The following is a 144179-nucleotide window of genomic DNA, read 5'->3' as shown; positions in this document are numbered from 1 at the left end:
GACTTCAATCAATAGATAACAGCCTAAGCCCAGCAACGACATTTGGTTAGGATACCGCAAATGCAGTAGCTCACCGGTTTACACAGATGTTGATACACTTACCAGCAGAAAAACAGCAAACGTTATGTGACAATATGTAGGACTAAGTAGCAATCCCACAATCTACTTGACTGATGTTGTTGTTCGCAGAGGCAAGCACTAAGGAACATTTATATTTCAATTTAACAAAGGGTGAGAAACTCATTAAATAAGGGGAGAAAACAGAACATCTAATTCAACACTTCCATCTTCCATCTTTATGTAACAGCATTCAATATGAAACATGCCATCTCTCCTTCCTCCCTGGAGAATGCAGCTTTAGTGTTCATGGTTATATTTAAAGATAGACAGACCACTGACAGGGTTGCAGAGCAGCACTTAGTAAACCCAAGTCATCCTGTTTAATAATGCAGGAACACACATGCAACAGGCACATGGCCATGCATATTAAAGCACCAGTGCAGCCCTGCAAGAAAGAACATCAGAGAGGATGGGAGAGGGTGGTCTGGGCTATGAGACATGTCTCCCTGTGAACATTTCTTTACGTCATGTCTCAAATGTAGTCTTCTCCTGAGGCTTCCATCTGCATGCTAGACAGTAGACTGCAAGTTCTGCAGACAGTGCACTCTTTCGCTCTGGCTTTGAGACTGGCCTCAGTGAAGAAGACATCAACCTTGCATGTTATAGCGAATGAAGTCCCAGATCAAGTTGCCTAAAAAGGTGATAGGATACATTTTTTTGTACACTTTTACATGGCTATAGTAGATGTTGTTGTAACAACAAGTATCACGTTGTTCAAGATCAAGTTGTATACTACTCTGCCCTACCAAGCAAAAAGGCAATAACTGCTCATTTGGTCAAAAATGAGTTAATGTCATTTTTGCTACATTAAATATATGCTTAAACATGTGGACAAGTATCCTGCCTCTATTGTACTGTGTTTTGGAGAAAATGGGGGTCATGTTAGCAGTAACTGCTTAAAGTTACTGTGAAACCAAGGCAAATAAAAGCCATTTTTCTCAGTTCCACGCTATGAGCAGTTATTGCCTTTTTGCATGGTAGGGCAGTACTGTCATCACTTTGAGCGTCATCATCACAGCGGGTGCATGAAGTGAGACCCAACATTTTACTATCCCTTACACCAACCAGTGCGTTCTAAATTCATTCTCAGTGTAATGTTGCCACCTTTTGTTCTAAAAGTGTAATGCACCGGAAGTATTGATCTTCTTTCTGCCATACGTCATCACACTTCCTGCGCACGTGCGGTCCACATTAACTTGCGTTGTGTTCCTAGGTAGCTTTGACTTTGAAAAGCGTATTGTTATTTACTTATTAATGTATTGATTTGCGTATTGGAACGTCGACGCGAGGCTGCACGGTAAGTTGAGATCAACAACTTTGACGTAAATGTAAGAGACGCTTGTGCAAAGCGTTATTAACCCACATGATAGCCACTTAGCTAGCTAACGTTACCCAGTGTCAGCGTGTAGTGCCTATCATACGACTAACTAGCCTCTTATGTTGGGATCACCAAGCGTCAGGCTAACGGCTAGCTAGCTGCTATGTTTGTTTTTTTGTTACAAACTCTGCAAAAGGACCACGTGATAATACAATTGTCCTGAATCCATTTGTCAACATAAATCTAGGCCATCTGATCTGTCTGGACACGTGAGATGGAGAGGATGAACATCGAGGAGAATAAAGTGAATGAGGATATGACCGATGATGATGAAGAATCTGGAGAAATGCCCAAGATTGAAGCAGATGAGGATGACGACAACACAGAGAATGACGATGAAGAACTACATGATGAGGAACTTAAAGAACAGGCTGAAGGTGATCCCAAAGAGAAAAAGGTGTCAGTAGGCAAGACGTGTCTGCCTGGAATAGTGTATTTAGGTCATATACCACCAAGACTGAGACCCAAGAATATGCGCAACATGCTGAGTCTGTATGGGGAGATTGGAAGGATATTCCTACAGCCTGAAGGTAAGACTGCACTCACTCTGCATGTTAAAATCAACCCTGACACTGTCTGACAGGATTTCCGTGTTTTGTCTCAATCATTACAATGATACCTGTTGTCCTCAGACCGGTCTGTGAAGAGGAAGAAAAAGAAAGCTGGCACCAAGGCGTGCAGTTTCACTGAGGGCTGGGTGGAGTTCAGGGACAAGAGAGTGGCCAAGAGAGTGGCAGCTAGCCTCCACAACACACCGATGGGCGCCCGGAAAAGGAGCCGCTTTGTCAGTGACCTCTGGAACATCAAGGTGTCTCAATTTTCTCTTCAATGATCTTTGTGTGGACATTTTAGTGTGACTACATTTAACTTTGGAAGTGTAAAGCACTGTCATAACCCACATGCCCCAGATCCCTTATTAATAGAAACCTTAATACCAACATTTGATTTTGTTGAAATTTTACTGTCTAAATAACTATTCTGACTCTTAATTGTCAAGGTTATTGTTCAGTACCTCCACAGGTTCCAGTGGTGTCACCTGAGTGAGCGACTGGCCTATGAGATGACTGTGCTCCAGCAGCGCCTCAGAACTGAGATCTCTCAGGCCAAACGAGAGACCAACTTCTACCTGGCCAATGTGGAGAAGAGCCAGAACATGGACAAAATGAGGAAGAAGAGGGAGAGGAAGGGCGAGAAGATAGAGGAGAAGACTTGGAACTTCACCCAGCGACATACAGAGGATGAGATCCAGATGAGTCGCCTGCGTAAACAGACCATGTCCAAGAAGAACCTGCTGAAGGCCCAGGACAAGGCTAGGGACATACAACAGAAGTCCCAGTCCAACGTCTCTCTGCTGGCCAAGATCTTCAACAGCAGCAAAGCCAGGGACTGAACCTAGCCCGGCTGTTCTGGTCAAACACAGTATCCCAGGACTGGTCTCTTTCAGTATCACAATTAGAGCAACCTTTTGCCCCTGACACTTGCTGGTGTTGTGAGCGACACTGAGAGGATGGGCTCTGTCCAGACACACACAGACTCGAGGGGAAAATACGGTGTTCTCCATCAGTATAATTTGATTATAAATGTAGGAGAGACTTGGACAGATCCTCTTTTTGGTTTAATGTGTTGTAAACTATAAGCTATGATGCAGTAACAATATGTTCAGCACCATGGATTATGCTATTTGGAAACATTAAACGGAAATACCTCTTATTTTATTTCATTATTGTAAAGATAAGCACAAACCATACATTGATGATATATGCTGAACAAAAATATAAACGCAACATGTAAAGTGTTTCCATATGCACAAAAAGTGTTTCTCTCAAATTTTGTGCACAAATTTGTTTATATCCCTGTCAGTGAGCATTTCTCCTTTGCCAAGATAATCCATCCATCTGGCAGGTGTGACAGCATGATCATTACACTGGTGCACCTTGTGCTGGGGACAATGAAAGGCCACTTTAAAATATGCCATTTTGTAAAAACACAATGCTAACAGATGTCTCAAGTTTTGAGGGAGCATGCAATTGGCATGCTGACTGCAGGAATGTCCACCACAGATGTTGCCAGAAAATTGATTGTTCATTTCTCTACCATAAGCTAACTCCAATGTTGTTTGGCTGGGCCTGGCTCCCCAGCACCATGGAAAACACCTGCTCATACTGTATGTGCTATTTGGAAAAATTAAATTATCTTTTCTTGTTAATATTACCAGGAGTCTGAAAGTATTGAAATACATATTGTATACTGAACAAAACCATAAAATGCAACAATTCCAAAGATTTTACTGAGTTACAGTTCATATAAGGAAATAAGTTATTGAAATGAAATTCATAGATTGGGGCCTAACTTATTTCCTTATGAACTGTAACTCAGTAAAATCTTTGGAATTGTTGCATTTTATGGTTTTGTTCAGTATACAATATGTATTTCAATACTTTCAGACTCCTGGTAATATTAACAAGAACAGATCATTTGGTTAATGACAAAAATAAGACCAAGTCAGGATCAAAATCACTCATTACTGATTTGTTTCAACTACAGTCGTGGCCAAAAGTTTAGAGAATGACAAATTAATTTTCACAAAGTCTGCTGCCTCAGTGTCTTTAGATATTTTTGTCAGATGTTACCATGGAATACTGAAGTATAATTACAAGCATTTCATAAGTGTCAAAGGCTTTTATTGACAATTACATGAAGTTGATGCAAAGAGTCAATATTTTCAGTGTTGACCCTTCTTTTTCAAGACCTCTGCAATCCGCCCTGGCATGCTGTCAATTAACTTCTGGGCCACATCCAGACTGATGGCAGCCCATTCTTGCATAATCAATCCTTGGAGTTTGTCAGAATTTGTGGGTTTTTGTTTGTCCACCTGCATCTTGAGGATTGACCACAAGTTCTCAATGGGATTAGGGTCTGGGGAGTTTCCTGGCCATGGACCCAAAATATTGATGTTTAGTTCCCCGAGCCACTTAGTTTTCACTTTTGCCTTATGGCAAGGTGCTCCATCGTGCTAGAAAAGGCATTGTTCATCACCAAACTGTTCCTGGATGGTTGGGAGAAGTTGCTCTCGGAGGATGTGTTGGTACCATTCTTTATTCATGGCTGTGTTCTTAGGCAAAATTGTGAGTGAGCCCACTCCCTGGGCTGAGAAGCAACCCCACACATGAATGGTCTCAGGATGCTTTACTGTTGGCATGACACAGGACTGATGGTAGCGCTCACCATGTCTTCTCCGAACAAGCTTTTTTTCCAGATGCTCCAAACAATCGGAAAGGGGATTCATCAGAGAAAATGACTTTACCCCAGTCCTCAGCAGTCCAATCCCTGTACCTTTTGCAGAATATCAGTCTGTCCCTGATGTTTTTCCTGGAGAGAAGTGGCTTCTTTGCTGCCCTTCTTGACACCAGGCCATCCTCCAAAAGTCTTTGCCTCACTGTGCGTGTAGATGCACTCACACCTGCCTGCTGCCATTCCTGAGCAGGCTCTGTACTGGTGGTGCCCTAATCCCGCAGCTGAATCAACTTTAGGAGACGGTCCTGGCGCTTGCTGGACTTTCTTGGGCGCCCTGAAGCCTTCTTCACAACAATTGATCCGCTCTCCTTGCAGTTCTTGATGATCCGATAAATGATTGATTTAGGTGCAATCTTATTTTTTATTTATTTTTTATTTAAATTTTATCCCATTTTCTCCCCCCTTTTTGTGGTATCCAATCGCTAGTAATTACTATCTTGTCTCATCGCTACAACTCCCGTACGGGCTCGGGAGAGACGAAGGTCGAAAGCCATGCGTCCTCCGAAGCACAACCCAACCAAGCCGCACTGCTTCTTAACACAGCGCGCCTCCAACCCAGAAGACAGCCGCACCAATGTGTCGGAGGAAACACCGTGTACCTGGCCCCCTTGGTTAGCGCGCACTGCGCCCGGCCCGCCACAGGAGTCGCTGGAGCGCGATGAGACAAGGATATCCCTACCGGCCAAACCCTCCCTAACCCGGACGACGCTAGCCCAATTGTGCGTCGCCCCACGGACCTCCCGGTCGCGGCCGGCTGCGACAGAGCCTGGGCGCGAACCCAGAGACTCTGGTGGCGCAGTTAGCACTGCGATGCAGTGCCCTAGACCACTGCGCCACCCGGGAGGCCTTTAGGTGCAATCTTACTGGCAGCAATATCCTTGCCTGTGAAGCCCTTTTTGTGCAAAGTAATGATGACGGCACGTATTTCCTTGCAGGTAACCATGGATGACAGAGGAAGAACAATGATTCCAAGCACCACCCTCCTTATGAAGCTTCCAGTCTGTTATTCGAACTCAATCAGTATGACAGAGTGATTTCCAGCCTTGTCCTCGTCAACACTCACACCTGTGTTAACGAGAGAATCACTGACATGACGTCAGCTGGTCCTTTTGTGGCAGGGCTGAAATGCAGTGGAAATGTTTTTTGGTGATTCAGTTCATTTGCATGGCAAAGAGGGACTTTGCAATTAATTGCAATTCATCTGATCACTCTTCATAACATTCTGGAGTATATGCAAATTGCCATCATACAAACTGAGGCAGCAGACTTTGTGAAAATGTATATTTGTGTCATTCTCAAAACTTTTGGCCATGACTATACTGAACAAAAATATCAACGCAACATGCAACAATTTCAACGATTTTACTGAGTTACAGTTCATATAAGGAAATCAATCCATTTAAATGAATTCATTATAAACATTTTTGGGATCTTTTATTTCAGCTCATGAAACCAAAACTTTACATGTTGCGTTTATATATTTTTGTTCAGTATATACAGTTGAAGTCAGAAGTTTACATACACCTTAGCCAAATACATTTAAACTCAGTTTTTCACCATTCCTCATATTTAATCCTAGTAAAAATTCCCTGTCAGTTAGGATCACCACTAAATTTTAAGAATGTTAAATGTCAGAATAATAGTAGAGAGAATGATTTATTCCAGCTTTTGTTTCTTTCATCACATTCCCAGTGGGTCAGAAGTTTACATACACTCAATTAGTATTTGGTAGCATTGCCTTTAAATTGTTTAACTTGGGTCAAACGTGTCAGGTAGCCTTCCACAAGGTTCCCACAATACGTTGGGTGAATTTTTTCTATAGGATTGAGGTCAGGGCTTTGTGATGGCCACTCCAATACCTTGACTTTGTTGTCCTTAAGACATTTTGCCACAACTTTGCTTGGGGTCATTGTCCATTTAGAAGACCCAATTGCGACCAAGCTTTAACTTCCTGACTGATGTCTTGAGATGTTGCTTCAATATACCCACATCATTTTTCTACCTCATGATGCCATCTATTTTGTGAAGTGCACCAGTCCCTCCTGCAGCAAAGCACCCCCACAACATGATGCTGCCACCCCCATGCTTCACGGTTGGGATGGTGTTCTTCGGATTGCAAGCATCCCCCTTTTTCCTCCAAACATAATGATGGTCATTATGGCCAAACAGTTCTTAAAAAAAAAAAATTAGACCAGAGGACATTTCTCCAAAAAGTATGATCTTTGTCCCCATGTGCAGTTGCAAACCGTAGTCTGTCTTTTTTTTAAATGGCGGTTTTGGAACAGTGGCTTCTTCCTTGCTGAGCGGCCTTTCAGGTTATGTCGATATAGGACTCGTTTTACTGTGGATATAGATAGTTTTTTACCTGTTGCCTCCAGCATCTTCACAAGGTCCTTTGCTGTTGTTCTGGAATTGATTTGCATTTTTCGCACCAAAGTACGTTCATCTCTAGAAGACAGGACACATCTCCTTCCTGAGCGGTATGACGGCTGCGTGGTCCCATGGTGTTTATACTTGCGTACTATTGTTTGTACAGATGAACGTGGCACCTTCAGGCATTTGGAAATTGCTCCCAAGGATGAACCAGACTTGTGGAGGTCTACAATTCTTTTCCTGAGGTCTTGGCTGATTTCTCTTGATTTTCCCATGATGTCAAGCAAAGAGGCAGTGAGTTTGAAGGTAGGCCTTGAAATACATCCACAGGTACACTTCCAATTGACTCAAATTATGTCAATTAGCCTATCAGAAGCTTCTAAAGCCATGAAATAATTTTCTAAGCTGTTTAAAGGCACAGTCAACTTAGTGTATGTAAACTTCTGACCCACTGGAATTGTGATACAGTGAATTATAAGTGAAATAATCTGTAAACAATTGCTGGAAAAATTACTTGTGTCATGCACAAAGTAGATGTCCTAACCAACATGCCAAAACTATAGTTTGTTAACAAGAAATTTGTGGAGTGTTTGAAAAACAAGTTTTAATGACTCCAACCTAAGGGTATGTAAACTTCCGACATCAACTGTATGTGTCTCTGTTAACGTTGAAAAACATGCTTCTCCCTCTAATAGAGGGACTGGTTGCATCACTGCCTGGTACGGCAATTGCTCGGCCTCTGACCGCAAGGCACTACAGAGGGTAGTGCGTACGGCCCAGTACATCACTGGGGCTAAGCGGCCTGCCATCCATGAACTCTACACCAGGCGGTGTCAGAGGAAGGCCCTAAAAATTGTCAAAGACCCCAGCCACCCCAGTCATAGACTATTCTCTCTACTACCGCATGGCAAGCGGTACCGGAGTGCCAAGTCTAGGACAAAAAGGCTTCTCAACAGTTTTTACCGCCAAGCCATAAGACTCCTGAACAGGTAATCAAATGGCTACCCGGACTATTTGCATTGTGTGCCCCCCCCCCCAACCCCTCTTTTTACGCTGCTGCTACTCTCTGTTTATCATATATGCATAGTCACTTTAACTATACATTCATGTACATACTACCTCAATTGGGCCGACCAACCAGTGCTCCCGCACATTAGCTAACCGGGCTATCTGCATTGTGTCCCACCCACCATCCGCCAACCTCTCTTTTATGCTACTGCTACTCTCTGTTCATTATATATGCATAGTCACTTTAACCATATCTACATGTACATACTTCCTCAATCAGCCTGACTAACCGGTGTCTGTATGTAGCCTCGCTACTTTTATAGCCTCGCCACTGTATATAGCCTGTCTTTTTACTGTTGTTTTACTTCTTTACCTACCTATTGTTCACCTAATACCTTTTTTGCACTATTGGTTAGAGCCTGTAAGTAAGCATTTCACCTGTAGACCTGTAGACAACTTGTATTCGGCGCACGTGAAAAATAAACTTTGATTTGATTTTAATATTTTCTTGGACACGTCACATAGTGTTATGTTCATTGCGTGTTTGTTAGGTAACTTTTCTCAGAAAGGTATTTGTATTTATTAAGGATCACCATTAGTTCCTGCCAAGACAGCAGCTATTCTTCCTGGGATTTATTATGGATCCCCATTAGTTCCTGCCAAGGCAGCAGCTACTCTTCCTGGGGTCCAGCAAAATGTAAGCAGTTATATACAATTTAAAAAACACTGCAATACATTTCATAACAGATTTCACAACACATTACGTGTGTGCCCTCAGGCCACTACTCTACTACCACTTATCTAGAACACAAAATCCATGTGTACCTGTGTGTATAGTGCTATGTTGTCATGTGTCTGTGCCTGTGTGTGTCTTTTCACAGTCTGCCCTGTTCCATAAAGTGTATTTTTTTATCTTTTAATTAAAAAAAAAATCTGATGTTACTGCTTGCATGAGTTACTTGATGTGGAATAGAGTTCCATGTAGTCATGGCTCTATCTAGTACTGTGTGCCACACATAGTCTGTTCTGGACTTGGGGACTGTGAAGAGACCACTGGTGGTCTTGTGGGGTATGCATGGGTGTCTGAGCTGTGTGCTAGTAGTTTAAACAGATGCATTCAACATTTCAATACTTCTCACAAAACAAGGGTTGATGAAGTCAATCTCTCCTCTACTAATGTTAGTGCTCCATGTACATTTAAGGGCCAGCCGTGCTGCCCTGTTCTGGGCCAATTGTCATTTTCTAAAGTCCCTCTTTGTGACACCTGACCACACGACTGGACAGTAGTCCAGCCTGTAGGACCTGCCTTGTTGATAAAATTGTTAAGATGGCAGAGCAGTGCTTTATTATGGACAGACCTCTCCCCATCTTAGCTACTGTTGCATCAATATGTTTTGAGCATGACAGTTTACAATCCAGGGTTACTCCAAGCAGTTTCGTTTCCTCAACTTGGTCAATTTCCACATTATTCGTTACAGGATTTAGATGAGGTTTAGTGAATGGTTTGTCCCAAATACAATGCTTTTAGTTTTAGAAACATTTAGGACTATGTTATTTCTTACCACCCATTCTAAAACTGATTGCAGCTCTTTGTTAAGTGCTGCAGTGATTTCACTTGCTGTGGTAGCTGATGTGTATAATGTTGAGTCATCAGCATCCAGGCTGTATCACAATCGGCTGTGATTGGGAGTCCCATAGGGCGGCGCACAATTGGCCCAGCGTCGCCCGGGTTTGGCCGGTGTAGGCCATCATTGTAAATAAGAATTTGTTCTTAACTGACTTGCCTAGTTAAATAAAGGTTAAATAAACAATATTTTAAAAAGCATACATAGACACACAGGCTTTACTCAGAGCCAGTGGCAGGTCATTAGTAAAGATTGAAATAAGGTGCATAGACAGCTGGCCTGGGGAATGCCTGACTCTAACTGGTTTATGTTGGAGAGGCTTCCATTAAAGAACACCCTCTGTGTTCTGTTAGACCAGTAACTCTCAATCCACAATATAGCAGGGGGTGTAAAGCCATAACACACAATTTTCCAGCAGCAGATTATGATCGATAATGTCAAAAGTTGCACTGAAGTCTAACAAAACAGCTCCCACAACTGTTTTATCAATTTCTCTCAGCCAATCATCAGTCATTTGTGTAAGTGCCGAACATGATGAATGCCCTTCCCTATAAGCGTGCTGAAACTTTTCCCAGATATGGCTGCTATATTATGATCACTACATCCGATGGGTGTGGATACTGCTTTAAAGCAGATTTCTGCAACATTAGTAGAGATGTGATCAATACATGTGAATGATTTCATTCCTGTGCTGTTTGTAAATACCCTGGCAGGTTGACTAATAACCTGAAACAGGTTGCAGGCACTGGTTACAGTTTGAAGCTTTTTCTTGAGTGGGCAGCTTAATGAAAGCCAGTCTATTTAGGTCACTGAGAAAATATACCTCTCTGTTGATATCACATACATTATCAAGCATTTCACACATATTATCTAGTTACTAACTGTTAGGTGGTCTATATAAGCTTCCCACAAGAATAGGCTTTAGGTGAGGCAGCTGAACCTGTAGCCATATGACTTAAACAGCATTTGATATGATATCCTTTCCAATCCCTACAGGAATATGATTCTGAACATACACAGGAACACCTCCACCATCGGCATCTGAAGATGTTGAAACCGTGTATTGGTACCACTCTATTATCTACGTGAGTTCAAAGATAGTCAGTATATGAATGTTTTCTGTTACTAGCAAGTTATCAATTTCATGAACCTTGTTTCTTAGGCTACATACAGTACGTTAACGTGAGCTATTTTACTGAACCTTTATTTAACTAGGCAAGTCAGTTAAGAAAAATATCTTATTTTCAATGACGGCCTAGGAACAGTGGGCTAACTGCCTTGTTCAGGAGCAGAACGACAGATTTTTACCTTGTCAGCTCGGGGATTCAATCTTGCAACCTTTCGGTTACTAGTCCAAGACTCTAACCACTAGGCTACCTGCCACCCTTTGTATGGCTATGGGCCTCTTGGTGCTACTCATGGAACACAATACCAATAAATATAATAAATACATTACCTTCAAGCTATGGTGACCAAAGTGAATATGTACAATGCCTTCAGAAAGTATTCACAACCCCTGACTTGTTCCACATTTTGTTGTGTTACATCCTTAATTTAAAATCGATTAAATGTTGTTTTTTTGTCACTGGACTATGCACAATACCCCATAATGTCAAAGTGGAATTATGATTTTAGAAGTTTTTACAAATGTATTAAAAATGAAAAGCTGAAATGTCTTGCGTCAATAAGTATTCAACCCCTTTGTTATGGTAAGCCTAAATAAGTTCATGAGTACAAATTTGCTTAACAAGTCAGGTTTCATGGACTCACTTTGTGTGCAATAATAGTGTTTACCATGATTTCTGAAGGACTACCTCATCTCTGTACCCCACACATACAATTATCTGTAAGGTCCCTCAGTCGAGCAGTGAATTTAAAACACAGATTCAACCACAAAGACCAGGGAGGTTTTCCAATGCCTCGCAAAGGGCACCTATTGGTAAATGGGTAAAATGGGTATCAATTGCCGGAGAGGAATGAAACCGCTCAGGGATTTCACCATGAGTCCAATGGTGACTTTAAAACAGTTACAGAGTTTAATGGCTGTGATTGGAGAAAACTGAGGATGGATCAACAACATTGTAGAAAAGAAGGAAGCCAGTACAGAATAAAAGAGACAAGGCAGTAAGTCTTTAATTTGGGGAAAATACAACACATTACTGAGTATCACTCTACATATGCTCAACATAGTGGTGGCTGCATCATGTTATGGGTATGCTTGTAATCATTAAGGACCGGTGAGTTTTTCAGGATAAAAAATAAATGGAATGGAGCTAAGCACAGGCAAAATCCTAGATGTGGTCTAAATGCCCCTACCCTGACTGACAGTCTCCTCACCCTATCACCAACCACCATCCCCTGTCCAATCCCCCTCCAGCAGAGGCGGGACTCCAGCTCCTTCACAACCTTTAAATACCCACACCTGTCACTAATCAGTGTGGCAGATCTTACCATTTCGGTTTGAAAGTGGTTTGCTACAAGACACCTTTTCTCTTGTAACCCTTTCCTTTGTGTATTTGGATGTTTATGACCAAGTATCCATCCCATCCTTACATCCTCAACCATTTTATCATCTGTCATCATTATCTTCAACAATTTAACTGAAATAATAAACCACAATCTCTAATGGGAACTGCACCACACCCTAACTCAAACCAACAGTTACAGCAAGATACAGTCCTTTTACCACCACAACTCAGATCATTTTTTACACTAGAGAAAAACCTGGTTCAGTCTGCTTTCCAGCAGATACTGGGAGATGAATTCACCTTCCAGCAGGACAATAACCTGAAACACAAAACCAGATCTACACTGGGGTTGATTACCAAGAAGACAGTGAATGTTCCTGAATGGCCGAGTTACAGTTTTGACTTAAATCTACTTGAAAATCTCTGGCAAGACATGAAAATAGTTGTCTAGCAATGATTAACGACCAATTTGACAGCGCTTGAAGAATTCTGAAAAGAATACTAGGAAAATGTCCAGATGTGGAACACTCTTAGAGACCCAGAAATACTCACAGCTGTAATCGCTGCCAAAGGTGCTTCTACAAAGTATTGACTCAGGGGTGTGAATACTTATATAAATTAGATATTTCTGTATTTCATTTTCAATACATTTGCAATCATTTCTAAAAACATATTTTCACTTTGTTATTATGGAGTTTTGTGTGTATATGGGTGAGAAAAACAATCAATTTTATTGATTTTGAATTCAGGCTGTAACACAACAACATGTAGAATAAGTCAAGCGGTATGAATACTTTTTGAAGGCATTGTAACTGACCCGATGTTTCTGTAATGATGAATTCTGTAATGATCCTAGGATGTACATGTTGTTTAAGTTAGAGAGATGTAAAATGTAGGTTTGGCAAGGTATTCGTCTGAGCACGACCCATCCTTTGCGATGTTAATAAAGACATTAATTGTATTTAAGCATTTGTCCTTTGTTCTCAATATCTTCATTACCATCACAACTCCAAACCCTTCATTACAAAGATGGGTTCAAAATAATCTGAGTAAAATCCATCATTAAAAATATGAATGTTCAGCAAATCTTGCAAGTATTAAACAATTGATGCCTGACAAGCAAGGTTTACAATTGATAAATTCAATTATAGGGCAGCAGGTAGTCTAGCGGTTAAGAGCGTTGGGCCAGTAACCAAACGGTTGCTGGTTTGAATCCCCGAACCAACTTGGTGAAAAATCGACCGATGTGCCCTTGAGCAAGGCACTTAACCCTAATTGCTCCTGTAAGTTGCTCTGTATAAGTGTCTGCTAAATGACTAACATGTAATATACAACAATTTTACAAAATGTGAAGCATAAAGAATATAATGTAAAGCACTGCATTTTACTGTCATCACATCAGAAATATGGTAATAAGATGACTTCCTGATTTTGTTCATCTTGGTTTGACTCCTATTACACAACACTAAGTAGTTTTAAATCGTCAAATAAAGGCTTTGTGAATAGGGACAATACACCCGCCCTTCCTTTTGTGCTCCACTCTGGCAGACGGAAGGATACAGAGAGCTCCATTCAATTAAACCCACATTGCAGTATTTACGCAGTAGTGTCAAAATGGTGCTGGGTCCTCTAAAAGTAGCAGGTAGGCCTTCCTTACAGATAGGTCAGTGCTATCCGGAATCCTTGGGATGTCCCTACCATAAAATGTAACTCTAACATTAACATTAACATTAACCATAACCCTTACCCAACCTTAACACTTACCTTAACCATAACCATTTTAAATGTCAACTTCAATGGAGCAGGGACTTCCCAAGGATCCTAATTGCACAGACCCTTTCAGATAGATGTTTTGTTTTCACAGTGCCACTCCTTAGTGTGTACATGGACAGTAGGTAAGTAAATAAAGATACTGGATAAACATAGGTGCGGTAGGTGTTATTGAATGTGAACCAAGGCCTGTCACGTCTTTATCCCAAGAACACAGATTTCTCCAGGCCATCCTCCACTTTAGTGTACTCCAGGTGGGATTTGAAATATTTGCTCTCGTACCGAGGGCTTTTTCTGACATACTCCAAGTAGTCAGGGGTTCCAGGACAGATCACATTGTCTGCTAGCAGTATGGATCCTTTCCTCAGCAGCTGACACTCCTGACGAAAGACGCAAAGGAACAAGGGAAGAATTGGCTGCTGTTCATTTTCATGCAAAGTAATACAGTACATGTACAGGGTAATTGCAGACATATACAGCTGTTTTTACCTCTAGAAGTTTGATATCAGGCAGGTAGCGGTCTTTCCAGTGGTCCAAGAAGACAAAATCAAACGTTTTAATCCCAAATAGCTCCTGCATCTTGGGGATTAGATCTCCTGAGGCTCCTTCCACCAGACAAATCTGCCAAAACATCATGGGAGTTTTAATAAAATAAATATGATTGACTCTGTCTACTGTATACCTGTTTGGAATTCAGTCAACACACCAGAGCAATGTTTAAGCATACATAAAGACCACAATGTGTGTTCTATTCAATTCAGCCCATCTGTCCATAGCACCCTCACCTTGTCCTGGAGCCCAGAATACTCAATGATCTGACGAGCCACAGCGGCATAGTCTGGGTTGAACTCCAGGGTAATGAGCTTGGTGCCAGGGGGCAGCAGGCGGGCAATACGAACAGTGGAATAACCACAGTACGTACCCAGCTCCAGGGCAGTGGATGGACTAACCTCGCACACCACAGAGTCCAAGATGGTCCCTAAATACACAGACAGGACAATAATGTGACTAATATAACTACACAGTTCTTTATGTAGTTTCCTAGATAACATACAGAATATTACCACATACCAGTATATATTCAAAAGTAACCTGTTATTTGACTGACTGTGCTTGTGGCATGTGCTTCTGGCACGTGTGTGTGTGTGTCAAGTACCCATCTATGCATGTGCAGTCATGCAGATGTCTTATTGACCCAGAGAAACTGTACATTCATGACTGAGCTGGGATAAGTCTTAAGGCTATTCTCTCACGAAACAAGATAGACTTGTAGAGAGGGAGGGAAGAATCCACAGGTCAACATTCAAGAGAGTGTGTAAGAACACACTGAGAGAGGAGGCAACCAGGAAATGCATGTGAAAGCAGAACACAAGGTGTACAATACCTTTCTCATCTCCCACATTCATGGCCCATTCAGAATGCCTGCAGAAGTAATCGATAGTAGAGATGACACTCTGAGGGTCTCCTTTGATTGCCTTCTTCTGAACTGCTCTCAGAAGACGCTGGGCATCAGAGGGAGAACGAGGGTTTTAGTGAGAAGAAACAAAGAACCAGACCAGAAGAAACTTCTGATATTAATACAGGGGAACTTTTCTTTTCTGCATTAAAAAACGAGTGAATGTAACTCAGTAAACATGAGTTCCAAAGGGTGAAAGGTCTGAGAGGTCACCTGGGGTCGGGTGGATCGGGTGAGGATATTGAGTGCCCTCTCTACAATGGTGTCGTGCCAGAGCAGGGCCCACCATGCATTGTACTGCACAGCTGCAGGGATCAGCCAGGAGTACAGGACATACAGAACAGCTGCTCCGCCACAGCACGAAGCCAGGAAAGACAGCAACATGCTGGGGAGGAAAAGACCAGACACACTGTTATAAGAGAGCACACTAGGGTACTGTTTCCCTATGTTTGTCCTCAGCAGGCCTCTGTAGCGACAACACTATAATAATATGTTGATTCAACCTACATTTGTAAGGCAACTAGCTGCAATAGGATTGTGAGTTTGCTCAACATTTGAGAATATAGCAGAACCAACATACAGCATACAGTGTGTGCAAACCTGTCATCAAGGCAAAGGGTGGCTATTTGAAGAATCTCAAATATAAAATATATTTTGATTTGTTTAACACTTTTTTGGTTACTTCATGATTCCATGTGTTATTTCAGATTTTGATGTCTTCACTATTATTCTACAACATAGAAAATAGTCAAAATAAAGAAAAACCCTTGTATGAGTAGGTGTTCTAAAACTTTTGACCAGTAGTGTATATCATAAGGCCTTTCTTTGAAGGTCTAGTTACACCCTAACGCAGTGGTCTGAAACTCCTGGTTTACAGGCCACCAAGCCTGCAAGTCACATTATGCTGGCTTGCAAAGTGATGTGTAACTCCTATTGGAATCCAACCAGAGTGAAGATATACAACAATTGAACATTTTAAATCACCCGCAACCCGCATTGAGAATGACTGCCAGGGTAGGGATGATTGATTATGATTATTGAGACTACCTAAATCATATAAACTGGAACAGCCATCTCAGTAACACATGGAAAAAGTCAAACTACTAATAGATTGGATTATTTTAGAAAAATGTATGTTATTTATGTTCCATAAGATTAATCAACCAATGCAAAAACACAGGTATTGAAACAAACAATTATAAAAATCAACCTGCAATAGAGCATGCTCTGGGAAATATGATAATGTTGGGCGTTGTTTTGAGCAAACATACATTTGCAATTTTACTCAACAAGCAGAGTTTGTTGATTTAACGTACAATTGTAAGGCAACCAGCTTCAATAGGATTGTGAGTTTGCTCAGCATTTGGCCATGTAGCTGAACCACATACAGTGTTGCCTAACCTTCCAAAGGCAAACATGAATTTGTCATTTTACGCAACAAGCTTTTTCAAATTCAGCTCACTTCGAGCAGAGTTTGTTGAGTAAACAACACATTAGTTCAAATTCTTGTCCATTTGAAGTAAACTCAACTCCCAGAATAGCGCTGATTAAGCAATTGGTTAAGTTGGCCTTTTTTTTTTTTCTACAGATACAACCTCAAAATGGGTGGAAGACAAACAAAAAAAGGGTAAAGTCATGACTTTTTGAAAAGGGCACTGGCCTTTGTAGCAGAGTGAATCCAACTTCATGGTGGTGCAACATGTATAGTCAAGATGAACAACATGCTAGTAAAGATTACTACAGTACTGTGCATGAAGATAATAGACAGTCTTATGAAGATAGACAGCCTCATGAATTATGCATATCATAAATAAAACCCTATTGGCATTGAATAGTGCTTCACTGGTGTTTGGTTAATATTTTGCATCTCCTCCTATTAATCCCGACAGTACACGACCCATATCAAATCATAAATAATTTCTAATAACCCTCTGTAGACCCAATTAAATTGGGGCGGCAGGTAGCCTAGTGGTTAGAGTGTTGGGCCAGTAACCGAAAGGTTGCTAGATCGAATCGTCGAGCTCACGTTGTTGTTCTGTTGTTCTGCCCCTGGACAAGGCAGTTAACCCACTGTTCCTAGGCTGTCATTGTAAATAAGAATTTGTTCTTAAGTGATTTGCCTAGTTAAATAAAGGTTAAATATGAAATAGAACTAAAATATCAATTTCAAATGAAACTGCTGCTGGAAAGTTAGAAAAATGTGTAAGCTCTTTCCTTGCATGTGAAGGAAATGGTGCAACTGTTTTGCTTGGGACTAGATGTGCTGTTTCTGCACGTATTGTGTGAAAACTGGCTTAAAGCCCAGGGTTAAGAACTGTGTCACAGTAAAGTCACAATAGGGTCATTCTTGAATTGCGGTGGTAAATGCTGTCCCTTGACTTTGACACCATGTAAAAACACTTTAAAATGACAAAAACATTTCAAATAATACATTCTCTGTTTTATTTAACTGTTATTTAAAACATATGTAAGTCCTTTTTACTGCAACACATCTATTTGTATGCATTGTAAAAAACTACTGGGGGCTAGCAGGTTGGTTTGTCCCACTGGTGATGTGAAGAGGTGTGATGACATATTTTGGGGATATATATATATATATATATATACTATTTTGAAGGCTAGACAGTGAGGAAACCTATTTAATATATTGTATATATATCAATAAAAACAAAGGCTATTAAAATACTGTTTTACTAGTATGATGTGTCCCTCGGTTTTATGTCATTAGTGTTACAACCTTAAAAATCACTGAATACAAAGATATGTAAGGACCTTGACCATTCTCTCCGGTGGCAAACTGTTATCTGAGGAGGGGTCTACAAAGAAAATGATTAGCTAATCACACCCTTTTAGTATGTCATAAATGTGAGGGTTCCATTGATAAGTGGTGAGTCTAGTGTCTCTTTGTGTTAGTCAATTTAAATGAAGGGAAATAACATTGTGACCAAAATTATTAATCATATCACTTTAGTAAATTATTTTGAAAGGCTTGATGACCTTAAATTTGAGCATTTGTTGCATCCGTTTCAGAAAAATCTAATTTTCCTAAAATGTGTTAAAGGTATTGCAATCATTTGTGTTATTACTTCAAAATTGAACAGATGTAAATCGAACTAGTAAGGAAATCAAATTGTGCTCCTATTGCAATATCAGGGTTTGGCCAATATAGAACAACAACGCAACATGTTGACAAATTAGTCCCACTACAACCCTCCCTAATTAGTAGGCAGCAATACACTTTGGACCGGAGTTTCCTTTCAGTTGTTGTTGAGGACTTAAGAGCCCACGACTTCAAAAGAACAATAGAGGTGCCTGAGAAATGTTCACACGGTGAATTAAAGACGCTATCACCCACTGGGCAAAAAAACATGTTGAATCAATGTTGTTTTCATGTAATTTCAACAACAAAGAAATCTATCAACATAAGGACATTTCGTATTTTTTCACCCAACTTTTAACCTAAATCCAATGACATGGGGACATTTGTTGTTGATTTCACAACTCAAACAAATATTAATTGAAAATAGACATTGAACTGAGCAGGTAGATGAGATAGCAACAATAGCATAAGCAGTAGCAGACAGACGGCTAGGAATCTGTCAGCTGAGACAATATTAGTTTACACACGGATAATAAAGCATGTGATGATTTTATCCTAATCTCTTTGGCGGAGGTTGAAGTCATGTTCAAGCTTCATTACATGGCCAAGTAAAAATATTTAGCTCTGCAAATTACCAAGAAAAAATATATATTTCATGCAATATCAAATATATCTATATTTATTATATACATATGAATTTAAGTAATTCTACACTAACATATTATACATGTTCTCAGATGTCAGTAAGCCCTCTTATTTCAGGTCATGGCAAAGCACCACAAACAATACTGTTATTGTGGTGGGGGGGGAGTTTCAAGTTAACATTTTTCACATTTTCTAAACAGCAACACACAAACAGAAAGCAATCTCACCATGGCTTTTCATGGAATTTAACACAACAAAGAAAGGACAGACAAACTGTTGAACATAATTCTGAAACATAATTTCCAATAGAGCCATATCTTACGTCCTGCTGATGTCTCCACGCTCAGAGCTGCTTCTCCACAACCTCTTATCCTTTGTTGCCTATTTCCCCTTTAAGTCCCTCACCACACTACGGGGCACGCTCCTCTCTCACCCTCTCTCTTCCTCTCGCTCTGTACTCTCTCGCTATTACTCTCCCAGGCAGCTTTGACGTGAGCTGAAAGGAATGTGCAGCTTTAGGTCAAACTGCAGAGCTTGGCTCAGTTGCACACACACAGTGACATAGCATAAGCCCCAAAACACACCCACACAAAGAGAGAAAGGCTAATCAACAGCCAACTGGGCAGAGTTTTAAATCCCTCTTTAGCCAATCATGCAATAATTCTATCTCTCTCTTTCTTCCTCTTGCCATGCTCCTCTCTCTCTCTGTTATCCTATCCTATCTTTCTCTTTCTTCCTCTTGCCATGCTCCTCTCTTTCTCATCCCATCTCTCTTTTTCTTCCTCTTGCCAAGCTCCTGTCTCTCTCTTCCTATCCTATCTCTGGCTTTCTGCCCCTCCCCCTCTCCACCCTCCCCTTACTACAGTAATTCACACATTCTGTAAAATAGATCAAGAGAGAGCAGCAGGAGAACTACACCCTGCATGGACGGCATTTTGTCACACTCAGGATATGCCTGAATGGAAAGAGCTTGAATAACACTTCATTATTACAACAAAATGAGAAGAAAATAAAAACAGTCTCGAAACATAAAATATGAAAACATGGTTAAAATAGAATCAATAATGGCAGTTGGGCAGTGGGAATGGCAGTTACATGTAAGTGTCCCTGGATGCTGTTTTGCAGACCACCATACCCTGCCTGACCTTATGGGCCTCTACCAGGAGGGCCAGAGGGTGGAGAGGCACGGCCTCATTTTCTCTCTGTACCTGCCATCCGCAATCTCCATCACACTTGAACACAGATGCTCCCTCCCAGCTAGCGCATCCCCACACACTGGAAAAACACACTCTGTTATGTGAGATTTCCTCTAAAACATGATAGCACAACACATCCTACACTTTTGATAATAATCTCTATTTAACTAATATGCTGCATTGTAGTGCATTTCCACCTGTAATAAATAATAATACTGTACTGTCATTATCTGCAGCATAGAGAGATAAATCCAGGTTTTTCCAGTGTGTATTTCATAAAGCTGCCGCATTACACATATCGGTAGGAAGAGAGGTAGCCTTATTGCTTGTGTGATATTGACACACACACACACACACACACACACACACACACACACACACACACACACACACACACACACACACACACACACACACACACACACACACACACACACACACACACACACACACACACACACACACACACACACGGCTATTGATATTTTATTCGGAGCCTAGTCCAGACTAAACAGTGACCTCTTGTGGCCAGTGGATGTATTATCCTATGATACAGCACTCCAGGTTGACATTTGCATGTTTACTTAGCTACTCGGTGCCAGTGTTTTTCATTATTCCATTATTCCGATTAATAAACCATCTATAGCACTGTATTTTGCTGTTGTTCAGTCCATTGAATATGTCAGTTGGAATGAGTTCTCAGCAACAACAAAAAATAAACATAAACCATAAAGCTATGTGCTCTATATAACTACAGCCCATTGCAGAGTACAGAACTTGCCAGTATTATAAGTAATACTGGGCTGCTGAGCTCAACAGTCATGGTTGGTATGTTAGCCCTAGTCTTCCAGGGTCAAGGGGTTTCCACGTTTACGGTTTTCTGTCAAGTCTCTGTGGCATGTTTAGAGAGAAGTGTTGCAGGGATGTCTCTGCCTGGACAAGAACACAGGAGTGACTGACTGAACATCACCATGGTTATTGAGCTAACTTTTAGGTCTGTTTTCAAATCATAGGTTATTTCAGATTGAATGAGTACAGTCAGGAGTTTATTTTCTGTACTAACTTGTTTGAAACTGTCCCAGAGAATTTTTGGTCTGTGCTATCCGGGATCCTTGGGACATACCTACCCCATTGAAGTTGAAATTATAAGGCCATATGCAAACAAGAAAATGCTAATCTAGTGACCGGGGACTTAAATGCAAAAAAACTGAAATCCGTTTTACCTAATTTCTATATGTCACATGTGCAACTGGAGGGGAAAAGCTGTAGATCACCTTTACTCCACACACAGAGACATGTACAAACCTCTCCCTCGCCCTCCAATTGGAAATTCTGAGTATAACTCTATCCTTCAAATTCCTGTTTACAAGCAAAAACTAAAGCAGGAATTACCAGTGACACGCTCAATACGGAAGTGGTCCAATGAAGCAGATGCTAAGCTACAGGAATGTTTCGCTAGCACAGACTGAAATATGGTCCGGGATTCATCTGACAGCATTGAGAAATATACCACATCAATCACCGGCTTCATTAATAAGTGTATCGATGACTTCGTCCCCACAGTGATCGTACGTACATATTCCAACCAGAAGCCATGGATTACAGGCAACATCCGCACTGAGCTAAAGGTTAGAGCTGCCGCTATCAGGGAGTGGGATACTAATCCGGATGCTTATAAAAAATCCTGCTACGCCCTCCGATGAACCATCAAACAGGCAAAGTGTCAATACAGGACTAAGATCGAATCCTACTACACCGGCTCTGACGATCGTCGGATGTGGCAGGGCTTGCAAACTATAACGGATTACAAAGGCAAAGCCAGCCATGAGCTGCCCAGTGACGCGAGCCTACCAGACCAGCTAAATGCTTTCTATGCTTGCTTCGAGGCAAGCAACACTGAACCATGCATATGTGCACCAGCTGTTCCGGACAACTGTGTGATCACGCCATCCATAGCCAATGCGAGTAAGACCTTTAAACAGGTTAACATTCACAAGGCTGCAGGGCCAGACGGATTACCAGGATGCATACTCGGCGCATGAACTGACCAGCTGGTAAGTTTCTTCACTGACATTTTCAACGTCTCCCTGACCCAGTTTGTAATACCTACATGTTTAAAGCAGACCAACATAGTCTGTGTGCCCAAGAACGCCAAGGGAACCTGTCGCCCTGTAACTATCACCCTGTAGCACTCACATCTGTAGCCATGAAAGGCTTTGAAAGGCTGTTCATGGCTCACATCAACACCCTCATCCCAGACAACATGGACCCACTCCAATTCGCATACCGCACCAACAGATCCACAGATGAAGCAATCTCTATTGCCCTTCACACTGCAATTTCCCACCTGGACAAAAGGAACACCTACGTGAGAATGCTTGACTACAGCTCAGCGTTCAACACACCAGTGCCCTCCAAGCTTATCACTAAGCTAAGGACCCTGGGACTGAACACCTCCCTCTGCAACTGGATCCTGGACTTCCTGATGGGCCGCCCCAGGTGCTGAGGGTAGGCAACAACACATCTGCCACACAAGACTCCAACCCCATCATTAAGTTTGCCAATGATGCAACGATTGTAGGCCTGATCACCGAGGTCAGAGACCTGGCAGTGTGGTGCCAGGACAACCTCTCCCTCAACGTGAGCAAGACCAAGGAGCTAATCATGGACTTCAGGAAACGGAGGGCCGAGCACACCCCTATTCAGATCGACAGGGCTGTAGTGGAGCGGGTCGAGAACTTCCAAGTTCCTTGGTGTCCACATCACTAAGAACCTATCATGGTCCAAACACACCAATACAGTTGTGAAGAGCCTCCCCCTCTGGAGGCTGAAAATATTTAGCAATGGACCTCAGATCCTCAAAAAGTTCTAAACCTGCACCATCGAGAGCATCCTAACTAGTTGCATCACCGCTTGGTATGGCAACTGCTCGGCATCCAACCGCAAGGCGCTATAGAGGGTAGACCTCTATACCAGGCGGTGTTAGAGGAAGGCCCTAAAAATTGTCAAAGACTCCAGCCACCGAAGTCATAGGCTCCTTAACAGCTTCTACTCCCAATCCATAAGACTACTGAACAGTTAATCAAATGGCTACCCGGACTATTTGCATTGAACCCTTATTTTATTAGAATACTTTTTTGCACTGACTCTCTTGCACAGGCTCAATGTATACTCACTGGACTCTAACCACACACATACCACACTGACACTCCAACACACACACCCTGCTGCTAATCTCTGTTTATTATCTATGCCAAGTCACTTTACCCATACCGACATGCACATATTACCTCAATTACCTTGTAGTCCTGCACATTGACTCTGGAACCAGTACCCCTTGTAGACAGCCTCCTTATTGTTTTTACATTTAAAAAAAAATAATTAAACAGGCAAGTCAGTTAAGAACAAATTCTTATTTAAAATGACAACCTATACCGGCCAAACACGGACGATGCTGGGCCAATTGTGTGCCGTCCTATTGGACTCCCAATCACAGCCGGATATAATACAGCCTGGATTCGAACCAGGGGCTGTAGTGATGCACTGAGATGTAGTGCCTTAGATCGCTGCACCACTCATTGTGTTACTGTTTTTCCTTTAGTTTATTTAGCAAATGTTTCTTAATAACTTTTTAAAAACTCTGCATTGTTAGTTAGTAAGCATTTCATGGTATTCAGCTCATGTGACAAATACAATTGAATTTGACATTTAAAATAGTTACGTTAAGGTTAGGTAAGGGTAATGGTTAGGGTAGGGGTTAAGGTTTGTGTTTAGGGCAGGCATGCCAAGGATCCCGGATAGCACTGACCGGGAATTTTTGCAATCAATCACCCAAGTTCTTCCATATTGAGATCATTATAATGAATTGATCAGTTATCTCCAGTGTTTGTTTATTTACAACATTGAAATTGTGCATGCTACAATCCAATGCAGTTGTATCTGCTATATATACCTATACCTACCATGTAAAAGGTCTTCAGAGGTTTAACGCTCATTTGAAACCCTATTTCCTGCGTCTTTTAGCGTTTTTACAGGTCAACACATAGAAGTTCAGCAGATGTAAACATTTACGTCAATCCCCTATTCACAAAGGACAGTTTTTGCTCGTTCTTACCGGGGCCACATTCAGTTGCCAAACGTTGTCGAACGTTGCAGACAGAAATTAAATTAATAGAGCCGACATGAGTCCTTGTTTACCAAGCCAGAGAAGCACGTTTCTTCTATATATCACATGTCTACCTGAATGTTCCAAAACGCTGTGTCCCGATGAACGCGCCCCTGCACTCAATATCTCCTGAGTGGGCCAAGGCAATGGTACAGTCCACAGTCTTAGCTTGTTGAATGGAATTTGGGTCATTCCACTGTAAGCTTTTCCTATTCGGGTAATATGAGGAATTTCTATACATTTTGAATAGCTTCCATTGATAGACTTAGTTAAAAATACCCAGACAAAACGGAAAGAATAAAAAACACTGTGGAATGTCACACGACCTGACTTGTGGCTGGTAAGCGAATGCGTAATTAACGGATCTCCACCTCTCCAATCAGCCGGAGTGAGTGACTCCAGAATCTATTCGCAGCTGCTCTACTACCCTCCGCATTTGGAACTGAACAGCTGCTAAAACGTTTGAACAATTTTTCAGAATGCGAACAGGGCATGCTGTCAGACAGGGGCGAACCGGTGCTGTATCTCAACCAGCAGAATAATGGCTGAGGACTATTGGGAGAGCACACTGGCTTTGGGATATTTTTGCTAAGATTACAAGGGCATACGGGATCTCGCGTCCTCGGGTAAGCGACAAAGCAGTCTGTCCTTGTTGCGCAAAACGGTATTTACACCGGGTTGGTTAGCTAGAATACGATTTAAAAAATGTTTTTGTCAATAGCTACGTTCCGCCGAAAATACTTGGTAGCTTGTTGCAGCAACCACTGTTGATGTCAAAAGATCGGTTTACTGTACCTCCCACTTTTAAAGCTCTTCAATCATACGTATTACAATAATTCAACATTGTCTTTGTTGAAGAATAAAACATGTCCAATGGCATGTCCGTGATCACCGCATTCTAATCATTCATAGACTTTGAATCGCTTTCATTCCAATGCATAATCATGCGTAAATGAAACATGTTGCAAGCTAGCTGTAGTTTAGCTAGGAAGGGCCGAGCTGTGCGCAGCCACTGAAGCTAGCTTGATAGCTATAGCTAACTAACTAGATCATTATTAACTTGTTAACGGCTTTTACTTTTCTGTCGTGTACCATTGGTTTCTATTGCACACATTAGCTGAATGATTCTTGCATTATAGCTACGAAACCTCATAAAGCTAAACAGCTTAACCAGATAAACCTAGGTCACAAATCCTTATTTAGGATATCCCTTCAAAATGAATCGTGCGTACATAATGTGATGGACGTAACGCTACCGGGTATTTTCCTATCCTGGTCAGCTAGCTACAGTCAGTTTGTTTAGTTTTTGTCAGATGGGAACCCAGCAAACTTAAGGGTCTTTTGGGATGTCATTGGGGAGACCCTCTACACTGTGTGAATAGCTAATTTGCCTACTTGCGTGCAATTTCTAGTTTCTTGCTTGTTTTTGTCATGATTACCCCGGTTACATATGAGCTAAGGATGCACGACTAGCTGCTATGTTGTTGATTAACTGCAGTCACAAACCTCCAGGGTGCTAGTCACCTGCTGTTGACAACCTGGGCATTGCCTTCAAAACGTCATCTTGATGTTGAGCTGTCCCATCAGTACCAGGCGGGCAGGCAGCACTGTCTGATTCTCATGGTCACACTGCTCCATGTCAACAAGGTTCATGATGCACCAGTTTTAAAAGGATGTGAACACAGACACATAGGGACAACTAGACCTATCTAAGAGGATGCCAGGTCACCCGGCCACTTTCTGTGCTCCTGCAGTGTTTTTGTATTTTTGTTTTATTTCTACAATTGTAAAGCGACTTTGGGTCCTTGAAAAGCGCTAGATCCCATGTATTATTATCATTATTATTAAGGCCAGGCCTGCCTAAAAATTATTTCTAAGAATTATTCAGGCAGGCACTTTGTTTTATTTTACATTTAGCCTAACTGCACAGGTCAAGTTAAGTTTAATGTTTCAAACACAAAGTAAATATCCTCTTAAAATCAAATACCTCTTTGGAGTGTCTTCATCTAAGATTTCACTTCTAGATTTCCCTGCAATGGATGCCAGAGGAGAAGAAAACCTTAATCCACTCTCACCATCCAAAGTATTCCAACTATTTCAAACGTTTTCTCTGAGAATCCTTTGTGAAAAATATGATTTAGGTTAGCTAATGGTCAGTCAGTGACATACCCAATAGCCTTTCCAACAACAGTAGAACCACTTTAGATTGTTGAGATAATGATGACATTCCAAAAGAGAGGACATTCTCAACATACCTCAGGGTCTTAGTATAAACAAAGAAATTCTTACACCAGGGCTACGTAAGCCCCATAAGATGACCCTGTCCGCCCTCCTGCTCACCCCATGCCTCCAAAGTCTTCAGCACTAACACAACTGTCACCAGATAGCCTAGAAGTGCCCATTTTCTTTGGATGGTCAGCGTTCAGAGTGCATACAGAAGAAGTCCCTTTTTAGGCCAATATGCAATTTTATGGGTCACCAAGCGTCTAGCCTTCAAAAGAGCAGCTTTGGAGCTGAAACTGTTGGGCATCGTCGTGCCAAATTGAGTCGTTAGTCACAAGGCAAAAACATGGGCTTCTGGAGGTTTGGCACTACTTTAGTAGTCGGCCCAGTCCTGAATATCTCACAGATGCTCAAGAGACTAACTGCTATTTTTTTCCCACTGGTATTTAGTATTTGCTTTTTCAGTACTATTTGAAAGATAAGTTGAGATGTAGTTTTCAAGGTCATTGAACATGTCTGTTTTCTAGTGGTTTGCTTTATATTGCAATGCAGAGTGAAATCAATACACATGCTGTGATGCCAGGGGAGAACGACTGCCCCTTCTTATTGAAGCCACGGAAGTCCGACCACGGTTCTGCAGGCATTGTTAGCAGAAAACAAGATTCTCCATTATAGTGAATGAAAAAATGCCAGTCTTTGGTCAGTCTTTGTTTAAATATACAGTACCATTCAAAAGTTTGGACACACCTTCTCATTCAAGGGTTTTTCTTTATTTTTACTATTTTCTACATTGTAGTATAATAGTGGACACATCACAACTATGAAAGAACACATATGGAATCATGTAGTAACCAAATAAGTGTTAAACAAATCAACATTTATTTTATATTTGAGATTTTTCAAAGTAGCCACCCTTTGCCTTGCTGACTGCTTTGCACACTCTTGGCATTCTCTCAACCAGCTTCATGAGGTAGTCACCTGGAATGCATTTCAATGAACAGGTGTGCCTTGTTAAATGTTAATTTGTGGAATTTCTTTCTTAATGCATTTGAGCCAATCAGTTGTGTTGACAAGGTAGAGGTGGTATACAGAAGACAGCCCTATCTGGTTAAAGACCAAGTCCATATTATGGCAAGAACAGCTCAAATAAGCAAAGAGAAACAACCGTCCATCAGAACTTTGAAAGTTTCTTAAAGTGCTGTTGCAAAAACCATCAAGCGCTATGATGAAACTGGCTCTCATGAGGACCGCCACAGGAAAGGAAGACCCAGAATTATCTGCTGAAGAGGATAAGTTAGAGTTAACTGCACCTCAGATTGCAGTCCAAATAAATGCTAACAGACACACCTCAATATCAACTGTTCATTGAGACTGTGTGAATCAGGTCTTCCTTTCCTGTGACGGTCGAATTGCTGCAAAGAAACCACTACTAAAGGACACCAATAAGAAAAGACTTGCTTGGACCAAGAAAGACAATTAATGGACATTAGACCTGTGGAAATCTGTCCTTTCGTCTGATGATTCCAAATTTTAGATTTTTGGTTCCAACCGCCGTGTCTTTGTGAGGCGCAGAGTAGGTTAACGGATGATCTCCGCATACGTGGTTCCCACCGTGAAGCATGAAGGAGAAGGTGTGGGGGTGCTTGCTGGTGATACTGTCTGTGATTTATTTACAATTCAAGGCACACTTAACCAGCATGGCTACCACAGCATTCTGCAGTGATACCATCCCTTCTGGTTTGCACTTAGTGGGACTATCATTTGCTTTTCAACAGGACAATGACCCAACACACCTCCAGGCTGTGTAAGGGCTATTTGACCAAGAAGAAGAGTGATGTTGTGCTGCGTCAGAGATCTGGCCTCCACAATCACCCAACCTCAACCCAATTGAGATGGTTTGGGATGAGTGGGATCGCAGAGTAAAGGAAAAGCTGCAAACAAGTGCTCAGCATATGTGGGAAATCCTTCAAGGCTGTTGGAAAAGCATTCCAGGTGAAGCTGGTTGAGAGAATGCCAAGAGTGTGCATCAAGGCAAAGGGTGGCTACTTTGAAGATTTTCAAATGCAAAATATTTTTGGGGTTAAACACTTTTTTTTGGTTAAGACATGATTCCATGTGTTATTTCATAGTTTGGATGTTTCCACTATTTCCAATGTAAAAATTAAGAAAAACCCTTGAATGAGTAGGTGTGTCCAAACTTTTGACTGGTACTGTATATATATTTTTAAGACAATCATGGTACCAGTAATTGCTTCTGAAACACCAGATGTGTGTCCTCCTTCTGTCACACACAGAAGAAGTTATAAGGATAATTTAGTTGCTAATGGAAGCCTGCAGTACCCTGGTCAGCCTTCAACTTGAGTTACTCAATGAGAGGGGTCAGCATTGAGCTAACCTCAACGTCATTTCCAGGAGTAGCTCAAACTGCGCATGTTATGTCTCAATGAAACGTTATCTTAACCGATTTCATTTGGCTTCAATGCGCTATTGAATCTTCACATAGGAAAGAATGGTGTCACGTGATCAATGGCTTTGTCCATTCATATATACAGTCTTTGTGTGACGCCCAGTATAGGCAAAGTCTGAATGATGAGAGCTCCCTTAATAGCAAAAGACTATCATTAGTGTCAAATCCAACCACTGAGTTCTCTCATCAGTTTGTAATCCAAATGAAGCAGCTTCTCTTCTCATCTCGAGGCCTAATCATTTCTCTTAATTGACTACTGAGGAGTGAGTGACCTGTCATCCTTTGACTGTTGTAGAGGATAATGATTATGATGTGTCAATCTTTGTTAGTAGTTCCCCCTACAGGACAGGTTAACAACTGTTTAACAATGTGTTTGTTTGTGTCTGTCTGTGCCCTCAGAGAGCTTGAATTGTGGCTACCCCTCCGCCCTCTGCGTCTCGGCCCCCGCCCTCCGCGTCTCGCCCCCCACCCTCCGCATCTCGCCCCCCGCTGCCCCCTCTGATGGACCGCATGAGGAAGATCAAGCGGCAGCTGTCCCTCACCCTGAGGGGGGGCAACAGTGGGGATAAGACCAGCGAGACCATCAGCCCTCAGGACACAGCGCACAGTCACAGTGACTCCGGTACAGTGGCTGATACAAACCAACACACACAATGACTCTGGTACAGACTGACCCATACCAAGTTACCTATACAACACAATGACTCCAGTACAGGCTGACCCATACCAAGTTACCTATACAATGACTCCAGTACAGGCTGACCCATACCAAGTTACCTATACAATGACTCCAGTATAGGCTGACCCATACCAAGTTACCTATACAATGACTCCAGTACAGGCTGACCCATACCAAGTTACCTATACAATGACTCCAGTACAGGCTGACCCATACCAAGTTACCTATACAATACAATGACTCCAGTATAGGCTGACCCATACCAAGTTACCTATACAATGACTCCAGTACAGGCTGACCCATACCAAGTTACCTATACAATACAATGACTCCAGTACAGGTTGACCCATACTAAGTTACCTATACAATACAATGACTCCAGTATAGGCTGACCCATACCAAGTTACCTATACAATACAATGACTCCAGTACAGGCTGACCCATACCAAGTTACCTATACAATGACTCCAGTACAGGCTGACCCATACCAAGTTACCTATACAATGACTCCAGTACAGGCTGACCCATACCAAGTTACCTATACAATGACTCCAGTATAGGCTGACCCATACCAAGTTACCTATACAATACAATGACTCCAGTATAGGCTGACCCATACCAAGTTACCTATACAATGACTCCAGTATAGGCTGACCCATACCAAGTTACCTATACAATGACTCCAGTACAGGCTGACCCATACCAAGTTACCTATACAATGACTCCAGTACAGGCTGACCCATACCAAGTTACCTATACAATGACTCCAGTATAGGCTGACCCATACCAAGTTACCTATACAACACAATGACTCCAGTATAGGCTGACCCATACCAAGTTACCTATACAATGACTCCAGTACAGGCTGACCCATACCAAGTTACCTATACAATACAATGACTCCAGTATAGGCTGACCCATACCAAGTTACCTATACAATGACTCCAGTACAGGCTGACCCATACCAAGTTACCTATACAATACAATGACTCCAGTACAGGCTGACCCATACCAAGTTACCTATACAATACAACTGTAGGATACTTCATCCCTTACACTGCAACAACCAATATGGCGGTATCTTTGACCAATTAGGCCTAATTGGTCAAAGAAGTAATAACTAGTGAAACTGCAGACAGCTTTGTAGTTGAATGTGCAGAATATTTAGATTAGTTTGGACCATCTTTATGCTGAAGGCGGGAGTTATTTTATCCTTCTTTTCATACTGGTGATATGAAAAACAAAATGGTGTGATGAAAAGCTCTCAAATTTAGTGATTCAACTGTTTTCTTACCAGAGACATAATGTGTCATCTCCAAATGTTTACAACTGTACTCATAAATATTTCAAATAGGTCTGCTGTAAAAGGTTACATTTCTTTCTTCTTATACAAGCATGCCACACATGACTGGGTGACCTGAAACCAATGATGACTCAGTATCATTTGTGGGAGTACTGTACATGCCACAGAGTAGTGTCACTCTTGTGCAAAGCTCTGCAGTGCAAACATTACACCCTTTTATGGCTTCTCTGCTACAGGGGATACATGGTTTAGGGTAGTGGTAGGGGTACGTCTTACCTTACCATCACTCAACAGTGTGTGTTCCTAAATTCAATCTGGAGTGCTTAGAGTGCGCTCGTAAATTCATCCGTTATTCTGCGCTCTGGCACACTCAGGCGAGAGTGCTCTGAAATTGGAGTAGATAGCCAGAGTGAATTTACGAACGCACCCACAGATTCACACACAAAATAGGCCTAGCTACACTTTTCCAAATCCTATATGGCTCCACCCTGAAGGATCTGGTGATGATGGGATGGGTGTTTGTGTAATAACGGTGCTTCTGGTTCCTGCTTGCTATTCTTAATTTAATCCGATGCATGTCTCTTCCAGCATGGCTTTCTGTGCTCTAATACTGTCTGTATTGATGCTGTCTCAGGAGGTTTCAATGAAACAACCTCAGTCTACTCAACTTGACTACCTGGTGGAAAAAAACAAAGAATTTGTGCAATAAAACCAATCAACATTTGATTTTTAAAAAACATTGAAAAACTGTTTAGAATGAAAATTAATTTGGCTTTGTGAAGTAATGAATAAAGTGCTGTTGCGTAATATAATTTACCATCAACTGTGTCCATAAGAGATTATTCGAGGCAGTAAGCATGGGCCACATCTGGCCTGTACAATGCAATGAAACCAGTTCATGCAGCTCAGAAACTTCTCAGTAACCCTGTTACTAATACTGAAGGTTTTCCTTGTCAATTGACCCCATATTTTTTGTCTTCCAGTGTGTATTAACCTCTTTTGGAAAGTGAATCGCATGCTCTGAAAGATGGACATTTGTACGTGTTTCCCCTGTTCGTTTGGTTGATCCTTTAATTTCAAGTTACCGGCTCTTTTCTTTTCTTTCCTTTCCTTCCCTGTTTCTTCTCATCTTAACCACCATTACTCTGTTCCTCTCTACCAAATGTTACTGCCTACTTCTGTAACATTTTTTCTTACTTTCTGTAAAAAAAAATCTTACTTTCTGTAACATTTTTTCTTACTTTCTGTAACATTTTTTCTTACTTTCTGTAACATTTTTCTTACTTTCTGTAACATTTCCACTTTTTTCCCCAATACTACATCTTCATCCATGACTTTAATTTGTTTTTCTGTTTTATTTTTCTCTTCTTTCTTTCTACACCCCTTCCCCCTTTTTGTTGTCCTGTCTTCATCCCAATCATGATCTGTTTCCTCTTTCATTTGCTTTGTACCCCTGTCACCGATCATACCATGCCCTGCCGTGCCCTGTGTTCCCCGTCCACCTCACAACCACCTCCACCTGCATTGTCCTTCGTGACTCCCACCCATACCCCATTCCTCCCTCCTGTGTGTGTCTCCCCTGTGTCTCTGCCTCCCCACCCTTCTCTCTCCCAGAGACCATGTCAGTGCGGGGCAGTGGCACTGGCAGTTTGCGGGGTTCAGTGCGAGGCAGTGGTGGTGGAGGCTCGTTCAGCATGCACTCCCTGCTCCAGTCGTACGGCTCCGCCCTGCGCCGACCACGCAGCCTGGGCCGCAGCCTCAGCTCCTATCTCAACCACACCACACGCCTGGGTACAAAACACTTGGCCAACACAGGGAAGGGGAATGTGTGTGTGTCTGCTCTGGGAGTGTGTATGTGACCTCTGGCCACAAGTGTGTGAGTGTGTATGTTAAGGGTGTGTCATGTTATGACTGGTCATGTTATAGACTTACAGTGCCTTCAGAAAGTATTCACACCCCTTTGACTTATTCCACATTTTCTTGTTTCAGCCTGATTTCAAAATTGACAAAAAAACAAAACAAATCTCTCACCCATCTACACACAATACCCCATAATGATATAGTGAAAACATGTTTTCAGAATTCTGTTCAAATGTGTTGAAAAGGAAATACTGAAATATCACATTAACATAAGTATTCACACCCGTGTCAATACTTTATTGAATCACCTTTGGCGTCGATTACAGCTTTCAGTCGTCTTCGGTATGTCTGTATCAGCTTTGCACATCTGGATTCTGGGATTTTCTCCCATTCTTCTTTGCAGATTTTCTCAAGTTCTGTTAAGTTAGGTGGGGAGCGGCAGTGAACAGCAATCTTCAAGTCTTTCTCCAGATTTTCAATGGTATTCAAGTCTGGGCCACTCAAGGACTTTCACATTCTTGTTTTGAAGCCATTCCAGCGTTGCTGTGGCTGTATGCTTGAGGTCATTGTTCTGTTGGAACGTAAAATCTTCACCCCCAGTCTAAGGTCGTTTATACTCGGAAGCAGGTTCTCATCAAGGATTTGGCTGTATTTGGCTTCTTCTATCCTTACCAGTCTCCTAGTCCCTGCCGCTGAAAAGCATCCCCATAGCATGATGCTGCCACCACCATGCTTCACGGTAGGGATGGTGTTAGATGGGTGATGAGCTGTGCCTGGTTTTCTCCAGACATAGCACTTTGCATTCAGGCCAGAGTTACATTTTTTGTCTCAGCAGACCACAGCATCTTTTGCCGTATGATCTGTCTTTCACGGGCCTTTTTGCAAACTCCAGGCGTGCTGTCATGTGCCTTTTTCTCAGGAGTGGCTGCCGTCTGGTCACTCTCCCATAAAGCCCAGATTGCTAAAGTGCTGTAGAGACTTGTCCTTCTGGCAGGTTCTCCCGTCTCAGCCAAGTAACTCTGTAGTTCTGTCCGAGTGGTCATTGGATTCTTGGTCATCTCCCTGACCAAGGCCCTTCTTGCCCGATGTCTCAGTTTGGTCAGACAGCCAACTCTAGGCAGTCTGGGTAGTTACATCTTTTCCCAATGATGGAGACCATTGTGCTCTTGGAAACTTTCAACACTCTAGAAATTGTTTTCTACCCTTCCCCAGATATATGCCTCATCACAATACTATCTTGGAGATCTATGGACCATTCCTTGGACTTCATGGTATAGTTTCTGCTTTGACATGCACTGTCAACTGTGGGACCTTATATAGACAGGTGCGTTCCTTTCCAAATCATGTCCAATCAATTGAATTTACCACAGGTGGACTCCAATCAAGTTGTAGAAACATCTCAAGGATGATCAATAGAAACAGGATGCACCTGAGCTCGATTTGAATTGTCATAGCAAAGGGGTGTGACTACTTACAGTATGTAAATTAAATATTTCTGTATTTCATTTTTCAATATATTTGCAAACATTTCACTTTGTCATTATGGGGTATTGTGTGTAGATGGGTAAAACATTTTATATTTAATCCATGTTGAATTCAGGCTGTAACTCAGCAAAATGTGCAATAAGTCAAGGGGTATGACTACTTTCTGAAGACACTATATATGCCTGTTTTCTTTGTTTTGTCCTTGTATGGGATTAAGTTAATTACATAATTGAATACTGTTTGGAGAGTAGGTTTAAAAGCTGATAAGCACATCACACCAGTGCTGTATAACAAGTTAACAACAGTGAGCGAAAACCTCTAATAGTTGTAGTGGGAGACAACAGTGAGGAAACAAAATAAGACATCAGCGAAGAATTGCTTTACCTCTCAAATCTTACTGTGATGGTACCGCATGCTCCCCTCCAGGTGCCTTTGAACCAAAACGTTTCCCAGAAAGCAAACGTATAATGAAAGTTAACAGACACAGGGCGAGTAAAACATTATTGTCAATAGTAGTAAGATTATGATCGTTAGATTGCGATAGGACATTGAGAGCTGGGAACCCTAGAACTCTTCCATGTGGACCAGGAGTTGAGAGTGTTGCTGTGTGTTTGTACAGAGATAGTCCATGAAGATGTGAAGATCGGCTCTGATGGGGAGAGTGACCAGGTCTCGGCCACCTCTTCTGATGAAGTACACAGTCCTGTCAGGGTCCGCCTCAGGAACAACTCTGTACGCAAGATATCCACCGAGGTACACACACTCTCACGCACGCACACACACGCACTCACACTCTCTCATAAACACTAGTAACACATGAGGTGTTTTATCCTAACTTCTAACCTTTAACCTCTAATCTTCAACCTCTAACCTTGTATCTTTTCTGTTAGGATATAAACAAGCGGTTGTCCTTGCCTGCGGACATCCGTCTCCCAGATGGCTACCTAGAGAAGTTCTGTCTGAACAGTCCTCTTTTTGACAAGCCTCTGAGCCGGAGGCTAAGGAGAGTCTCCCTGGTAGGTTACTGCCCCCTCCCTCTCTGTCCTCCTCTATGTCTCCCTGGTAGGTTACTGCCCCCTCCCTCTCTGTCCTCCTCTATGTCTCCCTGGTAGGTTACTGCCCCCTCCCTCTCTGTCCTCCTCTATGTCTCCCTGGTAGGTTACTGCCCCCTCCCTCTCTGTCCTCCTCTATGTCTCCCTGGTAGGTTACTGCCCCCTCCCTCTCTGTCCTCCTCGTCCTCCTCTATATCCTCATGCTCACTCTGTCTGGCCCATGCTTTTTTCATGAGCTGTCTCGTTCCTGTGTGTGTTGAGCTCTTAAGACTCTTGCATTTTAGTTCTTGTATTTTCATGTGCACTACAATTTTGTTCTCCCTTGCGGTTATGCCTTGCTATACTGTTCCTCCACCATTTTCTTTCATTGATATTTATTCAAGGTCAGGGCTTATACATTCACTGCCAGACATCTCAACAGAAGTGGTTGCACGTGTCCTGATGAGATTGACCTTCTTTGTATCATCTTCCTGGCCAAGTCAGTCAAAGCCAGTCTCGTAGGTCATCTTCCTGGATAAAGCCAGTCTCGTAGTTAGTTCATCTTCCTGGATAAAGCCAGTCTCGTAGGTCATCTTCCTGGATAAAGCCAGTCTCGTAGTTAGTTCATCTTCCTGGATAAAGCCAGTCTCGTAGTTAGTTCATCTTCCTGGATAAAGCCAGTCTCGTAGTTAGTTCATCTTCCTGGATAAAGCCAGTCTCGTAGTTAGTTCATCTTCCTGGATAAAGCCAGTCTCGTAGTTAGTTCATCTTCCTGGATAAAGCCAGTCTCGTAGTTAGTTCATCTTCCTGGATAAAGCCAGTCTCGTAGTTAGTTCATCTTCCTGGATAAAGCCAGTCTCGTAGTTAGTTCATCTTCCTGGATAAAGCCAGTCTCGTAGTTAGTTCATCTTCCTGGATAAAGCCAGTCTCGTAGTTAGTTCATCTTCCTGGATAAAGCCAGTCTCGTAGTTAGTTCATCTTCCTGGATAAAGCCAGTCTCGTAGTTAGTTCATCTTCCTGGATAAAGCCAGTCTCGTAGTTAGTTCATCTTCCTGGATAAAGCCAGTCTCGTAGTTAGTTCATCTTCCTGGATAAAGCCAGTCTCGTAGTTAGTTCATCTTCCTGGATAAAGCCAGTCTCGTAGTTAGTTCATCTTCCTGGATAAAGCCAGTCTCGTAGTTAGTTCATCTTCCTGGATAAAGCCAGTCTCGTAGTTAGTTCATCTTCCTGGATAAAGCCAGTCTCGTAGTTAGTTCATCTTCCTGGATAAAGCCAGTCTCGTAGTTAGTTCATCTTCCTGGATAAAGCCAGTCTCGTAGTTAGTTCATCTTCCTGGATAAAGCCAGTCTCGTAGTTAGTTCATCTTCCTGGATAAAGCCAGTCTCGTAGTTAGTTCATCTTCCTGGATAAAGCCAGTCTCGTAGTTAGTTCATCTTCCTGGATAAAGCCAGTCTCGTAGTTAGTTCATCTTCCTGGATAAAGCCAGTCTCGTAGTTAGTTCATCTTCCTGGATAAAGCCAGTCTCGTAGTTAGTTCATCTTTCCGGATAAAGCCAGTCTCGTAGTTAGTTCATCTTTCCGGATAAAGCCAGTCTCGTAGGTCATCTTCCCGGATAAAGCCAGTCTCGTAGTTTGTAACAATGTTCTGGAGTCTGTCTGTCATATTTGTGAATAAACAAGCATGTTCTCATTCTGTGATTTTACATGTGGTAAGACTTCTAGAATCATCTAAAGATACAATGTGTTTTTTCTCTCAGTCAGAGATTGGCTTTGGGAAGCTGGAGACCTATGTGAAGCTGGATAAGCTAGGAGAGGTATGCTGTTACAAACATATACATTGACATTACCCTACCCCATAGTCATTGTTTATTTGCTCTTAACCTCTGCTACCAAACATTTGTCCTGGCAGTGTTGAGGTTTGCTTCTGCTACTGTTCACATGTAGTGTATGTACTGCTTATATGATGTTCTCCTACTGTAGTCTGTATGTAAGTATTGTCTCTCTCCCAGGGAACCTATGCCACGGTATACAAAGGGCGCAGCAAGCTGACTGACAACCTGGTGGCTCTGAAAGAGATCCGATTGGAGCATGAGGAGGGGGCTCCCTGCACTGCCATCAGAGAGGGTGAGACACCACGCCACCACAGGGTGGGCACTGGGCATAGTGCCCTAACACCTTTGTGTCGGGTGGGCCTGAGCCTGGGCCGCCAGCTAAAAATAAAACCCAACAGGTTGGAAAGTGGAAACCAGAGCAAGCCAAGGGAGCACTGGCTATTTACAGGATTGACCTCAGTCAACCACAGTTGCTGCTGCTGCTGCTGCAGCTGACCTCTGATATGGAAAGAGTTGAGGCATGCTGTATAAGTATTTTTTTTAAAATCATGCGTTGGTTATCTCTCTCCCCCAGTGTCTCTGCTGAAGGATCTGAAACACGCCAACATAGTGACCCTCCACGACATCATCCACACGCAGAAGTCTCTCACGCTGGTCTTTGAGTACCTGGTGAGTCATCGTCCACACAGAAAGGAGGAGAAGCCTAAGAGCATCTGACAGCGCGTCACACACGCTGTTCATCTGTCAACTCCTTACATTTTGAATGAAAACAAATCTAAATGTATTTGTTTGTGCCAGTGTCAAAGTTGTGTAAATGATTTGTGTTTTGTCACGCAGGATAAAGACCTTAAGCAGTATCTGGAGGATTGTGGCAACTCTATCCACATGCACAATGTGAAGGTGTGGCACTCATCAGCCTACAATACCTTGATACATGATTTACATTACATTCTTTAGCATGTATCATAAAACGGAATTCTATCATTCCAGTCCGATGTATACATTTCCTTAACAATAGATGAAATGGCACGGTGCCAATAGTTTTTAAATGTGTAGTTAGTGATTAGTAGGGTCTTTATTGGTGTCTTTTGTCTATGCACATTGTCTCCCTATGCACATTGTCTCCCTCACCTACAGTATACCTCTCATGTCTCAGTGTGTCCCTGTGTCTCCGGGTGGTCTGTGGTATTGTCATATCTTTGCAGACTTCTTATCTTATGTCTGTTACTGTGTCTCTGGGTGGTCTGTGGTATTGTCATGTCTTTGCAGACTTCTTATCTCATGTTTGTTACTGTGCCTCTCCTCCTCAGCTCTTCCTGTTCCAGCTGCTGCGTGGCCTCAACTACTGCCACCGCCGCAAAGTCCTCCACAGAGACCTCAAACCCCAGAACCTGCTCATCAACGACCGCGGAGAGCTCAAACTGGCTGACTTTGGTCAGTACCTCTAACTGTACAGACAGTCTTATCACCACACCCCAGAAGTCTCTGTAGAACCAGAGTGTTATCTGTAGTGCCTCAGTTTAACGTTCTCAACAATCTGTTGAGAGTAACGACAAAACAATGTGTTCAGAAAAAAGGACATCCATTTTTTTGTTGGTAGCACGACATACGCAAAAAGAGTTTTGCCGGTGTAATAAGCCAATATGCCCCAAGAGCCTCTCCCACAAACTGTCCTGTTAAAATGTTAAGCTTCTTTCAAACGTTTTGTTGAATAGTGAATCATGCTTTTGTCTCAGGCCTGGCCCGGGCTAAGTCCATTCCCACCAAGACCTACTCCAACGAGGTGGTGACGCTATGGTACCGTCCCCCAGACATCCTCCTAGGAAGCACTGACTACTCAACGCAGATAGATATGTGGTAAGAATAAACTATTGGTCATAGCCAATCGGGTTGATATTGAAGTTTCGTTATAACATTCTATTCTAAAATGTCAGTAAAGTTGTTATAGTAACGTTATATTTTGACTCTGTAGGGGAGTGGGTTGTATCTTCTATGAGATGTCTACAGGCCGCCCTCTGTTTCCTGGCTCCACAGTGGAGGAGGAGCTGCACTTCATCTTTAAACTGCTAGGTGAGACTGTACCCCCGTCACTGCCCAACTTGGTCCATGGTGTGGCCCTGCCCTTTGAAGGAAGTGAGACGGGGAGAAATGCCATTTGGCACCATTGAGGACATAAACGGACATAACATCCCTTCCTTTTCAATGTCTTGAGAGTTGAAGCACTTGTGTTTGTGTCTGCTCCAGGTACACCCAATGAGACATCCTGGCCTGGAATCACCTCCAATGAGGAATTCATCTCGTACAACTACCCCCGGTACAGAGCCGACTCTCTACGGAATCACACACCAAGGTGATGCAGTGCTCGGCACTGACTGTTTATGACACGTTAGACCTGCTTGTTCATTGAGTGTTACTTTAATTTGTTGTGTATTTGTTGTTTATTCCTAGACTGGACAATGAAGGAGTGGAACTGCTGTCCAAACTGCTGCAGGTGAGACCACCCCTGTGGCAACATTGTCGTCATTGACAAACTCCCATCTCACCTTTTTAGATAATCTTTATGATCGTCCTGGAGTTGTTCGTTGCCATTAGCAACAGTAGAGTGAAGCTGTGTGTCCGTCTGTGTTTCAGTTTGAGGGAAAGAAGCGCATCTCAGCAGAGGAGGCCATGAGGCATCCATACTTCCACAGTCTGGGAGACCGAGTGATCACACTGCCTGACAGTGAGTCGGCCTTCACTCCTCCACACATGACTCACACACATTATTAACAGCAGTGTAGTCTCATGTCATTGGTAAATAATTGTATAATATGAACGTATCCTCTCCTAGCTACATCAATATTTTCACTTCAAGACATTCAGCTGGAGAAGGAGGCCGGAGGTAGAAGCAGCTCCTTGTCTGATTCAGGTAAGTTCCTCTCTTTACAGTTGTATTTCATCCCATAAACTAAATGTCTTATTTTAATGTCCCAACTTCCTTGTACAAAATGTAAACTTAATGGCTACATCACTGTGTTCCAGAGCTCGTACAGGGATGCCTAAGGTTCCGGCACACCTTAGGTATATTCAGTTCACTTCCTTCTCTCATGAGGAGGCCGCGAACCATCCCCTCCTTTCCCTTCTGATGCACTTCAATGTGTCAGTCTATCATCCCATGGCTTTTAACAATGAATATGTAACCATTCTCAAAACACCTCCTTAGATTTTGAGGCTAGAAGAATATTGTATGTCAAGAGTACTTTACATTATATTGAGAACTTTACATTATGTCAAGACTACTTTACATTATGTCAAGACTACTTTACATTATGTCAAGACTACTTTACATTATGTCAAGACTACTTTACACGATACTTGACATTTATTTACATGTGTACATCCATACAGAGCACATTAGGTGGTCTTCACTTTCAATGGAAATTCCTACTGTTCATCGTAATACACACTCATACACAATCATTTAAAGAAAGGAGTAGCAAGAGCAGTGCACTCAGATATTTAAGTATGCTGGGCTAGCTTTTTTTATGCAAATTTTTTTTGGCTCATGAACATAGCCTCAGACGTTTGTTAGAAATGAACACAAACAGCATGCATCACTGAACAGCACCTTGAATACAAGACTATCCTCGAACAAACACCAAGTCACATCACATCAACAGGGCTAGTGCACAGTACTACACCTCTGAATGGTTATAGGTTTTATTTGCTAAAATAGCTGTTTCTGGTTGGTCCCCTGTTCTTCCTGGTTGTGTTTGATTTGTTGAAAACATGCCTGACCTCAGCTCTGACTCAGGAGCATTCAGTCCCCTGGTCATTATGCGTTGTAGTCGGCCCACCTCAGACCTGGTCATTATGCGTTGTAGTTAGCCCACCTCAGACCTGGTCATTATGCGTTGTAGTCGGCCCACCTCAGACCTGGTCATTATGCGTTGTAGTCAGCCCACCTCAGACCTGGTCATTATGCGTTGTAGTCAGCCCACCTCAGACCTGGTCATTATGCGTTGTAGTCAGCCCACCTCAGACCTGGTCATTATGCGTTGTAGTCAGCCCACCTCAGACCTGGTCATTATGCGTTGTAGTCGGCCCACCTCAGACCTGGTCATTATGCGTTGTAGTCAGCCCACCTCAGACCTGGTCATTATGCGTTGTAGTTAGCCCACCTCAGACCTGGTCAGTAGTGATGGAGAATGAGCTTCTGCTTCCCTTAACCTCCCGCCTGAGGAGCTCTCACTGGACCCAGCCAATCAGATAATTATTATTTGTGTTCTCTTGGCTGCATTGTTTTCTGGACTTTTACCACTTTTTCTCCCCTATTTCATGATATCTAATTGGTAGTTAGTCTTCTCCCATCGCTGCAACTCCCCTATGGACTCGGGAGAGACGAAGGTCGAGAGCCGTGCGTCCTCCGAAACACGACCCTGCCAAGCCGCACTGCTTCTTGACACACTGCTCTCTTAATCTGGAAGCCAGCCTCACCAATGTGTCGGAGGAAACACCGTCCAGCTGGCGACCGAAATCAGCTTGCAGGCACCTGGCTCGCCACAAGGGGTCGCTAGAGCGCGATGGGACAAAGAAATCCTGGCCAGCAAAACCCTCCCCTAACCCGGACGACGCTGGGCCAATTGTGCGCCGGCTGTGACACAGCCTGGGATTGAACCCGGGTCTGTAGTGACGCCTCAAGCACTGCGATGCAGTGCCTTAGACCGCTGAGCCACTCGGGAGGCCATGCTGTCTTTTACTGGGGAAGACAATTCCTTTTTACCAAATGTAATAAAACACAGACTACTAAACCCCTGCTCAACAATGAAAATCAATAACCAAATTATGCCCAACACACACATGCAGTAAAAAATGTGAAGAGAAATCAATTGGCCTGTTGCTTACATAATCCAAATATCAGCTATGGATAAAATGTGTGTTGTTTTGTAACACGGCTATAATGAGAAATTCATGATTACATAATTTCCTGCATTAATTATTCATACGTCTTTCTGAGGGGTGTTCTGCTCTCTCACCCTAAACTCGTTCCTGTTATATCACAGAGGAAGGGTTAACCGGCCTGTAGTCTAACTCCTGATTTAGCCTGAGGAGTCAGGAGTGGGGTGATAATGAGAGGGTGGATCTCTGACTCATTCTCATTTACAACGCTGCTGCTATTCTATCTACTTGAAGCTTATCAACAATGCGGAAGGGAAAAGTACAGTTTACTTCAACTATGTTTGACGTTAATACTGTGCAATACTCTGTATATTTTTATAGTTTTTTTACATGCAAAACATTTACCCCTTTTGGCCTCCCAGGACTTGGTGTATTTGAGATGAGTTCAGAGTAATTTACATTTTTCCCCTTCCTGACACACCAAAGGGGAATGCTGATGTGACATATTGCCTGTAGGGACCTTACCCACTGAGTTGTCCTGTATGAAAACCCTATGTTTGTTCCTGCTCCTCTCTCTCTCTCTTTGGGCCAACTCCCTGATAGATCATTCAGCATGGTTACCAAACACATTCATCTGTTTCAACACTGAATTTGTATTGTGGGCCCTGTTTTGACAATGCAAAGTGAAAATACGGCACTAGTGTCAAATAATACCGTAATGCTCCCAATATCTGTACTTGAATTTATTTCAAATATTTCTGTGACGTCCATGGAGGGCAGCGGTAATTAATGATGGTTTGGAATGTAATGATGCGGATACAAAACACACATTTGTGTTGAATTTTGACACAAGTGCTACTTATTTCCGTTGTCAACGTATCACTGTGTGTGCTGTATGTCTTCATACGGTATCTCCTTTGTCAGCAGCTCTCTTACCCTGATGGAACCTTCTCCCTCTGGTCTCTGTTCAAGTACCTGTGATGATGTTGAGTGTTCCTCCTGGGATCTGTCTGTCACTCCTCTCACTGTCTCTCTCTTCTCACAGTGAACAGCATATCTCGACGACAGAGCCTGCTTTTCTGAGTGGAGTGAGAGAAAGACGGACGAACGAGAGGACGGGAAGCTGAGACATTTCCGTGTGCGATGAAGGGATACATATTCATCTTTATACCTTTTGAATTGTCATTGTTGGTCCATTTAGTGTTGAGAGGTTCACTAGCTGTTTACATGTAAGACGAGGCTGAGGAGGATACCTGTTTTTCTTCTTTGTTTGCTCTCAATATGCACTCTCTCCTCTATATAGAAACGTTTACTGTCAGACACACTTTTACCATCACGTATACTGTAAATGCTGACGGGCAAAGAAAGCCTTACCATTTTTCCTTGTATAGCTAACTACTGTGATCTTTAGTTTACAGGCTGACATAATTGCAGTCCTGTATAATTAAATTTAGACATGTCAGGACATTCTTTGAATGCAATAATCATCACCCGTACATTTTAATGGATTTGGACCAAAGTTTTCGACTCACTTAAATTATGCACAATGCTATTGTAATACCCCTAGCTAGAACCTTTCAAATTTGTATTGTATAATACCACAATGAAGGAATAATTTGAAAAATGACAAGGCTTGAATAAGTGTTGATTAGAGTTGTCTTTTAACTGAGGGAGGAATAATACGGTGAGGCTGTAGTGTCTCACCTTGGTCTTCCACACTCCCATTTCCACCACAGCAAGGTATTACAGTCTATCCCTCCCATTTCCACCACAGCAAGGTATTACAGTCTATCCCTCCCATTTCCACCACAGCAAGGTATTACAGTCTATCCCTCCCATTTCCACCACAGCAAGGTATTACAGTCTATCCCTCCCATTTCCACCACAGCAAGGTATTACAGTCTGTCCCTCCCATTTCCACCACAGCAAGGTATTACAGTCTATCCCTCCCATTTCCACCACAGCAAGGTATTACAGTCTATCCCTCCCATTTCCACCACAGCAAGGTATTACAGTCTGTCTCTCCCATTTCCACCACAGCAAGGTATTAGTCTGTCCCTCCCATTTCCACCACAGCAAGGTATTAGTCTGTCCCTCCCATTTCCACCACAGCAAGGTATTAGTCTGTCCCTCCCATTTCCACCACAGCAAGGTATTAGTCTGTCCCTCCCATTTCCACCACAGCAAGGTATTACAGTCTATCCCTCCCATTTCCACCACAGCAAGGTATTACAGTCTATCCCTCCCATTTCCACCACAGCAAGGTATTACAGTCTATCCCTCCCATTTCCACCACAGCAAGGTATTACAGTCTATCCCTCCCATTTCCACCACAGCAAGGTATTACAGTCTGTCCCTCCCATTTCCACCACAGCAAGGTATTACAGTCTATCCCTCCCATTTCCACCACAGCAAGGTATTACAGTCTATCCCTCCCATTTCCACCACAGCAAGGTATTACAGTCTGTCCCTCCCATTTCCACCACAGCAAGGTATTACAGTCTGTCCCTCCCATTTCCACCACAGCAAGGTATTACAGTCTGTCCCTCCCATTTCCACCACAGCAAGGTATTACAGTCTATCCCTCCCATTTCCACCACAGCAAGGTATTACAGTCTATCCCTCCCATTTCCACCACAGCAAGGTATTACAGTCTGTCCCTCCCATTTCCACCACAGCAAGGTATTAGTCTATCCCTCCCAGCTCCGTAATCATTGAAGGGGGATATTAGTTTAGTACCAGGTAGATTAATCCCAACAGTGTCATGGTGGCATTTGGGGGAAATCGTCATGTTGTATTTATTTATTTATTTTCATACTGCTGTGCTTGGCTGATACGGTACAATGGTTTGAAAGAAAAATGCGGCACTTCTGTTATATTTTCACACCACGTTTTGCAGTTCTCTGAGGAATCCATAGCACTTACAGGAATTCTCCTCATTCTTGCAGGAATTCTGGAATTTGGGGAACCGTTGTACCAAAAACCTGGAGATGGACTTATCTTTATTGATTATATAGACATGCATCCAATACAAATTGAGCTTCCACAGTGAAACATCACAACCCTGATAGGTTTAATGACTCTTTAGGGCACAGGGTACAGTATTGTTGGGTGTAATGTAATTGTGTTTACACATCTACCTGTTTGGAGTGAAAGAGACAGTCTGAAAATTGCCCCACTGTGTACAGAGTGATGTGTGGTCTTCATTCTGAGGAGAGTGAGAGAGTGCACCAGACACAGTGGCACTACTTTTACATCGCCTGTAGTTAGCCCACCTATTAACCATGGCTGTTGTTCTAAAGCAGTGGTTCCCAACCTTTTATCGTTTACCTTACCACCAACTGACATTTTTCTCTGCCGAAGTACCCCGTGTACATTTTACCAGTAGGCCTATGGTCTCATGAGTCTTCTCAAGTACCCCCTGTGGATAGGCCAAGTTCCCCTGGTTGGGAACCACTGTTCTAAAGCACTTCAGTATGTGGAATCTGTGAAAACCAAAGTGAACATGCATAAAACTGTCATCTGAAATTTCTGGCTCGTCATTTTGAATGGGGATAGATGATGTGTTTCAAACCTCAAATAACCAAAGTATACATTTTTGGATTGAGGCGGTAACTTGGAGAGAAATGCAGTTGGTTATGAATTCTCACCATCTCAACCATTGGGTTAGTTTGGTGGGTTGGGGTGTGATCCTAGCAGCGAGATGTTGTGAACTTAGTAAGTGTGAATGAGTGAGCGTGTGCTGTCTGGGTGCGTGTGTGTGTATGAGAGAGCCAGAGTGAGAGAGTCAGACGGTCAGAGCAGAGGATATGTGTCGTGAAGCACGGCAATGTTATATTGTGGAAAAAGAATATGGTATGTTGTAAATAACCTTAGATTATTTTACGGAAATGAGCATAGGACTGTGCAATGAGATGAGGATACTCTTCTCATTGTCATTTTGAAGATAAGAATATAGTTTTCTTACGATGATCATTGATTATATTGTTATTGTGTTCTTATTCTTTTAATGAGAAAAGGTTTATTTGTTCATAGAATACATAATCAGTGTAGATAGTTTTCTCTGATGGTGAAAGGGGCTCTTCCATATACATTGTCATAAGAAGCATGGATATGTTGCCATGGAAGGGCTAATAGGTTGTGGTCCTGAAGTCGCCTCTTGTCCCATTTTATATTTCGCAATAACTGTTGTACTCCGCAATAACAAGTTGTACAGTACGTGATCCCTGTCCAAATTTACCAGTGGATTGAATACTTTATATCTAACAAAAACAATGAAGTCACAACTTTAAGTAGAACAAAAAAATACTGGAGACTGTTTTATTGCCCATTGTCACTTTTACATTTGGATTCAAATAGTGAGATTTTGATATCACTGTTGACAAAGCGCTTCGTTTTTTTTATTGAGCCAAGAAACAAGAAACTTCTTGTAGTTTTCAGTATTGATAAAACTGTTTGACATTTCTTTATAAAGCAAAACAAGTTCAATTCTAAGGTGTAGTGTATGTGCCGAGGTTAAGACGGTGTTCTTCAGTTGTCAAGGAGAGTTGGATTACAGATTGGACAATGCAATGAGACTTGGTTTTGAAGCAACTTTACCATACAGCCCAGCATATCTAATGGGCATGTGATGTGTTGATGAGGTTGAAAAGGTATGAACATGTACTGTAAACTGGTGTGTGTGTATACGTATGTAGGTACTGTACTGTAAAACATACAATTTGAAAAGGAATTTAAACAAACACAAGCAATACATTTGGCAAATGTCTGATGCAGAAGCCTGCCAAACAAGTTGGTGCTCTGATAGCATTTAGGAATGGCATGTTATGGGGAGGCTACAGCATTGTGATAGGATGTTCTTCCTTTAGTTGGTTGAGAAAACTGGGCCATATTCAGTAGGTATAACACTACAGGAAGTTGCAGAGATAAATAGAATGTAGCCTATGGAGCAACCAACACATTAGACTGACATTTTTCTCTGACACGTTCTTCATGGCTGCACCTCTGAATATGTTTTAGATCTGTGTGTATATTGTATGAATATGTAAATGCTCAAGATGTTTTGTGAAGAGAATGTTTTGGTTGATAGGCTCCGTCCACTGTGTGTCAAAACTGGATTTGAATATTCAAAAGCTCTTTGGATTGCGGCAATAGTTATTATTTTTCCCATCTGAGCAGCGGTTTGGAAAGGACTACAGTGTAAATTGTCAAGTGAAATACCACACCATTATGAACCTGTGGTTATTATATCGGTGACACACTGAAATACCACACCATCATGAACCTGTGGTTATTATATCGGTGACACACTGAAATACCACACCATCATGAACCTGTGGTTATTATATCGGTGACACACTGAAATACCACACCATCATGAACCTGTGGTTATTATATCGGTGACACACTGAAATACCACACCATCATGAACCTGTGGTTATTATATCGGTGACGCACTGAAATACCACACCATCATGAACCTGTGGTTATTATATCGGTGACACACTGAAATACCACACCATCATGAACCTGTGGTTATTATATCGGTGACACACTGAAATACCACACCATCATGAACCTGTGGTTATTATATCGGTGACACACTGAAATACCACACCATCATGAACCTGTGGTTATTATATCGGTGACGCACTGAAATACCACACCATCATGAACCTGTGGTTATTATATCGGTGACGCACTGAAATACCACACCATCATGAACCTGTGGTTATTATATCGGTGACACACTGAAATACCACACCATCATGAACCTGTGGTTATTATATCGGTGACACACTGAAATACCACACCATCATGAACCTGTGGTTATTATATCGGTGACACACTGAAATACCACACCATCATGAACCTGTGGTTATTATATCGGTGACACACTGAAATACCACACCATCATGAACCTGTGGTTATTATATCGGTGACACACTGAAATACCACACCATCATGAACCTGTGGTTATTATATCGGTGACACACTGAAATACTACACCATCATGAACCTGTGGTTATTATATCGGTGACGCACTGAAATACCACACCATCATGAACCTGTGGTTATTATATCGGTGACGCACTGAAATACCACACCATCATGAACCTGTGGTTATTATATCGGTGACACTGAAATACCACACCATCATGAACCTGTGGTTATTATATCGGTGACACTGAAATACCACACCATCATGAACCTGTGGTTATTATATCGGTGACACACTGAAATACCACACCATCATGAACCTGTGGTTATTATATCGGTGACACACTGAAATACCACACCATCATGAACCTGTGGTTATTATATCGGTGACACTGAAATACCACACCGTCATGAACCTGTGGTTATTATATCGGTGACACACTGAAATACCACACCATCATGAACCTGTGGTTATTATATCGGTGACACTGAAATACCACACCATCATGAACCTGTGGTTATTATATCGGTGACACACTGAAATACCACACCGTCATGAACCTGTGGTTATTATATCGGTGACACACTGAAATACCACAGATATATGGCTGACTGTTGAGAGCACCCTTCTGGGTAGCGATACACAATCTTCCAGGACTTGTCAGATGGACTAGATACAGCGAAAAACAGAGCTTGGCACATTTGCTTTATGGACGCAAAATAATTCACGCAAATGCTTTATTTCTTCACAACTACATACATTTAGTCAGACAATATAAGAAAATATTTAGTCACTGGCCAATGTAATGTTTGCTCCTGTTTATCCACTCTTTTGAGTGTCTGAATCTTTTAATGTAACTGTACTACAAACACTTATCCACAAATAATGCCATTCGGAATAGTATTTTATGAATGTAATTGTCCTCCTGAGGTTTGATTTAGCCAAAGTTTCACTTCAATTAAATGGGCGTGTATTAATGTTCTTCAGCACATCACGATTCTAGCTCACCCCAGTGAATTGGGAGGATTAATTATACTATAGACAGATTATTTTGATTCATTTAACACAACCTGAGGAACTTGGTTATATGAGCTGTTAGTATATTCCCCATTAAAACAAAACATTTACAAACCACAATTTTGAACAGATGATTACAGCATTGGTTGTGTAATTCTCCTTTTATAAAAAAATATTTTGGTGATATAACGCTATGCTATATTGTCCGCATCTGTACATTTCTAATTTTATTACCTTTTGACTGGATTTATTAAGATATTTCATAGTCTTTACCGGTTGATATACTGTTAATCAACAAAAAATGTGTACCACACAGCTATAAATGCACGCCTCAATGTGTATTGTAAAAGAGCTTTGCTTTTGGCTGCCATCAGCTTTTGCCTCAGTCCAATACCAAAGTTATCTGCAATATTGCATGATATGATTCTTCCGAACTTTGCTCAGAAGCTGTCAAATTGCTCTGTGTGTCTTTAAGTCAGCCATTTCCTTCCAAGTAACTGCAAACTATAAATTGCTTTATTGAGTCCACATACAGTGCTGTGAAAGTCTTTGCCCCTTTCTGATTTTCTCTATTTTTGACATTGAATGTTACCGGATCTTTTATCTGGTAACATTCACATTTTATGTTGCTGAGTTAAAGCAGTTCTGCATGGAAGAGTGGGCCAAAATTCCTCCACAGCGATGTGAGAGACTGATCAACAACTGCATGAAGCGTTTTGTTGCAATCATTGCAGCTTAAGGTGGCACAACCAGTTGTTGACTGTAAGGTGGCAATTACTTTTTTACACAGAGGCATTGAGTGTTTCATAACTTTATTAAATAAGTATAAAATTGTTATTTGTGTACACAGGTTTTGGTTGAAGATCTGATAACATTCAATATCAAAAATATGCAAAAATGTAAAGAAATCAGAAAAGGGGCAAATACTTTTTCACTGCACTGTACTTGTTACAATTTAAGTATGGAAAAGTATCTTGAATATATAAATGTTGTAAGATGTTAATTCTATGTATTCAAAAATATATAGCTCAATAAAGTTGTACATTTCTCAAGATTGTTATCTGGTTTGTGGTGTTATTCAATATTGTGTATCACATTTAAATAAATTATCTGGGCTCCCGAAAGGACTGAACTTATCTAATATATAAACAACTTTTGGAAAGCTCATATTCTGAGCTAGCCATTAAAAAAGTTCACAGATCTAATTGAATCTGAACAACTCTTCAACTGAAACAGAATATTAAAAAATATGACCTTGGAATCCTGTAATCCGAACCATCAATTTAAACATGTTTATTTTCTTCACAGACTGTATTTAACAGCAAGGAAACTTTTTTTACGATGAAATTGGCCCCAACTCCCAACTGTTCACAGTGTCCCCTAAATCAGACACATTCCTTCATTTGATGTGGGAGTGCCCTGCAGTTAAATGCTTCTGGGGAAAAGTTACAAAATTCAGTTCGAAGTGCATACATTTAAATATTCAATGCTTTGCATCTATAGTTGCTTAACGATGATAACTCATTGAATCTCTCAATCAGAGAAGATTACTGCTGGCACCACCTCACTTTCTCCCATTTAACCAGTGGATACAGTTACTATTAGAAGTTATAACAGGATTATCAACAGCGAGAATTAATGGTGCTATGAAGGAACAATTGAGCCCTGGACAAATATACTTGACTCTGTAAAGAACAATCTCAGCTAAAGCCCAACACATACAAACTTTAGACTTTTGTTATTTTCTTTGTTTTCAGGCCCACGGGAATGGGGTGGTACTGATCATGGTGGGGGAGGGCCGGGGGATTGGGGGGAATGTAAGGGGAGACTTGGGATGGATTGGTGGGGGCGGGACTGATACGCAACTTCAGTTGCTGGGTTGGATGGGAAGGGGTGGGAGGCATGCTTTCTTCGGGTTGGGGAAGTGTGTGGGGGGCTATATTTGTGTGCATTTCTTTCATTGTTTTTTGTACATGTAACCCTCTGGAAAAATGTTTTAAACTCAATAAAAAGTTGGTAAAAAAAAAAGTGTATATCAGATCAATCATGAGTGGGCTGGGAATCTTCACAGACCGGTTCACCTGGTGAACTTCTTTTTAGATACAATTAAACAATTTTACAGATACAGTTGATATATTCAAGATGAAGAGATTTTATGTTATAATAATATGTCCCAATCAATGATTTATAGTGAACAAAAATATAAACGCAACATGTAAAGTGTTGGTCCCATGTTTCATGAGTTGAAATAAAAGATCTCAGAAATGTTCCATACTCACAAAAATCTTATTTCTCCCAAATTTTGTGCACACATTTGTTTACATCCCTGTTAGTGAGCATTTCTCCTTTGCCAAAATAATCCACCTGACAGGAGTGACAAATCAAGAAGCTGATTAAACAGCATGATCCTTACACAAGTGCACCTTGTGCTGGGGACAATAAAAGGCCACTCTAAAATGTGCAGTTTTGTCAGACAACACAATACTACAGATGACTCAAGTTTTGAGGGAGTGTGCAATTGGCATACTGACTGCAGGAATGTCCACCAGAGCTGTTGCCAGAAAATATAATGTTAATTTATCTACCATAAGCCGCCTCCAACTTCATTTTAGAGAATTTGGGATTAAGTCCAACCAGCCTCACAACCGCAGACCACGTGTAACCACGCCAGCCCAGGACCTCCACATCCGGCTTCTTCAACTGCGTTATCGTCTGAGGCCAGCCACCCGGACAGCTGATGAAACTGTGGTGTCGCACAACCAAATAATTTTTGTCAGAAACCGTCTCACTGAAGCTCATCTGCATGTTCGTCATCCTCACCAGGGTCTTGACCTGACTGCAGTTTGGCGTTGTAACTGACTTCAGTGGGCAAATGCTCACCTTCGATGGCCACTGGCACGTCGGCGAAGTGTGCTCTTCGCGGATGAATCACGGTTTCTACTGTACTGGGCAGATGGCAGAGTTGTTTTTTGGTATGTTGTTGTGTGGGCAAGCGGTTTGCTGATGTCAACTATTTGACCTAGATAGTTTGTGTGTATGCATTGATATGTAGGCTACGTGTGCCTTTTTAAAAATGCATGTAGTTCTGTCCTTGAGCTGTTCTTGTCTAATGATGTTCTGTATTATGTCATTCTGTATTATGTTTCATGTTTTGTGTGGACCCCAGGAAGAGTTGCTGCTGCTTTTGCAACAGCTAATGGGGATCCTAATAAAATACCAAACATACCAAAAAACTGATGCCACTATGGTGACGGTGGGGTTATGGTATGGGCAGGCATTAAGCTACGGACAACAAAAACAATTGCATTTTATCGATGGCAATTTGAATGCACATTGTCGTGCCGTTCATCCGCCGCCATCACCTCATGTTTCAGCATGATCATGCACAGCTCCAAGAAGCAAGGATTTGTACACATTTCATAGAAGCTGAAAATGGCCCAGTTTTCCTATGGCCTGCATACATACTCAGCAGACTTTATTTTTATAATCAGTCACCCATTGAGCATGTTTGGGATGATCTGGATCGACGTGTATGACAGCGCGTTCCAGTTCCCGCCAATATCCAGCAAGAGTGGGACAACATTCCACAGGGCACAATCAACAGCCTGATCAACTGTATGTGAAAGAGATGTGTTGCGCTGCACACCAGATACTGACTGGGGGGAGGGGGGGGGGGATTTGTGACCAATAGATGCATATTTGTATTCCCAGTCATGTGAAATCCATATATTAGGACCTAATTCATTTATTACGAACTGTAGCTTTATATGAACTGTAACCTCAGTAAAATCTTTGAAATTGCTGCAGGTTGCGTTTATATTTTTGTTCAATGTATATACAGTATACACTAGATGACTGACAGAGGGCGCTGTGTTGAAGGCACCGTGCCTCCATCTTGGCTCTATTGTAAAACATATTTTGGAAGTTATATAGTGTGGGGTTTTATAAAAGTTTTTTGACATGCTTAACCAACTATAAGCTAGTAGGGCTTCTTATGCATTAAAGTTTGAATTGCTGACTCTTGTGAACCTGCATTTTCCATTGTTCTCACTTTTACCAGTGCTCAGGGCCTAACCATGAATATCAGCCCGAAATGTGTGTGTATGAAATATGTGTGTGTATGCAACAAAGTATCAGTAGTGTGGGCGCTGTACTGTGTGACCGAGACTGTGCTAATCTTAGGGAGACACAGGAGGGGGTGAATCAGGAGACTGCTGACTGTGGTGTACAATGGACAATAACAGATAAGCTATACACACGAAGAACATATCTGAGTAATACTATAACACACGTGATTGAATATTAGCAACTGTATTATATGTGATTGAATACTACAACAAACGTGATTGAATATTAGCTAACTGTTGGTCTGGGCGCCTGGATGTCTGTGTGTGTGTGCTGGAAGTAACAGATAGCTCAGATAAGAAGCTGGGAAGCTGTAGTTAGCCTTGAGCGAGAACAGTGGACAATGTATACAGGTGCAGATATCTCAGACAATATTACAGAGCTGTCTGACCTCAGTCTTTGGGGTGAAGGAGCGTAATCTACACAGCAACAGCGTCGGGACATCACATGCGCTAAGGGGCCAGGACTGGCTTAAGGCGCCAACACCAACGATAGGCTGGGTAAGTCTAAACCACGCCCAGTCTCTACTCTGACAGGCCGGCTCGGAAGTGGGAACTATCTCTGTCATGAGTATTTATTATAATGTCTTTGTCAGTAACAAGTGTCTTCTCTGTTTTCATCCTGCGTGATGTTACAGTGAACCCGTATATACGGAAATTGCATTTGCCATTTATTACTTAGTTAATAAAAAGTACATAGCATACAATTAGTGACTCATTGTCATACTTGTCCTTATACCAGATTGAATTGACGCAACCCTAACAATTGGTGACCCCGACGTGATCTGGCAGGACTTCGCTGGACATTGACGCGCCAGCCAATTGGCCATTGCTGTCATCGAATGGTGTTTTCTCACAAAAAGACCGGTCTATTAAAAAGGTAAGCAGAATACCTATTGTTATAACTAAAATTCTGCACATTGGCGTTATCCAAATTCATTTTGCGAGATCACCTGTCTGATGTAGGTTACCAAATTTTAATAGAAAAGAATACAGTTGTTAAAAGAAAGATTATTATGAACATAGTTGATGGGAAATGCAATTTCAAATACCGGTATGTAAATAAATGATATTGTATGTGTATGACGTGAAATTAAAAGCCTGATTGTGTGTGTGTATGAATGTACGCTAGGGACATTTAAAAATTCTGAAAGAATTTAGGGAAGTGAGTGAGGACAATGGCAACATTAACCACCGTGAAGGGCGGGATATTGGACATAAGACAAGTTCTAATATTGAACGGCAATATACCGGTCACACGGATTTTTATGTGTTTACATGGTATGTTGGATATAAGATAAATTGTCGATTAAAAAGTCTAGGTGTGTTGGACCCTCGACTAAAAGTGGACGGCAACATAGTCCAGGGAAAGGCAGAAGTATTGGATGTAAGACAAGTCTAGGTGTAGTGGACCCTCGACGGCAATACACTGAGTAAGACAAGTTCCCTGTAACAAGTAAACGGCAAAATATTTTAAGTTGGGTTTATATGCGCATATTACCGAACAACAATGTTTTGGAGATAAGATAAGTTTACTGATTGAATAAAGACGTGTTGGATATAAGATAAGTCACACTGTATGTCTGTTGCTATATGATTGTGTGTATGAAATAAGTCAGGCTTATATGTAAGAGGAAGTAAGAATATAACGTAGTTAGGTATACTCTAATAATACCATAGACAGTAACACACATTCCCACTATTTAAACATAGTCACATTAAGAGATAATACACAAATATAACCATTTGGGATAAATAGTTAACTATAATGGCCCACATTGAAAAAGTGATAACACTGAAATCTACTCTAGAAATAAATGGAGAAAAATTATACAGAGAATGGACAGAAGAGGGCAGTATTGCAGCGCCTAACGGGCTCCCAGTCTACGGGGAGCCTGGTTGAATGCTGGTGACATAACGAAAAACTTAAAACCAATTCGAAGTAGAGAGACTACAGAAAATTATAATAATAGGGTTATTGTCTCCTTTATTCCAAAAGTAATGGTGGTTCAGGGGTTAAATAGCTGCCTCCCAAGCTTGAGACCGGACTTCGATTCATGGTAAATGCTCTGACTAAAATCTGAGTTTTTAATTGTAATTAAACCATTTGTATGTTTTGCCTAAGAAAATATGGCCATTAGTGTCGGTATAGGATATAAACTGAAACGTTTTAATAACTTGTTTAGGTTAAAATGAAAGACTAATCTAATTTTAAATGATAACTGAATCGTAGAAGTGACAGTTACCTAAACCTGATGAATTCTAAAGAATAACGATAAAGTTGTGCCCATCGTAATGTTATAATTATTATGGATGACTGACATGCGATTTGAATTTAGCGAAGTATATGGTACGTTTACATTTTGGAATTGAGACAGTTGAGAAGTTGATTTTACTTATACGATAGTTTTGGTGCAAAACTCAGTTGGAGTAAGTGGATGTTTTGCCTAGAGGCAGGAATAAGAGAGTTAGTTTTGGTATTGTATTGGCTACTAATTTTCAGGGTACGTTGCTAGAGACAGGATGATTTGTCGTGTAACGACGTTATATTGTGGATTGTTAATTCCATTTAGTAATAAATAATATAGTTGAGGAGTTTTTTAATTAAAGAGAGCAACAGTGTGAATGTATATGTAAACGCATATCCTGATTTGAACTATACTAATCTATTTGATAAAATTACTGAACCTGTATATTCAACATTTGATAATGATTGGCAAATCCGTATATTTAACCACAACGTTGAATTTAGCGTTGGGTATTATAGGAGGAACGGGATACAATTTGTACTTTCCCCACCGGGTGTGGCCGTATCAAATTATGACAAGGAAAATTGGTTGTGTCATTTAGAGGGAAAAGGCGTGCTTTATAGCTTTGAGTCACTTTCAAAAGTGGCGAAAAGTTATTGGTTTTTGTTTAGGTAACACCAGGGAATTCGAACAAGAAGTAAACGTATTCTAAACATGATCTGTTTTCATGATGGGGAACAATGAATGGCCCGCAAACTGGTATGGCTGGCCGGGAGTGTTTTATTTTTAAAGGGACAGTACACGTTTATCACAGTTGTGTGAGTGTAATGGCAGGGTATAAAGTATTTTGTGGAGAAAATTTTGAGAAAGACTGAATGAGTTACATGAAAAGTCACTAGAGGGCGCCATTGGTCAATTTATGGAGGTTCATGTTATTGGGAAAAGGCAGACAGTTACATGAAACATAGAGGAAATTTAAAACGAATGATTTGAGGGTATTATCATAATTATTATGTTTTGTTTGTAGTAAACGTTTGGGTTAAGGGGATTTCCATGTTCCCAGAGACAAGATATCTTAAAGTGGCACACTCATATATGGAATATTAGGAGTTTTATTTTCTGAGTTTTAATTAGACAAGGGAATTTTTAATTTTTAATTTTTAAAGATGAGGGGTTCTTTAATAGGTCTAGACATGGTATGGAACACGAATGTAAGGGGGTGGTGTAACCTTTGACCTGTTTTCATTGCATTCCCCGGTGGTCTGATCACCCACGGGGGGGGGCATGAAGATAATAAATTTGTGGTCTTCTGGGATACTAGTTTTGAGATAAATTATGAGGTAGGACAAATTGTGGGGAGCAGGGGAATAACCTCTAGGGAGAAAGAGGAAGTGGTTCAGGATTCTGTTTTTAAACAACAGAAAAAATCCCATTTGTTATCGATAATAAATGGGGGAAAATATGATACATTGAGGTTTGAACAGGAGTTATTTTAAGCCAATAGGGCAGGAAAATACATAAACATTAAAATCATTAATTAAAATAAATAAGTTTCAGTTCTTAGGAGTGGTAATTTACTGTGGATAAGGTATCCACACTGTAAAACATATATTACTTATTTATGAGACTGAGTTTAAGGATAACCAATGTTATTGTTAAAAATATATATATATAGTTGACTCTTGGGGGAGAGAGCTTATTAGTAAAGAAAGGATTTGATATGGTTAGCATTTGTTTTGGCCTATAAATTGACAGGGGTAAATTGCCACCATAGACATGTTTTTCTAAAAATCCATGAGTTTAGATGAAGCCAAACAGTGAGACATTTAGTTAAAATTTGGAAACAACACAGTTGTTACAGACAGATAAGGGAAAGGGCAGACAGAGGAGCCCTCCCCGCACTGCTGAGACCTTGAAGGTTTGAGAGCAGAGAGGGCAGTTTTGGAAGGGGCGCTCCTACATGATAATGTCAGAACATAAGGATATTTTACTAATTAAGGTTGTTACCTGGCCAGAGCCAGGTATCAAAAGTGGGATGGGTACATTGTGGCCTAGGATAGGATGGGGCCCATTGGATAATAAACAATTTTTTTTTTTTTTATTAAAAAAATTCTAGCTAACAAATAGGCATAGAAGTTAAATATATAATCAGATAGAACAAATGAGAAACTGTTTGTTAACCAAACCTGTATGTCCAAGATTTTATGCATTACAGGTGAATTAAAGGAGAAGGTGATTCACTCGACCTGGGGGCATATCGCACTTGGAGGGTGAGACACACTGACACTGCCGAATGATCACAGAGTTAAGGAGAAGAACTGTTGCTAATAAAGCTCGGGGGTCAACTCCTTAATGAAAAATCCCTGACCCCGCCCTTTCATCACTGTGTACGTTCATAGAAGTGAAGGTGTGGCTTGGTCTCTGGCTGATGATGTGTTCTCTGGGAGAGGGTGGGGCTTTACAGGACTGCTTGTAGTCCTGAGCTGTCTAATTGGGATACGATGGGGATGGTTACCATCACAGTGCTGCCAGAGCCACCACCAGTTCCAACAGGCCAGGTTCAGCCGGCCTCCTCCACCACTTCAAGACCAAGTCCCACGCCATCACCTAAGCTCTCCAATCCGGTACAGGTAATAAATGTGAATGACATCTCAGATAGTGACCAATTGGGGACTGAAACTGGTTGAGAATATGTGGTTGGCCTATATGAGATACACAGCCAAAACACTTAACAGAAAAGACTGTGTGATCTGTGGACACGCCAGACCTATTCTGGCTACTCACCCATTTGCCCTAAGTAATGGGGAAGGTTGGATGTGCATATTGGAAAGTTTATAATAAGCCAAATTCAACCCTGTGTAAAACTCTGAGTCTTGTGTTCCCAGAAGTCCCTCCCCAGAAGGCACCGTGGGGAGTTGAGGCATATGGGGGAATATACAGCTGTAACACTGGTACAGGTAGGGGTATAGACTATGGGAGGCTCCCTACTACTGCCTGCATCACTAATGTCACTATGAACTAGAGGTGTTGCTGATGTATGGTGGATGTGTGGACCTGCCAGGCGGTTGACCCCCATTTTGAAAGGAGACTGGCAGGGCACATGTGCTTTGGCCAGTCTGATAACACCATTGACTATTATTGAGGTTACAGCTAACCAACTCCTGGGAGCTGCACATGACAAAGAGGCTCGGGACCAACCCAGGAGACGGCAGAAACGTGACGCTCCTTGGTCCGAGGGTACAGATAACATCCACACCAACCTGTTGGGGTCCCAATAGGGGTCCCCCACGAATTCTAGACATTAAACAGGAATGATGGCCTGTGGCATTTGTTGCCCATTATTGGCCCAGCTATTGTTGATGCTAAGCAGAATGCCTGGATCAATTATATCTACTATAATCAACAACGATTTGTTAACTACACCCACACAGCACTTAAGGGGATGGCTGAACAATTGGATGCCACCTCTCGAACTGCTAGACAGAATAGGCTAGCGCTAGACATGATTCTGGCCAACCAGGGAGGTGTTTGTGCAATTTTTGGAGAACAATGTTATACGTTTATCCCTAACAATACCAGTCCGGATGGGAGCATTTCAAAAGCTCTGAGCGGGTTGGAAAAGTTATCTGTGGAGATGAGGGGTCTTGCAGGTGTGGAGGAGAGTGGACTGTTCTCCTGGCTGGGTGGTTGGTTTGGTGAATACACTGCATTGATGGTTACTGGATTTCTGACCCTAATAATTGTATTTCTTGTGTTAATCTGCTGCGTTGCTTGCATTTTACCCTGTGCTAAGAGATCTATTGCAGATGCTGCCAAAGCTTCTGGCATGATGCCCCTGCTTACAGCCAGCGGGGAGGATACTGAAGCAAACTATCGTGAACAGATGGGGTCAACTGAGGGTGATCCATGGTTTGCTATAAAATAATAAAAATTAGAATTGCTTATTTTTAGTTTAATTCATTGCTTTTTGTTGCACAATATATCTTTGTAATCTTTTACCCTGTATGTTGTCCTACCTTATTTCAAGGTTTAAATCTAGTACCTGTTAGGTGTAGCAGGGTAGACTAGAGGGTTTTTATTTTCTATACAATAAAGGTGTGTTTCTTTTAATCTTTGTATTCTAAGATCAAAAGGGGGAATCAACATTTCTATGTAAAGAGATCTATGAATAAAACTGTTCTCCCTAAGAAGGTTTTAAGTTCCTGGGTGGTAACGAGCCCACCTAGTATATGGAAAAGGGATGAAATGTTTATTGTATGTGACACCTTTTGGGTGTCAAACGGGGGAATCAAAAACGTCTATGTTGACACCTTTTTGGTGTCAAACGGAGGATTGTGGGGTTTTATAAAAGTTTTTTGACATGCTTAACTAACTATAAGCTAGTAGGGCTTCTTATGCATTAAAGTTTGAATTGCTGACTCTTGTGAACCTGCATTTTCCATTGTTCTCACTTTTACCAGTGCTCAGGGCCTAACCATGAATATCAGCCCGAAATGTGTGTGTATGAAATATGTGTGTGTATGCAACAAAGTATCAGTAGTGTGGGCGCTGTACTGTGTGACCGAGACTGTGCTAATCTTAGGGAGACACAGGAGGGGGTGAATCAGGAGACTGCTGACTGTGGTGTACAATGGACAATAACAGATAAGCTATACACACGAAGAACATATCTGAGTAATACTATAACACACGTGATTGAATATTAGCAACTGTATTATATGTGATTGAATACTACAACAAACGTGATTGAATATTAGCTAACTGTTGGTCTGGGCGCCTGGATGTCTGTGTGTGTGTGCTGGAAGTAACAGATAGCTCAGATAAGAAGCTGGGAAGCTGTAGTTAGCCTTGAGCGAGAACAGTGGACAATGTATACAGGTGCAGATATCTCAGACAATATTACAGAGCTGTCTGACCTCAGTCTTTGGGGTGAAGGAGCGTAATCTACACAGCAACAGCGTCGGGACATCACATGCGCTAAGGGGCCAGGACTGGCTTAAGGCGCCAACACCAACGATAGGCTGGGTAAGTCTAAACCACGCCCAGTCTCTACTCTGACAGGCCGGCTCGGAAGTGGGAACTATCTCTGTCATGAGTATTTATTATAATGTCTTTGTCAGTAACAAGTGTCTTCTCTGTTTTCATCCTGCGTGATGTTACAGTGAACCCGTATATACGGAAATTGCATTTGCCATTTATTACTTAGTTAATAAAAAGTACATAGCATACAATTAGTGACTCATTGTCATACTTGTCCTTATACCAGATTGAATTGACGCAACCCTAACAATTGGTGACCCCGACGTGATCTGGCAGGACTTCGCTGGACATTGACGCGCCAGCCAATTGGCCATTGCTGTCATCGAATGGTGTTTTCTCACAAAAAGACCGGTCTATTAAAAAGGTAAGCAGAATACCTATTGTTATAACTAAAATTCTGCACATTGGCGTTATCCAAATTCATTTTGCGAGATCACCTGTCTGATGTAGGTTACCAAATTTTAATAGAAAAGAATACAGTTGTTAAAAGAAAGATTATTATGAACATAGTTGATGGGAAATGCAATTTCAAATACCGGTATGTAAATAAATGATATTGTATGTGTATGACGTGAAATTAAAAGCCTGATTGTGTGTGTGTATGAATGTACGCTAGGGACATTTAAAAATTCTGAAAGAATTTAGGGAAGTGAGTGAGGACAATGGCAACATTAACCACCGTGAAGGGCGGGATATTGGACATAAGACAAGTTCTAATATTGAACGGCAATATACCGGTCACACGGATTTTTATGTGTTTACATGGTATGTTGGATATAAGATAAATTGTCGATTAAAAAGTCTAGGTGTGTTGGACCCTCGACTAAAAGTGGACGGCAACATAGTCCAGGGAAAGGCAGAAGTATTGGATATAAGACAAGTCTAGGTGTAGTGGACCCTCGACGGCAATACACTGAGTAAGACAAGTTCCCTGTAACAAGTAAACGGCAAAATATTTTAAGTTGGGTTTATATGCGCATATTACCGAACAACAATGTTTTGGAGATAAGATAAGTTTACTGATTGAATAAAGACGTGTTGGATATAAGATAAGTCACACTGTATGTCTGTTGCTATATGATTGTGTGTATGAAATAAGTCAGGCTTATATGTAAGAGGAAGTAAGAATATAACGTAGTTAGGTATACTCTAATAATACCATAGACAGTAACACACATTCCCACTATTTAAACATAGTCACATTAAGAGATAATACACAAATATAACCATTTGGGATAAATAGTTAACTATAATGGCCCACATTGAAAAAGTGATAACACTGAAATCTACTCTAGAAATAAATGGAGAAAAATTATACAGAGAATGGACAGAAGAGGGCAGTATTGCAGCGCCTAACGGGCTCCCAGTCTACGGGGAGCCTGGTTGAATGCTGGTGACATAACGAAAAACTTAAAACCAATTCGAAGTAGAGAGACTACAGAAAATTATAATAATAGGGTTATTGTCTCCTTTATTCCAAAAGTAATGGTGGTTCAGGGGTTAAATAGCTGCCTCCCAAGCTTGAGACCGGACTTCGATTCATGGTAAATGCTCTGACTAAAATCTGAGTTTTTAATTGTAATTAAACCATTTGTATGTTTTGCCTAAGAAAATATGGCCATTAGTGTCGGTATAGGATATAAACTGAAACGTTTTAATAACTTGTTTAGGTTAAAATGAAAGACTAATCTAATTTTAAATGATAACTGAATCGTAGAAGTGACAGTTACCTAAACCTGATGAATTCTAAAGAATAACGATAAAGTTGTGCCCATCGTAATGTTATAATTATTATGGATGACTGACATGCGATTTGAATTTAGCGAAGTATATGGTACGTTTACATTTTGGAATTGAGACAGTTGAGAAGTTGATTTTACTTATACGATAGTTTTGGTGCAAAACTCAGTTGGAGTAAGTGGATGTTTTGCCTAGAGGCAGGAATAAGAGAGTTAGTTTTGGTATTGTATTGGCTACTAATTTTCAGGGTACGTTGCTAGAGACAGGATGATTTGTCGTGTAACGACGTTATATTGTGGATTGTTAATTCCATTTAGTAATAAATAATATAGTTGAGGAGTTTTTTAATTAAAGAGAGCAACAGTGTGAATGTATATGTAAACGCATATCCTGATTTGAACTATACTAATCTATTTGATAAAATTACTGAACCTGTATATTCAACATTTGATAATGATTGGCAAATCCGTATATTTAACCACAACGTTGAATTTAGCGTTGGGTATTATAGGAGGAACGGGATACAATTTGTACTTTCCCCACCGGGTGTGGCCGTATCAAATTATGACAAGGAAAATTGGTTGTGTCATTTAGAGGGAAAAGGCGTGCTTTATAGCTTTGAGTCACTTTCAAAAGTGGCGAAAAGTTATTGGTTTTTGTTTAGGTAACACCAGGGAATTCGAACAAGAAGTAAACGTATTCTAAACATGATCTGTTTTCATGATGGGGAACAATGAATGGCCCGCAAACTGGTATGGCTGGCCGGGAGTGTTTTATTTTTAAAGGGACAGTACACGTTTATCACAGTTGTGTGAGTGTAATGGCAGGGTATAAAGTATTTTGTGGAGAAAATTTTGAGAAAGACTGAATGAGTTACATGAAAAGTCACTAGAGGGCGCCATTGGTCAATTTATGGAGGTTCATGTTATTGGGAAAAGGCAGACAGTTACATGAAACATAGAGGAAATTTAAAACGAATGATTTGAGGGTATTATCATAATTATTATGTTTTGTTTGTAGTAAACGTTTGGGTTAAGGGGATTTCCATGTTCCCAGAGACAAGATATCTTAAAGTGGCACACTCATATATGGAATATTAGGAGTTTTATTTTCTGAGTTTTAATTAGACAAGGGAATTTTTAATTTTTAATTTTTAAAGATGAGGGGTTCTTTAATAGGTCTAGACATGGTATGGAACACGAATGTAAGGGGGTGGTGTAACCTTTGACCTGTTTTCATTGCATTCCCCGGTGGTCTGATCACCCACGGGGGGGGGCATGAAGATAATAAATTTGTGGTCTTCTGGGATACTAGTTTTGAGATAAATTATGAGGTAGGACAAATTGTGGGGAGCAGGGGAATAACCTCTAGGGAGAAAGAGGAAGTGGTTCAGGATTCTGTTTTTAAACAACAGAAAAAATCCCATTTGTTATCGATAATAAATGGGGGAAAATATGATACATTGAGGTTTGAACAGGAGTTATTTTAAGCCAATAGGGCAGGAAAATACATAAACATTAAAATCATTAATTAAAATAAATAAGTTTCAGTTCTTAGGAGTGGTAATTTACTGTGGATAAGGTATCCACACTGTAAAACATATATTACTTATTTATGAGACTGAGTTTAAGGATAACCAATGTTATTGTTAAAAATATATATATATAGTTGACTCTTGGGGGAGAGAGCTTATTAGTAAAGAAAGGATTTGATATGGTTAGCATTTGTTTTGGCCTATAAATTGACAGGGGTAAATTGCCACCATAGACATGTTTTTCTAAAAATCCATGAGTTTAGATGAAGCCAAACAGTGAGACATTTAGTTAAAATTTGGAAACAACACAGTTGTTACAGACAGATAAGGGAAAGGGCAGACAGAGGAGCCCTCCCCGCACTGCTGAGACCTTGAAGGTTTGAGAGCAGAGAGGGCAGTTTTGGAAGGGGCGCTCCTACATGATAATGTCAGAACATAAGGATATTTTACTAATTAAGGTTGTTACCTGGCCAGAGCCAGGTATCAAAAGTGGGATGGGTACATTGTGGCCTAGGATAGGATGGGGCCCATTGGATAATAAACAATTTTATTTTTTTTTATTAAAAAAATTCTAGCTAACAAATAGGCATAGAAGTTAAATATATAATCAGATAGAACAAATGAGAAACTGTTTGTTAACCAAACCTGTATGTCCAAGATTTTATGCATTACAGGTGAATTAAAGGAGAAGGTGATTCACTCGACCTGGGGGCATATCGCACTTGGAGGGTGAGACACACTGACACTGCCGAATGATCACAGAGTTAAGGAGAAGAACTGTTGCTAATAAAGCTCGGGGGTCAACTCCTTAATGAAAAATCCCTGACCCCGCCCTTTCATCACTGTGTACGTTCATAGAAGTGAAGGTGTGGCTTGGTCTCTGGCTGATGATGTGTTCTCTGGGAGAGGGTGGGGCTTTACAGGACTGCTTGTAGTCCTGAGCTGTCTAATTGGGATACGATGGGGATGGTTACCATCACAGTGCTGCCAGAGCCACCACCAGTTCCAACAGGCCAGGTTCAGCCGGCCTCCTCCACCACTTCAAGACCAAGTCCCACGCCATCACCTAAGCTCTCCAATCCGGTACAGGTAATAAATGTGAATGACATCTCAGATAGTGACCAATTGGGGACTGAAACTGGTTGAGAATATGTGGTTGGCCTATATGAGATACACAGCCAAAACACTTAACAGAAAAGACTGTGTGATCTGTGGACACGCCAGACCTATTCTGGCTACTCACCCATTTGCCCTAAGTAATGGGGAAGGTTGGATGTGCATATTGGAAAGTTTATAATAAGCCAAATTCAACCCTGTGTAAAACTCTGAGTCTTGTGTTCCCAGAAGTCCCTCCCCAGAAGGCACCGTGGGGAGTTGAGGCATATGGGGGAATATACAGCTGTAACACTGGTACAGGTAGGGGTATAGACTATGGGAGGCTCCCTACTACTGCCTGCATCACTAATGTCACTATGAACTAAAGGTGTTGCTGATGTATGGTGGATGTGTGGACCTGCCAGGCGGTTGACCCCCATTTTGAAAGGAGACTGGCAGGGCACATGTGCTTTGGCCAGTCTGATAACACCATTGACTATTATTGAGGTTACAGCTAACCAACTCCTGGGAGCTGCACATGACAAAGAGGCTCGGGACCAACCCAGGAGACGGCAGAAACGTGACGCTCCTTGGTCCGAGGGTACAGATAACATCCACACCAACCTGTTGGGGTCCCAATAGGGGTCCCCCACGAATTCTAGACATTAAACAGGAATGATGGCCTGTGGCATTTGTTGCCCATTATTGGCCCAGCTATTGTTGATGCTAAGCAGAATGCCTGGATCAATTATATCTACTATAATCAACAACGATTTGTTAACTACACCCACACAGCACTTAAGGGGATGGCTGAACAATTGGATGCCACCTCTCGAACTGCTAGACAGAATAGGCTAGCGCTAGACATGATTCTGGCCAACCAGGGAGGTGTTTGTGCAATTTTTGGAGAACAATGTTATACGTTTATCCCTAACAATACCAGTCCGGATGGGAGCATTTCAAAAGCTCTGAGCGGGTTGGAAAAGTTATCTGTGGAGATGAGGGGTCTTGCAGGTGTGGAGGAGAGTGGACTGTTCTCCTGGCTGGGTGGTTGGTTTGGTGAATACACTGCATTGATGGTTACTGGATTTCTGACCCTAATAATTGTATTTCTTGTGTTAATCTGCTGCGTTGCTTGCATTTTACCCTGTGCTAAGAGATCTATTGCAGATGCTGCCAAAGCTTCTGGCATGATGCCCCTGCTTACAGCCAGCGGGGAGGATACTGAAGCAAACTATCGTGAACAGATGGGGTCAACTGAGGGTGATCCATGGTTTGCTATAAAATAATAAAAATTAGAATTGCTTATTTTTAGTTTAATTCATTGCTTTTTGTTGCACAATATATCTTTGTAATCTTTTACCCTGTATGTTGTCCTACCTTATTTCAAGGTTTAAATCTAGTACCTGTTAGGTGTAGCAGGGTAGACTAGAGGGTTTTTATTTTCTATACAATAAAGGTGTGTTTCTTTTAATCTTTGTATTCTAAGATCAAAAGGGGGAATCAACATTTCTATGTAAAGAGATCTATGAATAAAACTGTTCTCCCTAAGAAGGTTTTAAGTTCCTGGGTGGTAACGAGCCCACCTAGTATATGGAAAAGGGATGAAATGTTTATTGTATGTGACACCTTTTGGGTGTCAAACGGGGGAATCAAAAACGTCTATGTTGACACCTTTTTGGTGTCAAACGGAGGATTGTGGGGTTTTATAAAAGTTTTTTGACATGCTTAACTAACTATAAGCTAGTAGGGCTTCTTATGCATTAAAGTTTGAATTGCTGACTCTTGTGAACCTGCATTTTCCATTGTTCTCACTTTTACCAGTGCTCAGGGCCTAACCATGAATATCAGCCCGAAATGTGTGTGTATGAAATATGTGTGTGTATGCAACAAAGTATCAGTAGTGTGGGCGCTGTACTGTGTGACCGAGACTGTGCTAATCTTAGGGAGACACAGGAGGGGGTGAATCAGGAGACTGCTGACTGTGGTGTACAATGGACAATAACAGATAAGCTATACACACGAAGAACATATCTGAGTAATACTATAACACACGTGATTGAATATTAGCAACTGTATTATATGTGATTGAATACTACAACAAACGTGATTGAATATTAGCTAACTGTTGGTCTGGGCGCCTGGATGTCTGTGTGTGTGTGCTGGAAGTAACAGATAGCTCAGATAAGAAGCTGGGAAGCTGTAGTTAGCCTTGAGCGAGAACAGTGGACAATGTATACAGGTGCAGATATCTCAGACAATATTACAGAGCTGTCTGACCTCAGTCTTTGGGGTGAAGGAGCGTAATCTACACAGCAACAGCGTCGGGACATCACATGCGCTAAGGGGCCAGGACTGGCTTAAGGCGCCAACACCAACGATAGGCTGGGTAAGTCTAAACCACGCCCAGTCTCTACTCTGACAGGCCGGCTCGGAAGTGGGAACTATCTCTGTCATGAGTATTTATTATAATGTCTTTGTCAGTAACAAGTGTCTTCTCTGTTTTCATCCTGCGTGATGTTACAGTGAACCCGTATATATGGAAATTGCATTTGCCATTTATTACTTAGTTAATAAAAAGTACATAGCATACAATTAGTGACTCATTGTCATACTTGTCCTTATACCAGATTGAATTGACGCAACCCTAACAATAGAAATGCATTTATTAATCTCTACAAACTTTTTTGTCCACGTTTATTATATTACAGGCCTCTTAATTCATACACTTAAATTATATTTTTAAGTGAGCAAAAAAATATATACAAACTTTTTCCTTAAAGTATGCTTTTTTGAGATGACTAATGTTATTTTCCCCACTACAACAAAAAACGATGTAAATACATATAATTTTGTCCAGGGTTTATATGTATCATTTGTCCCAAAACAAATTTTGCCTCACATCTATTCTGATGGTGGGGAATGATGGTCGATGACATCTGGGATCAACTTCGTTACCTTGCTTGAGCAAATTCGAATCACTCACTGGTCACTCGTCATGTAATGCCTGATTATTTTCAAAATGGAAGCGCAGAAGACTGCACGTGAACTTTTCACTGAAGCAGTGAGAGCAGTCCTAGAAACTTGGCCTGTTTTACAGGTAGGTGAATATTTCATATATCAAACACTGTATATTCGAGCACAGGCTCTAATTGTGTAATTATTCAGTCCTAAATAGCAATAAGGACATTCATGGGCCGTGCTGATAGCTGGCTACTAAATGTAACTGCGTTAGCTAGCTGTAGTTGTTGGACTGTGCTGTATTTTCCTCCGTGCAATGTTTGGTTAGCTAGCTCTATAGCGATAACGTTATAAGCGTGTCAGCTTCCTAGAGATTTAATTAAGCAGTATACCGATGTTTGTAGTTACATGTGTGTAACAAATAGTGTACAAACGTTGTTGTTTTGCAGATCGCAGTTGATAATGGATTTGGAGGCGTGTACGGCCAACAGAAGGCAGATTGGATGGTGGATGTGGTCCAACAATATTTTCATGACAACGGTAACCTGACCCATGATTTCCGTACATAGCCTATCGTTACCCAAATATATGTTGTATTATTACATACGTCGCATCTTCCTCTTTGCGTTACCGCACAACTGCTAGTATGAAGCACCCGTGTCTGCTCTGTTTAGATTACTTGTTGACATGCTGAACAGTCCCAGGCAGACTTTCAGTTCAAGCTAATTGAAACTTCTTTGTTTACAGCAAACCTGCAGCCAGATGAAGTGGAGGACTACATAGCAGACCTTATGAACAATGAGTTTGATACAGTGGTGGATGATGGCAGTTTACCTCAGGTGCACATTTTGTTTTCAAATGTCAACACACAATATTGGGGCTACCTGAAGGTCCGTTTCATTTTCAACCAACCGCATTCTTAATGTCAAAATGTCTCTAAATCAATGCTTTCTTCATTGATCAGGTGGCACAGAAGGTTAGCCAGATCTTTACACAGTGTCAACAAGGAAAGCTTGCAGAGGTCAAAGATCAGATAGTCAAACTTAACAAGAGTGCAGAACGAGCCAAGGTCACACCTCAACCAAACGCTGCTGAAGAGTGTAATGGAGATGAAACAGAGGTACGGGTTTTATTGGTATAAGATGTCAAATTGACTATTTTAATGCTAGTCAGTCTAGTGTCAATTCTGAAAAGGTTGTGATTGTGACATTGTAAATCTTGTCATTGTAATCCAGTTCATGGAGTGTGAAGCAGCAACGTCAACAACCCCCCCGCGTAGTGCGGCACCCAAACAGACAGATCAACCCCAGTCTCAAGAGGAAAACGATGGTTGGACGACAGTGGTGCGCAAGAAGTGACACTACTGTAGAAGTGCGCTGAGTGAATTGGGATTTTACTGCCGCCTAACACTGTTGCTGTTTTGTACGTGTCTCGCCGATGGTTCTGTCATATTGGGAGGATGGACATATGTTCTGATAACCTGGACACAACCTATACCTCGAGTTCATTAGCTCACATTTATGCAGGTGTCAAGAGGTCACTTATCAGGGCATCTTCTGAGGAACTGTCACTGTTTACAGGAATTTCAGTTCAGTAGCGATTAAATAACCATCTATAGTGTGTGTGTATATATATATATATACACACACACCACTCACCTACAATGCAGATTAAGGCAGCCCCCCGCACCTCTAAGGGGTTGGGTTAAATGCGGAAGACATTTCAGTTGAACAACTGCCTAGGTATCCCCCTTTCCAATAGTATGTATTACTGAGTAAGGGATAGAAAATGTTCCATTTTCATATCAAATTGATAGAAGTCTATTTATAGTAGTAAAAGTTGTCAGCAGTGTTAAATATAAAACTTGAAAACAGCCAACTTAAGAATGGTGAATTTATTTAATTCACCATCTCTTGGCCACATGACAGTGGCATACAGTACTCTAAAACTGCCTGAATCTGGTTTCCAAAAAAGATTTATTCTGAAGTATACAGGTTGTAGGATATCTGGTCTTTCATGTTTAAACACATTTTATGTTCACAAAATAAGCATTCCACATACAGTTTGGCGACATGTATAAAAAAAGTGAAGGATTTTTTTTTGTAGACTTTTTGTTTTGCATATCAAGGCACTATTTTAACAAATGTGACTCAGCACAATGAGAAGTAGATCATCCATTTTAAAACAAACTACAGATATCATATTCATCCCAACCATTTATAGAACCTGTAATGCTGCTTTAATAAATACAAAGAATCTGTAGATTTAGGTTACTGCTACTTATGTGCTCAGAGTAATGGTAACGTCAGTTTATATTAACTTTAGATAAATACTCAACATTTCATTTAGAAAAGATCTTCATCTAGGCTGAGAATAACCACACTGACTTAGTGGTACAGTATGGACTCAGTGGTATACAGTAAAGGTTAGAAGCATGGTAGTTGTGTTGTGGTGGTGGACAGTAGTCTACAAGTTGAGCCAGGGGTGCTGCAAACACTGAGCGGCGGTGGCTCTCTTCTCTGGTGTGACATCCAGCATGGTTAGGAGGAAGTCACTGAACTGGGCCGCCTGCTCCAGTGGCCACTCGTACTTCTCCAACAGCACCTCAAACAGACCCCATGGCTTCAGGTTGGCTATGTGCCTCAGCTCACCTTCAGGAGGGAAAACAATACACTGTTACAGTGAGCTAAACATTAAACCACAAAAATAGGGCCATAGTCTTAGATCATCATTTTGGGGGCTGCCGAGTGGCGTAGCAGTCTAAGGCACTGCATCTCATTGCTAGAGGCGTCAGTACAGACCAGGCTGTATCACAACCGGATGTGATTGGGAGTCCCATAGGGCGGCGCACAATTGGCCCAGCGTCGTCCCGGGTTTAGCGTCATTGTAGATAAGAATTTGTTCTTAACTGACTTGCCTAGTTAAATAATAAATCCTATTAGGCACCATACAGGTATGTCATTTGGAGGATATTTCTGTAGACATCTGTTCTAGGAACACTGAAGGAAAATATATTGTAGTGGTACATTCTAATCAGATGAGCACTTGAGTAATACGAGACAGGATACGTGAATTGTACTACTGTAACATTCCCTAAATCGGTCTGACCTTTCTTGTTTGACGCGTTGCTCAACAAGGCATTGTTCTCTTGAACCAGACTATTCTGTGACATAGCTTTTTACATACAGTACAAAACCATTACGGATACATTTGACTTTTTTTGCACCTAATTTACTGTAAGACTTACCTCGCCTGTCAAAGTATTCTCGTGAATATCTCCCAGACAGAGCAAAAGGGGGCGGAATGGCTCCCATTAACTCAATGATGTGTGCAATGTGATCTGAGAGAACAAAAGAGAGCATTTACATCCCTGTTAAATTCTCATTAAACTAACAACTCACTATGTAACAACTTACAAATGAATGGCTTCCTGTTCTGTGTGGAATCAGAAATTGTCTGGCTTGAACAGCTTATTTAAATACAAGCATGAAACATACATAGCCTAGACAAAACCTCTCCTTGGGGACCCCCAGATCAGGTATTTCACAATTTTGTTGTAGTCCTGAACAAGCTCACCTGATTCACCTAGTAAGGGCTTTTTGATAAGTGGCCTATTGGAATCAGGTGTGCTAGCCTTGGAATAGATAAAATACCTGGAATGGCTGGCGTCCCCGGTAAAGAGGTTTGAGAACCACAGGCCTAGACGATACAAGGAGAGTACAGATCCCTCAAACTCAACTCTGGACCTCGAAGCCAGTTCCACTGCAATGTTCCCCTCTAAATCAGGGATTGATTTAGACCTGGTGGGTGCAGCTAGTTATCAGAGATAGAGATGCTCACTTAGAAATTCTTGTTTTGAAGGGGAAAAAAAGTGCTTTTGTCCATTAAAATAACATCAAATTGATCAGAAAGTTTAATTAAAATAGTACCCTCAAAACACCAGTCTCAACGTCAACAGTGAAGAGGCGACTCCGGGATGCTGGCCTTCTAGGCAGAGTAGAAAAAGCCATATCTCAGACTGGCCAATAAAAAGAAAAGATGAAGATGGGCAAAAGAACAGACACTGGACAGATGAACTCTGCCTTGAAGGCCAGCATCCCGGAATCGCCTCTTCACTGTTGACGTTGAGACTGGTGTTTTGAGGGTACTATTTAATGAAGCTGCCAGTTGGACTTGTGAGGCGTCTGTTTCTCAAACTAGACACTAATGTACTGGTCCTCTTGCTCAGTTGTGCACCGGGGCCTCCCACTCCTCTTTCTATTCTGGTTAGAGCCAACATTAACAATGTCTACATTGTATTTCTGATCAATTTGATGTTATTTTAAATGGATTTTTTTTTTTGCTTTTCTTTAAAAAAAAAAACAAGGACATTAAGTGACCCCAAACTTTAACTGTGTGTGATATATATATATATATCCCAAAAATATATGGGGGATTGGAAATGTAGACAATTACATTGATGGAAGCAGCAATCTGCAATATTAAAGCTGATCCACCCTTTATTTTTTAAAGAAAAGAGTTGAATACCCCTGGTACAGACCTTCATCTCTAGTGTAGTCTTCTCCTGAGTGGGGCTCGAACAGGTAGTCCCCTGTAGCCAACTCAAACGCCTGCAACAAAAATGTCACGTTGGTCAAAATACAATCCACAGAAGGGCAACGCTACAGTGGGAGATCTCAGACGAAACAGGACACATACATAGGATGATGTGAAGAAGGTGGTGGTTTGAGTGGTCCCGTCACGGTTTCGTAGCTTACCATGCAGGCTACGCTCCAAATGTCTGCTGGAGTGCCGTATTCTGCCCCTATCAACACCTCCAGGGCACGGTACTGACGTGTCTGGATGTCTTCTGTGAAGTGTTTGTGCTGGGGAAGTAGAGGGCTGATTAACACCATACTGTTCTTTACCATCTCCACACATCACAAGAGAACAGCTCCAAGTCCAGGTTATCATGAGAACCGAACATACAGAGCTTGTTCTTCCTGTTGAAAACAGTCACTTACCACCCAACAGGCATTGCCCAGGTCTGCTATCTTGATGCGTATTTTGTCAGCATTCTGTGGTTCCAGGGGATTGACCAGGAAATCTGCTGCGCTGAACACTAGAGTGACAGACATACAATTTAGCTCATAATCACAACAACCTCACCATCTAAATACAGAGAACAGTAAAGCAACTGCATGCTGGTGCCAGATATACATAGGGCAACAGAAGTGACAGACAGGATCACAGACAGAGAGATGCCTAGTGAGATACTGACTGCTGGGGGACAGTCCGGAGCGTTGGCTGTCTCTCCCGGTGGAGTAGCCTGACAGGGTAGACAGTGCTGACTCAGACGTGGCTGACAGTATGGAGCCAGCAGACATCCCTGACATCCCAGAGCCAGGGCTGCAGAAACGCATGGGGTTGTGGCCGTTCCAACCCTCCTCGATCCACAACGAGCCAGACTCCGGGCTGGCCTTGGTGTTGGCCGTGGACGAGACGTGGGTGTAGCAGTTCCCGTTTTCATTCCCCTTCACCACAGAGGAGTCTGGCAGAAGAAATGGTATCAACAACATATGGATTTAATACAGAAACTCAACCAGGAAATACAGCTGCTACCAAATCACCATTATGAAGGGATTGGCATTGCAGTGTCACTAGTAGAGGTGAACCACTCACTGTTGGCGTTCCTCTCTGGGTCCCCAGCGTCGTCATCCTGTCCCCAGGGGGTGCGTAGAGGGTTGGAAGGGTCTGGTGGAGAGGTCCCGTCCAGATCCTCCATCTTCTGAAGGTCCACCAGTCTCTCCTCCAGCAGACGCTGCTGCCGCTTTGCCTTCCTCTTCAGCTTCTTCTTCTTGTTCTTGGTCACCTTGCCGCTCTAGACACACAGATGGACATAGAGACAGATACAGGGTCAGGCCAGGACGTCTGGAGCTTTCCCAATCATGATGCCAGCCTGACTGACCATGTGATGCTCCCTGACAACACTACCAATACTGTAGATTCTGATGACTCCAGTGCACAGTACCAGAGGGTCCAACACAGAGAGTACATGCCAGGCAGAAAAATAGGAGAGTGTGCAGAAAGGAAGTACCATTTACATTTTACATTTAAGTCATTTAGCAGACGCTCTTATCCAGAGCGACTTACAAATTGGTGCATTCACCTTATGATACCAAACGGAGAAATATTCAGTGTTAGCCCGTCTTCAGTCTCTCTCACACAACAAGTCTTCCTCAGACAGGTGAGTTTTAATACGTTGTAGTAATATTACGGAGTTCAGATGGCGTTGCCTGTATCTATATACAATGGGGCTCAATTACATTTCACATGATTACTTTTGATTCTAATCCTCATTTCCATGGCAGAACCACTGCCCTACAACAAACAGTTTTGATTGCAAGTAAAACTTGTGGGCACTTAAGAAGCAGACTAAACATGATCCCACCGCAACCTCTATATATCCTGCTAGCTAGATGACCACGCTATTCTGAGCTCCAGCATGTTACCGTCGACAGTTCCCCAGTAGGTCTCTTACAGAAAGTCCATCCCATCTGACAGTATCCCTCAAAGCTGACTTGGTGAACTCACGTGCCCACGGCTGTCGGAACAGGCTTTGGCTCAGTGGGTTAGCTAGCTTTGCGGTGATCTGCTGAGGCAGCTAACGTGAGCCACGCCTGGAATTTGAGGAAGGGCCAATTGTATTACAAGGGATCAGATGGCATTCTGTTTTCCAACTGAATAACAGTGCTACGGCTTTAAACTTCCCCCAGCCATGGCCGGGGGGGGGGGCAACAGCACACGCTCCAGCTCAAAAGTCCTTTAGGTTGTTTATTCCACTGCATATACTTTAGTCTACTTGTTAATGGATTTGGTATGAAATGCTATCTACGCTACAGTAATACATTAAAGTATGGTGCTCTTTAAGTGCCAATTATGTGATCATTCATGAGGTTTAATGAATTGTTCAAAACAAACATTCTAAGAACTGCATACAGTGGGCTAGAAGACTTCTTGGTCCTGGAGGAATATGTCAGAGAAACGTGATAGGTTGTTTTCACCTGCCGTGATGAACATTTCCTATTTCAAATACGAATAAAAAAAAGTACTCAAATTAGATCTATATGAAAGGAGGGCAGCTGTAAAGAGCCTATCGGATAAAACTGTATCAAGTCAAAGAGCTGACACTTTCTCACATCACAAAATTGTTGTGAAAAACCCTACAAACCCAATAAAGAAACTGGGTAAATGAATATGTTCTTTGTTGGACAGCAACAGGAGGCTGAAACGATGCTTACATAGAAACCACAAATCAGCCATGGGGCAAAGCATTGTCCACTGAGAATGTATTACTTGTGATAAGGTATTACTGTGAAGTGTCTGACGGTGACGATTCGGTCACCAAGACCTCATTCCCTCTCCTCGATTTTTTACATGTCGTTTAGAAAGCCAACTACTGTTTTGACATGCGGAGACAGATGATACACTACCTGAGTAGGAGACAAACCACCAAAGACACACACACACCAACCATCACAACGTCAGAAAATAATCGTTAGGCAACATGATCACATCACACAAAAGCTGAGGTGAGTTATGATCAACGTTAAAGCTCTGTTCACCAAAAGTGATGTTTCTTTCTATTTTATTTGCAAGACTATCCCTTCTGTGGCAGGCAGGCAGGACTTCAGTCTGAACATACCTGGTTCTCCCTTGGGGCGGTGCTAACTGCCATCAGAAAACGAGGTAAAAAAGGAAGGGAGGGACAGTAAACCGTAATGACCACAAAAACAAACACACAAGAAAAACAGGACAAAGTTAGAAACCAAATAGAGACAGAAGAAATGACGATGAGCAGATTTGATAGCAGAAAGTATGCAAAAGAGAGAAGAGACAGACGCATAGGAAACATCTAAACATGCAAGTAACAAATCACCACAGATTTACATCTAGACAGTTGACTAAATTTGAGAGAGCAAAGGCTTTTGATGGAGTCAAAGTGAATATAGATAGTTGTCTGTATGTGTACAGCAGGGGTTTCAAACATCAACAGTGTTTTCAGCGAGGTCCGGAAGGCCACACTGACATTTTGTAAATTTCCTTGCCATCAAAATTCAAAAGAAAAAATTCCTCTGTGCATCATGACGAGACTATATGTAGACCCATTATCATTTCTACAGTTTTAACCAGTAAAATGGTCATCCACACCCCTGGTGTACAGTATAACACACATTACTGTGAAGCCAGTAATTTGTCAAGTCCAATTAAAATTTTAACAATTACAGCACACATACAGACACACATGAAGCACTCACAAGATGACCCTATGCTATATCCCCTCAGAACAAGTTTGACTAATAACAAAACGTATGTTTAAGTTGAAAGTCTAGATGTTTTCATCATAAATGAACCAACCAGCTCACCTGAGGAGCCCGAGGGAGGAGGGGCTCCTGACTGCTGCCACATAGTGGCCTCTGCAGCCAGCCGTCTGATGTACACATCATCTACATCCAGCAGGATGTTCTCCGGCTTGATGTCGGTGTGGATGATCTTACATTTGGTGTGCAGGTAGTCCAGGCCCTGCAGAACCTGTGAAGGGCAAGACATGGAGTATGTATAAGGGTGGTTGAAATGGATACGTGGAACTCGCCAGTTTCTAGTAAAGTGTTACTGACTACTGTATCATTAACATAAATGCTAGCAATGGTAATATCTAATACGTTGATCATATTTTCCAGGTTCCCTGGCTATTTTCTAAACGCTGCACCTGTGAAACCGGCTTGATATGCTATAAACACAGGAGAAAGTGCTGTGGTATTCCTTACCAGTCGGAGAATGCTCTTCACAGAATAGACGCTGTGTGAAACCTGCTTGATGTGCTATAAACAGAGGGGAAAGAGCTGTGGTATACCACTGTACCTGTCGGAGAATGCTCTTCACACAGACTAGAGGAAGGCCCATGTAGTTGGACTTGATGATCCACTTCAGCAGCTGGTGACCCAGAACCTCCAGCACCATACACACATCTGACACACCAGTTAAGGAGAAGCGGATTCACTCACACTTACACATGAAAGATCCCTTTAATACACAGACCAAAATCATATTTATTTACCATGCCTGCATTTTTATATATATCTGAAAGTAGTGTGTAAAAAAACATGGACAAATTAAAAGCCACCTAATGACCTAGTCATGATTCCTGCATTTTCACAGACCCTGTGACCAAAACACAGGTATTGTGTCCGTGTGAATGGTTCAGATTTTTTGCAGGTAAATTCATAAATTCAACACTTCCATTGTTTAACACCTACTTAATTTGAACTGCAAACAGCCCCCATGGTTTAAACCCCCCCACCCCTACCAATTGGCCAGTTCCCTACTGAAGTATAAAAGGGGTCTACCTGCAAAATAAGAGGTAAATTAGGGGCTGTTTGAAAGGGGGTCATATAAACATTGCCTTATATTCTTTTTTACAGGTAACATACCACATCTTCTGTCTGAAATGGGTGAAAGAAAACAGGGAAAATAGTAGTACAGGCAAATAGGAGGAGAGGAACAAGATGTGGGCAAGGTCCACCAAACCCAGTCGCTTACAGGGTCCACCAAACCCAGTCGCTTACAGGGTCCACCAAACCCAGTTGCTTACAGGGTCCACCAAACCCAGTTGCTTACAGGGTCCACCAAACCCAGTTGCAGCCGGTAAGCAGCAGAAAGGATACGCACGCCATTGACCCCAGATATCTTAAAGTCATCAATAAGCTGTACAATGGTCTCTCGTTTGGGGTCTGTAGGGTCACTGTCTCGCACCTTAGGCCACAAAATAAGCGTAGAAAAGTTACTTCAATTCAGAAACAGAATGATCTATCCGTATATGCTAGAGATGTTTGTTAGAATGTACTAGACTACAACTCCCCAGAGTGTTGGGCTAGCTAGCCATCTACACAGTACAATGATTATGACATCAATCAATTTCACCAAACAACTATGTCATTTGCTTTGGAGGATGCCCTTGGGCTTGTAGCCATAAATGAATGATGTCTGTGGGTGTGCTGTCTGTCTGAGGGTGAAATAAATAGGAATGCACTCACACATCTGAGCAGTTTAATCTCATCCAGCGCCGTCTCTGTGTAATGCAGAGCACTCTTCACCACTTTCAGTGCCACAAAGCGCTTCCTCCTACACACAAACACAATCATGTCATGACTCAAACTGAAGAGAGAAAAAAAAAAAAAAAAATAGCCAATAATGAAAACTTAACCATTCAGCACTGAATGAAACAAAATGATGGGAATGAAAAACATTAAAAAAGGATAAATATCATTAGGCTTCTCGTTTGTGTATTACTGGTATAGTTTAACAGATGCACTCGAAAATCAGTCACTTACTGCAGGTCCCAGCATAGCCATACAGTAGAGAAGTGACCCCAACCAAGCTTTCTGACTACGTGATATCGGCCATTGAACAAGTCTCCAATCTTCACTGGGTAGTACCCACCTGAAATATACATAGACTTTCACTCACACAGGCTTATTAGCATTATTGCATCATCCTAGTAGATTAATTATATTGTGTGGTTGACATACTTATGATATGATGTCCTTGTAGATACAGTATTATTAAAAAATCCATGTGGTGACTACATTCATTACATAACCACCAACACAAGTAATTCCACTCCCTGATGATTTTTCAAATAGAATGACCTTGACTGTCACTTTCCTAATCTGCCACACTATTGCATCGATCCATTAGACAATTATATAGCCTACCTTTGCAGTAATCCGATGGGTCCTCCTGCTCCTCATCATCTGATCCGAGCAGCTCTGTTGGTGGAGGGGTGAAGTCAGGTGGGGGTGGGCTGAGAGCCTGCGGAGAGGTGGTCTGAGATGAGGTCAGTGGTTTAGGTGGAGTAGAGGACAGAATTGGAGGGATCCCTAGTGAAGGTGCTATGGGAGAGGACAGTACGGGGGTGGACAGAGTGTCAGAGGAGGGAGTTAGTGGTATAGGAAGTGGCTGGGTGGTTAAAGGAGAAGGACGTAAGAGATGGGGAGGGCTCTGGGAGAGGTTGAGTGTGGCAGGGGGTTGGAGGTCCGGGGGTTGGAGGTCCGGGGGCCTCTGGGACAGGTTGAGTGGGGCAGGGGGTTGGAGGTTTGGGGGTTGGAGATCCGGGGGCCTCTGGGACAGGTTGAGTGGGGCAGGGGGTTGGAGGTCCAGGGGCCTCTGGGACAGGTTGAGGGGAGGGGTGGGAGAGGTTTTTGGTGGAGTCGCAGGCCTGTGTATTGTGAGGATGCGACACAACTCATCTGCGGTGGGAATCTGGGACCTGAAACAAAAACACAGAACAGCCTGATGAAACAACCGTCTCAATATGGTTTCTGTTTGCCTTTAGGAAGGTGGTGACGATGTCTTTGCCTAAACAATAACAACCAGCAAAATATCCCTTTATCAGAAAAAAATTGACTAATTACATCAGTTATATTTAACTAGTCATCTAAAAGACTGACTTGACATTCAGCAATGTAAATACTGTGATTCTCTTGTAAACAAGAAGCATGCGTGCACTTCAACAGACAATGAGGGGTTTGTGTTTTATTATGAGTGAGACGTGCGTCACATTAAATTAGAGTGCTGACCGTGGCCCGTCTCCAAAATTCATTGGGGGGGGGGGTTATGCAATTACCAACGGATAATGATAGTCCAAGTAGTGCACTCCCCATATCTACATTTGCACGGTCCCCACACGTATTTGTAACAGCAGTGAAATGGGTATTGTTAAGGTTTGCCAGGGTTAAACTGAAATAGGCACAGAGCAGGAAAGGGGGGAGGCATGAGTCAATGTGCTTATCTGGAGAGGTGAGTCGCTCCACCGCCCCCGTGTATTTATAGCACAGACATAACTACTAGCTAGACAGAACCAGCTGCAAAAACTGATACATGCTGGTAGCCGACGCATAGGCAGGGAATGGGAATAACGTTAGAGTAGCCAACGTTGCTCACCCAATATCCAAACTGGGGAGGTTGTCACCGGATCCTTTTCGATGTTTCTTTCCTTTCTTCTTATGCTTCTTACTGTGGGTGCTATGCGGGTTGTTATTACCGCTGGACACTGCTGGCGATCAGGGAATATATCATTAACTACCATATATCCACAAGGCTAACGTTACGGCTATATGCCTTGTAGTATCTGCAGTACTCACTCGCATGGACAATCCGCTAGGGTTAGTGCAATACGGGATCCTTGGGACGTCCCTAACCGTAACCCCCTACCACAACCCTTACATAACCCTAAACCTTGATTTCACCATTTTTAAAATGTCAACTTCAATGGGGTGACTTAGGTACGTCCCAAGGATCCAGGGTTGCAAGAAGCAATCAGCTAGCGCTAACTGGAAATATTACATTTTCATTTGCAAATTGGACTAACGTTACTTGCCAGCTGCGGATTTATTTTTGTGTGAAATCTGAATACATATCGTTGACGTGTAAAACTTAGTAACAAGACGGACAAATATTGGAAAGAAAACACATTGCCACTGGAAATATTTTTAACACATTAGCTAGCTCGTTAGCTGGCTAGTTTAGCTAGCAAGGAGTGTCTGTGCTAGCTGGTTAGCTTGCGTGCGCCAGACAGCTGGCTGGCTAACGTTAAGCTAGGCTTTTTTTATACAATGACATAAACATACAAATCAATTCTAACTCAACGATGAGATAAATTAGTAGTCATGCGACCATCTTTATCATTTACATTGTGTTAAACGGTAGATACAAACATAATATTTGGCATGTTTTAAAACTCTCACCGTTCATCGATATCATCAGTGCAGCTGTCACCGCACACACTGCTGGCAGGCTGTATTTAGGTTCGCGCCTGCGCTGTAGTTATGAGCACAAGCGCTTTGGGAACAGTGGTGGGGTCAGCTGAGCAGTGGTAGGGCCATGGAACAGTGGTCACTGGTCAGGGGGATATGGGTATGGCAAGTCATTTAAACATAATCTGTTAAATTTACCCTGGTCAATTGTCATTTCGATTAACCTGGCATGTATCTACCATCCAGGCTGTATCACAGTGCAGCAGGTAGCCTAGTGGTTAGAGCGTTGGGCCAGTAACCGAAAGGTTGCTGGATCAACTCAAAAATCTGTTATTCTACCCCTGAACAAGCAGTTAATCCACTGTTCACTGGTAGGCCATTAATGCAAATACGAATTTGTTCTTAACTGACGTGCCTAGTTAAATAAAGGTTCCATATAAAATCACAACCGGCTGTAATTGGGCCAGGTTTGGCCGGTGTAGGCCTTCATTGTAAATAAGAATTTGTTCTTAACTGAAAGAATGTTATTGAAGAATATAACTTAAATATAATATAAATAAATCCCTAATGAGATTTAGTATAAAATCTGTGGCCTACTCCATTGTTTTTGTTTTTGTTGGTAACAAAACAATGTATAGTATAGTGATTTTGCCTATCTCATGGACTGTAAATCCTTGTATTCATAGCTCCATCAATGAATTTAAAATGCAATGATGGTGGTTACATTTCCCCAGCCCCACCCCTCAGCTTTGGCTATACCAAACCAAATGGATGGGCTGTGGGGTGGAAGACCAGTATAGTTACCAATAGATTGAGGCTTCCTGGTCGCTTGTGCCAACTCATGGCTTGTTTGTCATGGTTATGCTGAAATAATAGCTTGGCCCAACGTTGTTTGTTTTTCGATGTAGGATTGTACTGAGTAATGATGATGTTTGGCTGGACAGAGGTTTAGCATAAGAACGTTGAATGTGATACATTGGGGGTAAATGTAATATAAATGTCATATACTGGAAGGGGTTGGCACGGGTCAGATTGTCTGTCTCTGCCACACTGACTCCTGTCTGTGTCTACAACCCTGTTGTGGTAAGAACAGGAGTATGAGGAGCTACAGCAAGAGGGGGAATGTGGGAGGAGGGACACATTTTGATAGACATTGGAAAGGGAGGAGAAATAGACAAAAATAAGAGATGTAAGAACATGGTGAACTTTCTGGCTGGGGTGTCTGGGATTGGGCGCAATTAGGTGGTTGACTCATCAAATACAAATGGAGGCAAGGAAACAAGAGAGGAAAGGAGGAAAGTAGACAGTGAGGGGAGGGAGGGTTGAGAAGAGGGAGGGAGGGTTGAGAAGAGGGAGGGAGGGAGGGTTGAAGGGAGGGAGGGAGGGAGGGTTGAGAAGAGGGAGGGAGATGAGGTGAGAGGAAAGATTGGGAAGACTAGAGTTGTGGTTTACTGCATGTTCTTGTCAGACAGTCAAATTTAGGTTTGTTGTCTCGTGTCTCGCCAATGTTTACTCTGGTAAGTCACCTCAGGACAAGCATCTGTCTGTTTGAGTGTTTACTGTAAAAAGAACAACACCTCTGTCTGCTCCCAAATGGACCTTTTGGACTGGAGGTCTGGATGGGCTGGGATTGTCACCCTCTCTGACGTTATAGGACTAGTCGTTAATGCACGCACACACATACACACGCACAAACACATGCACACACAAACAAAAATCACACAAATGCACTCTTGTGCACACACACTCAGTCACTCACTCAATCAGTCAGTCAATCTGTCAGTCAGTCATTCAATCAGTCAGTCATTCACTCAGTCAGTCATTCACTCAGTCAGTCATTCACTCAGTCAGTCAGTCAGTCACTCAGTCAGTCAGTCACTCACTCACACTAAATATGGGCATGTAGTGGCTGGGTTGGTTTTTGACCTGGGACTCCTCTAGAATATCATATAGGCTTTATATTCACATCATTTGCTGTTTCTGTAAATTCACACCTTGTAACCCTGCATAGCTGTTGTCTGTGATATACAGTGTGGGATGAATATACACACATTGTAAAGATGCTTGTGTGTGTTGCTGAGGTTGTAACAGATGACGTCTGAGCAAGCGCCTGGCAATGACATATACACATAGCTAATATATATACAGTGTGTGTGTGTGTGTGTGTGTGTGTGTATTTACTATGCAAACAGAGAGTGGCAGTCAGCAAGTTTCACTCTGCAGTGTGAGGTTAGTCAACAGAAGTGGCACCTGCTTGGTTCAGTCAGTGTGTGTGTGTGTGTGTGTGTGTGTGCTGTATATATGCAGAGATTGTATAATATGTGTGTTTGAGGGAGATGGGGTTTGTTAGCAATTGTATGTGTGTTACAGCCTTGACAAGGCTATTTTTCATTTTTAAAGTGGTCTTACCTCTCTTCGTAGATACTGTAGATGCCAATGGAAGGAGGCCAGACATGGGTGACTCCAACGAGAGCAGATACTGTCTGCTTTCTCTTATGTAGGCACAGATCCAGGATCAGTTTGCTCAAAGAACGCAAAACTGACACAGGAGGTTGGTGGAACCTTAATTGGGGAGAATGGGCTTGTGCTAATGACTGGAATGCAATTAGTGAAATGGTGCCAAATACATCAAACACATGGTTTCCATGTTTAATGCCATTCCATCTGCTCCGTTCTGGACATTATTATGAGCCGTTCTCCCCTCAGCAGCCTCCTGTAAATACTGACCATAGAGTCTGAGGGCAGCTTCATCCTTACTCCATATGTCGACCAGGAACACCTGGTCGACAAACCCATTTGTCTATGACAGACAAAACAGCATGACAGACCACTGTCTCCTGCAAACACAAATGATGTCATCACCATTGTGTGTAAGATCATTTCTGACTATTTCCCTCCCTACTTCTCTTTCTAGTTGCCCCCTTCCTGTCTCTCCCTCTCCCCAACTGTTTCTTTCTCTCTCTCCCCCTCCTCTCTCTCTCTCTCCACACCTCTCTCAATCTCCCCATCTCTCTCTTTAATGTATATCCCTACCTCTCTCACTCTCTCCCCCCACCCATCTCTCTCTTTCTCTCTCGCTCTCTCTATCTCCCCACCTCTCTCTCTCTCCACCCAGGTGTTTGTTAGTTTAAGGCAATGAGGACAGGACTAGAGAGGGCAGGAGAGGAGGGGTGATCTGTGTTTTCTGGAGAGATGAACGAAGGCCTTTGTTTAGAATGTGAGAACATACTTTTTCCCCTCTCTCTCACTCTCCCCACCTCTCTCTCTCCTCTCTGTGCACTCCTCCTTCTCCTCTTCCATCCCCTCTTTTCTCACTCTCTATCCATTCTCACCTCTCACTTTTAGTTCTGCTGGTACAGTATCCTCTGGGGAGTGTGCTTAAAGAGTCGGGAGTCTCTTGGGAGTTCTGTCGTCCACGTCTCCTCTTCTGCTTCGCAGGTTTATTCTTTGCCTGATTTTTGCTTCTGGAGGTGCTGCCATACTCAGGAGGATCTTTGTTACTTCTCTTTACTCCAAGACTGGACAGGAGGTGGTTTCAGAAACACAGCCCAGGTCTCAAATATTTTCCTTGTCAATAGTATTTTTTTTCTTGGACTATCCTAGTTAGTTTGTCTTGGACTATTCCAGTTAGTTTGTCTTGAACTATCCCAGTTAGTTTGTCTTGAACTATCCCAGTTAGTTTGTCTTGAACTATCCCAGTTAGTTTGTCTTGAACTATCCCAGTTAGTTTGTCTTGAACTAGTACAGTTAGTTTGTCTTGAACTATCCCAGTTAGTTTGTCTTGAACTATCCCAATTAGTTTGTCTTGAACTATCCCAGTTAGTTTGTCTTGAACTATCCCAGTTAGTTTGTCTTGAACTAGTACAGTTAGTTTGTCTTGAACTATCCCAGTTAGTTTGTCTTGAACTATCCCAGTTAGTTTGTCTTGAACTATCCCAGTTAGTTTGTCTTGAACTAGTACAGTTAGTTTGTCTTGAACTATCCCAGTTAGTTTGCCTTGAACTATCCCAGTTAGTTTGTCTTGAACGATCCCAGTTAGTTTGTCTTGAACTAGTACAGTTAGTTTGTCTTGAACTATCCCAGTTAGTTTGCCTTGAACTATCCCAGTTAGTTTGTCTTGAACTAGTACAGTTAGTTTGTCTTGAACTAGTACAGTTAGTTTGCCTTGAACTATCCCAGTTAGTTTGTCTTGAACTAGTACAGTTAGTTTGTCTTGAACTATCCCAGTTAGTTTGTCTTGAACTAGTACAGTTAGTTTGTCTTGAACTATCCCAGTTAGTTTGCCTTGAACTATCCCAGTTAGTTTGTCTTGAACTATCCCAGTTAGTTTGTCTTGAACTATCCCAGTTAGTTTGTCTTGAACTAGTACAGTTAGTTTGTCTTGAACGATCCCAGTTAGTTTGTCTTGAACTAGTACAGTTAGTTTGTCTTGAACTATCCCAGTTAGTTTGTCTTGAACTAGTACAGTTAGTTTGTCTTGAACTATCCCAGTTAGTTTGTCTTGAACTAGTACAGTTAGTTTGTCTTGAACTATCCCAGTTAGTTTGTCTTGAACTAGTACAGTTAGTTTGTCTTGAACTAGTACAGTTAGTTTGTCTTGAACTATCCCAGTTAGTTTGTCTTGAACTATCCCAGTTAGTTTGTCTTGAACTAGTACAGTTAGTTTGTCTTGAACTATCCCAGTTAGTTTGTCTTGAACTAGTAGTCTTCAATCCTGGGTTTTGGATTTGACCAGCCGTGGGCTCAGATCCAGAAACCTGACGTGGCGATGCTGAGATTTTGGGTTCTGTGTCTGTCTGTGAGTGTTCTCAGTGTAGGCGTTCTAACTCTGATCCCCCAAAAACACGAGATAGAAAATGAGGTACAACATGACGTGGAACATGTGCGTGGAACACGGACCGTGGAACATGAAGCGAGGGAACCCGATAAAATCAATGCAGAGACTCTAGCAACCCACCAACCTGCCACATACACTCCTAAAATGGACACACATGCCACAGTCCCAACTCTGACAGACATACCTCTTACAGAAACAACTGTGATAGGTACAGCTATTACGGAGTCAGACGTACCTGTGGTCGCCACATTTCTTTCATCAGGTGAGTTATTCTCTGTATGCCTCTTCTATGCATTCTCTGAGTACACTCTATAGTTGACATAGCTGTCCGTAAAAAGCCCATTGCAATCCACCAAAACAGTGAGGATTTTAAGAGTCTAAATCCTTGAAATGTCCTTTATAAAATATATTTTAACCTTAATCTCTAATTCTAAAATCTAAGTGTCTCTCTCAGCCCTACCCCTCACCTCATTACCGTATGATGAAGAAGGCAGGGTTCAGGAAAAAGGCAGGGAGGACGAGAATCCAAGAATTGAAGAGGAGGAGGAGAAGGGGAGAGTGAGGGATGAGCAGATGAGAAAGGACAGAGAGATGGAGGCGAGCAGAGGGAGGAGAGGAGTGACGGGAAGGAGACATGCAGCAACTGTAGAGTCCACTGCATACAGAGTGGTAGGTATACAGACCTCTTCAATTCTCCTTTATTGACGCACCGTTTTTTTGCATTGGATGCTTCTTAATCCACCGCATCCGCCAATGTAACATTTCCACATCTGCGGTGAAAGGTGGCAGAGCTAGAGCGGTGTTTGTCAGACCATGAGACATCCCGAAAATCGGTCTTCTCACGAATACGTCTGTAGCGTCCGAACGGTTTGACCTACAAACTATTCTGACCACTCCATGGAAAGGGGACACCCACAAGTGTCAGGGGACTCATCTGAAGTCGGTACAGTTGACGTGAAAACTTCTGTAGCGTCCAAACCATTTGGTCTACACTATGGAAAGGGGAGATTCTCACGAACACGATGGTGTTCTCCGTTTTGCTCTATGACCCCCACACGTGTCACAGGACTTTTCTGAAGGTAACCGGTACTGGTTAAAAAAAGTATGAAGGTAGTTTTGTGCCAACCCCAAAAAGGGGTTAAATATGTGTGTAAAAAAACTAAATATATTTCCTGAGCTTTCTTATCTCTCCTAGATGTAGGACAGACACTTTAAAACCTTGTTTCTTATGATATATTTTGTCGACTGTCTTTATGGCCATTTATGAATGTGTTATTCAATGCGTTTCTCTGGGCTATAGTAGCAAAGGCCAAATTCAATATTTTATCAAATAGTAAAAAAAAAAAAAACGATTCATAGTATGACCATCTTAAAACAATTCCATATGTCAGCTTAGAACCTTTTAAGAATTATTCATCCTTTTCTATTGGTTCTTCCTTTTCCCTCCCCTCATGCAGGCAGGTCTGGGGCGCCCCCTACCTGGCTGGAAGAAGCGAGGCACAAATGGGGGAGCTGAACAGGAAGGTATTCTCAGGACCATACTAAAGGAACTACACAGTGATAAGGACAGACTGATGGACACAGAGAAGGCAGAGGAAGAGGAAGATGAGGAGGAAGAAGAAGACGACGACGATGAAGATGAAGATGATTCTGAAGAGGAGGAAGAGGAGGAGGTACGGGATCGTAATGAACAGGATCCTTTCATCAGGCAAAGCATGATGATGACAATAATGATGATGATGATTATGATGATGATTATGATCATTTTTATTTGTATTACTAGGAGGAAGAGGAAGAGGAGGAGGAAGAAGAGGGGACAGAGTCTCCCACCAATCAGACAGTAGCAAGGACCAGCTTCACAGAGTCTCTCCCAGGGACGTGTCAAACGTCTAAAGGACAAATAAGCTGCAGGGGTGTTGGCATGAATCACCTCCCAATCATCACCGACCTTGGGGTCACGACCCTGGACCTGGCAGGTGAGGGGGTGGGCGGGAGTAATATGAAATGAGTGTTGTAAAAGGTAATATGTACTGTATAAAATCATGTATTGTGTATCTGACATTAGTGAGTGTGTATATCAGTGTGTATATTAGTGAGTATATTAGTGTATATCAGTGAGTATATTAGTAAATATATTAGTGTGTATATTAGTGAGTATATTAGTATGTACAGTTGAAGTCAGAAGTTTACATACACTTCGTTTGGAGTCATTAAAACTCGTTTTTCAACCATTCCACAAATTTCTTGTTAAAACTTCTTATGGCTGAAGGGGCAGTATTGAGTAGCTTGGATGAAAGGTGCCCATATCAAACGGCCTGCTCCTCAGTCATAGTTGCTAATATTTGCATATTATTATTAGTATTGGATAGAAAACACTCTAAAGTTTCTAAAACTGTTTGAATTATGTCTGTGAGATTAACAGAACTCATATTGGCAGGCAAAATCCTGAGTTGAAATCAAAACAGGAAGTCAGAAATCTGAGCTTGTATGTATTCACCAGAGTCCCTAATGAAATCCCCTTGAGATATGAATGATTGTGCACTGCCTATGGGTTCCACTAGATGTCAACCATCAATAGAAAATATAATGAGACTTCTATGATGTTGTGGGAGAGAATGATAGCAGAATCAGTCAGGTGTCCATCAAGCAGCCATTTTCTGATCATGCTTTTTCCTCATGGTACTCACTTGCGTTCCATTGCTCACGAAGACAAGAAAGAATACTCCGGTTGGAACTTTATTGAAGCTATATGTTAAAAACATCCTAATGATTGATTCTGTACTTAGTTTGAAATGTTTCTTCGACCGGTAATATCACTTTTTGAAGTTTTTGTCCGATATAACGCTGACCAGAATTAGCGTTTGGATATGTAAACCAGACGCGCTAACAAAAGAAGGTATTTGGACATAAATAACGGATTTTTTCGAACAAAACAAACATTTATTGTGGACCTGGGATTCCTGGTGTGCTTTCTGATGTAGATCATCAAAGGTAAGGGAATATTTATCATATATTTTCTTGTTTATGTTGACGCCATCTTTGCGGCTGTGGTGTTTTACTTTTGAGCGCCGTCTCAGATTATAGCGTGGGTTTCTTTTTCCGTAAAGTTTTTTGTAATCTGACACAGCGGTTGCATTAAGGAGAGGTATATCTATAATTCCATGTGTATAACTTGTATTATCATCTATATTTATGAGTATTTCTGTTGAAACGATGTGGCTATGCAAAGTCACTTGATGTTTTTGCCACTAGTGAATCTAGTCGCCTCAATGTAAACTCAGATTTTTTTATATAAATATGAATTTAATCAAACAAAACATGCATGTATTGTGTAACATGAAGTCCTATGAGTGTCATCTGATGAAAATAATCGAAGGTTAGTGATTCATTTTATCTCTATTCTGGTTTTTGTGAAGCTATCTTTAGCTGGAAAAAATGGCTGTGATTATTGTGGTTTTGTGGTGACCTAACATAATCGTTTGTAGTGCTTTCGCTGAAAAGCCTATTTGAAATCGGACACTTTGGTGGGATTAAAACCAAGATTACCTTTAAAATGATATAAGACACATGAATGTCTGAGGAATTTTAATTATGAAATTTCTGTTTTTTGAATTTGGCGCCCTGCACTTCGACCGGCTATTGTCATATCGATCCCGTTAACGGGACTGCAGCCATAAGAAGTTTTAACAAACTATAGTTTTGGCAAGTCGGTTAGGACATCTACTTTGTGCATGACACAAGTCATTTTTCCAACAATTGTTTACAGACAGATAATTTTTTTATTTCATTTTTATTTCACCTTTATTTAACCAGGTAGGCTAGTTGAGAACAAGTTCTCAATTACAACTGCGACCTGGCCAAGATAAATAAAAGCAGTGCGACACAAACAACACAGAGTAACAGATGGAATAAACAAACGTACAGTCAATAACACAATATAAAAATCTATATACACTGTGTGCAAATATAGTCAAATTAGGGAGGTAAGGCAATAAATAAGCCATAGTGGTGAAATAATTACAATTTAGCAATTAGCAACAGTGATAGATGTGCAAGTAGAGATACTAGGGTGCAAAGGAGCAAAAAAATAAATAACATGGGAATGAGGTAGTTGGGTGGGCTATTTACAGATGGGCTGTGTACAGGTGCAATGATCGGTAAGCTGCTCTGACAGCTGATGCTTAAAGCTAGTGAGGGAGAGATAAGACTCCAGCTTCAGTGATTTCTGCAATTTGTTCCAGTCATTGGCAGCAGAGAACTGGAAGGAAAGGTGGCCAAAGGAGGAGTTGGCTATGGGGATGACCAGTGAAATGATCTGCTGGAGCGCGTGCTACGGGTGGGTGTTGCTATGGTGACCAGGGAGCTGAGATAAGGCGGGGCTTTACCTAACAAAGACTTATAGATGACCTGGAGCCAGTGGGTTTGGCGACGAATATGAAGCGAGGGCCAGCCAACGAGAGCATACTGGTCGCAGTGGTGGGTAGTATATGGGGCTTTGGTGACAAAACGGATGGAACTGTGATAGACTACATCCTCTACATCCAAGAGTAGAGTGTTGGAGGCTATTTTGTAAATGACATCGCCGAAGTCAAGGATCGGTAGGATAGTAAGTTTTACGAGGGTATATTTGGCAGCATGAGTGAAGGATGCTTTGTTGTGAAATAGGAAGCCGATTATAGATTTAATTTTGGATTGGAGATGCTTAATGTGAGTCTGGAAGGAAAGTTTACAGTTGTCGTGTCTTTGGCATCATTAAAATGAAGACTTATTTTTATCAAATAAATTCTCTGTAATTATTATTACGTGATTAAACTAACTTAATCATGTAAATGTAATTAACTAGGAAGTCGGGGCACCAAGGAAAATATTCAGATTACAAAGTTATAATTTTCCTAATATAACTTTCAGATATTTTAATATCTGATCAATTCGTTTTCTAATTAATGAATTGTTCTTTACCTCACGTTAGTCTCATTCCAAACGTCGTAAATTGTTGGTTATCTGTACGAACCCAGTCTTCACTATGAATCATCCAAACATCAATTGTCTTAAATCATTTATTTACTAACTAAATAATCACAGAAATGCATAAACAAACAGTAGATATAGTTACAAGGAAATGATAGCGGAGTTTCCCTAGTGGGATAAACCGGTATCGCGGCTTGGTGGACAAAATGGAAGTGGGGGTTGACTGAGAAAGGCGGGAATTATGCAAATGAGTCACTACACACTTGATAACTATATTAATTAAAATGCTAATCCTTTGCACATGAACGCTCACTCATTCGGGAATAACTGCAATCAATATATATTTACGCTAAGTGTGTCGTCGTGATCTCTGTTGGAATCGTCCGTCTTTCTGTTGGAGAGTTCGTCTGATCGTCTCTCGTGGTTAGAATGGATACTTTAGAGTCCCATTTCAGAAACGTTCTTGTAGAATAGATGTTTCGGCGGTTGTCGGTCTTCGCATTCAATGGTATAGAATTCCTAGCTGCAGACTAGTAATTAGCATCAAAGATTTGTTCTTATTCTGTCAGTATCGATAGTCTCGTGGTATGGTTAAGAATTCAGCAATCTACTCAAACCTTAGCCCTCTCGGTTATCGAGGTAAGCTGGTCTGAAGATGATTCTCCAGGTGGTGGTTATATTCGGAAGAGCAGAAAAAGGCTGTCCCATGACGCCAGATCAATATCTGTGCTCATGGGGCAGGCCAATGACTTAGTTAACTTTAAAGGGAATTGGGTTCCCTTTCATGAAACAGTTTATAATCATATTACATCATTTCACAAATAGTTTCATCTTTACTCATTCATTTTATACAACATTTAGATGCAAGCCTCATAACTGAGACTCTTGTATAAACAGAGTTATGGTAATGTGGCTATATTGTCTCTCATGAGTTTCACAAACATTAAACGAAATGGCCCGGTCGAGCTGGATTCTTCCCCGACCGTGTACACCTTCTACAAAACATGTACATTGTTCAGTTCTCAAGTTCTATGCTGGAGAAGAAGTTACTTTGTTCTCCTGTGAAACCTTCTCTCTCTCTATACTGTCTGGCCATGAGGAAGAGAGTCTCCTCCAGGAATTTACGACCTGAGATAACAGTAGCCTGGGTGTCAGCCAGTAGCCACCTCAAGCTGAACCTCGGCAAGACGGAGCTGCTCTTCCTCCCGGGGAAGGACTGCCCGTTCCATGATCTCGCCATCACGGTTGACAACTCCATTGTGTCCTCCTCCCAGAGTGCTAAGAACCTTGGCGTGATCCTGGACAACACCCTGTCGTTCTCAACTAACATCAAGGCGGTGACCCGTTCCTGTAGGTTCATGCTCTACAACATTCGCAGAGTACGACCCTGCCTCACGCAGGAAGCGGCGCAGGTCCTAATCCAGGCACTTGTCATCTCCCGTCTGGATTACTGCAACTCGCTGTTGGCTGGGCTCCCTGCCTGTGCCATTAAACCCCTACAACTCATCCAGAACGCCGCAGCCCGTCTGGTGTTCAACTTTCCCAAGTTCTCTCACGTCACCCCGCTCCTCCGCTCTCTCCACTGGCTTCCAGTTGAAGCTCGCATCCGTTACAAGACCATGGTGCTTGCCTACGGAGCTGTGAGGGGAACGGCACCTCCGTACCTTCAGGCTCTGATCAGGCCCTACACCCAAACAAGGGCACTGCGTTCATCCACCTCTGGCCTGCTCGCCTCCCTACCTCTGAGGAAGTACAGTTCCCGCTCAGCCCAGTCAAAACTGTTCGCTGCTCTGGCACCCCAATGGTGGAACAAACTCCCTCACGACGCCAGGTCAGCGGAGTCAATCACCACCTTCCGGAGACACCTGAAACCCCACCTCTTTAAGGAATACCTAGGATAGGATAAAGTAATCCTTCTAACCCCCCCCCCCCTTAAAAGAGTTAGATGCACTATTGTAAAGTGGTTGTTCCACTGGATATCATAAGGTGAATGCACCAATTTGTAAGTCGCTCTGGATAAGAGCGTCTGCTAAATGACTTAAATGTAATGTAAATGTAGGCGAGAGAGAGAGTGGTAGGCACGCTATACCCAAAGAGGGCCACGTCATGACACAGTCTAACCAGACACCTAGGTATTTGTAGTTGACCACATATTCTAAGTCAGAACCATCCAGAGTAGTGATGCTAGATGGGCGGGTGGGTGCGGGCAGCGATCGGTTGAAGAGCATGCATTTAGTTTTACTTGCATTTAAGAGCAGTTGGAGGCCACGGAAGGAGTGTGTATTTCACTTATAACTCACTGTATCACAATTCCAGTGGGTCAGAAGTTTACATACACTAAGTTGACTGTGCCTTTAAACAGCTTGGAAAATTCCAGAAAATTATTTCATGGCTTTAGAAACATCTGATAGGCTAATTGACATAATTTGAGTCAATTGGAGGTGTACCTGTGGATGTATTTCAAGGCCTACCTTCAAACTCAGTGCCTCTTTGCTTGACATCATGGGAAAATCAAGAGAAATCAGCCAAGACCTCAGAAAATAAATTGTAGACCTCCACAAGTCTGGTTCATCCTTGGGAGCAATTTCCAAACGCCTGAAGGTGCCACGTTCATCTGTACAAACAATAGTACGCAAGTATAAACACCATGGGACCATGCAGCCGTCATACCGCGCAGTTCTGTTTCCTAGAGATTAACGTACTTTGGTGTGAAAAGTGCAAATCAATCCCAGAACAACAGCAAAGGACCTTGTGAAGATGCTGGAGGAAACAGGTACAAAAGTATCTATATCCACAGTAAAACGAGTCCTATGTCGACATAACCTGAAAGGCCGCTCAGCAAGGAAGAAGCCACTGCTCCAAAACCGCCATTAAAAAGCCAGACTACGGTTTGTAACTGCACATGGGGACAAAGATCGTACTTTTTGGAGAAATGTCCTCTGGTCTGATGAAGCAAAAATAGAACTGTTTGGCCATAATGACCATTGTTATGTTTGGAGGAAAAAAGGGGAGGCTTGCAAGCCGAAGAACACCATCCCAACCGTGAAGCACGGGGCTGGCAGCATCATGTTGTGGGGGTGCTTTGCTGCAGGAGGGACTGGTGCACCTCACAAAATAGATGGCTTCATGAGGAAGGAAAATGATGTGGATATATTGAAGCAACATCTGAAGAAATCAGTCAGGAAGTTAAAGCTTGGTCGCAAATTGGTCTTCCAAATGGACAATGACCCCAAGCATACTTCCAAAGTTGTGGCAAAATGGCTTAACAAAGTCAAGGTATCGGAGTGGCCATCACAAAGCCCTGACCTCAATCCTATAGGAAACGTTTGGGCAGAACTGAAAAAGCGTGTGCAAGCAAGGAGGCCTACAAACCTGACTCAGTTACACCAGCCCAAGTTAAACAATTTAAAGGCAATGCTACCAAATACTATTTGAGTGTATGTAAACTTCTGACCCACTTGGAATGTGATGAAAGAAATAAAAGCTGAAATAAACCATTCACTCTACTATTTTTAAAAGGTAAAGCTCCGCCTTATCTCAGCTCACTGGTCACGATAACGACACCCACCAATAGCACGTGCTCCAGCAGGTATATCTCACTGGTCATCCCCAAAGCCAACACCTCCTTTGGCTGCCTTTCCTTCCAGTTTTCTGCTGCCAATGATTGCTAGGATTGAATGTCAGGAATTGTGAAAAACTGAGTTTAAATGTATTTGGCTAAGGTGTATGTAAACTTCCGACTTCAACTGTATATTAGTGTATATATTAGTGAGTATATTAATGTATATGTCAGTGTATATATTAGTGAGTATATTAATGTATATGTCAGTGTGTATATTAGTGTGCATATTGGTGTATATGTCACTGTGTATATGTCAGTGTGTATATTAGTGTGTATATTATTGTGTATATTAGTGTATATGTCAGTGTATATATTAGTATGTACAGTGTATTAGAGTGTATATGTCAGTGTGTATATAAGTGAGTATATTATTGTAAATGTTAGTGTGTATATTAGTGTGCATATTGGTGTATATGTCACTGTGTATATGTCAGTGTATATATTAGTGTGTATATTATTGTGTATATTAGTGTATATGTCAGTGTATATATTAGTATGTACAGTATATTAGAGTGTATATTAGTGTATATGTCAGTGTGTATATAAGTGTATATATTAGTGAGTATATTATTGTAAATGTTAGTGTGATTGTACCTCTATATGTGTGTCTGACAGAGAACAACATCAGTCTTATTGCCTCGCGGGGTTTCTCTGGTCTTCCCAACCTGGAGAGTATAGATCTGAGCAAAAACCGACTGGATGACGACTCACTCAGCCACCACCTCTTCTCTGTAAGTCTCACCAGCTTTTCACCCCAACCATGTTGTATGATAGACCTGCTGGAGAGTAAGGGTTGGGGGTTTGAGATCTCTAGATGCATCTGCTAAATGACCAGGGCAGTCCTGCATGAGTAGGCATATTCCTATAATAGTAGCTGGTGACTGGCTGACAGTAACTGAGTCAGTACGTTCCTATGACAGTAGCTGGTAATTGGCTGACAGTAACTGAGTCAGTACATTCCTATAACAGTAGCTGGTAATTGGCTGACAGTAGCTGAGTCAGTATATTCCTATAACAGTAGCTGGTAATTGGCTGACAGTAGCTGAGTCAGTATATTCCTATAACAGTAGCTGGTAATTCGCTGACAGTAGCTGAGTCAGTATATTCCTATAACAGTAGCTGGTAATTGGCTGACAGTAGCTGAGTCAGTATATTCCTATAACAGTAGCTGGTAATTGGCTGACAGTAGCTGAGTCAGTATATTCCTATAACAGTACTTGGTAACTGGCTGACAGTAGCTGAGTCAGTATACTCTATAATAGCAGCTGGTAACTGGCTGACAGTAGCTGAGTCAGTATACTCTATAATAAGAGCTGGTAACTGGCTGACAGTAGCTGAGTCAGTATACTCTATAATAACAGCTGGTGACTGGCTGACAGTAGCTGAGTCAGTATACTCTATAATAGCAGTTGGTAACTGGTTGACAGTAGCTGAGTCAATATATTCTATAATAGCAGCTGGTAACTGGCTAACAGTAGCTGAGTCAGTATACTCTATAATAGCAGCTGTTAACTGGTTGACAGTAGCTGAGTCAGTATACTATATAATAGCAGCTGTTAACTGGTTGACAGTAGCTGAGTCAGTATACTCTATAATAGCAGCTGGTAACTGGTTGACAGTAGCTGAGTCAGTATACTCTATAATAGCAGCTGGTAACTGGCTGACAGTAGCTGAGTCTGTATTTTATAATAGCAGCTGGTAACTGGTTGACAGTAGCTGAGTCAATATATTCTATAATAGCAGCTGGTAACTGGTTGACAGTAGCTGAGTCAGTACATGTATACTCTATAATAGCAGCTGGTAACTGGCTGACAGTAGCTGAGTCTGTATTTTATAATAGCAGCTGGTAACTGGCTGACAGTAGCTGAGTCTGTACTCTATAATAGCAGTTGGTAACTGGCAGTCAGTAGCTGAGTCAGTATACTATATAATAACAGCTGGTAACTGGCTGACAGTAGCTGAGTCAGTATACTATATAATAGCAGTTGGTAACTGGCTGACAGTAGTTGAGTCAGTATACTCTATAATAGCAGCTGGTAACTGGCTGACAGTAGCTGAGTCAGTATACTCTATAATAACAGCTGGTAACTGGTTGACAGTAGCTGAGTCAGTATACCATATAATAGCAGTTGGTAACTGGCTGACAGTAGCTGAGTCAGTATACTCTATAATAGCAGCTGTTAACTGGTTGACAGTAGCTGAGTCAGTATACTCTATAATAGCAGCTGGTAACTGGCTGACAGTAGCTGAGTCAGTATACTCTATAATAGCAGCTGGTAACTGGCTGACAGTAGCTGAGTCAGTATACTATATAATAACAGTTGGTAACTGGCTGACAGTAGCTGAGTCAGTATACTCTATAATAGCAGCTGGTAACTGGCTGACAGTAGCTGAGTCAGTATACTCTATAATAGCAGCTGGTAACTGGCTGACAGTAGCTGAGTCAATATACTCTATAATAACAGTTGGTAACTGGCTGACAGTAGCTGAGTCAGTATACTCTATAATAGCAGCTGGTAACTGGCTGACAGTAGCTGAGTCAGTATACTCTATAATAGCAGTTGGTAACTGGCTGACAGTAGCTGAGTCAGTATACTCTATAATAACAGTTGGTAACTGGTTGAGTCAGTATACTCTATAATAGCAGCTGGTAACTGGCTGACAGTAGCTGAGTCAGTATACTCTATAATAACAGCTGGTAACTGGTTGACAGTAGCTGAGTCAGTATACTCTATAATAACAGCTGGTAACTGGCTGACAGTAGCTGAGTCAGTATACTCTATAATAGCAGTTGGTAACTGGCTGGCAGTAGCTGAGTCAGTATACTCTATAATAGCAGCTGGTAACTGGCTGACAGTAGCTGAGTCAGTATACTCTATAATAGCAGTTGGTAACTGGCTGACAGTAGCTGAGTCAGTATACTCTATAATAACAGCTGGTAACTGGTTGAGTCAGTATACTCTATAATAGCAGCTGGTAACTGGCTGACAGTAGCTGAGTCAGTATACTCTATAATAGCAGTTGGTAACTGGCTGACAGTAGCTGAGTCCGTATACTCTATAATAGCAGCTGATAACTGGCTGACAGTAGCTGAGTCAGTATACTCTATAATAGCAGTTGGTAACTGGCTGACAGTAGCTGAGTCAGTATACTCTATAATAGCAGCTGGTAACTGGTTGACAGTAGCTGTGTCAGTATACTCTATAATAGCAGCTGGTAACTGGCTGACAGTAACTGAGTCAGTATACTCTATAATAGCAGCTGGTAACTGGTTGAGTCAGTATACTCTATAATAGCAGTTGGTAACTGGTTGACAGTAGCTGAGTCAGTATACTCTATAATAGCAGCTGGTAACTGGCTGACAGTAGCTGAGTCAGTATACTCTATAATAGCAGCTGGTAACTGGCTGACAGTAGCTGAGTCAGTATACTCTATAATAGCAGCTGGTAACTGGTTGACAGTAGCTGAGTCAGTATACTCTATAATAGCAGTTGGTAACTGGCTGACAGTAGCTGAGTCCGTATACTCTATAATAGCAGCTGGTAACTGGCTGACAGTAGCTGAGTCAGTATACTCTATAATAGCAGTTGGTAACTGGCTGACAGTAGCTGAGTCAGTATACTCTATAATAGCAGCTGGTAACTGGTTGACAGTAGCTGTGTCAGTATACTCTATAATAGCAGCTGGTAACTGGCTGACAGTAACTGAGTCAGTATACTCTATAATAGCAGCTGGTAACTGGTTGAGTCAGTATACTCTATAATAGCAGTTGGTAACTGGTTGACAGTAGCTGAGTCAGTATACTCTATAATAACAGTTGGTAACTGGTTGACAGTAGCTGAGTCAGTATACTCTATAATAGCAGCTGGTAGCTGGTTGAGTCAGTATACTCTATAATAGCAGCTGGTAACTGGTTGACAGTAGCTGAGTCAGTATACTCTATAATAACAGCTGGTAACTGGTTGACAGTAGCTGAGTCAGTATACCATATAATAGCAGTTGGTAACTGGCTGACAGTAGCTGAGTCAGTATACTCTATAATAGCAGCTGTTAACTGGTTGACAGTAGCTGAGTCAGTATACTCTATAATAGCAGCTGGTAACTGGCTGACAGTAGCTGAGTCAGTATACTCTATAATAGCAGCTGGTAACTGGCTGACAGTAGCTGAGTCAGTATACTATATAATAACAGTTGGTAACTGGCTGACAGTAGCTGAGTCAGTATACTCTATAATAGCAGCTGGTAACTGGCTGACAGTAGCTGAGTCAGTATACTCTATAATAGCAGCTGGTAACTGGCTGACAGTAGCTGAGTCAGTATACTCTATAATAACAGTTGGTAACTGGCTGACAGTAGCTGAGTCAGTATACTCTATAATAGCAGCTGGTAACTGGCTGACAGTAGCTGAGTCAGTATACTCTATAATAGCAGTTGGTAACTGGCTGACAGTAGCTGAGTCAGTATACTCTATAATAACAGTTGGTAACTGGTTGAGTCAGTATACTCTATAATAGCAGCTGGTAACTGGCTGACAGTAGCTGAGTCAGTATACTCTATAATAACAGCTGGTAACTGGTTGACAGTAGCTGAGTCAGTATACTCTATAATAACAGCTGGTAACTGGCTGACAGTAGCTGAGTCAGCATACTCTATAATAGCAGTTGGTAACTGGCTGGCAGTAGCTGAGTCAGTATACTCTATAATAGCAGCTGGTAACTGGCTGACAGTAGCTGAGTCAGTATACTCTATAATAGCAGTTGGTAACTGGCTGACAGTAGCTGAGTCAGTATACTCTATAATAACAGCTGGTAACTGGTTGAGTCAGTATACTCTATAATAGCAGCTGGTAACTGGCTGACAGTAGCTGAGTCAGTATACTCTATAATAGCAGTTGGTAACTGGCTGACAGTAGCTGAGTCCGTATACTCTATAATAGCAGCTGGTAACTGGCTGACAGTAGCTGAGTCAGTATACTCTATAATAGCAGTTGGTAACTGGCTGACAGTAGCTGAGTCAGTATACTCTATAATAGCAGCTGGTAACTGGTTGACAGTAGCTGTGTCAGTATACTCTATAATAGCAGCTGGTAACTGGCTGACAGTAACTGAGTCAGTATACTCTATAATAGCAGCTGGTAACTGGTTGAGTCAGTATACTCTATAATAGCAGTTGGTAACTGGTTGACAGTAGCTGAGTCAGTATACTCTATAATAGCAGCTGGTAACTGGCTGACAGTAGCTGAGTCAGTATACTCTATAATAGCAGCTGGTAACTGGCTGACAGTAGCTGAGTCAGTATACTCTATAATAGCAGCTGGTAACTGGTTGACAGTAGCTGAGTCAGTATACTCTATAATAGCAGCTGGTAACTGGTTGACAGTAACTGAGTCAGTATACTCTATAATAGCAGCTGGTAACTGGTTGAGTCAGTATACTCTATAATAGCAGTTGGTAACTGGTTGACAGTAGCTGAGTCAGTATACTCTATAATAACAGTTGGTAACTGGTTGACAGTAGCTGAGTCAGTATACTCTATAATAGCAGCTGGTAGCTGGTTGAGTCAGTATACTCTATAATAGCAGCTGGTAACTGGTTGACAGTAGCTGAGTCAGTATACTCTATAATAGCAGCTGGTAACTGGCTGACAGTAGCTGAGTCAGTATACTCTATAATAGCAGCTGGTAACTGGCTGACAGTAGCTGAGTCAGTATACTCTATAATAACAGCTGGTAACTGGCTGACAGTAGCTGAGTCAGTATACTCTATAATAGCAGCTGGTAACTGGCTGACAGTAGCTGAGTCAGTATACTCTATAATAGCAGTTGGTAACTGGCTGACAGTAGCTGAGTCAGTATACTATATAATACCAGCTGGTAACTGGCTGACAGTAGCTGAGTCAGTATACTCTATAATAACAGCTGGTAACTGGTTGACAGTAGCTGAGTCAGTATACTCTATAATAACAGCTGGTAACTGGTTGACAGTAGTTGAGTCAGTCTACTCTATAATAGCAGCTGGTAACTGGCTGACAGTAGCTGAGTCAATATATTCTATAATAGCAGCTGGTAACTGGTTGACAGTAGCTGAGTCAGTACATGTATACTCTATAATAGCAGCTGGTAACTGGCTGACAGTAGCTGAGTCTGTATTTTATAATAGCAGCTGGTAACTGGCTGACAGTAGCTGAGTCTGTACTCTATAATAGCAGTTGGTAACTGGCAGTCAGTAGCTGAGTCAGTATACTATATAATAGCAGCTGGTAACTGGTTGACAGTAGCTGAGTCAATATATTCTATAATAGCAGCTGTTAAATGGCTGACAGTAGCTGAGTCAGTATACTCTATAATAACAGCTGGTAACTGGCTGACAGTAGCTGAGTCAGTATACTATATAATAGCAGTTGGTAACTGGCTGACAGTAGTTGAGTCAGTATACTCTATAATAGCAGCTGGTAACTGGCTGACAGTAGCTGAGTCAGTATACTCTATAATAACAGCTGGTAACTGGTTGACAGTAGCTGAGTCAGTATACTCTATAATAGCAGCTGGTAACTGGCTGACAGTAGCTGAGTCAGTATACTCTATAATAGCAGCTGTTAACTGGTTGACAGTAGCTGAGTCAGTATACTCTATAATAGCAGCTGGTAACTGGCTGACAGTAGCTGAGTCAGTATACTCTATAATAGCAGCTGGTAACTGGCTGACAGTAGCTGAGTCAGTATACTATATAATAACAGTTGGTAACTGGCTGACAGTAGCTGAGTCAGTATACTCTATAATAGCAGCTGGTAACTGGCTGACAGTAGCTGAGTCAGTATACTCTATAATAGCAGCTGGTAACTGGCTGACAGTAGCTGAGTTAGTATACTCTATAATAACAGTTGGTAACTGGCTGACAGTAGCTGAGTCAGTATACTCTATAATAGCAGCTGGTAACTGGCTAACAGTAGCTGAGTCAGTACACTCTATAATAGCAGTTGGTAACTGGCTGACAGTAGCTGAGTCAGTATACTCTATAATAACAGTTGGTAACTGGCTGACAGACTACAGCAGGAGCACACTCTGGTATACTGGCTCCTCTTACAGCTTTTCACAATCTCTTACGCACTTAAAAGTGGTACTGGAGGCACTCTCAGTGAAACCATTAACTCATGTACCTAATCTTCATAACAAGTCTGCAAAACTGCAAGCACATTATCTGCTTTACACTCCGTTTGTAAAACACACTTATCGCAAAACACTAAACACAGTTCTCTACATTAGACACATCATTCAAAACTAACAGGTCTTGTGTTTCATTTGGAAAACACTGCCATTCAAAATGTCACACTCATTTACCGATTACCTACACCCAGTGCTCACATATGAAAACACTTATAGCTAATTTCTTCACTTAGAAATCAGAGCTTGAGCACTATAAATAGGCTTCAGGTTAGGTTTCTTGGTTTGGACAACAATGGAGGCCAATTTTGGAGAGAGAGTTAGAGGAGTGAGAGTAAGAGGGGGACGAGGACGAGGACGAGGAGGAGGACACGGACAAGGACGAGGAGGGTGAAGAGGATGAGGACGAGGAGTTGGACAAGGAAGAGGAGGAAGGAAAACAATCACAGATGAGATCTGGGCCACTTTGGTTGATTAGGTGGTCAACCATGGTTTGAGTTTCAGGGAGGCTGGGCAGAGGGTCCAGCCTAACTTGAGCTACTACACTGCAGCTAGTATCATCCGGACATTTTGAAATGAGAACAGGTAAGTAAACCTACCCTCTCTATGCCATGTTACTGTACTTACAGCACTGCAGCACTTAGAGCACTACAGTAACATTTCATTTCATACTGAAAGAAATCTTGCACCCTAACCATTCACATCCTGTTTTTGCAGAATTGCTAGACGATCCTTCAATGGAGACACCGGCTGTTCACAGCAGAGCAGGAACAACACAGTGAATATGGTCATTTCAAACAACACCATACGTTTACGACAACTGCAACACCACATCATCACTGACAACACAACATTCAGTAACATAAATAGGGTGAGTTTATCCGCACTTGGCCGTCTCCTGAAACGCCATCAGATTCGTATGAAGCAGCTCTACAGAGTTCCATTTGAGCCTAATTCTGACAGAGAGAAACAACTGCGCTATGAATACGTACAAGTAAGCTATACTATCCTGTCATTGGTACTGTATTCCCGTGTATTGTGCTACATATTGACTGCTCTATGTCTATTCATACTGTCGTACAATAAAGTGTTGTCTGTTTCAGAGAGTTATGGAACTAGATGCTGCTGCAGAGCATCATGATTTCATCTACGTTGATGAGGTCGGCTTTAACATAGCCAAAACAAGACGCAGGGGAAGAAACCTCAAACTGCAGGGGAAGAAACACCGCGCCATCGTCAATGTCCCTGGACAGCGTGGTGGCAACAACACAATGTGTGCAGCCATTAGTCAGAACAGTGTCCTTCATCATCATGCCACTCTTGGTCCTTACAATACTGCCCACATTATCACCTTCCTTGACACCCTGCATAATATCCTCATTCCCAATGACCAGAGGAATGGGCCAGAGTAGTCCAGGTTTGTTGTCATCTGGGACAACGTAAGTTTCCACTGGGCTGCCCTGGTCCGCAATTGGTTAATTGACCATCCGCAAGCTGATGCTCAACCTGCCACCATATTCTCCATTTCTAAACCCAATAGAAGAGTTATTTTCAGCGTGGCGTTGGAAGGTATACGATCGGCAACCTCATCAACGCATACCCCTTTTCCAGGCGAGGGAGGAGGCCTGTGGTGACGTAGACGAGGGGACATGCCAGGGCTGAATACGCCGCTCCAGACACTACTTCCCCCGCTGTTTAGCCAGAGAGATCACTTGTGATGTTGAGGTGCTGTGGCCAGACCCAAATAGGAGACAGGATGCACCCTCATTGTTGTTTTCATTATAGTAACAAACCTATTTGTTTATCTTCCACTGTATTTGTTTTGTCTGTTACTGTTCATCCTGAAATCTGGATGAAAATACAATGTTTTGAGAAATAAATTCATGTTATTTCCCCCCCTTGCATTTCTGTTTCTAGGGTAAATATATAATGAATATGCATACATACTGTATATATTTGTGCACATACATGTACGTGTGAGTGCTATGACAAACTGTGGACTCCAACTGCACACTGAACCTGCAAAAGACAAGAGTAATGTTTTACATTTGTCACATCCGTGTGTAGTTGGCGTGTGTAAGAGCTAATCAATTGGTTTGTGTGTAGAGTTTTGATGCAAAAACATTTTGGTAAGTGTTTGGTTTTACACGAGATGTGGGATGTTTTGCATGTGTGTGTGTGTTTTGGGGTTGTGTGTGTGTTTTGGGGTTGTGTGTGTGTTTTGGGGTTGTGGGTGTGTTTTGGGGTTGTGTGTGTGTTTTGGGGTTGTGTGTGTGTTTTGGGGTTGTGGGTGTGTTTTGGGGTTGTGGGTGTGTTTTGGGGTTGTGTGTGTGTTTTGGGGTTGTGTGTGTGTTTTGGGGTTGTGGGTGTGTTTTGGGGTTGTGGGTGTGTTTTGGGGTTGTGTGTGTGTTTTGGGGTTGTGGGTGTGTTTTGGGGTTGTGTGTGTGTTTTGGGGTTGTGGGTGTGTTTTGGGGTTGTGGGTGTGTTTTGGGGTTGTGGGTGTGTTTTGGGGTTGTGTGTGTGTTTTGGGGTTGTGGGTGTGTTTTGGGGTTGTGTGTGTGTTTTGGGGTTGTGGGTGTATTTTGGGGTTGTGGGTGTGTTTTGGGGTTGTGGGTAGAGTCTAGAGAAAAGGAACCATAGTTTCAGAAATCGCGTAAGCAATTGTCAAAAACTGTAAGAGATCAGCTAAGTGTGTGTGTGTGTGTGTGTGTGTGTGTGTGTGTGTGTGTGTGTGTGTGTGTGTGTGTGTGTGTGTGTGTGTGTGTGTGTGTGTGTGTGTGTGTGTGTGTGTGTGTGTGTGTGTGTGCGCACATGTTCAAGTGAAATACAGTACATGACTACAGCCAATTGGATTGAGATGAAGAGATTATTTTACGACTGAATGATTTGATGATATCCGTTCATCAGGTAATGACAGAGGCGGGAGGAACAGGGCGGAGTTACTGGGAGAGGGACACAGCTCACTGCTTTCACTGGGTACAGATCAACCAGACCAGACCAATACATGCGCTAAATATAGATCAGGGTCAAGCTAGATTTCCAGAAAATGACCATTTTTAACAGTAATCTAAACCTTGTGTTTTTCTCCTCTTCTTTTTCTCTACTCCCTGGTAGAACCTGACCCGGCTGAGGAGGCTTAACCTAGATGATAACCAGCTGACACGAATCCCACTGCTGCCACCGTCACTGGAGGAGCTCAAGATGAATGACAACAAGATCACCAGACTCACTCCTTACAGCTTCAAAGGTGTGTGTTTGAGAGAGGTCGACGGTTGATTTAATCCCCCGTATATAACACACACACACACACACACACACACACACACACACACACACACACACACACACACACACACACACACACACACACACACACACACACACACACACACACACACACACACACACACACACACACACACACACACACACACACACACACACACACACACACACTTCTTTGTGACACTCATAAGTATCAGTTTGTGTATGTGTGTATGTCTGTGTGTGTGTTTGTGTGTGCGTGTTTGTGTGTGTGTGTATGTGTGCGTGTGTTTGTGTGTGTTTATCTGTATGTGTGTGTGTGTGTGTTGTGTGGGTGTTTATGTGTGTGTGTGTGTCCCAGGTCTGTTCCATCTGTTGTCTCTGGAGCTAGAGGGGAACCTTTTCCATGACGGCAACATGTCCCCTTTGACCTTCAAGCCACTGAGGAGCGTCCAGTACCTGCGCTTGGACACGAACAGCTTCCGCTCCCTCCCCCTCGGCCTGCCCCGCTCCCTACAGGTCAGAGTCTCCTCATCACCATCCAGAACATTCTTACAATACATTCTTGTGTGTTTCTATATTATGTGCGTCTAAATATGTGTGTGTGTGTGTGTGTGTGTGTGTGTGTGTGCGTGCGTGCGCACGTAGGAGCTGAGGATGCGTGATAACCAGTTACAGGAGGTACCAGAGGGGGTTCTGAGTGAATTGGCCAAACTGAGAGTTTTAGACCTTAGTCACAACCTGCTGCATGAGGGCAGCATCTCAAACCGGGCCTGGGTCAAACTAACGTGAGTTCAATTAAGAAATTAATTAAGAAAATAATCAATCAATCAATTCACCTACCCATCCAAAAATGAATTGATGCCGGATCACACGAAAAGCATCATACACGGCTGTATTTCTGAATTTTGAAAGTTATATATCTTGAAAACTTGATTGCTGACATGCAAAACACTTTGGGACTATATCAACAATTGGTTAAGGAAACAAACACCATTTGTTCTAGAATGCTTTGTAGTACCTACATCATCCACCGGAGGGTGTACTGTGCTTGAGAATCAGCACAGATTTTCCTGATTCGTTCTGTTTGATGTAAAATCATTACTCTCCTGCTTGTGCTGATGTACACACACGTATGTGTGTGAATTCCTGCTGTTTAGTCAGATAAGCATCTATACAGTACACAGGGTTCAAACCTGTCATTATTCTCTTGACAGCTACACACACACACACACACACGCACGCGCATGTGAGTCCGATAGACTGTGACAACTGACCCTGTGTACTCAGGAGAACAAATATGTGATGGAGGGAAGAAGGGAAGGAGGGAAGGAGGAAGGAAAGGGTGTTGTGTGTGTGTGTGTGAGTCTTGGTTAAATATAGTGAATTCCAGTGGGGTTATCCCTTGGTCCGTGGGTTCCTTGCGAACCACAGCAAGAGCTTCGGGAGAAAAAATACACACAGAGAGGAGAGAGAGAAAGAAAGGGTGTGTGAGAGTGGTGTTGAGGAAAAGAAGGTAGAAAGGGAAAAGGCAGCAAGAAAATGGATGAGAAGAGAACAGAACAGAAGGGAGGAGGATGAAAAGAGCAGAAGGGAGGAGGATGAAGAGAGCAGAAGGGAGGAGGATGAAGAGAGCAGAAGGGAGGAGGATGAAGAAAGGCAGAGAGAAACTGTGTTTGCATAATGTTGCCAAAGTACCCGTAATGTAAAACAGATAAACCTATCAGGTACTTCCTGGATGCCTGTTGACTGTGTTTAGCGTCAGGGCCCATGGGTTAATAAGGTCAGGGGTTAATTGGGTAGGGCACCTACTGTAGGTAGGGGTTAGTAGAGGGCAGAGGTTAGATACATGGTTAGAGTTCTGGCCATCTGACAGGTTTATGAACGTAAATGAAGGACAGGCCCAACTAATACAACTCGCATTAGTGTGGCAAGCAGGGCTCTGTTGAGAGAGGGAGAGACTTGTGTGTCTGGTGATAATTAGTGCACAATATCCTAAGAAAGAGGACTTTTCTCACACCTTGTAATGTAGTCCATACTGACAGAATGCTTGGAGACTGATTTTCTCACTTTGCTCCACAATGTTTTCATTGAGTGGAGTCAGTATTTCACCCAAGTCTGGGGGTCAGAGGTGAGGGGTGTGTGCATGAGTTTGTGCCAGGGTTGGGGTCAATTCCATTTCAATTACAGTCAATTCAGAAAGTAAACCAAATTCCAATTCCAAATGTTTCTTATTGAAAAGCATTGAAAAGAATTGGAATTGGAATTTCCGTGTACTTCCTGAATTGAAATGGAAATGACCCCAACCCTGGTTTGCTCCTAAGACTGCCTGTGCTTCAGGTCATTCTGTTCTCCCACATAAACTGAGCTTTGTGTCTGTCAGGGGATGTGTTTGTGTGTGTATGTGCATGTGCATACTCGTGTGCCATTGTGTGTGTGTGTGTGTGTGTGTTTTGTGTGTATGTGTGTTAAATATTACTTTTCTTGGCAACCTTTTTCTAATTTCCCCTCCTGAGCTTAGTGGATAAAGAAGAGTATTTCTGTATTAAAGCTTCTCTTTCATTCACCACAGTTCTTTCACCTCTGTCTGGGTCTCAGTCTGTCTTTTGTTTCACTCTTCCTCTCTCTTTCTCTTCTCTCTTCCTTTCCATGTCTCTGTCTCGCTCCATGTCTCTGTCTCGCTCCATGTCCCTGTCTCTCTCCATGTCTCTGTCTCGCTCCATGTCTCTGTCTCTCTCCATGTCTCTGTCTCGCTCCATGTCTCTGTCTCGCTCCATGTCTCTGTCTCTCTCCATGTCTCTGTCTCTCTCCATGTCTCTGTCTCTCTCCATGTCTCTGTCTCGCTCCATGTCTCTGTCTCTCTCCATGTCTCTGTCTCTCTCCATGTCTCTGTCTCGCTCCATGTCTCTGTCTCTCTCCATGTCCCTGTCTCGCTCCATGTCTCTGTCTCTCTCCATGTCTCTGTCTCGCTCCATGTCTCTGTCTCTCTCCATGTCCCTGTCTCGCTCCATGTCTCTGTCTCTCTCCATGTCTCTGTCTCTCTCCATGTCTCTGTCTCGCTCCATGTCTCTGTCTCGCTCCATGTCTCTGTCTCGCTCCATGTCTCTGTCTCTCTCCATGTCTCTGTCTCTCTCCATGTCTCTGTCTCGCTCCATGTCTCTGTCTCTCTCCATGTCTCTGTCTCTCTCCATGTCTCTGTCTCTCTCCATGTCTCTGTCTCTCTCCATGTCTCTGTCTCGCTCCATGTCTCTGTCTCTCTCCATGTTTCTGTCTCGCTCCATGTCTCTGTCTCTCTCCATGTCTCTGTCTCGCTCCATGTCTCTGTCTCTCTCCATGTCCCTGTCTCTCTCCATGTCTCTGTCTCTCTCCATGTTTCTGTCTCGCTCCATGTCTCTGTCTCGCTCCATGTCTCTGTCTCGCTCCATGTCTCTGTCTCGCTCCATGTCTCTGTCTCGCTCCATGTCTCTGTCTCTCTCCATGTCCCTGTCTCTCTCCATGTCTCTGTCTCGCTCCATGTCTCTGTCTCTCTCCATGTCTCTGTCTCGCTCCATGTCTCTGTCTCTCTCCATGTCTCTGTCTCGTTCCATGTCTCTGTCTCTCTCCATGTCTCTGTCTCGCTCCATGTCTCTGTCTTGCTCCATGTCTCTGTCTCTCTCCATGTCTCTGTCTCTCTCCATGTCTCTGTCTCGCTCCATGTCCCTGTCTCGCTCCATGTCCCTGTCTCGCTCCATGTCTCTGTCTCTCTCCATGTCCCTGTCTCGCTCCATGTCCCTGTCTCTCTCCATGTCTCTGTCTCGCTCCATGTCCCTGTCTTGCTCCATGTCTCTGTCTCGCTCCATGTCTCTGTCTCTCTCCATGTCTCTGTCTCGCTCCATGTCTCTGTCTCTCTCCATGTCTCTGTCTCTCTCCATGTCTCTGTCTCGCTCCATGTCTCTGTCTCTCTCCATGTCTCTGTCTCTCTCCATGTCTCTGTCTCTCTCCATGTCTCTGTCTCTCTCCATGTCTCTGTCTCGCTCCATGTCTCTGTCTCTCTCCATGTTTCTGTCTCGCTCCATGTCTCTGTCTCTCTCCATGTCTCTGTCTCGCTCCATGTCTCTGTCTCTCTCCATGTCCCTGTCTCTCTCCATGTCTCTGTCTCTCTCCATGTTTCTGTCTCGCTCCATGTCTCTGTCTCGCTCCATGTCTCTGTCTCGCTCCATGTCTCTGTCTCTCTCCATGTCTCTGTCTCTCTCCATGTCTCTGTCTCTCTCCATGTCCCTGTCTCTCTCCATGTCTCTGTCTCGCTCCATGTCTCTGTCTCTCTCCATGTCTCTGTCTCGCTCCATGTCTCTGTCTCTCTCCATGTCTCTGTCTCGTTCCATGTCTCTGTCTCTCTCCATGTCTCTGTCTCGCTCCATGTCTCTGTCTTGCTCCATGTCTCTGTCTCTCTCCATGTCTCTGTCTCTCTCCATGTCTCTGTCTCGCTCCATGTCCCTGTCTCGCTCCATGTCCCTGTCTCGCTCCATGTCTCTGTCTCTCTCCATGTCCCTGTCTCGCTCCATGTACCTGTCTCTCTCCATGTCTCTGTCTCGCTCCATGTCCCTGTCTTGCTCCATGTCTCTGTCTCGCTCCATGTCTCTGTCTCTCTCCATGTCTCTGTCTCTCTCCATGTCTCTGTCTCGCTCCATGTCCCTGTCTCGCTCCATGTCCCTGTCTCGCTCCATGTCCCTGTCTGTCTCGCTCCATGTCTTTGTCTCGCTCCATGTCTCTGTCTCGCTCCATGTCTCTGTCTCTGTATCTCTCTACGTCTCTCTGTCACACTGTATCTCTCTCAATTCAATTACGTTCAAGGGGCTTTATTGGAATGGGAAACAACTGTTAACATTGTCAAAGCAAATGCAGTTGATAATAAGAAAAGTGAAATAAAAAATAAAAATTAACAGCAAACATTACACTCACAGAAGTTCCAAAAGAATAAAGACATTACAAGTGTCATATTATGTCTATATACAGTGTTGTAACGATGTACAAATAGTTAAAGTACAAGTAACATAAATATGAGTTGTATTTACAATGGTATTTGTTCTTCACTGGTTGCCCTTTTCTTGTGGCAACAGGTCACAAATCTTGTTGATGTGATGGCACACTGTGGCATTTCACCCAGTAGATATGGGAGTTGATCAAAATTGGGTTTGTTTTCAAATTCTTTATGGATCTGTGTATTTTGAGGGAAATATGTGTCTCTAATATGGTCATATATTTGGCAGGAGGTTAGGAAGTGCAGCTCAGTTTCCACCTCATTTTGTGGGCAGTGTGCACATAGCCTGTCTTCTCTTGAGAGCCAGGTCTGCCTACGGCGACCTTTCTCAATAGCAAGGCTATGCTCACTGAGTCTGTACATAGTCAAAGCTTTCCTTAAGCTTGGGTCAGTCACAGTGGTCATGTATTCTGCCTCTGTGTTCTCTCTGTTAAGGCCCAAATAGCATTCTAGTTTGCTCTGTTTTTTGTATTTTTTCTCCAATGTGTCCAATGTAAAAAAAATTGTGTATCTTTTTGTTTTCTCATGATTTGTTTGGGTCTAATTGTGTTGCTGTCCTGGGGCTCTGTGGGGTCTGTTTGTGTTGCTGTCCTGGGGCTCTGTGGGGTCTGTTTGTGTTTGTGAACGGAGCCCCAGGACCAGCTTGCTTAGGGGACTCTTCTCCAGGTTCATCTCTCTGTAGGTGATGGCTTTGTTATGGAAGGTTTGGGAATCGCTTCCTTTTAGGTGGTTGTAGAATGTAACCTCTTTTTTCTGGATTTTGATAATTAGCGCGTTTCGGCCTGATTCTGCTCTGCGTGCATTATTTGGTGTTTTACGTTGTACAGAGAGGATATTTTTGCAGAATTCTGCATGCAGTCTCAATTTGGTGTTTGTCCCATTTTATGAATTTTTGGTTGATGAGCGGACCCCAGACCTCACAACCATAAAGGGCAATGGGTTGTATAACTGATTCAAGTATTTCTAGCCAGATCCTAATTGGTATGTCAAATTTTATGTTCCTTTTGATGACATAAGAAGGCCCTTCTTGCCTTGTCTCTCATCTCGTTCACAGCCTTGTGGAAGTTACCTGATGTTGATGTTTAGGCCAAGTTATGTATAGTTTTTTGTGTGCTCTATGGCAATGGTGTCTAGATGGAATTTGTATTTATGGTCCTGGCGAATGGACCATTTTTGCAACACATTATTTTTGACTTTCTTTCTCGCTCTCTCTCTCTTTCTTTCTATCTGTATCTGTCTTTCACTCTCTCTCTCCCTCTGTTTCTCTCTCTCGGTCTCTGCTAACACCTCCATTATAACTACCATCCACTACCATTGTTTATTTGTGTTTTCTCTCTCTGTGTGCATGTGTTAATATGTGTGCATATACAGTAGGTGTGTCATGTAACCAGGCCCCTGCAGTAGCGCACTATTATCCAGGCATAAATCCTGTTGCTGTGAAATTAGCCATTCCTCCTCTAGGGCACAACTCCCTCTGCTCGTTTTCATCTTAACACACACACACACACACACACACACACACACACACACACACACACACACACACACACACACACACACACACACACACACACACACACACACACACACACACACACACACACACACACACACACACACACACACACACACACACACACACACACACACACACACACACACACACACACACACACACACACACACACACACACACACACACACACACACACACACACACACACACACACACACACACACACACACACACACACACACACACACACACACACACACACACACACACACACACACACACACACACACACACACACACACACACACACACACACACACACACACACACACACACACACACACACACACACACACACACACACACACACACACACACACACACACACACACACACACACACACACACACACACACACACACACACACACACACACACACACACACACACACACACACACACACACACACACACACACACACACACACACACACACACACACACACACACACACACACACACACACACACACACACACACACACACACACACACACACACACACACACACACACACACACACACACACACACACACACACACACACACACACACACACACACACACACACACACACACACACACACACACACACACACACACACACACACACACACACACACACACACACACACACACACACACACACACACACACACACACACACACACACACACACACACACACACACACACACACACACACACACACACACACACACACACACACACACACACACACACACACACACACACACACACACACACACACACACACACACACACACACACACACACACACACACACACACACACACACACACACACACACACACACACACACACACACACACACACACACACACACACACACACACACACACACACACACACACACACACACACACACACACACACACACACACACACACACACACACACACACACACACACACACACACACACACACATTTTAATATTTCTCTCTCCTTTGGAACCTGTCAGTCTAAATCACCAACCATCTAAATAACCCTGCAATCTCTAATGTTTAACGTTCTATGATGTACTGTTGTATCGTGTGTTTTATGTGTAATGTAAGTGCCTTAATGTGTTTGGACCCCAGGAAGATTAGCTGCTGCCTAATACATACAAATAAATACAAATCTCTGTCATATCCTCACCACCTACCCCCTTAAATACCTCCATAAACTACAGCTACAGACGTTACTGAGGCTATAGAAGCTCTTAGCAGTTATCATAGTCGTAGGCTGAGCCAGGTTGGATGAAGAGTCTGGTTAAAATACTAAGAGCACTGATCAGAGGAATCCATCCACTCTGTGTGTGTTAGGTATTGTACACCTACTAAAAGGTGAGCCATGGTTATCCCCTAAGGGTTGCTGTCTTCACATAACATAACTCATTCTGTGAGAGTGTGTGTTTTGGCTACTGTGTTTTACATTGTGCACAGTTCATGAGTGTGTATGTTTGTTTGTGTGATTGTGTGTTTATGTAAGTTATTATGAAATGTAATCTCTGTCGCTGTCTTGCTTCAAAGGACTAATATCAAGTTTTGCGATGACGACACATTTGCTTGGATGTTTTTGATTAGTAATGGCTATCTGGTTACAGTGTTTAATTGAATAGGCATGTGGTAATCTCTGGCACATCCTGATGATGCTTCCTGTTTTTAATGAAATCCTTTTCACAGTGGCTAGATACTGTGGTTATCCTGGTTATCCTGGTTAGTGTGGTTATCCTGGCTAGCCTGATTAGTGTGGTTATTGTGGTTATCCTGGCTAGCCTGGTTAGTGTGGCTAGCCTGGTTAGTGTGGTTAGCCTGGTTAGTGTGGCTAGCCTGGTTAGTGTGGTTATCCTGGCTAGTGTGGCTAGCCTGGTTAGTGTGGCTAGCCTGGTTAGTGTGGTTATCCTGGCTAGTGTGGCTAGCCTGGTTAGTGTGGTTATCCTGGCTAGTGTGGCTAGCCTGGTTAGTGTAGTTATCCTGGCTAGCCTGGTTAGTGTAGTTATCCTGGCTAGCCTGGTTAGTGTGGCTAGCCTGGTTAGTGTGGTTAGTGTGCAATGTTCCCACTTATTCTGACTACCCTGGCTAGCCTGGTTAGTGTGGTTAGTTTCGCTAATGTGGTTATCCTGGCTAGCTTGGTTAGTGTGGCTAGCCTGGTTAGTGTGGCTAGCCTGGTTAGTGTGGTTATTGTTGTTATCCTGGCTAGCCTGGTTAGTGTGGTTATCCTGGCTAGTGTGGCTAGCCTGGTTAGTGTGGCTAGCCTGGTTAGTGTGGTTATCCTGGCTAGTGTGGCTAGCCTGGTTAGTGTGGCTAGCCTGGTTAGTGTGGCTAGCCTGGTTAGTGTGGTTATCATGGCTAGTGTGGCTAGCCTGGTTAGTGCAGTTATCCTGGCTAGCCTGGTTAGTGTAGTTATCCTGGCTAGCCTGGTTAGTGTGGTTATCCTGGCTAGTGTGGCTAGCCTGGTTAGTGTGGTTATCCTGGCTAGTGTGGCTAGCCTGGTTAGTGTGGTTATCATGGCTAGTGTGGCTAGCCTGGTTAGTGCAGTTATCCTGGCTAGCCTGGTTAGTGTGGTTAGTGTGCAATGTTCCCTCTTATTCTGACTACCCTGGCTAGCCTGGTTAGTGTGGTTAGTTTCGCTAATGTGGTTATCCTGGCTAGCTTGGTTAGTGTGGTTAGTGTTGCTGGCCTGGTTAGTATGGTTGTCCTGGTTAGTGTTGCTGGCCTGGTAAGTATGGTTGTCCTGGTTAGTGTGGTTAGTGTGGTTAGTGTTCCTGGCCTGGTTAGTGTGCAATGTTCCCCCTACGCTACGCGCGTGCTTGGGCATGCAGTAGCCCCGAGACTGCAGCGCGGCTCCCCCAGGACTGCAGCAGAAGAAATATCACCCCATGGAGAGAAAGACGAGCTTGAACTTCACTCAACTTTTTAGAGATTTCCCTGTTAGTTAACACCATCAACGTTTCCCTTTACTGTGGCAATTGTGATAGCATCAACGCAATATTAGCCACTTTCAATGCAACATACCGAAACCAAACGAACTATGCAAGACTTAGTATGCAAAACAAATTATGCAAGAGATTTTTTTTGTAGGCAGAACACATCGGAGTAGACTTCTATTGCATTGACACAGCACGACTCAGTCTACACAGACCTGTGTGGCATAACCAGTCAGAGCTGCAGTAGACCTACACTACCATTCAAAAGTTTGGGGTCACTTAGAAATGTCTTTGTTTTTGAAAGAAAAGCCAAAAAAATGTGTCCATTAAAATAACATAACATTTATCAGAAGTACATTGTAGACATTGTTGATGTTGTAAATCGCTATTGTAGCTGGAAACCGAAGATTTTTTTTAGGGAATATCTACATAGGCATACAGAGGCCCATTATCAGCAACCATCACTCCTGTGTTCCAATGGCACATTGTGTTAGCTAATCAAAGTTTATAATTTTAAAATGCTAGTTGATCATTAGAAAACCCTTTTGCAATTATGTTAGCACAGCTGAAAATGGTTGTTCTGATTAAAGAAGCAATAAAACTGGCCTTTAGACTAGTTGAGTATCTGGAGCATCAGCATTACCAAATAGGGATATCTTCTGTATACCACCCCTACCTTGTCACAAAACAACTGATTGGCTCAAACGCATTAAGAAGGAAAGAAATTCCACAAATTAACTTTTAACAAAGCACACCTTTTAATTGAAATGCATTCCAGTTGACTACCTCATAAAGCTGGTTGAGAGAATTGCAAGAGTGTGCAAAACTGTCATCAAGGCAACGGGTGGCTACTTTGAAGAATCTCAAATATAAAATATAAACAAATCAATATAACAATTTTGGTTACTACATGATTCCATATGTGTTATTTCATAGTGTTGATGTCTTCACTATTACTCTACAATGTAGAAAGTAGTAAAAATAAAGAAAAACCCTGGAATGAGAAGGTGTGTGCAAACTTTTGACTGGTACTGTATGGATCTGTGCCATTTACTTTGAACTGGACTGTGTTTACAGCATGAGCAGTCGTGAGTAGATATGCTTGTTTTGAGATCAAAGTGAGAGCTGCATGTAGCTACGTGTGCACATTTTGTTCATATCCTTTAATAGTTAGTGAATTAGTAGCCCAGTTATAGATCATTTGTAGACAGCAATAGGGGAGTGATTGCTTCCTACAAGAGCACAAAACATGTACATTTCTAGACATCTTTGAAAAGCAAGTCAGGAGCTTTTTTTGTCTTAAAAGGGGCAGTGTTGTATTTTGAGACAGGTTTGAATAAGCTAAGTAGCCAATAGGCAGAGGGTAGTACGATTTGTCTGATTCTCTGTGTTAATGGTATGGGAATAATGATGCATTTATTTTGTAAAGTGGTTTCTTGCATCAAACAAGACAACATTTTCAGTCACCTCCTTGTCTGAAGGACAAGTGGATAAACAGGTTGATGAGAAGCCCTGCATGTTTTTTCAAAAGTTGCATGGAACATAGGTCTACATTGAAAACCACATATTAGCTGCTACTGTAGGCTGACTAGGATAGAGTGAGTTTATGGCGGCTTACTAAACTCTGTTCTGAAATATAGCCAGGCAGCTGCAGCCTGGCTGGCTATCTCCGTATGCTATTAATGAGAGGAGAGGAGAGGAGAGGAGAGGAGAGGAGAGGAGAGGAGAGGAGAGGAGAGGAGAGGAGAGGAGAGGAGAGGAGAGGAGAGGAGAGGAGAGATACCCAGTCCCACACACTTGTGCTGCTTTTTGACTGGTGTATACACCCTGATGTTGTTCTGGAGACATTGTGTTTCCATATCCAGGGCTGACAATGAAGAGCAGAATCAACAGCCTCTGCATAATCAAAAACAGTTGCTTTGTGAAAAGGTGTTCAAGTTCACAGATATGTAAATGCCATCTCAAAAGTACCAGTGGCCTGTCTTTGGCCCCAAGTCAGAGGAGGTCCGTTGTAGCCATGACCCCAGGGAGACACAGGTGACGGCCCGCGTAGATGGTGGATTTTTGGGTAAAACATTGTGGTAAATCCTGTATGGAAATGCACCATTGGAATCATCTTATCAACTTCATTGTCTTCTGATTATGTTAAACAGGTTAGAGTGAGTAGGAGAGATTACTATTGAATCAATACTGTTTTTGTTGATTGTTTTATATAAGTGTTCTAACCATCTTCCCATTGACTTCAAGCCAGGGATGTTTACTGACTATCAAGTGGACCTGGCTAAGGCTCTGTTTGTGCTTTGACACGGACAAGAGTAATCAATCTGATGGTCCGTACCTCCTCAGGGAGCTGAGATCTAATGAGAACCAGGAGAGGGAGCTGGTGGCGGACACACACACGCCCTGTCTCCTCTGTTTCATCTGCCTGGGGCTGAGACGTACCATGCCAGTGTTATACAACCAGGCTTATGCAAGCTGCTCGCTAGCCAGACTAACCACACTGCTCCCGAGTGGATCAGCGTCTCCCGAGTGGCGCAGAGGTCTAAGGCACTGCATCTCAGTGCTAGAGGTGTCACTACAGACACCCTGGTTCGAATCCAGGCTGTATCACAACCGGCTGTGATTGGGAGTCCCATAGGGTGGCGCACCGTTGGCCCAGTGTCGACCGGGTTTGGCCGGTGTAGGCCGTCATTGTAAATAAGAACTGACTTGCCTAGTTAAATAAAGATGAAATAAAAAATAACCAGGCTAACCAGGATTAACTACACTAAACAGGTTAACCACACTAAAAATGTTCCCTCAAAAAATGTTGGGGACTGAGCAAATGTCAGGTCTGCTGAGCACAAACTTGAACGTTGTGAAAATTCTGTGCAACTTCCAGCGTGCATTTACTATGAACACTGAGGCTGTACCCGCTTTAATGTACAGTTTTACTGTAAACACTGAGGCTGTAGCCACTTTAATGTACAGTTTTACTGTAAACACTGAGGCTGTACCCGCTTTAATGTACAGTTTTACTGTAAACACTGAGGCTGTACCCGCTTTAATGTACAGTTTTACTGTAAACACTGAGGCTGTACCCGCTTTAATGTACAGTTTTACTGTAAACACTGAGGCTGTACCCGCTTTAATGTACAGTTTTACTATGAACACTGAGGCTGTACCCGCTTTAATGTACAGTTTTACTGTAAACACTGAGGCTGTACCCACTTTAATGAACAGTTTTACTATGAACACTGAGGCTGTACCCTCTTTAATGTACAGTTTTACTATGAACACTGAGGCTCTACCTGCTTTAATGTACCGTTTTACTATGAACACTGAGGCTGTACCCTTTTTAATGTACAGTTTTACTATGAACACTGAGGCTGTACCCACTTTAATGTACAGTTTTACTGTAAACACTGAGGCTGTACCCACTTTAATGTACAGTTTTACTATGAACACTGAGGCTGTACCCACTTTAATGTACAGTTTTACTATGAACACTGAGGGTGTACCCACTTAATGTACAGTTTTACTGTGAACACTGAGGCTGTACCCACTTTAATGTACAGTTTTACTGTGAACACTGAGGCTGTACCCACTTTAATGTACAGTTTTACTGTGAACACTGAGGCTGTACCCACTTTAATGTACAGTTTTACTGTGAACACTGAGGCTGTACCCGCTTTAATGTACAGTTTTACTATGAACACTGAGGCTGTACCCGCTTTAATGTACAGTTTTACTATGAACACTGAGGCTGTACCCACTTTAGTGTACAGTTTCAACAGTGGTCAAGTAGGCTACTGGGGCTATTTGATCATAATGCAGGCCTACCAGAGTGGCCTACCAGAGTGGCCTACCAGAGTGGCCTACCAGTGGCCTACCAGAGTGGCCTACCAGAGTGGCCTACCAGAGTGGCCTACCAGAGTGGCCTACCAGAGGGGCCTACCAGAGTGGCCTACCAGAGGGGCCTACCATCAAAAGAAATGGAGAAAATGCATCTATAACATTTTAACATGGAAATAGCTTTTCTATCATTCATCCGAGCTCCATTCAATCAATCCTGGTCACAGAGTTTCTAGTGTACATTAAAAAAAACATTATTCTACATATAATGTTCTTAGTTTTTGGACAATGCAGTCTATCTGCAATGTGGTTTTTTTTAACACATAGTGTGTGTACTTTGTGTGTATACTGTGTGTGTGTTTGCATTTCTGCGAATGTTTTGGTGTGTTTTTGGTTAAATCTGTCATTGTGTTGAGTCCCCTGTGGTGCTGTACTGTTTTCAGTAAAACCTTTACGGCTGTATTAATGTAGGATTTTACGACACCCCTGTTGACTTAATACCCCTAATACTCAGCAAAGAATTCCTGAAATCATTTTTGGACCTCGCTGAGCCTCTGCTATATGAACAACAGCTTGAACAAGAGAACAAACTTTTGTTAATATAAACAGTAATAATCAAATCCCAGATTTCCCTGCACAACAACAATTAGGGTTTATTTAAATAAAAAACAGATTTATGTGGAGAAACATGAACGTTTTGTTGCTTAATGTCCCAAAGAGTACAAAGATGGTCATGATGAGCAGGAGGGTTGAGGTACCGTATATGTCTTGACATTATAACGTGAGTCACACATACGCCTCTCTTATCATCCTCACCAGGGGCCCCTGCTCATCTCTCTTCTCATTGGCTATACACCCTACTCTGCTTTGAGCCTGTTGGTTGTTCAGCCTCCAGTGTGTTGTGCTCATTGGCTGTTCACCCTGCTGTGCGTTAATGGCAGTAAGGTAACAGGAAATTAGATATCTGTCCTGCTTTGACCTGCCCTGTAAACTCACACCAGCTGCTCGGTGTTCTGTTACCCGCTAACCACCCTCTACCCCCTGTCTTCCTGTGTTATGTTACCCCACTACTACCCCCCAAACACAGCATCCCGTTCCTCACCCCCTGGCTTCCCACAATCCTCTTTAATGGTCTATGTTCTGTTACTCCACTTGGCCACATAGCCCTAACTACCCCATTTCCATGTCCTATGGACCCTCACTACCCCCCACATGGCTCCGTGTTAATGATGGAGCAAGGGGCCCTCTCCTGCCAAATCATTGAGGAGAGAGTACACCCTTCCACTCCTAGCGTGCATGTGTTTCTGTAGAGAACAACACCTCTCCACTGCTCAATCTAACAGCCAAAACACTGGAAACTCCCAAGTCTACAGCTTCTCAGTAAACTCTACTTTCAGCATTATATCTGACCCAAGAGCTCTGTAAAACTGAGTTAGAGTAGCCATTAGACTGGTCCCATAGCTCTTACTCCGCTTTATAAAACTTTGTATATTGAATAACCAAATATGTTTCTGTTTCTCTCTCTCTTAGTTCTCTTGAAGCCTTGGACCTCTCTCATAACAGCCTCACCTCAGTCCCCCTCTACCTACCCCGCCCTCTGCGTCAGCTGACCCTGCAACACAACTCAATTGGTCGAATCCCTGCGTATGTCTTTGGCCACCTGCGCCCCGGCCTAGAGTCCCTCCGTCTATCCCACAATGCACTAGGGGACGAAGGAGTGCAAGGAGTTTCTTTTGTGGGCATGTACCGATCGCTTGTTGAGCTCCTATTGGACAATAACCGTCTGGGGGCGGTGCCTCGCAGCGTGTGGCAGTTTAGGAACCTGCAGGTGCTGAGGCTCGACTACAACCAAATCAGGTATGACTCCAGTGCTACCAACCTTCTCTACCTCTGCAGGTACTGTGCTCACCTTCTCTACCTCTGCAGGTACTGTGCTCACCTTCTCTACCTCTGCAGGTACTGTGCTCACCTTCTCTCCCTCTGCAGGTACTGTGCTCACCTTCTCTACCTCTGCAGGTACTGTGCTCACCTTCTCTACCTCTGCAGGTACTGTGCTCACCTTCTCTACCTCTGCAGGTACTGTGCTCACCTTCTCTACCTCTGCAGGTACTGTGCTCACCTTCTCTACCTCTGCAGGTACTGTGCTCACCTTCTCTACCTCTGCAGGTACTGTGCTCACCAAGGGTAAATGCGGCCAAAATGAACCACCACCAGTACCAAGTTTGGACACACTTACTCTTCAAGGGTTTTTCTTTATTTGTACTATTTTCTTCATTGTAGAATAATAGTGAAGACATCGAAACTATGAAATAAGACATATGGAATCATGTAGTAACCAAAAAAGTGTTAAACAAATCATTTATTTGAGATTCTTCAAAGTAGCCACCCTTTGCCTTGATGACAGCTTTGTACACTCTTGCAATCTCTTCACCAGCTTCATGTAGAATGCTTTTCCAACAGTCTTGAAGGAGTTCCCACATATGCTGAGCACTTGATGGCTGCTTTTCCTTCACTCTGCGGTCCAACTCATCCAAAACCATCTCAATATATCCAAGAGGGCGCAGCAGTAAGACGTGTTTGTTTTCGTCCCATGTAAATATTGTCTCTTTTTTTGTTGTTGCATACATTTCAATCTCTTTCCATTTTTAAAATAAATATACAATCCTGCAACCCGCCTCACCCAATGTGGTACGGATCAGCAATTTCTTTTGACCTTATAACTGGAACCTCCATCAGTAGCTAGCCAGCTAGCCAGTTAAGTAGCTACTAGCTATTTAGTCATTGTTAGCCTCTGCTAGCGGTCTTTACCTTTAGCTCGGACTCCTGCAACTTTAGCCTGGATAGCCCGGATAATACCTGCCAGTCTGCACAGCGCGATACAAGCCATGAGCATATCGGACTGCTTTTTCCACTACATCCCCGGACTCCTGCCGCAAGCTCTGGACCATTACACCAGATCTTCGCAGCTAGCTAGTTGCTACCGAGGAGCTATTGTGGCTAACGCCCTTGTCCAGAAGCATGCACCAGTTTGCCCCGAGCTAGGCCCATCTCCCGGCTAGCAAACAAAGTACACCAACTACAACACTTCTCTTGCCAATTGGCCTGGACCCTTTGTCGACACGGAGCCCCGCCGATCCATCACGACTGGGTGCTGGTCTGCTGACGTAACTCGGCCGATGTGCTCACAACCGGCCTCTGCGTCGAGGATGTTTGATGATGATCCATCTGCTAGCCCCAAACGCCGTGTCTCCCGCTTGCTCAACGTAGTAATCGACTACCGAACTGTTCCCTGTTTCATCTAGTGCTCCTCAATGGACCCTATGATCACTCGGCTACACAGCCGATGCCTGCTGGACTGTCCATTAACACGAACCGGAACCCCTAACAGAAGCTAGCCAGCTAACTAGCTACTAGCTGGTAGTCAGTTAGCCACTGCTAGCGGTCATCAGCTAACCTAAGCCCGGTCAACTCCTGCCAGTCTCCACAGAGCGATTCAACCCAGAGCATACCGGACTGCTTTTTCTCCACCAAATCTCCATATCTCCGGATTCCTACCGCAAGCTCTGAACCTTTTCAACTGGATCAGCGCAGCTAGCTAGCTGCTATCCGAGTGGCTACTCCTGACTAACGTCTCTATCCCGAAGCAAGCACCAGTTAGCCGGGAACTAGCCTGGTGTTAGGCCATCTCCCGGCTAGCTGAGGAGGTCCATCAGCCACTTCTTGGGCTACAATACTTATTTTGCCAATTGGCCTGGACCCCTTTTACTGCCGACACGGAGCCCCGCCGTTCCATCACGACTGGTCTACCGACGTAATCTGCCCGAGGGGGTTTCAACAGGCTCCTCTGTCGCGACGTCCCCTGAAGAACCTGCTAGCTGCAGCCCGCTAGCTGTCTAGAGTATATCGGACTGTTAGCTGAAGAGGTCCATCAGCCAATTTCTTGGGCTACAATACCTATTTTGCCAATTGGCCTGGACCCTTTTACTGCCTACACAGAGCCCTGCCAATCCATCACGACTGGTCTGCCGACGTAACCGTCCGAGGGGGCTACAAGACTCTTTCATCGCGACGCCCCCCCTAAGATTCTTCTGCTAGCCTGCTAGCCCTGGCCCGCTAGCTGTCTGAATCGCCGCGTCTCCAGCTCGCCTAGCTACTCACTGGTCCCTATGATCACTCGGCTATGCATGCCTCTCCCTAATGTCAATATGCCTTGTCCATTGCTGTTTTGGTTAGTGATTATTGTCTTATTTCACTGTAGAGCCTCCAGCCCTGCTCAATATGCCTTAGCTAGCCCTTTTGTTCCACCCCCCACACATGCTGTGACCTCACCTGGTTTAAATGGTGTCTCTAGAGACAAAACCTCTCTCACCATCACTCAATGCCTAGGTTTACCTCCACTGTATTCACATCCTACCATACCCTTGTCTGTACATTATGCCTTGAATCTATTCTTCCGTGCCCAGAAATCTGCTCCTTTTACTCTCTGTTCCGAGCGCACTAGACGACCAGTTCTTATAGCCTTTAGCCGTACCCTTATCCTTCTCCTACTCTGTTCCTCTGGTGATGTAGAGGTTAATCCAGGCCCTGCAGGCGCCTAGCTCCACTCCCATTCCCCAGGCGCTCTCATTTGTTGACTTCTGTAACCGTAAAAGCCTTGGTTTCATGCATGTTAACATTAGAAGCCTCCTCCCTAAGTTTGTTTTATTCACTGCTTTAGCACACTCTGCCAACCCGGATGTTCTAGCCGTGTCTGAATCATGGCTTAGGAAGGCTACCAAAAATCAACCCTAACTATAACATTTTCCGACAAGATAGAACTGCCAAAGGGGGCGGAGTTGCAATCTACTGTAGAGATAGCCTGCAGAGTTCTGTCATACTATCCAGGTCTGTGCCCAAACAATTCGAGCTTCTACTTCTAAAAATCCACCTTTCCAGAAACACGTCTCTCACCGTTGCCGCTTGTTATAGACCACCCTCTGCCCCCAGCTGTGCCCTGGACACCATATGTGAATTGATTGCCCCCCATCTATCTTCAGAGCTCGTACTGTTAGGTGACCTAAACTGGGACATGCTTAACACCCCGGCCGTCCTACAATCTAAGATAGATGCCCTCAATCTCACAGAAATTATCAATGAACCTACCAGGTACAACCCCAAATCAGGTAAACACGGGCACCCTCATAGATATCATCCTGACCAACCTGCCCTCTAAATACACCTCTGCTGTCTTCAACCAGGATCTCAGCGATCACTGCCTCATTGCCTGCGTCCGTAATGGGTCTGCAGTCAAACGACCACCCCTCATCACTGTCAAACGCTTCCTAAAACACTTCAGCGAGCAGTCCTTTCTAATCGACCTGGAAGGATATTGACCTCATTCCGTCAGTAGAGGATCCCTGGTTATTCTTTAAAAGTGCTTTCCTCACCATCTTAAATAAGCATGCCCCATTCAAAAAAAAATTGAACCAGGAACAGATATAGCCCTTGACTCACTCCAGACCTGACTGCCCTTGACCAGCACAAAAACATCCTGTGGCGTGCCGCAATAGCATCGAATAGCCCCCGCGATATGCAACTTTTCAGAGAAGTTAGGAACCAATATACACTGGCAGTTAGGAAAGCAAAGGCTAGCTATTTCAAACATAAATTTGCATCCTGTAGCACAAACTCCAAAAAGTTTTGGGACACTGTAAAGTCCATGGATAATAAGAGCACCTCCTCCCAGCTGCCCACTGCACTGAGGCTAGGAAACACTGTTACCACCGATAAATCCACGATAAGATGAGAATTTCAATAAACATTTTTCTACGGCTGGCCATGCTTTCCACCTGGCTACCCCTTCCCCGGTCAGCCACCCTGCACCCTCCACAGCAACTTGCCCAAGCCTACTCCATTTCTCCTTCACCCAAATCCAGATAACTGATGTTCTGAAAGAGTTGCAAAATCTGGACCCCTACAAATCAGCAGGGCTAGACAATCTGGACCCTTGCTTTCTAAAATTATCCGCCGCAATTGTTGCAAACCCTATTACTAGCCTGTTCATCTTTCATCTTTCGTATCGTCTGAGATCCCCAAAGATTGGAAAGCTGAGGGGGTTGTCCCCCTCTTCAAAGGTGGAGATACTCTAGACCAAAACTGCTACAGACCTATATCTATCCTACCCTGCCTTTCTAAGGTCTTCGAAAGCCAAGTTAACAAACAGGGAAAAAAGGAAAAAAAAGAAACAGATCACCGACCATTTCGAATCCCACCGTACCTTCTCTGCTATGCAATCTGGTTTCCGAGCTGGTCATGGGTGCACCTCAGCCATGCTCAAGGTCCTAAACGACATCATAACCGCCATCGATAAAAGACAATACTGTGCAGCCGTATTGATCGACATGGCAAAGGCTTTTTTCGACTCTGTCAATCACCCCATTCTTATAGGCAGACTCAACAGCCTTGGCTTCTCAAATGAATGCCTCGCCTGGTTCACCAACTACTTCTCAGACAGAGATCAGTGTGTCAAATCGGAGGGCCTGCTGTCCGGATGTCTGGCAGTCTCTGGGGGTGCCACAGGGTTCAATTCTTGGGCCGACTCTTTTCTCTGTATGCATCAATGATGTCGCTCTTGCTGCTGGTGATTCTCTGATCCACCTCTACGCAGACGACACCATTCTGTATACTTCTGGCCCTTCTTTGGACACTGTGTTAACTAACCTCCAGACGAGCTTCAATGCCATACAACTCTCCTTCCGTGGCCTCCAACTGCTCTTAAATGCAAGTTAAACTAAATGCATGCTCTTCAACCGATCGCTGCCCAGACCTGTCCGCCCGTCCAGCATCACTACTCTGGACGGTTCTGACTTAGAATATGCGGACAACTACAAAAACCTAGGTGTCTGGCTAGACTGTAAACTCTCCTTCTAGACTCACATTAAGCATCTCCAATTCAAAATTAAATCTAGAATCGGCTTCCTATTTCACAACAAAGCACCCTTCACTCATGCTGCCAAACATACCCTCGTAAAACTGACTATCCTACCGATCCTTGACTTCGGCAATGTCATTTACAAAATAGCCTCCAACACTCTACTCAGCAAATTGGATGCAGTCAATCACAGTTCCATCCGTTTTGTCACCAAAGCCCCATATACTACCCACCACTGCGACCTGTATGCTCTCGTTGGCTGGCCCTCGCTTCATATTCGTCGCCAAACCCACTGGCTCCAGGTCATCTATAAGTCTTTGCTAAGTAAAGCCCCGCCTTATCTCAGCTCACTGGTCACCATAGCAGCACCCACCCGTAGCACGCGCTCCAGCAGGTATTATTCACTGGTCACCAATTCCTACTTTGGCCGCCTTTCCTTCCAGTTCTCTGCTGCCAATGACTGCAAAAATCATTGAAGCTGGAGACTCATATCTCCCTCACAAACTTTAAGCATCAGTTGTCAGAGCAGCTCACAGATCATTGCACCTGTACATAGCCCATCTGTAAATATCCCATCCAACTACCTCATCCCCATATTGTTTTTTTTCTTCTCCTTTGCAGCCCTGTTCCCTCTACTTGCACATTCATCTTCTGCACATCTATCACTCTAGTGTAAATTGCTAAATTGTAAATACTTCGCCACTACGGCCTATTTATTGCCTTACCTCCCTAATCTTACCTCATTTGCACACACTGTATATAGATTTTCTTTCTATTGTGTTATTGACTGTACATTTGTTTATTCCATGTGTAACTCTGTGTTGTAGTTTGTGTCGCACTGCTTTGCTTTATCTTGGCCAGGTCGCAGTTGTAAATGAGAACTTGTTCTCAACTGGCCTACCTGGTTAAATGAAGGGGAAGTAAAAGAATATTGGGTTGAGGTCGGGTGATTGTGGAGACCAGGTCATCTGATGCAGCACTCCATCACTCTCCTTTTTGGTCAAATAGCCCTTATATAGCTTGGGGGTGTGTTGGGTCAAATGACAGTCCCACAAAGCGCAAACCAGATGGGTTGGCGTATCGCTGCAGAAGGCTGTGGTAGCCATGCTGGTTAAGTGCCTTGAATTCTGAATAAATCACGACAGTGTCACCAGCAAAGCACTATCACACCTCCTCCTCCATGCTTCACGGTGAGAACTACACATGCAGAGATCATCCATTCACCTACTCTGCATCTCACAAAGACACAGCGTTTGGAACCAAAAATCTCAAATTTGTACTCATCAGACCAGATTTCCGCCTGTCTAATGTCCATTGCTCGTGTTTCTTGGCCCAAGCAAGTCTCCTCTTCTTATTGGTGTCCTTTAGTAGTGGTTTCTTTGCAGCAATTCGACCATGAAGGCCTGATTCATACAGTCTCCTCTGAACAGTTGATGTTGAGATGTGTCTGTTACTTGAACTCTGTGAAGCATTTATTTGTGCTGCAATTTCCGAGGCTGGTAACTAATGAACTTATCCTCTGCAGCAGAGATAACTCTGGGTCTTCCTTTCCTGTGGCGGTCCTCATGAGAGCCAGTTTCATCATAGTGCTTGATGGTTCTTGCGAATGCACTTGAAGAAACTTTCAAAGTTTTTGACATTACGTATTGACTGACCTTCATGTCTTAAGTAATGATGGACTGGCGTTTCTCTTTGCTTATTTAAGCTGTTCTTGCCATAATATGGACTTGGTCTTTTACCAAATAGGGCTATATTCTGTATACCACCCCTAATTGTCACAACACAACTGATTGGCTCAAATGCATTAAAAACACAAATTAACTTTTAACAAGGCACACCTGTTAATTGAAATGCATTCCAGGTGACTACCTCATGAAACTGGTTGAGAGAATGCAAAGCTGTCATCAAGGCAAAGGGTGGCTACTTTGAAGAATCTCAAATATAAAATATATTTTGATTTGTTGAACACTTTTTTTGGTTACTACATGATTCCATATGTGTTATTTCATAGTTTTGATGTATTCACTATTATTCTACAATGTAGAAAGTAGTACAAATATATAAATGAGTAGGGGTGTCCAAATTTTTGACTGGTACTGTATAAATGTAAAATCAGGTTTGAGTATATTAAGACCATGACAGCTTTAGCTATTACCACAACTCATCAAAGGAAAACCTCAGACTGAAGCGACCACAGAGTCAGGATCAGTTGAGTTTGTCTGGCACTGCCCTCTCCCTGAGGCTATGTAAGAACCAATCATAGAGTCTATATGTAAGAACCAATCACAGAGCCCAGTATCGGTGAGTGAACTCACGTCGCCGTCCTGTTAGAGCACAGAACTAATCTCAGGCTAATTATCCAATCAGAATGATTGTTTTGGCAGGGCGCCCAGAGGGGCCGTCAGACAAGGACAGACACGTATTCACAAGAGTACACATTAAATAACGTTATTACACTGTGTGTGTTGCTCGCAGGTCTGTGGCGGTGGGGTCGGTGTGTCACTCTCGTGTGGCGGTGCGTTCGGCCCTGGCCTCTCTCCACCTGGAGAACAACCTTATAGAGGAAGAGATCCCCTCCACTACCTTCAACTGTATTCAACACCCTAGTGGTGTGGTCACACAGCCCCAGGAACACATACACGAGGTGTAGACCAGCGTCTCCGTTTACAGATGTTCCACTGAACCATCGTTAAACCTCCCTATTTCCTCACCTCCTTTTCTTCACTAGTCACCTATGTCGTCTAGTCATGTATGTAAACTCGTGTTTGTGATGTCGATGATGATGATGGTGATGATGATAAAGATAGTAATTTGTATCAGTTCTGTTGTGTTACCTTACTCTAACAGAAATGAAACTACTGATGTCTGTGTATGATAATGCTCTAGCGGTTGAGAGAGAATATTAAATAACAGCTATTCCAACCTGTGTACTTAAGGGTCTGGGGGAGGTTAGTCTTGGGGCAGGTTAGACGTGCACCAGGGGTAACAGGGTAACAGTGTAACAGTGTCAGAGGGAACACTGGGAAAGAATATAAACATCATACATGTTCTCCACCCTGAGTCCAGCCATATAAACATCATACATGTTCTCCACCCTGAGTCCAGCCATATAAACATCATACATGTTCTCCACCCTGAGTCCAGCCATATAAACATCATACATGTTCTCCACCCTGAGTCCAGCCATATAAACATCATACATGTTCTCCACCCTGAGTCCAGCCATATAAACATCATACATGTTCTCCACCCTGAGTCCAGCCATATAAACATCATACATGTTCTCCACCCTGAGTCCAGCCATATAAACATCATACATGTTCTCCACCCTGAGTCCAGCCATATAAACATCATACATGTTCTCCACCCTGAGTCCAGCCATATAAACATCATACATGTTCTCCACCCTGAGTCCAGCCATATAAACATCATACATGTTCTCCACCCTGAGTCCAGCCATATAAACATCATACATGTTCTCCACCCTGAGTCCAGCCATATAAACATCATACATGTTCTCCACCCTGAGTCCAGCCATATAAACATCATACATGTTCTCCACCCTGAGTCCAGCCATATAAACATCATACATGTTCTCCACCCTGAGTCCAGCCATATAAACATCATACATGTTCTCCACCCTGAGTCCAGCCATATAAACATCATACATGTTCTCCACCCTGAGTCCAGCCATATAAACATCATACATGTTCTCCACCCTGAGTCCAGCCATATAAACATCATACATGTTCTCCACCCTGAGTCCAGCCATATAAACATCATACATGTTCTCCACCCTGAGTCCAGCCATATAAACATCATACATGTTCTCCACCCTGAGTCCAGCCATATAAACATCATACATGTTCTCCACCCTGAGTCCAGCCATATAAACATCATACATGTTCTCCACCCTGAGTCCAGCCATATAAACATCATACATGTTCTCCACCCTGAGTCCAGCCATATAAACATCATACATGTTCTCCACCCTGAGTCCAGCCATATAAACATCATACATGTTCTCCACCCTGAGTCCAGCCATATAAACATCATACATGTTCTCCACCCTGAGTCCAGCCATATAAACATCATACATGTTCTCCACCCTGAGTCCAGCCATATAAACATCATACATGTTCTCCACCCTGAGTCCAGCCATATAAACATCATACATGTTCTCCACCCTGAGTCCAGCCATATAAACATCATACATGTTCTCCACCCTGAGTCCAGCCATATAAACATCATACATGTTCTCCACCCTGAGTCCAGCCATATAAACATCATACATGTTCTCCACCCTGAGTCCAGCCATATAAACATCATACATGTTCTCCACCCTGAGTCCAGCCATATAAACATCATACATGTTCTCCACCCTGAGTCCAGCCATATAAACATCATACATGTTCTCCACCCTGAGTCCAGCCATATAAACATCATACATGTTCTCCACCCTGAGTCCAGCCATATAAACATCATACATGTTCTCCACCCTGAGTCCAGCCATATAAACATCATACATGTTCTCCACCCTGAGTCCAGCCATATAAACATCATACATGTTCTCCACCCTGAGTCCAGCCATATAAACATCATACATGTTCTCCACCCTGAGTCCAGCCATATAAACATCATACATGTTCTCCACCCTGAGTCCAGCCATATAAACATCATACATGTTCTCCACCCTGAGTCCAGCCATATAAACATCATACATGTTCTCCACCCTGAGTCCAGCCATATAAACATCATACATGTTCTCCACCCTGAGTCCAGCCATATAAACATCATACATGTTCTCCACCCTGAGTCCAGCCATATAAACATCATACATGTTCTCCACCCTGAGTCCAGCCATATAAACATCATACATGTTCTCCACCCTGAGTCCAGCCATATAAACATCATACATGTTCTCCACCCTGAGTCCAGCCATATAAACATCATACATGTTCTCCACCCTGAGTCCAGCCATATAAACATCATACATGTTCTCCACCCTGAGTCCAGCCATATAAACATCATACATGTTCTCCACCCTGAGTCCAGCCATATAAACATCATACATGTTCTCCACCCTGAGTCCAGCCATATAAACATCATACATGTTCTCCACCCTGAGTCCAGCCATATAAACATCATACATGTTCTCCACCCTGAGTCCAGCCATATAAACATCATACATGTTCTCCACCCTGAGTCCAGCCATATAAACATCATACATGTTCTCCACCCTGAGTCCAGCCATATAAACATCATACATGTTCTCCACCCTGAGTCCAGCCAGATAAACATCATACATGTTCTCCACCCTGAGTCCAGCCATATAAACATCATACATGTTCTCCACCCTGAGTCCAGCCATATAAACATCATACATGTTCTCCACCCTGAGTCCAGCCATATAAACATCATACATGTTCTCCACCCTGAGTCCAGCCATATAAACATCATACATGTTCTCCACCCTGAGTCCAGCCATATAAACATCATACATGTTCTCCACCCTGAGTCCAGCCATATAAACATCATACATGTTCTCCACCCTGAGTCCAGCCATATAAACATCATACATGTTCTCCACCCTGAGTCCAGCCATATAAACATCATACATGTTCTCCACCCTGAGTCCAGCCATATAAACATCATACATGTTCTCCACCCTGAGTCCAGCCATATAAACATCATACATGTTCTCCACCCTGAGTCCAGCCATATAAACATCATACATGTTCTCCACCCTGAGTCCAGCCATATAAACATCATACATGTTCTCCACCCTGAGTCCAGCCATATAAACATCATACATGTTCTCCACCCTGAGTCCAGCCATATAAACATCATACATGTTCTCCACCCTGAGTCCAGCCATATAAACATCATACATGTTCTCCACCCTGAGTCCAGCCATATAAACATCATACATGTTCTCCACCCTGAGTCCAGCCATATAAACATCATACATGTTCTCCACCCTGAGTCCAGCCATATAAACATCATACATGTTCTCCACCCTGAGTCCAGCCATATAAACATCATACATGTTCTCCACCCTGAGTCCAGCCATATAAACATCATACATGTTCTCCACCCTGAGTCCAGCCATATAAACATCATACATGTTCTCCACCCTGAGTCCAGCCATATAAACATCATACATGTTCTCCACCCTGAGTCCAGCCATATAAACATCATACATGTTCTCCACCCTGAGTCCAGCCATATAAACATCATACATGTTCTCCACCCTGAGTCCAGCCATATAAACATCTCCAGCAGCATCTGACGAGTCCTGTCATGTGAAAACATAGAGGGTCAGGTCAGCCTGAGTGGCAGGGTCTTTCTCTGTGTGTCTGAGCTGACAGGGATGGCATCATAGACTGTGGCACGAGGTGGAAGGGAGTGTGTATGTGTTGGAGGAAGGGCGGAAGACAGGTTGTGTGTGTGTGTGTGTGTGTGTCTGCACCTTTGTGTCTGTGTGTATGTGTGCGTGTGTGTTTTTGTGCACGTCAGAGAGGGTTAGAGGCAGGGAGTGTGTGAGTAGGATTCATTATTTGTGTTAGCAGCTGGAGAGAAAGAGGGAAAAGGGGAAAGAGAGAGACATGAACATAGAAAGACAAGAAAGAGGGAGCTGTTCAGACTAGCTGCCCTGTTGAGAGAATACAAATACACTGTATAGAGGAGGAGAGGAGAGGAGTAGAGGAGAAGGAGAGGAGGGCAGAGGAGGAGAGGAGGAGAGGGCAGAGGAGGAGGAGAGAGGAGGGCAGAGGAGGAGGAGAGAGGAGGGCAGAGGAGGAGGAGAGAGGAGGGCAGAGGAGGAGGAGAGGAGGAGAGGAGGGCAGAGGAGGAGAGGGCAAAGGAGGAGGAGGGAGCAGAGGAGGAGGGGACAGAGGAGGAGAGGGCAGAGGAGGAGAGGAGGAGAGGAGAGGAGGGCAGAGGAGAAGAGGAGAGGAGGGCAGAGGAGAAGAGGAGGAGAGGAGGGCAAAGGAGGAGGAGAGGAGGGCAGAGGAGGAGAGGGCAAAGGAGGAGGAGAGGAGGGCAGAGGAGGAGAGGAGGGCAGAGGAGGAGGAGAGAGGAGGGCAGAGGAGGAGGAGAGAGGAGGGCAGATGAGGAGGAGAGAGGAGGGCAGAGTAGGAGAGGAGGAGAGGAGAGGAGGGCAGAGGAGAAGAGGAGGAGGGCAGAGGAGGAGAGGAGGAGAGGAGAGCAGGGCAGAGGAGAAGAGGAGGAGAGGAGAGCAGGGCAGAGGAGAAGAGGAGGAGAGGAGAGCAGGGCAGAGGAGAAGAGGAGGAGAGGAGAGCAGGGCAGAGGAGAAGAGGAGGAGAGGAGAGCAGGGCAGAGGAGAAGAGAAGGAGAGCAGGGCAGAGGAGAAGAGGAGGAGAGGGGGGCAGAGGAGGAGAGGAGGGCAGAGGAGGAGAGGAGGAGAGGAGGGCAGAGGAGAGGATGGTAGAAGAGAGGAGGAAAGGGGGGCAGAGGAGAGGAGTAAAAGAGGAGAGTAGGGCAGAGGAGAGAAGGAGAGGAGGGCAGAGGAGAGAAGGAGAAGAGGGCAGAGGAGAGAAGGAGAGGATGGCAGAGGAGATAAGGAGAGGAGGGCAGAGGAGAGAAGGAGAGGAGGGCAGAGGAGAGAAGGAGAGGAGGAGAGGGCAGAGAACAGGAGGGGGGCAGAGGACAGGAGGAGGAGAGGAGGGCAGAGGACAGAAGGAGAGGAGAGGAGGAAAGGAGGGCAGAGGAGAGGAGTAGAGGAGGGCAGAGGATAGGAGTAGAGGAGGGCAGAGGAGAGAAGGAGAGGAGGGCAGAGGAAAGAAGGAGAGAAGGAGAGGAGGGCAGAGGAGAGGAGGGCAGAGGGGGGCAGAGGAGAGAAGGAGAGGAGGGCAGAGGAGAAGAGGAGGAGAGGAGAGCAGGGCAGATGAGGAGAGGGCAAAGGAGGAGGAGAGGGTAAAGGAGGAGAGGAGGGCAGAGGATGAGAGGAGGAAACGAGGGTAGAAGAGGAGAGGAGGTCAGAGGAGGAGAGGAGGGCAGAGGAGGAAAGGGGGGCAGAGGACAGGAGGAGGAGAGGAGGAGAGAAGGAGAGAAGGAGAGGAGGGCAGAGGAGAGAAGGAGAGGAGGGCAGAGGAGAAGAGGAGAAGAGGAGGAGAGGAGAGCAGGGCAGATGAGGAGAGGGCAAAGGAGGAGGAGAGGGCAAAGGAGGAGAGGAGGGCAGAGGATGAGAGGAGGGCAGAGGAGGAAAGGGGGGCAGAGGACAGGAGGAGGAGAGGAGGAGAGAAGGAGAGAAGGAGAGGAGGGCAGAGGAGAGAAGGAGAGGAGGGCAGAGGAGAAGAGGAGAAGAGGAGGAGAGGAGAGCAGGGCAGATGAGGAGAGGGCAAAGGAGGAGGAGAGGTCAGAGGAGGAGAGGAGGGCAGAGGATGAGAGGAGGGCAGAGGATGAGAGGAGGGCAGAGGAGGAGAGGAGGAGAGGAGGGCAGAGGAGGAGAGGAGGGCAGAGGAGGAGAGGAGGGCAGAGGAGAAGAGGGCAAAGGAGGAGAAGAGGGCAAAGGAGGAGGAGAGGTGGGCAGAGGAGGAGAGGAGGGCAGAGGAGAAGAGGGCAAAGGAGGAGGAGAGGTGGGCTGAGGAGGAGAGGGCAAAGGAGGAGAGGTGGGCAGAGGAGGAGAGGAGGGCAGAGGAGAGGAGTAAAAGAGGAGAGTAGGGCAGAGGAGAGAAGAGAAGGAGAGGAGGGCAGAGGAGAGAAGGAGAAGAGGGCAGAGGAGAGAAGGAGAGGAGGGCAGAGGAGAGAAGGAAAGGAGGGCAGAGGAGAGAAGGAGAGGAGGAGAGGGCAGAGGACAGGAGGGGGGCAGAGGACAGGAGGAGGAGAGGAGGGCAGAGGACAGGAGGAGAGGAGTAGAGGAGGGCAGAGGAGAGAAGGAGAGGAGGGCAGAGGAGAGAAGGAGAGGAGAGCAGATGAGAGAAGGAGAGGAGGGCAGAGGAGAGAAGGAGAGAAGGAGAGGAGGGCAGAGGAGATAAGGAGAGAGGAGAGGAGGGCAGAGGAGATAAGGAGAGGAGGGCAGAGGAGATGAGGACAGAGGGGGGCAGAGGAGTGCAGAGGAGGAGAGGAGGGCAGAGGAGAGAAGGAGAGGAGGGCAGAGGAGAGAAGGAGAGGAGGGCAGAGGAGAGAAGGAGAGGAGGGCAGAGGAGATAAGGAGAGGAGGGCAGAGGAGAGGAGGACAGAGGGGGGCAGAGGAGTGCAGAGGAGGAGAGGAGGGCAGAGGACAGGAGGAGGAGAGGGGAGCAGAGGACAGGTGGAGGAGAGGGGGGCAGAGGACAGGAGGAGGAAAGGGGGGCAGAGGACAGGTGGAGGAGAGGGGGGCAGAGGACAGGAGGAGGAGAGGAGGGCAGAGGAATGGCGGAGGAGAGGAGAGGAGAGGAGGAAAGGAGGGTAGAGGAGAGGAGTAGAGTAGGGCAGAGGAGAGACGGAGAGGAGGGCAGAGGAGAGAAGGAGAAGAGGGCAGAGGAGAGGAGGGCAGAGGAGAGAAGGAGAGGAGGGTAGATGAGAGGAGGGCAGAGGAGGAGAGGGGGCAGAGGACAGGAGGAGGAGAGGAGGGCAGAGGACAGGAGGAAGAGGAGAGAAGGAGAGGAGGGTAGATGAGAGGAGGGCAGAGGAGGAGAGGGGGCAGAGGACAGGAGGAAGAGAGGAGGGCAGAGAAGGAGAAGAGGGCAGAGGAGAGGAGGGCAGAGGAGAGAAGGAGAAGAGGGCAGAGGAGGGCAGAGAAGGAGAGGAGGGCAGAGGAGAGGAGGGCAGGGGACAGGAGGAGGAGAGGAGGGCAGAGAAGGAGAGGAGGGCAGAGGAGAGGAGGGCAGGGGACAGGGGGAGGAGAGGAGGGCAGAGGAGGGCAGAGAAGGAGAGGAGGGCAGAGGAGAGGAGGGCAGGGGACAGGAGGAGGAGAGGAGGGCAGAGGAGGGCAGAGAAGGAGAGGAGGGCAGAGGAGAGGAGGGCAGGGGACAGGATGAGGAGAGGAGGGCAGAGGAGGAGAGGAGGGCAGAGGAGAGGAGGAGAGGATGAGAGGAGGGCAGAGGAGGAGAGGAGGGAGAGTTAGAAGTAAAGGAGAGTGAGAAGGGAGGAGAGCGACAGACAGACACAGACAGACAGTGGGAGAGGGAGAGAGAGACAGTGGGAGAGAGAGACAGACAGACAGGGAGAGAGAGACAGTGGGAGAGGGATAGAGGGAGAGAGAGACAGACAGACAGGGAGAGAGAGACAGAGGGATAGAGAGACAGACAGACAGGGAGAGAGAGACAGAGGGATAGAGAGACAGACAGACAGGGAGAGAGAGACAGAGGGATAGAGAGACAGACAGACAAGGAGGGCAGAGGAGAGGAGTAAAAGAGGAGAGTAGGGCAGAGGAGAGAAGGAGAGGAGGGCAGAGGAGAGAAGGAAAAGAGGGCAGATGAGAGAAGGAGAGGATGGCAGAGGAGATAAGGAGAGGAGGGCAGAGGAGAGAAGGAGAGGAGGGCAGAGGAGAGAAGGAGAGGAGGAGAGGGCAGAGGACAGGAGGGGGGCAGAGGACAGGAGGAGGAGAGGAGGGCAGAGGACAGGAGGAGAGGAGAGGAGGAAAGGAGGGCAGAGGAGAGGAGTAGAGTAGGGCAGAGGAGAGAAGGAGAGGAGGGCAGAGGAGAGAAGGAGAAGAGGAAGAGGAGAAGAGGGCAGGGGACAGGAGGAGGAGAGGAGGGCAGAGGACAGGAGGAGGAGAGGGGGGCAGAGGACAGGAGGAGGAGAGGAGGGCAGAGGAGGAGAGGAGGGCAGAGGAGAGGAGGAGAGGATGAGAGGAGGGCAGAGGAGGAGAGGAGGGAGAGTGAGAAGTAAAGGAGAGTGAGAAGGGAGGAGAGCGACAGACAGACACAGACAGACAGTGGGAGAGGGAGAGAGAAACAGTGGGAGAGAGAGACAGACAGACAGGGAGAGAGAGACAGTGGGAGAGGGATAGAGGGAGAGAGAGACAGACAGACAGGGAGAGAGAGACAGAGGGATAGAGAGACAGACAGACAGGGAGAGAGAGACAGAGGGATAGAGAGACAGACAGGGAGAGAGAGAGAGACAGAGGGATAGAGAGACAGACAGACAGGGAGAGAGAGACAGAGGGATAGAGAGACAGACAGACAGGGAGAGAGAGACAGAGGGATAGAGAGACAGACAGACAGGGAGAGAGAGACAGAGGGATAGAGAGACAGACAGACAGGGAGAGAGAGACAGAGGGATAGAGAGACAGACAGACAGGGAGAGAGAGAGAGAGAGAGAGACAGAGGGAGAGAGAGACAGACAGACAGTGGGAGAGGGACAGCTGGAGTGGGTTCTGAGCTGCTCTCCTATTTGGGAACTGAAGCCGCAGGAGCCCTGGTGTCCTGACAACCTTATTGACAAAGTGACTTCACGAATCTCAATGTTCTTTCGGTTGTTCTCCCTCCCCTCTCTCTCTCTCTCTCTCTCTCTCTCTCTCTGTTACATGTATTCAACAGCTATAAAAAAGTTCACAATGACCCATTCTTCTGCCAGTTCTCCCCAGTTGTAGGACATCCTAGCTGAGCTGTGTGTGTTTTCGTGCATGTGCGTGCATGTGTGAGTGTGTGCATAAATTATATAATTTAAATAACAAATGATCAGAATCCACATATACTGTCGTGGCCATGAAATAAATGTACATTGCTTTACAGGCTCCTGAGTGGCGCAGCGGTCTAAGGCACTGCATCTCAGTGCAAGATGCGTCACTACAGTCCCTCGTTCGAATCCAGGCTGTGTCACATCCGGTTTTGATTGGAAGTCCCATAAGGCGGCGCACAATTGGCCCAGCGTCGTCCGGGTTTGGCCGGGGTAGGCCGTCATTGTAAATAAGAATTTGTTCTTAACTGACTTGCCTAGTTAAATAAAGGTTAAATAAAAAAATACAGGGGGTGCAATTGCTCTGGCAAAGTTGAGGCATTGCGTTTCATAAGCAGTTCTCTGTCAGGGTTAAAATGAAGAACAGAAGGACCTCCACGGACACTACTGTTACATACACACCACCCTTACCAGAGAGAGGTGGGAGGTAGAGAGGAGGTGTGTATAGAATGTGAAAGGGAGAGGGGGGAGGTGAGTATAGTGAGGGGAGAGAGAGGAGGTGTGTATAGTATGTGAGAGGGGAGAGGCAGGGGGGGGGGAGAGGAGGTGAGTATAGTATGTTAGAGGGGAGAGGCAGGGGGAGAGAGAGAGGAGGTGAGTATAGTATGTGAGGTTTGAGAGGCAGGGTAGAGAGAGGAGGTGAGTATAGTATGTTAGAGGGGAGAGGCAGGGGGGAGAGAGGAAGTGAGTATAGTATGTGAGAGGGGAGAGGCAGGGGGGAGAGAGGAGGTGAGTATAGTATGTGAGAGAGGAGAGGCAGGGGAGAGAGGAGGTGAGTATAGTATGTGAGAGGGGAGAGGCAGGGGGGAGAGAGGAGGTGAGTATAGTATGTGAGAGGGGAGAGGCAGGGGGGAGAGAGGAGGTGAGTATAGTATGTTAGAGGGGAGAGGCAGGGGGGAGAGAGGAGGTGAGTATAATATGTGAGAGGGGAGAGGCAGGGGGGGAGAGAGGAGGTGAGTATAGTATGTGAGAGGGGAGAGGCAGGGGAGAGAGAGGTGAGTATAGTATGTGAGAGGGGAGAGGCAGAGGGGAGAGAGGAGGTGAGTATAGTATGTGAGAGGGGAGAGGCAGGGGGGAGAGAGGAGGTGAGTATAGTATGTGAGAGGGGAGAGGCAGGGGGGGAGAGAGGAGGTGGGTATAGTATGTGAGAGGGGAGAGGCAGGGGGGGAGAGAGGAGGTGGGTATAGTATGTGAGGTTTGAGAGGCAGGGCAGAGAGAGGAGGTGAGTATAGTATGTTAGAGGGGAGAGGCAGGGGGAGAGAGAGGAGGTGGGTATAGTATGTGAGGTTTGAGAGGCAGGGTAGAGAGAGGAGGTGAGTATAGTATGTGAGAGGGGAGAGGCAGGGGGGGAGAGAGGAGGTGAGTATAGTATGTGAGAGGGGAGAGGCAGAGGGGAGAGAGGAGGTGAGTATAGTATGTGAGGGGGGAGAGGCAGGGAGAGAGAGGAGGTGAGTATAGTATGTGAGAGGGGAGAGGCAGGGGGGAGAGAGGAGGTGAGTATAGTATGTTAGAGGGGAGAGGCAGGGAGAGAGAGGAGGTGAGTATAATATGTGAGAGGGGAGAGGCAGGGGGAGAGAGGAGGTGAGTATAGTATGTGAGAGGGGAGAGGCAGGGGAGAGAGAGTAGGTGAGTATAGTATGTGAGAGGGGAGAGGCGGGGGGAGAGAGGAGGTGAGTATAGTATGTAAGAGGGGAGAGGCAGGTGGGAGAGAGAGAGGAGTTGAGTATAGTATGTGAAAGGGAGGGGGGAGGTGAGTAATGTATGAGAGGGGGAGAAGCAGGGAGAGAGTGGAGGTAAGTACAGTATGTGAAAGGTAGAGGGGGGAGAGGCAGGCAGGGAGAGAGAGGAGGTGAGTACAGTATGAGAGGGGGGAGAGGCAGGGAGAGAAAGGAGAAAGAGGAGGCGAGTACAGTATGTGAAAGGGAGAGAGGGAGAGAGGTGAGTACAGTATGTGAAAGGGAGAGGGGAGAGAGGTGAGTACAGTATGTGAAAGGGAGAGAGGGAGAGAGTTGAGTACAGTATGTGAAAGGGAGAGAGGGAGAGAGGTGAGTACAGTATGTGAAAGGGAGAGAGGGAGAGAAGTGAGTACAGTATGTGAAAGGGAGAGAGGGAGAGAGGTGAGTACAGTATGTGAAAGGGAGAGAGGTGAGTACAGTATATGAAAGGGAGAGAGGTGAGTACAGTATGTGAAAGGGAGAGAGGTGAGTACAGTATGTGAAAGGGAGAGAGGTGAGTACAGTATGTGAAAGGGAGAGAGGTGAGTACAGTATGTGAAAGGGAGAGAGGTGAGTACAGTATGTGAAAGGGAGAGAGGTGAGTACAGTATGTGAAAGGGAGAGAGGTGAGTACAGTATGTAAAAGGGAGAGAGGTGAGTACAGTATGTGAAAGGGAGAGGGGGAGAGAGGTGAGTAAAGGGAGTGCATCTCATTGTCTAGTTCTTTCCTTATTCTCCCTTCTACACATGCTCACACACACACATTGTTATATTTGACCTTTTAGTCTTGTGCATGTGGTGAAGTCTCCATAATTATAGTCATTTGGAGGAAGAGTACACTGCTGTCTAAGAAACAACCACGCGACTCATCCACATTTACACACCTGACACAGCACGCACAGACAATACACACACACTACACACACACACGCAAACTCGGACACAGACACAGACACAGACACAGACACAGACACAGACACAGACACAGACACAGACACAGACACAGACACAGACACACACAGACACTACACACACACACACACACACACAGACACACACACACACACACACACACACACACACACACACACACACACACACACACACACACACACACACACACACACACACACACACAAATACACGCATACATGCACATGCCCACGCAAACTTGGACACAGACACTACACACACACTACACACGCATTCACACACACACACACACACACACAAATACACGCATGCATGCACTCGCACACGCAAACTCGGACACAGACACTACACACACACTACACACACCTCTCGTTTCTACTCACAAAAATGTCAGTAAATGGCCAAAACAGTAACTTGAACTGAATTTGAATTGAAATCCTTAGAATTTAACAGACCTGCTACTTCAGCCGTACTCATTCCACACATCCAATGAACATATTAGTGTTGAACCAACATTCTACAGCTCTGAACAGATGTTTCATTTCATCGTAAAGAGAGAGCCACAGTTTGTCAGAGTTTAGTCAGAGTTTGACCTGAGAAACGACATGCTTTTCTTCCCCCTCGCTACGTCTGTTCTACCCGGCGACAGCCGCTTCCTGTGTTTGTTATTGGAGGAGGAGGGGAGCCCTCACTGATAAAATAAAAACGGCCAGTACACACACAGCGCAGGGAAGCTAGCAGGACAGGCAAAGCATTCCTCTCACACACACACACACACACACACACACACACACACACACACACACACACACACACACACACACACACACACACACACACACACACACACACACACACACACACACACACACACACACACACACACACACACACACACACACACACACACACACACACACACACACACACACACGGGCAGCTAGTGGTGCTGGCAAAGCATTCCTCTCTCTCACACATCCACCACACACACACGGAGAGAGAGAGAGACACAAGGGCAGCTAGTGGGGCTGGCAAAGCATTCCTCAATTTGACTCCTAGAGGACAATAAATAGAGGACAGAGAAGTAGAGAGAGAGGTTAAAAGAAGAAACAGACAGAGAAAGTGAGAGGTCACACAGAGGGGTCCAAATAACACACACAGTTATGCTGATCTCTAGAGAAATGTACTTTCGACAGAACAGAAGACAAAAAGAGCAGTTCAAACTACAGACCTGTACCATAATCAACCAACAGAGAGAGAGAGAGAGAGAGAGAGAGAGAGAGAGAGAGAGAGAGAGAGAGAGAGAGAGAGAGAGAGAGAGAGAGAGAGAGAGAGAGAGAGAGAGAGAGAGAGAGAGAGAGAGAGAGAGAGAGAGAGAGAGAGAGAGAGAGAGAGAGAGAGAGAGAGATAGAGAGAGAGAGGGGTGGAGCAAAAACAAGGGAGAACAGTACAGTATACAGCAGTTGAGATTAATGTGAGTGTGCATTCAAATTCCTCCATCATCAAATCAAGCGCACCTCAAATACTTTTAAGTAGGTCTGGTTGGTATAGAGAGTTCCGAGGAGTAGTTCCATTGTATGGGATGCTTGGTGCCAACATGGAGAATAGTGCTGTGAACTAACTCATTGTATGGGATGCTTGGTGCCAACATGGAGAATAGTGCTGTGAACTAACTCATTGTATGGGGTGCTTGGTGCCAACGTGGAGAATAGTGCTGTGAACTAACTCATTGTATGGGATGCTTGGTGCCAACATAGAGAATAGTGCTGTGAACTAACTCATTGTATGGGATGCTTGGTGCCAACATAGAGAATAGTGCTGTGAACTAACTCATTGTATGGGATGCTTGGTGCCAACATGGAGAATAGTGCTGTGAACTAACTCATTGTATGGGATGCTTGGTGCCAACATAGAGAATAGTGCTGTGAACTAACTCATTGTATGGGATGCTTGGTGCCAACATGGAGGATAGTGCTGTGAACTAACTCATTGTATGGGGTGCTTGGTGCCAACATAGAGAATAGTGCTGTGAACTAACTCATTGTATGGGATGCTTGGTGCCAACATGGAGGATAGTGCTGTGAACTAACTCATTGTATGGGGTGCTTGGTGCCAACATGGAGGATAGTGCTGTGAACTAACTCATTGTATGGGATGCTTGGTGCCAACATGGAGAACTCATTGTCAGCCAGGTCACCCGTGATACAAGTCAGTATTTGACGTCCATCCCTGTCTGAGGACCTCAGGAGATGACATGGAAACCGGTCACTAGGGGCAACAATGAGCGCTGTTACCTTTAAGTAGGTGTGGATTTTGCTAATGCGTTGTGGACGGGGATGGTGGATGGGTGTCAGCATCTGCCTCTGATTCTGCGTCTGATTCCAAAGGTTGCAAGTTTGAATCCAGCGATAGAAAGTTGTTTTAAGCCTGTTCCAAACCTTAATCCTTACCTTAACCATTCAGAGTTAATGTCTAACCTTAACCATTCAGAGTTAATGTCTAACCTTAACCATTCAGAGTTAATGTCTGACCTTAACCATTCAGAGTTAATGTCTAACCTTAACCATTCAGAGTTAATGTCTAACCTTAACCATTCAGAGTTAATGTCTAACCTTAACCATTCAGAGTTAATGTCTAACCTTAACCATTCAGAGTTAATGTCTAACCTTAACCATTCAGAGTTAATGTCTAACCTTAACCATTCAGAGTTAATGTCTGACCTTAACCATTCAGAGTTAATGTCTAACCTTAACCATTCAGAGTTAATGTCTAACCTTAACCATTCAGAGTTAATGTCTAACCTTAACCATTCAGAGTTAATGTCTAACCTTAACCATTCAGAATTAATGTCTAACCTTAACCATTCAGAGTTAATGTCTAACCTTAACCATTCAGAGTTAATGTCTGACCTTAACCATTCAGAGTTAATGTCTAACCTTAACCATTCAGAGTTAATGTCTAACCTTAACCATTCAGAGTTAATGTCTAACCTTAACCATTCAGAGTTAATGTCTAACCTTAACCATTCAGAGTTAATGTCTAACCTTAACCATTCAGAGTTAATGTCTAACCTTAACCATTCAGAGTTAATGTCTAACCTTAACCATTCAGAGTTAATGTCTAACCTTAACCATTCAGAGTTAATGTCTAACCTTAACCATTCAGAGTTAATGTCTAACCTTAACCATTCAGAGTTAATGTCTAACCTTAACCATTCAGAGTTAATGTCTAACCTTAACCATTCAGAGTTAATGTCTAACCTTAACCATTCAGAGTTAATGTCTGACCTTAACCATTCAGAGTTCATGTCTAACCTTAACCATTCAGAGTTAATGTCTGACCTTAACCATTCAGAGTTAATGTCTAACCTTAAGATTTCAGAGTTAATGTGTAAACTTAACCCTAACCTTCAAAATGTTGAGCTAAATGAAAAATCCACCCAAAACCACTCATTCCTTTAATTTACAGTGTTAAACAACACTAATATGTGAGAACAATATTTTTTGTGAACAAATGTTTCATTTTGGAGTTATAATAAGGTGGTAGCAACATGGAAAATCGTTGTGGAAATGAGCCCAAGTCGACTACAAAATCAAAATGCTATGCTCTCTCTATGGGCTGGCTGGCTAGCAAATGTAGCTACACACAATAATACCACAGACAATATCAACATGTAAAGTAGTTAGTTAGCTGTAAAATCGGATTCTACAATCTCACCATGTTCAACCTGCAGAACGAAGTGCCTCACAGAGTGGAATCTGACATTCGCAACGGGAGATATACTTTTGAGCAGATGGGAAACATTGCCTACACTACGTCAATGGGCCATTAGCACGAACTTCGTCAACAAGAACTACAATACTACAAATAGTTTACGAGATGTGAGATAATGAACTTTCTATCTATAGTATCGTATAGCTTTAGGAAAATAGGCACGTTTCTTGGAACGTTTCTTGAGAAGGGATTTTGTGATGATTAGCTTAGCAACCGCGTGACGGCAGCATGACAACGTGAACGCAATTGGTTAACAGTCCGCTGGGAGGGGCGTTATACGTTCCTTCATTCATTGGATTCCTATCTCCTTTCTATAATAATATCTTTGGTAATGGCACCATGCAATGCACCCTGGACTAAAGAGGCAGACAAAAAAGGAAAAATGTGCTAGACCCTCCGTTAAATGACACATTTCTAGAAGTAGGAATATCGCAGAACTATGATCAATGGCTCATTTGAGAGAAGACATCCTCCCGAGTTATGACATCGGCCGGTACGGAAATCCCACATGTATGATAGAAGTTTTCACGATGTAAAAGTGATATTCCTATTAACTTCCAGTGCAGTGAGAGAGACTTTATCATGGTGCTACGTCATACTGTACGGATTTCTGCCTGCTTTAACGTCAATCACTCAGATACACATGAAAACACAAAATTACCCAGGGAATCAATAGAACGTCACTCAGAGATGCACAAAAACAATGTGACATTTAAAATGGGTGTACCTTTCCTTTGAAATTTTACGTTTGAGAAAAATGGATGAACGTCTAATTCTGACGGGAGGTATAAATTGCTCATTTGTATGGGATGCTTGGTGCCAACATGGAGGAGAGTGCTGTGAACTAACTCTTATCTCGGGATCTGGGTGTTGCTGGCATTGTGGAGGAGGGGGAATCAAAGGACCAGTCATAGAATAACACTACAGCTTGCCAAAGACAAATACAAAACAGACTGAGAAAGAGGTAGGGGGAGAGAGAGAAGGAGAGGGACAGGGATAGAGGCAGAGGGAGAGAGGGAGAGAGGCAGAGAGAGAGGGAGGGAGGGAATGAGATGGAGAGGGAGAGAGAGAATGAGAGGGACAGGGAGGGAGGGAGGTGGAGAGGGACAGTGAGAGAGAGGCTGAGAGAGAGGGAGGGAGGGAGA

The 144179-nt window shown here is 43.4% G+C and overlaps 6 protein-coding genes across 14 annotated transcripts; 4 read left to right on the top strand and 2 right to left on the bottom strand.

The window, feature by feature from the left end:
• Positions 1-1189: 1189 nt before the first annotated feature.
• Positions 1190-3208, top strand: abt1 (activator of basal transcription 1). 2 transcript variants are annotated; one of them, XM_071349011.1, is made up of 4 exons: positions 1190-1417; positions 1686-2028; positions 2131-2306; positions 2508-3208. In XM_071349011.1, the coding sequence occupies exons 2-4, from the start codon at positions 1713-1715 to the stop codon at positions 2886-2888; spliced, it is 873 nt and encodes a 290-aa protein (XP_071205112.1). In that variant the 5' UTR covers positions 1190-1417; positions 1686-1712; the 3' UTR covers positions 2889-3208. The 2 variants fall into 2 exon arrangements, with proteins under 2 accessions (XP_071205112.1, XP_071205111.1); XM_071349010.1 differs by having other exon boundaries at positions 1265-1417; positions 2496-3208.
• An 8700-nt stretch (positions 3209-11908) lies between these two features.
• On the bottom strand, positions 11909-24516 carry comta (catechol-O-methyltransferase a). 2 transcript variants are annotated; one of them, XM_071349013.1, is made up of 6 exons: positions 24396-24516; positions 15706-15877; positions 15421-15538; positions 14822-15015; positions 14526-14657; positions 11909-14416 (listed from the first exon to the last, which is right to left on the bottom strand). In XM_071349013.1, exons 2-6 carry the CDS (start codon positions 15874-15876, stop codon positions 14237-14239), a joined length of 795 nt encoding a protein of 264 aa, XP_071205114.1. In that variant the 5' UTR covers position 15877; positions 24396-24516; the 3' UTR covers positions 11909-14236. The 2 variants fall into 2 exon arrangements, with proteins under 2 accessions (XP_071205114.1, XP_071205113.1); XM_071349012.1 differs by lacking the exon at positions 24396-24516 and adding an exon at positions 19560-20017.
• Positions 24517-24748: 232 nt separating this feature from the next.
• cdk16 (cyclin dependent kinase 16) lies at positions 24749-50365 on the top strand. 5 transcript variants are annotated; one of them, XR_011668581.1, is made up of 18 exons: positions 24749-25224; positions 29688-29910; positions 32885-33061; positions 35235-35368; positions 35506-35631; positions 37403-37459; positions 37655-37769; positions 38052-38146; positions 38315-38377; positions 38788-38911; positions 39214-39334; positions 39450-39547; positions 39722-39827; positions 39926-39968; positions 40109-40199; positions 40308-40385; positions 43401-43493; positions 45304-50365. XR_011668581.1 is itself a non-coding variant. In XM_071349007.1 (17 exons), the coding sequence occupies exons 2-17, from the start codon at positions 29790-29792 to the stop codon at positions 43436-43438; spliced, it is 1587 nt and encodes a 528-aa protein (XP_071205108.1). In that variant the 5' UTR covers positions 24750-25224; positions 29688-29789; the 3' UTR covers positions 43439-50365. The 5 variants fall into 5 exon arrangements, 2 of the variants coding, with proteins under 2 accessions (XP_071205108.1, XP_071205110.1); XR_011668579.1 differs by having other exon boundaries at positions 24750-25224; positions 43401-44361; positions 44544-50365; XR_011668580.1 differs by having other exon boundaries at positions 24750-25224; positions 43401-44809; positions 44962-50365.
• A 17682-nt stretch (positions 50366-68047) lies between these two features.
• tsr2 (TSR2 ribosome maturation factor) lies at positions 68048-70151 on the top strand. Its single transcript, XM_071348989.1, has 5 exons — positions 68048-68195; positions 68506-68596; positions 68804-68895; positions 69021-69176; positions 69292-70151. Exons 1-5 carry the CDS (start codon positions 68118-68120, stop codon positions 69412-69414), a joined length of 540 nt encoding a protein of 179 aa, XP_071205090.1. The 5' UTR covers positions 68048-68117; the 3' UTR covers positions 69415-70151.
• On the bottom strand, positions 70014-80939 carry srpk3 (SRSF protein kinase 3). Of its 3 annotated transcripts, XR_011668573.1 has the most exons (17): positions 80842-80920; positions 80039-80150; positions 78811-79364; positions 78427-78535; positions 78130-78217; positions 77761-77848; positions 76958-77064; positions 76462-76627; positions 75741-75766; positions 73718-73916; positions 73317-73586; positions 73060-73157; positions 72814-72921; positions 72597-72666; positions 71710-71869; positions 71304-71396; positions 70014-70707 (listed from the first exon to the last, which is right to left on the bottom strand). XR_011668573.1 is itself a non-coding variant. In XM_071348988.1 (16 exons), exons 1-16 carry the CDS (start codon positions 80855-80857, stop codon positions 70523-70525), a joined length of 2286 nt encoding a protein of 761 aa, XP_071205089.1. In that variant the 5' UTR covers positions 80858-80939; the 3' UTR covers positions 70014-70522. The 3 variants fall into 3 exon arrangements, 2 of the variants coding, with proteins under 2 accessions (XP_071205089.1, XP_071205088.1); XM_071348988.1 differs by lacking the exon at positions 71710-71869 and having other exon boundaries at positions 80039-80147; positions 80842-80939; XM_071348987.1 differs by lacking the exon at positions 71710-71869 and having other exon boundaries at positions 80842-80917.
• A 3248-nt stretch (positions 80940-84187) lies between these two features.
• Positions 84188-127909, top strand: LOC139542962 (extracellular matrix protein 2). The gene is made up of 10 exons (XM_071348986.1): positions 84188-85949; positions 86142-86356; positions 87145-87360; positions 87471-87663; positions 94893-95008; positions 104551-104683; positions 105062-105219; positions 105349-105488; positions 119608-119934; positions 127463-127909. Exons 1-10 carry the CDS (start codon positions 85619-85621, stop codon positions 127635-127637), a joined length of 2004 nt encoding a protein of 667 aa, XP_071205087.1. The 5' UTR covers positions 84188-85618; the 3' UTR covers positions 127638-127909.
• The last annotated feature ends 16270 nt before the right edge of the window (positions 127910-144179 follow it).

Source organism: Salvelinus alpinus, chromosome 17, assembly GCF_045679555.1.
Source record: "Salvelinus alpinus chromosome 17, SLU_Salpinus.1, whole genome shotgun sequence".
Classification (NCBI taxonomy): Eukaryota; Metazoa; Chordata; class Actinopteri; order Salmoniformes; family Salmonidae; genus Salvelinus; species Salvelinus alpinus.
This window is presented reverse-complemented; position numbering and strand designations above follow the sequence as displayed.

Excerpts from the sequence above, each read along its gene's own strand:
- LOC139542962 (XM_071348986.1), top strand. The coding sequence starts at position 85,619 with ATGCTGAGATTTTGGGTTCTGTGTCTGTCTGTGAGTGTTCTCAGTGTA. Across the intron at positions 87,664-94,892 it reads CACGACCCTGGACCTGGCAG|AGAACAACATCAGTCTTATT; the intron begins GTGAGGGGGTGG and ends TGTGTCTGACAG. Across the intron at positions 95,009-104,550 it reads TCAGCCACCACCTCTTCTCT|AACCTGACCCGGCTGAGGAG; the intron begins GTAAGTCTCACC and ends ACTCCCTGGTAG.
- abt1 (XM_071349010.1), top strand. The coding sequence starts at position 1,713 with ATGGAGAGGATGAACATCGAGGAGAATAAAGTGAATGAGGATATGACC. Across the intron at positions 2,029-2,130 it reads GATATTCCTACAGCCTGAAG|ACCGGTCTGTGAAGAGGAAG; the intron begins GTAAGACTGCAC and ends TGTTGTCCTCAG. Across the intron at positions 2,307-2,495 it reads GTGACCTCTGGAACATCAAG|GTTATTGTTCAGTACCTCCA; the intron begins GTGTCTCAATTT and ends TTAATTGTCAAG.
- cdk16 (XM_071349007.1), top strand. The coding sequence starts at position 29,790 with ATGGACCGCATGAGGAAGATCAAGCGGCAGCTGTCCCTCACCCTGAGG. Across the intron at positions 39,828-39,925 it reads CTACGGAATCACACACCAAG|ACTGGACAATGAAGGAGTGG; the intron begins GTGATGCAGTGC and ends GTTTATTCCTAG. Across the intron at positions 39,969-40,108 it reads TGCTGTCCAAACTGCTGCAG|TTTGAGGGAAAGAAGCGCAT; the intron begins GTGAGACCACCC and ends TCTGTGTTTCAG.
- comta (XM_071349013.1), bottom strand. The coding sequence starts at position 15,876 with ATGTTGCTGTCTTTCCTGGCTTCGTGCTGTGGCGGAGCAGCTGTTCTG. Across the intron at positions 14,658-14,821 it reads ATTCTGGGCTCCAGGACAAG|ATTTGTCTGGTGGAAGGAGC; the intron begins GTGAGGGTGCTA and ends ATGTTTTGGCAG. Across the intron at positions 14,417-14,525 it reads CTGATATCAAACTTCTAGAG|GAGTGTCAGCTGCTGAGGAA; the intron begins GTAAAAACAGCT and ends GTCTTTCGTCAG.
- srpk3 (XM_071348987.1), bottom strand. Across the intron at positions 77,849-78,129 it reads AGATTAAACTGCTCAGATGT|GTGCGAGACAGTGACCCTAC; the intron begins GTGAGTGCATTC and ends TTGTGGCCTAAG. Across the intron at positions 70,708-71,303 it reads AGAATACTTTGACAGGCGAG|GTGAGCTGAGGCACATAGCC; the intron begins GTAAGTCTTACA and ends TCCCTCCTGAAG.
- tsr2 (XM_071348989.1), top strand. The coding sequence starts at position 68,118 with ATGGAAGCGCAGAAGACTGCACGTGAACTTTTCACTGAAGCAGTGAGA. Across the intron at positions 68,896-69,020 it reads ATGATGGCAGTTTACCTCAG|GTGGCACAGAAGGTTAGCCA; the intron begins GTGCACATTTTG and ends TTCATTGATCAG. Across the intron at positions 69,177-69,291 it reads GTAATGGAGATGAAACAGAG|TTCATGGAGTGTGAAGCAGC; the intron begins GTACGGGTTTTA and ends ATTGTAATCCAG.